The sequence below is a fragment of the Chiloscyllium plagiosum genome, unplaced genomic scaffold (assembly GCF_037043375.1).
Source record: "Chiloscyllium plagiosum isolate Xiang-an unplaced genomic scaffold, Cpla_swu_hap1 HiC_scaffold_1, whole genome shotgun sequence".
Classification (NCBI taxonomy): Eukaryota; Metazoa; Chordata; class Chondrichthyes; order Orectolobiformes; family Hemiscylliidae; genus Chiloscyllium; species Chiloscyllium plagiosum.
In genome coordinates this window covers 122,724,199-122,846,094 of record NW_028270139.1, presented here as the reverse complement: position 1 = coordinate 122,846,094, position 121,896 = coordinate 122,724,199, and the positions used below count along the sequence as shown (strand labels likewise).

General features: G+C 42.4%; 1 protein-coding gene across 1 annotated transcript; it reads left to right on the top strand.

Annotated features, from left to right (window-relative positions):
• The first annotated feature begins 7,639 nt into the window (after window positions 1-7,639).
• Window positions 7,640-78,841, top strand: oacyl (O-acyltransferase like). The gene is made up of 16 exons (XM_043680107.2): window positions 7,640-7,784; window positions 9,971-10,110; window positions 10,188-10,266; window positions 18,136-18,277; window positions 18,373-18,617; window positions 23,317-23,376; window positions 26,977-27,147; window positions 28,492-28,594; window positions 31,501-31,602; window positions 58,929-59,094; window positions 61,164-61,243; window positions 62,733-62,846; window positions 64,525-64,654; window positions 65,934-66,120; window positions 72,694-72,836; window positions 78,320-78,841. The coding sequence occupies exons 1-16, from the start codon at window positions 7,640-7,642 to the stop codon at window positions 78,419-78,421; spliced, it is 2,109 nt and encodes a 702-aa protein (XP_043536042.2). The 3' UTR covers window positions 78,422-78,841.
• Window positions 78,842-121,896: the final 43,055 nt, after the last annotated feature.

The window sequence follows — 121,896 nt, the reverse complement described above, 5'->3', positions numbered from 1 at the left end:
AAGAAAGGTTTAAAATATGAAAATTGTTTCAGATTATCTGTTGTTTGAATGCTCAGTACTGAATGTACTTCTATAATATCTAATAACCTATTATAATAATTACTTTGTTGCATGTGTTGGGCTTCCAAGAGCCCAAAAGCTTTTAGCTGTAGAAGCAGGAGTGAATCACAATTTCAAGAGGTAAAAATCACAATGTACACAATGTATTTTAACTGGAACAACTGGTCTCAGCCTTGCAGCTGGTAGATTTTTGTTTATAAGAAATGTTGAAAATGTACAACAAGTATCTCCTTAATCGATCCCCCAACAAATCTGGATAAAAATTGGAGCAGTAACCTGTGCTGGCTCACACATCCTCGGCACAACCAACTTCAGCTGCTCCATCAATGAACTTTCCTCCATCATAAGGTCAGAAGTGGGGATGTTTGCTGATGACTGCACAATGTTCAGCATCATTCACAACTCCTCAGATACTGAAGCAATCTATGTTTAAGTGCAACAAGATTTGGGCAATATGCAGACTCGGCCAGAAAAATGGCTGATGACATTCGTGGCACATAGATGCCAGGCTGTGGCCATCTTCAACGGTGTTACCAACACTGAAAACCCTACTATCAACATTCCAGGACTACCATTGACCAGAAACTGACCTAGACTAGCCATGTACGTACAGTGGCTATAACAGCAAGTCTGAAGCTCGGAAATCTGTGGTGAGGAACTAACTGATGACTCCTTAAAACCTATCCACCATCAAGTGACAAGTAACATTCAGACCACATAAACGCCAGGATATAACCATCACCAATAAGAGACAATCTAACCACAGCCCCTTGATATTCAGTGGTGTTATCATCACTGAAGTCCCCGCTATCAACGTCCTGGGGGTTACCATTGACCAGAAACTCAACTGGACTTGCCACAGTGGCTGCAAGTCCAGGTCAGAGACTAGTATACTGCAGTGAGTAACTCACCACTTGACTCCTGAAAGCCTGTCCATTGCCAACAAGGCAAGATTATGATGGAATACTCCCCTCTTACCTGGGGGAGTGCAGCTCCAGTGGCACTAAAGAAACTTGGCACCATTCAGGACAAGCAGCCATCTTGATGCTCCAGTTTCCTCCCACAGTCCAAAAATGTGCAGGTTAGGTGAATTGGCCATGCTAAATTGCCCGTAGTGTTAGGCGAAGGGGTAAATGTAGGGGAATGGGTGTGGGGGGGTTGCGCTTCGGCGGGTCAGTATGGACTTGTTGGGCCGAAGGGCCTGTTTCCACATTGTAAGTAATCTAATCTAATCTTGATAGGCACCACATCCACAAATATCCACTCTCTCCACCATCAATGCTCAGTAGCAACATTGTTACTTTATACAAGATGCACTCCAAACATTTCCCAAAAATCTTTAGACAGCACCTTCCATATATGACCAATTCCATCTAGAAGGACAAGGACAGCATTCCAACATCTTCAAGATGTTGGAACACCCAACATCTTCAAGTTCCTGTCCAAGCCATTCACTATCCTGACTTAGAAATGTATCGCTATTCCTTCAGTAAATTCGGTAAAATCCTGCAAATTCCTCCCAAATGGCATTGTGGGTCTACTTAGGACAAATGGAACTGATGAGATTCAAAAAAGCAACTCATCATGACCTTATAAAGGGTAGCTAGCAACTGGCATAGCTAGTGATGCCCACATCCCATGAGTGAATAAAACATCTCCACTATGATGAATGAGATTTAAGGCCCCAATTCCAACTCTCACTGAACTTCATGTTTTGAATGCAGGCAGCTAAGACACCCACAAATTTTTGTTTACCAACTTCATCCCTCAATAGGTAGAATCAGAATCGGAAACTTGTAGAAAAATTATCTCCTAACAGAAGTGAATAAGGTTGGAGAGGGTGGACAAGCTAGGACCTTTTTCTTTGGAGTGAAGGAGACTGAGAGGGTCATTATAGAGGTGTATAAGATCATGAGAGGCATGAATAGGTTACTCAGTCTTTTTCCCCAGGATTGGGGAATCACTGACTTGAGGGCATCAGTTTAAAGTTAGGGGGAAAGAATAAAAGGGAACCTGAGGAGCAACTTTTTTACACAGAGGTGGTACGCATATGCAATGAGCTGCCAGCAAACGTGGTTGAGGTGGATACATTAACAACATTTAAAAGCCAGTTGGACAAATATGTGGATAGGAAAGATTTAGAAGGATATGAGCTAAGTGCAGGGAAAAAGGGTTAGCATGGACTGACATTTTGGTCGGCATGGATCAGGTTTGGGCCAAAGGGTCTGTCTCCGAACTGTAGGCTCTATGATTCTAAGTGTGGATGGAAGATAATTATAGGAAAAAGTAAAGATTCAGATAAATGCAAGGTGCTGCATTTTGGGAAAGCAAATCTTAGCAGAACTTATACACTTAATGGTAAGGTCCTAGGGAGTGTTGCTGAACAAAGAGACTTTGGAGTGCAGGTTCATAGCTCCTTGAAAGTGGAGTCACAGGTAGATAGGATAGTGAAGAAGGCGTTTGGTATGTTTTCCTTTATTGGTCAGAGTATTGAGTACAGGAGTTGGGAGGTCATGTTGTGGCTGTACAGGACATTGGTTAGGCCACTGTTGGAATATTGCGTGCAATTCTGGTCTCCTTCTTATCGGAAAGGTGTTGTGAAACTTGAAAGGGTTCAGAAAAGATTTACAAGGATGTTGCCAGGGTTGGAGGATTTGAGCTATAGAGAGAGGCTGAACAGGTTGGGGCTGTTTTCCCTGGAGCGTCGGAGGCTGAGGGGTGACCTTATAGAGGTTTACAAAATTATGAGGGGCATGGATAGGATAAATAGACAAAGACTTTTCACTGGGATCGTGGAATCCAGAACTAGAGGGCATAGGTTTAGGGTGAGAGGGGAAAGATATAAAAGAGACCTAAGGGGCAACTTTTTCACGCAGAGGGTGGTACGTGTATGGGATGAGCTGCCAGAGGATGTGGTGGAGGCTGGTACAATTGTAACATTTAAGAGACATTTGGATGGGTATATGAATAGGAAGGGTTTGGAGGGATATGGGCTGGGTGCTGGCAGGTGGGACTAGATTGGGTTGGGATATCTGGTCAGCATGGACGGGTTGGACCAAAGGGTCTGTTTCCATGCTGTACATCTCTGTGACTCTATGACTCTAACTGCCTATTCTTACACAAACAGAAGTTTAAAGGGTTGAATGAGAAGCATATAGCCTTTTGTTTTAATACAAAACTGCTTAACATAAAATAATCATCTCAATAGGACAATGGATAGCCATGAAATATTTGTTTTCAAACTGTACATGTTTGATTAGTGACAGGAATCGGCACAGAGCTAAAAGAAGACAACTCATTCTTTTTTACAATTCTCATGATTCATCAGAGCCACTCTGTTCCCAATCTGAGTATTTTTAAGTTAACTTACAACACTTGTGTTCATCTCAAGCGACACTGAAAAATGTCCCATCCAAGATGCAGCCGCTAACTTGATTGGCGCCCAACCAACATATTGAATATTTAGACCCTCCACAGCAGATGCACAACACCAGCTTGTGCCATTTACAAGATACACTGGAACAATTTGTCAAATGTCTTTTTGCATTCTCTTCCCTGCATCCTCCACCACCTAGAAAGGTGAGGGCCACAGCAGCATGGGAACACCACCACCTCCAAGTCACACTCCATCCTGACTTGGGAATATATTGCTGGTCATTCACTGCTGTTGGGTCAAACATTCTGAAACTTCCTTCCTAACAGCACATACCTACACCACATGGACTGTTGTGCTGCAAGGCCCATCCTCATCTTCTCCACAGCAATTCAAGATGGATAATGAATGCTGGTTCAGCCTTAGACACATACATTCCAAGAATGAATTTAAAAAAAATTGTCCACCAATTTCTCCCGAAAGCATATTAAATGTTTTAATAATGATAAATCAAATAAATTGACTCTCATTCCAACTTAGATGTGAATGATCACCATGTGAATTGGTGTAGATCATACATTTCATAGATTAATATGCAGTCACAGAGACAAGGTATCTGATACAGTCATGTAAGTACATCAGGATGAGTTTTTTGTCTCTCAAAGACTGAATATCAAAGACAATATACTGCTGCACATCTCAAAATGGAATTGGCAGGAGCTGAAACAGTTTGTTTAACTATTCGCCTGCCCATAAATTGTAAATTGTTTGTGGGGAAAACTTGATGGCTCATACCCTTGCCACTCCAACCAAAAGAAGTTAAATATTCCGTCAAAACATAGCATAGCTATGCACAATGAAGTCAAATTGCCATCTTCTGTTAACAGTGTTTGCTTGTCACAGCATTGAGTCACAGCACTAAAGTGTCTACTGAATTCTGTGATTCACTTCCTGTAACATTTCTATTTTAGGTTTGAATTGTCACAAGATCACTTTGAGTTTAACTTACTATGCGCATATTAACAAAAGGGAAAGAATGACTTAGATATAACCTAATTCCAACATAAGCACGTGAATATTTGAATTAGAAGCATTAAACTTGCTTTGCAATGTATGGCAAAGTGTTTCACATGAATTGGCAAATTACTGCAATCATCAGTAAGTGATGGAAGGTGTTGATAGTGCTATCAAGCATCACCTCCTCAACAATAACTTGCTCAGTGACACCCGATTTGAGTTCTGCAAATGCCACTTGGCTCCTGGTTCAAAAAAAGACAGAAAAGCTGAGTTCCAGGGTGAGGTGAGAGTTACAGCCCTTGACATCAAGGCCGCATTTCACCAAGTGTGGTATTAAGGAGCCCGAGCAAAACTGGAGTTAATGGGAATCGAGGGAAAAACTCTCCACTGCTTAGAGTCATTCCTGGCACATAGGAAGATGGCAGTGATTGTTAGAGGTCAGTCATCTCAGTTCCAGGACATCTCCACAGGAGTTCCTCAGCGCACTGTCTGAAATCCAAACATCTTCATCAATGACCTTCTCTCCATGTCAGAAGTGGGGTTTTTGCTGATAATTGTACAATGTTCAGCACTATCCATGACTCCTTAGATACAGAAGCTATTCATGTTTAAATGCAACAAAACCCAGACAGTATTCAGGCATGGGCTGACAAGTGGCAAGTAAAATTCAGGCAATGACCACCTCCAAGAAGAGAAAATTATACCACTACTGTTTTGCATTCAATGATGTCATCACCGTTGAATTCCCCCACTATCAACATTCTGGAAGCTACTATTGACTAGACACTCAACAGGATTCACCATATAAATATAATGATTACAAGAGCAGATCAGAGGCTAGGAATACTGCAGCAAGTAACTCATCTCTTGACTCCTCAAAGCCTGTCCACCATCTACAAGGCATAAGTTGACTGTGATGGAATACTCCCTACTTGCCTAGATGACTGCAGTTCCAACAACACTCAAAAGCTTGACACTATTCAGGACAAATGAGCCCATTTGGTTGGCACAACGTTCACAAGTACCCACTCCCTCTGCCACTGATGTTCAGTAGCAGCAGTCTGTACCACCTATAAGATACATTACAGGAATTCACCAAAGACCCTCAGTCAGCATCTTCAAAACTCATGACCTCTACAATCTAGCTGGCAAGGACAGCAGATTTATCCCTTCCAACCATTCCTAATCCTGACTTGGAAACATATAATCTTTCCTTCAATGTTGCTGGGTCAAATTCCTGGGTTGTCCTTTCCTAATGGCTTTGTGGTTCTATCTACAGCTCATAGCATGTAGCAGTTCAGGAATGCAGCTCACCACCAGCTTCTGAAGTGTAATTAAAGGCAGCAATAAATGTTTGCCCAGCCAGTGATACCCATGCCATGCTAGTGCATAACAAAGGTGGAATACTGTATTCACATAGAAGTAACATGACGGAAGAAGAATTAGGGCTAGGTTTATAGTATGCAGTCCATTGAGCCAGTTCCTGCCAGAGCCCTACAGTATGCCACGTGCCTCCTAATCTCAGATAGCTAGAGAATAGCTGCTAATATCATCTCAAGCGAAAGAGCAACGTGATTCGTAGTGTACTTACAGTCAATTTCAAGCACTTTAAAGGAGCACTTGATTACTAGTCCAGCAACGGTACTGCAATGCCATCAGTGCCCATAAAGCTATAATTTGGACTACCCAATGATTATAGTTTGTCAATGTTCAGTTTCATTTCTATTGTACATCTAAATAAGTCTTTTAGTCACTGCTGCTGCTTCTTGTTCCAAAATGTGTTGCATTGTGAGATCTTATTTACATTGTTGTTCCATAAGTCAAATAATCTCCTTCCTTTCCCCTGACTCCTTTCCCAGCCTCTTCCCCTCCCTTCCATTCCTCCCTGCCACCAACCGGATTCATTCCTCCCATTGACCAACCGGGTTGTACCCTCTATCTGTGTTCACCTATACACTTCACCATCCTGCCCCCGCCACCCCTTTTATTTGCAGCCCCGCTACACACAACCTCAGTCCTGAAGAAGGGTTGGACCCAAAACGTTGATTTCTCCACCTCCTGATGCTGCCTGGCTTGCTGTGTTCTTCCAGCCTCCTGCTTGTCTACCTCCACAGTATTGCCACTGTGCAGTACAGCAGAGAGACCAAAGAAGGCCGCCCTATGGTCTCCACTGACACTGTCACTTAAACATTTGGAGAAAGTTCAGCTCAGGCAATTTGAAAGAGACAGAAATTAGACCCTGTTTGATGAGTACTCTGTTTTACTTGGCCAGGCACCAAAGCCTCTTGGCCCCTAAGTACCAGGATAAAAATTGAAGTGCAGAGTAAACTGCAGTTAATAGTCCTTTCAAATACCATAACCTAAGCCTGACTGCCTAAATGTCCAAAGTTCACCCTCCATGGCTCTGTCTGCTGGTAAAATCCTGAAGCAATGTCAAAACGTCTTACTTCCACTCAAAAAAAAGAGTTCACTCTCATTTTACCTTCGCCACCTGAAACCACTAACTCCAAACTCACTCAAAATAAACCTGCAGGCTTAATTCTTTTCTCTCAGTCAGACAGGTTTTCCTAAATAATAGCAAATACTGTTCTCCGAAAGTACGACTTGGAGGAGCTTCTGAGGAATTGATAAATTGTTGTATGAAGAGATTTTCCTCAGCGTAATTGCACTCAGATAATTTTCCTTTCCATATTTCAGTAGTTATTTCCTTGCAATGATCGATTTCCGAACTGACATTTAACAGGGTATCAATCCTTTCTCCCCTTGATGCTGATTGGGTAGTGGGGACTGCTGTCATTGGAAATCAGTTTCATGCAGTAAGCACTGAACTAACTTGGACAAATTTGCTTTCAGAAGCAGTGACCATGACAGTGATGTGACAAATGATTACTCTAACTGAAAAGATAGTGAGATATTATATTTCCAATGTGGAAATTTTTCCTACGAACTTGTGCATCTGTTAATTGAACAGCTGTCAATCAAATAGCTACAAGGATTTGCATTGTTCATACTTCCTTGAATATAACTAATTTCATGCCTTTAAATCATATCGTGAAATTATAGAGCTTTTGATGAGCCATTTTGATGGTAGCATCAGGACCTAAGGTCAAATGACATCATAAATGTTCAAGTGTATTAGTATATATCTCTGCAAAGGACTGTAGTACAAAGATTTAACACACCAGCAAAATGCTGAGGGTCTGGATGTTGCTTGTTCTGTCCCTGCCCCAGTTTAGAATGTTTGAGAGAAATTTATCTTCAAAATGCCTGGAAGATACCAACGAGTTTCTAGAGGACCTCCAGTCTGAAACGCCCCAAATGTATGCCTTATTAAGTAAGTACTGTCAACATGTTTCTTAAACTGTGAAATACAGTGAAATTTTTAACAGAAAAGCTGATTTCATATGCAGAAGAGTTTAACTTAGAAAATGACTGTGTGGAAGAGTGAAGAGAAGGTGAACAGTAGGAAGGTGTGTTAAATATCGAGTGGAGGAAAAGACGGGAACTCAAAGAAATAAACAATGGAAGGGGAGAAACAGAATGACATGAAAAGAATGAAAAAGCAGGAAAAAATAGACATAAGTCTGAGTTTTCAGAAATTGAGAGTCCCAATTTATTGCTTGTGACCTCTTGGATGGTTATCTGTAATGGCTGAATGGCAAAGTGCAGCTTGAATATTTTTGAATTTGTTCATGAGGCCAGCCTTTATTCCTATTTCTAATACATGTGACATTGTGCCCATCTGATAGCAGCCCTTTCAACAGTCATCCCTAAGAAGGGATTCCGAATGAAGGGCTTTTGCCCGAAACGTCGATTTTCCTGCTCCTTGGATACTACCTGACCTGCTGTGCTTTTCCAGCACCACTTTAATCTAGACTCTGGTTTCCAGCATCTGCAGTCCTCATTTTTGCCTATTCTGAAGAAGGGGTTGAATTTGAGAGCATCTTTCCTCTGACAAGCACAATGCATGTGACATACACCATCTGTCAGGCTCATAGTAGTCTGTACCAAAAGACATGTCTAGTGTAGCACTTCTTAGCCAATGAGTCAGGATGTGTCAGGGTTCTTTAGAGCTGCAGAAAATGGAGATTTTGCAGGTAGCAATATATAACTGAAACTTTTATTTTTTGATTGCTCTTTGGGAGAATGTATCTGGTATCTATTCACCTCCTTCATTTGCCAACTTTCTTTGCTTGGAAATTGCATTACACAAAGAGGTGTGGCCCAGAAAAGGTGAGTACTTCATGGCATCATTTCAAAGATTGGTTGGGGAGTTACCCCTAATGTCCTATTAATATGCATCTCTCAACAACATCCCCCAAAATAAATCTTTGGTCATTATCATATTAATTTTATGGGAGTTTGCTGTGTTTATATTGGCTGTCATGTTTTACGTTACAATTGCAAATACACTCCAAAAGTACCCAACTGGCTGTAAAGAGCTTGAGGTGTCCTGTGGTCATTGAGAGTGCTATATTAATGCAAGCTTATTTCTACTTTCCCTCAGTCTTCTCTAGAGTGTATGATTTCAGCTTTGCCAAACAATAAGTTCATAAGGTTATCAAGCAGAATTAGGCCATTCAGCCCATCAAGTCTGCTCCACGATTCGATCATAGCTGTTATGTTTCTCAAACCTATTCTCCTGTCTGCTTAACCTATTCTCCTGTCTGCTCCCCATAACCCTTGATCACCCTACTAATCAAGAACCTACTTATCTCTGCCTTAAATACAGTCAATGACTTGGCCTCCACAACCTTCAGTGGAAATGAGTTCCACAAATTGACCACCCTCTGGCTGAAGAAATTCCTCCTCATCTTAATTCTCAAGAGTCATCCCTTCTCTCTAAGGCTGTGTCCTCAGGTTCTAGTCTCTCCACCACCATTCAATCCAGACCTCTGGGTATTCTGTAAGTGTCAATGAGAAATTAACCCTCCATTGAGTACCAACCCAGAGTCCTCTACCTCTCTTGATATGATAAGTCCCTTGTACAATCTCAGTAGCATATCTTTACTTTTGTATTCTACCTCTCTTGAAACATTTCCCAACAGTCAGCTATCTTAAGATAGATATTATCCATTTGGTTTTTCTTTTTTGAACTGTTACATGTGGCTGGAGACCTTTGTTGATATCTAGTGAACAAAATTGCCCACAATCCTCCAGGTATTGCTTTACTCTATCTGATTTTTTGTGCCATTCTATTCAGCTACAGGAGTTATATTTTAAGTATTTTTCTCTGCTCTTATGATGAAATTTGAATGGAAAACGGTATGAGTTGCTCACATGACACTTTGGAGAAATGCTAACTGGTGTGATTTATTATTTAGCTCCTGAGCCCACACAGAGCTATGCTTTATGAAGCTTCAGCCAACAGATCAATCCTTCTATAATAGGATGTGGTTTCCTAACCATTGCACTCATCTTATATGCCTTCAGGCTAATGGATACACTCTGAATTAGTTGATGTAAAAAAAAGTCATTTTCAATGCATAATAAACATATTTTCTTACTTTGGAAATTTAGTGTATGATTCTATTGGAAAAGATGGCAGCAATATTCTACATGGAAACATTGATCAACTGGGGTCCTACAGTGAATGTACCTCAGCTCAAAGTCCTTCTGGAAAGTTTAGTGGACAATATTGTAAATTGACAATTCAACAGGTATACCATTGCCATTAAAACAAATATTGCTTGCTTGTAAAAATGATCTTGCAATAACATTTTGCTGTTTTTAATAGGGCAAGATTGACTATAATGTTGCTATTTGTGTGCCCAGTTCTTGTAAGAACGAAGACATAATGATGTTTGAATGGCTTGGTAAGAATGACTGTATCTTATAGTATGCATGCACAGCATTCACTGTCATTTGATGTCAATGGAGGTGTTTATTGGATATTAGCTCGCTCCAAGGGGAAGGGAGGCTGGACCAGATCTGACCTATTACTATATAATCCTTTGCTAATCAATTGGAGATGGCACTGAGAACGCCATAACATGTGTTCTTTATGATAAATGTAGTACGAAAGTAATTCCATTTTTTGGAACAAATCAAATAGAGGAACATGCACTAATTGTCCCCTTGTGATCTGTAGATTTACATAATTGTTAGTATTGTGATTATAATTTGATTTTATATTTTATTCCATCTCCAATCTCCCTATGAAGCCCCTTGCTTAGATTGGAGTCTGCCATTCCAGTGGGAAGAGTAGAAACCAAAATATCCACATTTACTAAACAATGCCCCAAATGAATTTACCAACAAGATTTCACTTTTGTAACTTATTTTATTTTGAATCATTAATAAAACAAATAAAAATGAAATAAAAATCAAACAACACTTCAATAAAAGGTAAGTGGGGATGTGAGTTATGAGCATGATACGAAGGGACTTCCAGGGAATTTGGACAGGCTGAATGAATGGTAGATAGAATATAATATGGTTATAATATAATGTATGAGATTATCCACTGTAGTAAGAGAAACAAAGGTTCAAAGCACCGTATTTCTTAAACGATGAGAGACTGGAAAGTGCTGATGCTGAAAGGGACCAAGATGTCCTTGATCATGTCACTGAAAATTAGCATGCAGCTGCAGCAAGCAATCCAGAAGTCAACTGATATGTTTATCTTTATTGCAAGAGGATTTAAATACAGCAGCAAAATAAGTTTGGTTTTAATTGTATAGAATATCGGTGAGACTGCACCCGCACCATTGTGTGTAGTTCTGGTTCCTGTTGCTTAAGGAAGGATATGCTTGCCATAACAAATCTATAGGGGAGCTTCATCAGGTTGATTGCTGAGGTGGTGTGAATGCCCTATGAAGAGAGAATGAGGAGACTAGGTGTGTATTCTCTGGAGTGTTAAAGAATGAGAGTTGAATTCATGGACATTTATAAACATTTTAATAGATGTGAGGTAGAAAAGATGGGTAGAACTTACAGGGATTTGAACGATGTGGTGTAAGATGAAGACGTGCAGCAAAATTGGATGAAAAATCTGGTGAGGCCCAAATCCAATTCAGGACCAACTTGCGCCATTTTTGGTGCTTTTCACAAGCAGCATGGCAAGGTTCTCACTAGGTAACGAGTTGCCCATTGATGGTGATTATTGCTTATTCTGTGCCATGGTGACAGATCAGCTCACCTCATTAATCTTCAGCCTCCTATCTTACCAAACTCATTAAACAAAGAACAAAGAAAATTTATAGCCCAGGAACAGGCCCTTCAGCCCTCCAAGCCTGAGCCAATCCAAATGTACTGTCTAAACCTGTCAGTCTATTCCTAAGCATCTGTATCCCTCTGCTCCCCACCTACTCATGCATCTGTCCAGACGCATCTTAAATGAATCTGCCTTGCCTGCCTCTACCACCTCTGCTGGCAATGCGTTCCAGGCATCTACTACTCTCTGTGTAAAGTACTTGGTGTATGTATCCCCCTGAAACTTTCCACCTCTCACCTGGAAAGCATGACCTCTCACTATTGAATTCTTCACCCTGGGAAAAAAGCTTGTCTCTATCCATCCTGTCTATACCCTTCATGATTTTGTAAACCTCAATCAGGTTCCCCCCTCAATCTCCTTTTTTCTAATGAAAACACAACTAACCTACTCAACCTCTCTTCATAGCTAGCACCTTTCATGCAGGCAACATCCTCGTAAACCTTCTCTGCACCCTCTCCAAAGCGTCCACATCCTTTGGTAATGTGGCAACCAGAACTGTACACAGTATTCTAAATGCAGCCGAATAAATGTCTTGTACAATTTTTACATGACTTGCCAGCTCTTATACACAATAACCCGTCCGATGAAGGCAAGCATACTATATTCCTTCTTGACCACTCTATCCACCTGTGCAGCAACCTTCAGGGTACAATGGACCTGCACTCCCAGATCTCTCTGCCCATCAACTTTTCCCAAGGCTCTTCTGTTCATTGTATAATTCGCTCGAGAATTAGTCTTGCCTAAATGCATCATCTCACATTTGTCTGGACTGAAATCCATCTGCCACTTTTTTGCCCAACTCTCCAGTCTATCTATATCCTCCTGTATTCTCTGACAGTTCCTTATGCTTTCTGCTACTCCACCAATCTTCGTGTCATCTGCCAATTTGATGATCATACCAACAGTGCCCTCTTCCAGATCATTTATGTATAGTACAACAACAGTGGCCCTAGCACTGATCCCTGTGGAACACCACAGGTCACCTTTCTTTATTTCGAGAAACTTCCTTCAACTACTATTCTCTGCCTCCTGTTGCTCAACCAGTTCTTTATCCACCTAGCTAGAACACCCTGCACACCATGTGACTTCACTTTCTCCATTAGTCTGCCCTGGGGAACCTTGTCAGATGCCTCACTAAAGTCAACAGCTCTTCCTTCATCTATCAACTTGGTCACTTCCTCGAAGAACTCTATTAAGTTGGTAAGGCATGATCTCCCCCACACAAAACCATGTTGCCTATCACTGATAAGCCCATTATTTTATAAATATAAATAGATCCTATCCATCAGTACCCCGTCCAGCAACTTTCCCACCACCGACGTCAGGCTCACTGGTCTGTAGTTACCCAGAATATCCCTACTCCCCTTCTTGTACAGGAGGACAACATGAGCAACCTTCCAGTCCTCCAGCACCTCACCTGTATTGAAGGATGCCACAAAGATATCTGTCAGGGCCCCAGCTATTTCCTCTCTTGCCTCCCTCAGCAACCTGGGATAGATCCCATCCGGTCCTGGGGATTTGTCCACCTTAATAACCTCTAGCCTACCCAACACATCTTCCCTACTTATGTCAACATGATCTAGCCTAGTCAAACTTCTATCTCTAATCTCAACATTCATCATGTTCCTCTCCTCAGTGAACTGATGCAAAGTAATCATTCAGAATCGCACCCATTCTCTCAGGTTTGACACACAGTCTTCCTTCATTATCCTTTAGTGGACCAATCCTTTCTCTAGTTACCCACTTGCTTCTTATATAAGAATAAAAGGCTTTGGGATTCTCCTTAATTCTGCTTGCTAAAGCTATTTTATGACCCCTTTTAACCCACTTGATTCCTCATTTAAGACTTTTCCTACTCTTCTGATATTCGTCCGGGGCCGTTCTGTTCTTAGCTGCCTCGACCTTATGTACGCTTCCCTTTTCCTCTTGGCTAGTCGTACAATTTCTCCTGTCAACCACAGTTCACGAATCTTGCCCTTCCTATCTTTTGCCTTCAACAGGACATGCATATCCTGTACTATCTTTAACCTATCTTTGAATGCCTCACACATCTCAAATGTGGACTTCCCTTCAAATAGGAGTGTCCAATCCACATTTCTGAGCTCCTGCCTAATTTTGATATAATTGGCCTTGGCCCAGTTTAGTACTCTTCCCTTAGTACCACTCTCTACTTTATCTATGAGTATTCTAAAACTTATAGAATTGTGGTCACTGTTCTCAAAGAAATCCCCCACTGCAATTTCTAGCACTTGTCCTGGCTCATTCCCCAGTACCAGGTCCAATATGGCCCCCTCCCTCATCAGACTATTGACATACTGCTCTAGAAACCTCTACTGGACACTTCTTACAAATTCTACACCATCCAGACTTCTGACACTAAGTGTATCCCAGTCAATGTTGGGAAAATTAAAATCTCCCATCACCACTACCCTATTGCCTCTATATCTTTCCATAATCTGTTTACCTATTTGTTCTTCTCCCTCATACTCACTGTTGGGAGGCCTGTAATAAACTTAGGGCTGTAACAATGTAACTGCACCCTTCTTATTTCTCAGCTCCACCCATAATGCCTCACTACCCAAGACCTTCGTAGTGTCCTCCTTTAGCACAGCCATGATATCATCCCTGACCAGCAATGCAACTCCACCCCCCCCTTTTAGATTAGATTAGATTAGATTAGATTAGATTACTTACAGTGTGGAAACAGGCCCTTCGGCCCAACAAGTCCACACCGACCCGCCGAAGCGTATACCACCCAGACCCATACTCCTACACTTACCGCTTCACCTAACACTACGGACAATTTAGCATGTTCAATTCACCTAACCTGCACATTTTTGGATTGTGGGAGGAAACCGGAGCACCCGGAGGAAACCCACGCAGACACGGGGAGAATGTGCAAACTCCACACAGAGAGTCGCCTGAGGCAGGAATTGAACCCGGGTCTCTGGCGCTGTGAGGCAGCAGTGCTAACCACTGTGCCACCGTGCCTCCCTGTCCTATCTGAAGCATCTATATCCTGGAACATTTAGTTGCCAATCATCATGCCCTTGCTTTAACCAAGTCTCTGTGATTGCAATAACGTGATACCCCCAGGCACCAATCCAAGCCCTAAGTTTATCTGCCTTACACACTATACGCCTTGCATTAAAGTAGATGCATTTCAGGCCACCAGTTCTTTTGCGTTCATCTGCTCTCTGCCTACTCTTCTTTTATTAATGCTATCTTCATAATTCTTACAGTCTCCAGTCTCCATCTCGCTGCCTACTTGTTTTCTATTCTGGTTCCCAGCCCCCTGCCACATTAGTTTAAAACCTCCCCAACAGCAGTAGCAAAAACTCCCCTAAGGACATTGGTTCCAGTCTGGTTCAGACGTAGACTGTCCATTTTGTAATAGTCCCACCTTCCCCAGAACCGGTCCCAATATCCAACAAATCTGAACCCCTCCCTCCTAAACCATCTCTCAAGCCATGTGTTCATCCTGCCTATTTTTTTCATTTCTACGCTGGCTCGCACGTGGCACTGGTAGTAATCCCGAGATCACTACCTTTGAGGTCCTCCTCTTTAATTTCTCTCCTAGCTCCCTGAATTCTTCTTTCAGGACCTCATCTTGTTTTTTACTTATATCATTGGTGCCTATATACACCAAGACAACTAGCTGTTCACCCTCCCCTTTTAGAATGCTCTGCAGTCGATCAGTGACATCCCTGACCCGAGCACCTGGGAGGCAACATACCACCCGGGAGTCCCGTTTTTGGCCACAGAACCGCCTATACACTCCCCTCACAATAGAATCCCCTATGACTATGGCCCTACGAGTCTTTTTCCCGCCTTTCTGAACAGCAGTGCCCACCACGGTGCCATGATCTTGACAACTGCTGCCCTCTCCTGGTGAGCCATCTCCCCCAACAGTATCCATAATGGTATACCTGTTTTGGAGGGAGATGACTGCAGGGGACACCTGCACTGCCTTCCTACTCTTTTTCTGTCTTTTGGTCACCCATTCACTGTCTCCCTCAGCAATTCTAACCTGCGGTGTGACCAGTTCACTAAACGTGTTATCCACGACCTTCTCAGCATCGCGGATGCTCCACAGTGAGTCCATCCACAGCTCCAGAGCTGTCATGTTGTCAAACAAGAGCTGCAGCTGGACACACTTCTGCAAGTTTAAGAGTCAGGAATGTCAGGCACGTTCCTAAGCTCCCAAATCAAGCAAGAGGCACATGCCACCGGTCTGAGGTGCCCTGCCATTGTAAGCTTAGCTTTATATGAACTAAAACCAAACAATGCACTTAAATATATGAAAAAGAAAGATAAGAAAGAAACAGAGTTTTTTTCTCCCGGTTAGAAGAGGGGGCAGGAGGGAGATACTACACGTGCAGTATCTCGGGTTTAGCCACTGCCAAAATATAAATTAAGCCTTATCTTCCTGGCAGCCCTCACTTCACTTCACCTTCTCTCCTCGCTGCTCTGTCAAAATGGAGCAAATTCAATATAGAGAAAACGTGAAATGGGAACCAGAGCATGTATCAGTTGGTTTCAGCTCTGCCTGCTCCAAAGGACCTCGATGTTACCAATTATTGCACTGAAACCCAGGACACAATTCAGGGCCACAGTTCAGCTGTCTGCAGCCTTCACCCCCGCGGACATCAGCATGTGGAATCCAGCAATCCCTCACGACCATGTTGGCACCTCCCTGATACATTGGTAGTGCACTCTGGATGTATAGACTTAGATGGCAGGGTGTGCACCAACAATTAGCATTGCAGCAAGGACACCTTGTACTGTAACACTTAGCTCACAGACTGGACTAGGTTGCATCTCAGACCTGCTAACTTTCTCTCTCAGCACTCACTTACTTAATGCTTACCTGCAAGCTTAGAGCAGCTAGCTTGTTCTCTTAACACTTGCTCGCATAATGCTGAGACCATTCTTGACTGCTTTGCATTGCCTTGTCAATTAGTGCAGACACATAGCTAAGTGGCTAGCCTTGCTGCTCAGCATTCCTCAATGTAGGGAGCACAACCTCCTCCGTTTGCCAGCATCTTACCCAGCCAACACACTGCAGATGCATCAAGCAAGCAGTCGTGTACTGAACTCTGAAAAGAGTTGTCCTCAGTGAAGTCCATGGAGATCCCTGTCAGTTAAGTGGTCCTGTCATATAATGTCAAGGGCAGCCACCTATACAGATCATGGGAATTGACCACAATCAGATGTTTGGGTGGAGTATTCTCATTTAGGGGGCCTGTATCTCTACAGTCCAGCGAGTAAGTCATGGTCAGTCATTTGGCTCCAAAACAGGTATTTAAGGGGAGGGGGCTGGTGTGATTGAGGTGATGTATTGGCACCAGTCATATCTTGTTCAGGACTGGCTGGTCATGTTGGTCAAGGGGTTGGCCACAGTCAATTCATCAGGTCCAGCTAGAGAAAATAAAATGGGAAGAGAAAAAAGTGTTGTGACAGTGGGAAGCAAGGGTGGTTGTTAACACTGGACTGAGTCTTGACAGCTCAGTCTCTGAATCTTTGGCATTCTCTACTTTAGAGGGCTTCAAAAATTCAGTCTTCAAGTAAGTTCAAGGAAGAGATTGATAAATTAGCAAGTTTTGAGAAGATTTGTGCTCATGTTGAGGTTCTGGATGTATGTTTTCTCGCTGAGCTGAAAGGTTCTTCTTCAGACGTTTCATCACCATACTACGTAACATCATTGGTGAGCCTCCAATAAAGTGCTGGTGTTGTGTCCTGCTTTCTATTTATGTGTTTAGGTTTCCTTGGGTTGGTGATGTAAGTTTCTGTGTTGGTGATGTCATTTCCTGTTCTTTTTCTCAGAGGGTGGTAGATGGTGTCCAAATCGATGTGTTTCCAAAAGAATGGGACATAAAACAAATGCTTCACCAGAGGCTTACTGATGATGTTACCTAGTATGGTGATGCAGTGTCTGAAAATTAACCTTCCAGAGATTACTAAATTTTCAGCTACTAATAACAGAATAGGATATAGATATTTTATAAGAGTATTGAAGTAAATGATCAGCTATGATCTAGAATGTCAGGATAGCATCAAGAGGCTGAATGGCCTTCTGCTGCTTCTCTGTTCTCTATAATTTACACAGATATTTAAAGTCCTTACTAAATATTCTTAAAAACAGTTACAAAATTCATGATCTTTTCAAGAAGCTACAAATGTTCCTTATTGCTGGTGGGTCATATGGTGAATCCATTCTGTTTCAATGGAGAATAAGGCAAAATGAGCATGTGGTGTTGTAAAATTTCAGTTGGTGTGCAAACTGTAGACATTTGGTTGCAAATTTGGATTACTGCTAATATTATTATTGTCTCATTTCCAGTTTTTAAGTACAAATGTGGATGACAAGATTTGGTGTTAATTTATTATAGTTTTTAATAAATTGCATAGTCAAATCTACATTTGTATTATCAAACAATATACCTTTAGCTTTGTTTTCTACTTTCAGGTTTGTTCAAGTACAAGAACACGTCTTTCATATCTCCTTCTCCAATATTATTATTCCTTGCAAATAACAACATATACAGAGTGAAAAGTGTGTATTGCCAAAATAATGTTCCTAACATTGATGTCTTTGTTGGCATTTGTATGTACGTATTACACATACATAATACCTTATGACTTAACATTACACTTGCATATTTTACATGGAGAATGTCTCTTAAAATCTTTTTTTCTAAAACAGGTTTGTTGTTGTTCTTTTCATTATCATGACGATATCTGGGACAATGTTTATTACAATGAAAGAGTGGAAGACCAAATCAGCTGGTAACAAGCTGAAGGATAGTTTAAGTTCAGCTCACAAGCACTATGGGACAGTTTCATTTCATAAAATAAATGGTCAGCAATTGCAAGTAAGTACCCCAAAATCCAAGCTTGAATCACCAGGACAAAATCCAATGGAAACAACAGAAAACAGCAATGGAGTAGGTAAGATGCATTTAACATTATAATAACATATCAGTGAAATAGATGTTGTATCATGACGTAATGTGAATTTTTTAAAAAGTTATTTGATGGATATGAGTGTCACTGGCAAGGACAGTATTTGTTGCCCTTACTGAGCTTAAACTTACTTTATGAAACTATCTTGACACATGACTACATAATATTAAGTTGGCATGGGGTGACATGGATGGTGGCTATGCTAAAATTGTGGCTGAAAATGATAATTGGGCAGAATGGAAAGGGCTATATTTCACTGTATATGACCTGGAGGCAGCTACATTAGAACATTTAATTTCCAATCCATAACTTCTCTTAAATTTATGAATGCAAATTTCACTTGTCTATTATTGTGTAAATAACCAAACAGTTGAAGAGGGGTCAGGGTAGAAATGATAGGATATTTTCCCTTTCATGCTTAGATATAAAACCAACATTGTAGATTGGCTGCACTTGAGAGAAACTACCTGATTTTCAGAAGATCTCATAAACTGGTTGACTGTAATGTCCATTTTATGCTAACACAGCAAGTTGGAAATCCCCCTAAAATCATAATGCTGTAATGTTAAAATAATGTTAGTCCTTGCAGTAGTAAATTTGGATAACACATAGCTCCGGATATTTAATTATTTGTTTCTTAAATTACTACCTTATTATTGGATCTTGTAATCCAGCTTTACAAGCAAACTTGTGGGGGGTATCATCTATGCTGTTTTTGGCTGACTCCTTAAAACATTATTAGTAAAAGAAATATAATCCCTAATGTGATATTATTGTGTAAATCAGCCCCTGAAGGCTTCTTCACATAATTATTTTACTGCATAGAGGAAGCTATCTGACCACAGAACTGGATTTTCATGGAGTTGGGGAGAACTCTGCAAAATTTAAAAAAACGTAGCCAGGACTCGACTCTTGGCACCCCTGATTTTTGACATTGCAGAAAGGGTGAGGCTGGTGTAGATTCTTACCCACTCCCTATAAACACAATCTGGCCAGCTCCGCTGCAGGGATAGGCACCTAGAACAAAGAACAATGCAGCACAGGAACAGGTCCTTTGGCCCTCCAAGTCCACGCCAAGTTCACACATTTCGCCTTTCCATACTAAAACTGTCTTCACTTAGAAGGGGCTTTGAGTATAAGGATAAGCAAATTATCCCTCTGTTCCCTTCCTATTCATGTTCTTGTCCAGGTGTTTTTTGAATGCTGCTGTTGTGTCTGCTTCCACCACCTCCTCTGGCAGAACGTTCCAGACACTCACCATCCTTTGTGTGAAGAACTTGCTTCGCACATCTCTTTTGAACTTGCTCCCCACACCTTGAACTTATATCCCCTAGTAATTGACCCCTTTATCCTGGGGAAAAGCCTCATACTTTCCACTCTATCCATGTCATTTACAATCTTATAAATTTCTATCAGGTCGCCCCCTCAGCCTCCTGCATTCTAGTGAAAACAAATCCAGCCCATCCAACCTTTCTTCATAGCTAAAATCCCCCATACCTGGAAAATCTTTTCTCTATCCTCTCCAAAGCAATCATATCCTTCTGGTAGCATGGTGACCAGAATTTTACACAATATGCCAAGTGTAGCCTAACTAAAGTTCTATAAAGCTGTAGCATAACTTGTCTATCCTTATGCATAATGCCCCTTCCAATAAAGATAAGACTTTTTTACTACCTTATCTACCTGCGCTACCACCTTCAGTGATCTATGGACCTGTACTCCCAGATCCCTCTGCATATCAATACTCCTAAAGATTGTGCCATTCACTGTATAATTTCCACTTGTACTTGACCTTCCAAAATGCATTACCTCACATTTGTCTGGATTAACCTCCATTTGTCATTTTTCTACTCATGCCTCCAACTATCTATATCCTGTATCTTCTGACAATCCTCCTCACTATCTGCAACTCCACCAATCTTTGTATCATCTGCGAACTTACTGATTAGACCAGTTACATTTTCCTCCAAATCCTTTATGTAGATAATGAACAGCAGAGGTCCCAGCACTGACCCCTGTGGAACACCACTAGTTCAGTTCTCCATTCTAAAAAAGCATCTTTTAACCCTACCCTCTGTCTCCTGTGATAAAGCCAGTTCTGTATCCATCTTGCCAGCTCGCCCCTCATACCATGTGACTTAACATTCTGTACCAGTCTGCCATGAGGGATCTTGTCAAAGGTTTTACTAAAGTCCATGAAGATAATATCAACCGCTTTTCCCTCATCAATCATCTTCATCACCTCCACAAAAAGCTCGATCAACGTAGTGAGGTGTGACCTCCCCAATCCGTCTATTGGTAATAAGTCCATTTGCTTCTAAATATGCATAGATCTTGTCCCTGCGAATCTTTTCTAGTAATTTCCCTTCCACCAACTTGAGGTTCACAGGTCAGTAATTTCCAGGATTATCTCTGCTACACTTCTTACACAATTGCATAACATTGGCTATTCTCCAGTCCTTTGGGACCCCACCTGTGGCCAAAGAGAATACAAAGATGTCTGTCAATGCTCCATCAATACGTTCTCTTTCCTCCCTCAATATTCTGCGATAGATCCCATCAGGACCTGGGGACTTATTTACCTTCATGCTTTCTAAAATGCACATTACCTCTTCCTTTCTAACAGCAATGTGGTTTATAAAAATGATACTCCCTTCCCTGAGATCATCTTCCACTAATTCCTTCTCTTTGGTGAATACCGACATAAAGTATTCATTTAAGACCTCACCTACCTCCTTGGCTCCCTGCTTTGCCCTTGAGCAGGCCAACCCTTTTCCTGGCTACCCTCTTGCTTTTTATCTGAAAAGGCGAGGATGCGGATGCTGGAGGTAAGAGTCGAAAAGTGTGGCACTGGAAAAGCACAATAAATTAGGTAGCATCCAAGGAACAGGAGAATCGACATTTTGGGCATAAGCCAGCCTGATCAAAGCTAGCACTGCTGCCTCACAGCGCCAGGGATCCAGGTTTGATTCCCGCCTTGGGTGACTGTGTGGAATTTGCACATTCTCCCCATTTCTGTGTACGTTTCCTCCCACAATCCAAAGATATACAGATTAGGTGAATTGGCCATGTTAAATTGCCCATAGTGTTAGGTACATTAGTCAGGGGCAAATATAGAGTCTGGGTGGGTTACTCTTCGGAGGGTTAGTGTGGACTTGTTGGCTCAAAGGTTCTGTTTCCATACTGCAAGGAATCTAAACTTTTATTGACCCCTTTTAGCCCTTCTAATTCCTTGTTTATGTTCTTTCCTACTTTCATTAAATATTTCAAGGACTGTGCCAATTCCCAACATCCTAAACTTTATGTATGCTTCCTTATGCTTTTTGACCAAGGTTATAACATCCCTGGTCATCCAAGATTCACGTAACTTGCCATGCCTGTTCTTCATTCTCACAGGAACATGCCAATCCTGAACTCTTATCAACTGCTGTTTGAAATACTCCAACATGTTTGATGTAGATTTACTTTCAAACAGCTACCTCTGTTAATATTCTTCAGTTCCTGCCTAATATTGTTGTAGTTCGCCTTCCTCCAATGTAACACCTTCACCTGAGGACTGTTGTTATCCTTACCCATGAGTATCTTAAAACTGACAGTATTATAGGCACTATTCCCAAAATGCTCCCCCACTGGAAGTTCCCTCACCTGACTAGGCTCGTTTCCAAAACCAGGTCCAGTATAACCCTCTGTACCAGGTTTCTTTGAATTGGGTCAGGTTTTAAGGCAGTTATGGTTCACAACCCCTTGGAGGTGCCATGAACAATTTTCTGGATGAGAGAAACTTTCGTAAAGTAAGTTCAAAAAAATCTTACCAATACATCTTCCAACCCCATACTGACCTCTGACCCGCTGCAAACCATCATGGCAACTCATACCTTCCATGTTAACCAATGGGCACTTCCATCTGCATTCATCTAGTTTTCAAAGTTTGTGCGAAGATTTGTAGCTCGGGTGCTCGTTGTTGTGGTTCTGTTCGCCAAGCTGGAAGTTTTTGTTGCAAACGTTTCGTCCCCTGGCTAGGCGACATCATCAGTGCTTGGGAGCCTCCTGCGAAGTGCTTCTTTGATGTTTTCTCCGGTGTTTATAGTGGTCTGTCCCTGCCGCTTCCGGTTGTCAGTTTCAGCTGTCCGCTGTAGTGGTTGGTATATTGGGTCCAGATCGATGTGTTTGGTTCATCTAGTTTACACTCTGGTCAGTGACGATGACAGCAGTGAAGACCCTGGTTCCCCTCTACAGACAATGTTTCATATTCACAACTGCATCCCTGAGCTTGTTGGTGCTGTGCATTTATTCTTCTCTTCTTCCTCCTAATGCTAGCACAGCTGCTGGGATAAGTTGATCATGGAAGTCCTGATCTGTGAAAAATAGTAGGAATGGGATATTTGTTTCCATTTGAGATCTTGACATAATTAAGCTATCCTTCAGGCTCTATCTTGAATGAAAACTTCCCTCCAGCCTTAGTGTAGTGCTTTCTCAATGACCCACAAATGGTTTTTCTTCTTCTTCATTCTGTCACATTAAATACATTTGGAGTTTTTGAAGCCTTAATGCTTACTTTGTCTTCTATGCATTAGCATAACCTGATTCTTTTTGCCTTCATTAGCTCCTCTGGTAGATACAGTCCTTCAAACATAGGAATGACAGTGTGCATTAATGGTTTCATCCCCATGTTGTTCACTTACAGATAAACGGATCTGGGAATGCTCCTGTACAGCTGAATGTGCCACCACCACCACCACTGCTGGTGAGTCTTAGATACCCTTCTGCTCAGAGTTAAATGAACCACAGGACAGGTTTGGGGTGTTGATAGAGTTTATTCTCCTTTATTTTGCAGAGAGTAATTCACTTCAGTGCTAAGGCTGTAAGGGATTACTGGACCCATGCTATTTTTTAGTTTCTATTTTGATTCTCTCTGAGGGGAGAAATCTCAGGTCTCCTCCTTATTTTCTGCACATTTTCTGTGAAGCCATCATTTTGCATGACGATTTTGAAAAGTGATGATGTTTGTAGGTCTCTCTGCTATAGGAAGGATGTTTTGAAACTTAAGAGGTTTCAGAAAAGATTTACAAGGAAGGTATGCCAGGTATGGAGGGTTTGAGCTATGGACTGAGGCTGAGCAGGCTGGGCTGTTTTCCCTGGAGTGTCAGAGGCTGAGGGGTAATGTTATGGAAGTTTATAAAATCATGAGGGGCATTGATAGGGTAAATAGCCAAGGATTTTTCCCAGGGTAGAGTAGTCCAAAACTAGGGGGCATAGATTTAAGGTGAGAGTGGAAAGATTTAAGAGGGGCCTAAGAGGCAACTTTTTCATGAAGAGGGTGGTGCTTGTATGGAATGAACTGCCAGAGGAAGTGGTGGAGGCTGGTAAAATTACAACATTTAAAAGGCATCTGGATAGTTACATGAATAGGAAAGGTTTAGAGGGATATGGGGTAAATGCTGGCAAATGGGATTAGATTAATTGGGGATATTTGGTCAGCATGGATGTGTTGGACCGAAGGGTCTGTTTCCATGTTATACATCTCTATAATTCTATGACTCTAAATATTTAATCTGATTCATTCAGCCTTCACCCTGCGTTCTTTGCTACACTTTTCTCCAAACACTGTCAATCAACGTCTTACTTTCCCACATGACTATTGGCCTTTTCACTACCTAACTAGATATATCTTTTCTTCCCCCTGGTCCCACTTCCATTCAGATCCCCAAGTCCAGCCTTAGTCTTATTGTTTATTCATCTATTCTTTCTCCTTACCCCATTGTCTTCCCCACCTTAAATATGCAACTCCTACATGTCCTTAAATAAAATCAGAAATTGCTGGAGAAACTCAGCAGGTCTGGCAGCATTAGAACAGTTTTGAAAAAGGGTCACTGGACTCAACATGTTAACTCCATTTCTCTCTTCACACCAGACCTGCTGAGTTTCTCCATTTCTGTTTTTTGTTTCAGATTTCCAGCATCTGCAGTTTTATGTATAATTCTATGTTTTCTTGTCCACCTCGCCCGTAACACTGTGATTCTCCCTTCTGCACCCTGTTTCCCCCTTCTATTCCCTAGTATCCTTCCACTGCCCCTCACAGCAACACACAAAGTTTCATTTGATATTGTTCTTCCTATCTAACCAACTTTTGTGTGACACTTTTGAATTAAGCATTCTTTTGAATTAAAATCCATTTGGGATTAAGCTTCGTTTGCTTGCCCCTGTCAGTTTTTCTGACACCAGATATTGTGGCTTCTTCACTTGAACAAGCTTGTTGCCAGAGTCATCTTCAATCTTCACTCTGTAAGTGTTAAAGAGCAACAAGAGAAAGCAAGACCGCATATGACTGAGACTTTCCATGAGTTGGTTGATCTGGTCAGACTTCAATTTTACTGTTAAGCATTTGGGAAAAGAAAAGCTTGATTTTGAAGGAACCATGATACTGAAAAAGTTTGTAATCGCAATGGCTTGGAAGACGAGGTCCACCCAGCCATGCAGACACATTGTATATTTTATATATGGTTGAGTTTTTGAACACATCTTCCTAATTTTTGCGCACCCAGATTGTGCCTGTACATGGAATTCCAGCCAGGCTGAGGTGTTAATTGTTAGTTATGGAATGCTAATGAATGCAAAAGATGTTCTTGAGCATGTAAGTTAGGAAAGCCGACAAGCCTGAAAGCTTCTGAGAATTTAGTACCAACTATTTAATGCATCATTCGGAAACAAATATTTTGCCTATATCCAATTAAATTCTTCCACATCCCTTTGCAAAAGCTTTGTGTGAACTCTTAGTCTATAAGATATCGGAGCAGCATTAGGTCATTCAGCCTGATCAGGTCTGCTCTACCATTCGATCAGTCTAATACCTTTCTCAACCCTGTTCTTCCCATCACCCTTGATTCTCTAATTAAGCAAAAACCCACCTATCTCTGTCTTAAAGACAGTCAATGACTTGGCCTTCACAACATTCCATATGAATGATTTACTCAGATTCACCACCTTCTGGCTGTAAAAATTCCTCCTCATCTTAAGTTTCTGTCCTAACTTTCAATTTCATATTTATTAATTTAATTTAAATTCTACCAGCTACTGTGGTGGAATATCTGCCCAAAACATAAATCTTCTCTCACAGAGTCATAGAGACCTACAGCTCAGAGATAGGCCCTTTGGCCCAAGCTGGTCCATGCTGACCAAAGTGTTCATCCACGCTAACTCCATTTCCCTGCACTTGGTTCATATCCTTCTAAACCTTTCCTATCCATGTATTTGTCCAAATGCCTTTTAGATGTTGTTAATGTACCCACCTCAACCACTTCTGATGGCAGCTCATTCCATATGCATGCCACCTTCTGTGTAAAAAATTGCCCCTCAGGTTCCCTTTTATTCTTTCCCCTCTTATGTCTGCATTGCTAATCCTGAGACATTACCATTATGCCATCATCTCTCCACTTGACATTTCTTTATCTTGTTTCAATTCTCAAAAAGTATTGATTATTTGAGAAATAGTTTCAGGAGAAAAAGCTAATAATAAAGCAATGTTTTGTCTTGGATATATCTGTTTCAATAAACTCTTATACCACTCTGATGTGTCACGTTAATCCCAAACATAAGAAGTAAGTTCCTAAAACTCAAAGTTTATCTCTGAAATACATGCATTCTCGAATCAAATGCAGTCGGTTTTGCTACAAAGTGGTAGTTTCATTCATGTGCAATCTTGTGTTATAAGAAAATCATGCAATAGCAGCACCACTTAAACTAATGGGATCGGAATCACATTATAACCAATACACGCTTTAAAGTTTGTGCTTTAGTGTTCCCAATTTGTCATCACGTTACTGCAAATTCACATTAACGAAACATCTATCTGCAACATATTACAATCTTTCCCTACCTTCCTATGTGATTTCTTAATGTGGTATTACCTTAAACTTGGCAAATGATCCGAACTGAGTTAAAATGTCTTGAACTTTTATTAAGACACCAAAGACTTTCAATTGCAAATGGAAACAGAAAATGTTGGTAACTGCTCATGTCAGGGAGCATCTTTGAAGTGAGAAGCAATTAATGTTAATCAGGTCAATACTTCTGATCAAAATAACCTTGTTTTAACATAATTTTAATTATCTAATTCTTTTAAATCTTACTAGGTTAATTTTTCTTCATCCATTTAATATCATACTTACCAGTAAAACGGGCGTGGAAGTAAAGTATTGTTGAAGTTAAATGAAACAAGCTGAAAAATAAGGAATTACATGGAGCACTAGTTCTTTGAATAGATTTAAAAGGACACTACAGTAATTTACAGTAATCATCATGGTACTAATAATAAACCTGTTTTTTCCATGGTATTTGGTCTTTGCAGATATCATCAACTGGATACTATCAAGCTTTGCCATACAAAACAGTGTCCCTGCCCTGTTATCCACTAAGAACACCATGAGATCATATTCAGTAATAAACGGGATCCGAGTTTTGAGTTTACTGTGGATAATTTCAGGGCACGTCTGCCATTTCACTCTGTTTAATAATCTAGGTAAAGTTGATTATATTAAGCTTATCTGTTGCATGCATGCCTTTTTGTAGTTATTATATTGTTTGTTTTGAAACATTCACTTACAATAAAGGGAAAATTTGAGCGAAAAATATTAATAAAACCCAGTTCTTGTAAGGATATTATTAAGCTGGAGAGGGTTCAGAAGAGATTTATCAGGATGTTGTCACATTTGGAAGGTTTGAGTTAGAAAGAAAGGGTGGATGGGCTGGGATTTTTTTTCACTGGAGCATAGAAGATTGAGAGGTGATCTGATAGAAGTTTATAAAATAATGAGAGGTATAGATAGAGTTGATAGTGTTTTTTTCCCCTAAGATGGGGAATTTCACGACTGGGGGCACATTTTTAAGGCGAGAGGAGAGAGATTTAAAAAAGACATGAGACAAATTTTTTACACAGCGGGCGGTTCAAGTGTGGAATGAACTCCCGGAGGAAGTGGGTGGATGCGGGTACAGTTACAATATTTAAAAGACATTTGGATGGACACACGAATAAGAAAGGTTTGGAGGGATATGAGTCAGGAACAGGCAGGTGGGATGAGTTTAGTTTGGGATTATGTTTGGTATGGGCTGGTTGACCGAAGGGTCTGTTTCCATGCTGTATGTCTCTATGACTGTACTTAAAAGGAATATTTTTCTCCACCAATTAATTTGATATCTATAATTGAATTCTAAGCAAACTAATTAATTGGTTTTGATAAATCCTCTAGAGGTAGCTCAGATAAGTATCTATTTCAGACATTGAAGTTTTTTGCAATAAAGATAATAACAGATTATCATCTACTCCAGGAGCATCAGGGATAACATTCTGCATTTATGATTCTAAAGCAGAACAATATATGACATTGGCCATGTAAAATGATTCGCCCTCATTCAGCCAATTTGATTTTCTGTTCTGTTAATGCAATTTTTTTAAAATGAGGAAATGAGCACAAAAAGATAAAATTAGTTCTGTGATGTTCACTTGCTACTGGAACTGAGAATATTTTGCTTGCAATTTAGGACAAGCAGAATTGAACAATGTGTTGCATGATACTGTCATCATTCAGTACCTTTGGGGATTGGAGAAAAAATTTCAGGGATTTATATTCTTGAAAAATATATTTGCTGTAGGTTTCTTTTCTCGGCAAATTGAGAATTGGGTATAATCCTTAGGAAGTCAAAATATTACCAGGGTCATGGAAGTCATGAACTCTTATTACATATTCTCTTAGCTTTATGTGAAGCAAATAATTTTCTCTGTACGTTTACATCATACTTAAAAAATGTCCACTTAATGAATCCACTTTAATAACTTCAAAAGTATATTTTTATTCATTTCTTTTAGATAATCCTGTACAGTGGTTGGTGTCTGTCCCAAACAATGCCCTTTATATTTTTTCTCTGGGCGGTCCATTCTATTTGACAGTGGATAGTTTGTTCCTGATTAGGTGAGTTAAACAGCTTCATTGGAACAGGTGAACGGTGATGTGACCTTTGTAACTCCTTGCCTGTAAAAAATTACCAGGCAACTGATGGAGTTGTTCAGGCACCAATGAGGGGTAAAAGAAGAATTTGGGTATGATTATTGACAGTACATTGAACATATTCACTATCAACAAACTAATCAAGTACTGAGATCCTCAAGGCTGTATTAAATTGTGTTTCATACTGTATGTATCACTGGTGAAGACATACTTTAAATATTACATGAAACATGTGACACACGGTTCTAGATTATACTGCAGTTCCATCCTGTTTCTCAGTTGGGAGATTGTGGCTGATGCCTGATGTTTTATTGATATAATGCAAAAATAAAATAGTCTCTTTGGCAATCCGAAGGTGATTTAGATTGGCTGTGGCTTCAGACTGGAAAGTTTATTTATGTTTTTGAATGTTTTTTCAAAATGAGTGTATTTTCTCTCAGCATATACCACTAAGTAGCTGGATGAAAATTGTGGTCCAGGTACAATCCAATTGTCCTAGACTGTGCACAAAACTAGTGCAAGCATCATTTTCTTATAGACATTGCTGGCTGGTCAGCATTTCTTGCATGTCCCCAGTTGCACTTGAGAAGGTAGTGGTGAGCTGCCTCCTTCCATGGGCAGTAGGTAGACCCACAATGCTGTTAACTAGGGCATTCTAGGATTTTCACCCAGCAACAATGAAGGTATGGTGATATATTTCCAAATCAGGATGCTGAGTGGCTTTGAGGCAACTTGCACATGGTGGTGTGCCCATGTGCCTGCTGCCCATGTCTCTCAAAATGGATGTAGATTTGGAAGTTGCTGTCTAACATGCTCTTCATGTTTCTATTGTTGTGGGAAAGCTCAGATCTCTGATCAGCCTTGGAGATTCTGTAGAATAAGGAAAGAATCAGATCGATCCAATTGTTGTATTGGGGCAGCACCATTTCAACCAAAGTGTAACAAAAAGGAAAAGAGGTCACAAGCTTCATACGGGGAACCACCAGCAGGAGGAACACTCCAGGATATAAAGGTTAGCATGTACCTGCCAATGAACTCAATGCTTGAGTATGCCAAAGCATGTGAGGTCAGATACAGGTCACCTTATTTAAATATTACTAGTGAATGCCTTCACTACTGGGAGCAGATCTTGAACATGCAGCAAACAGGGAAGACTATTTTGTGTGGCAAAGCCTAACTCTCTGGGCTTTGTCCAGCAGCCTTTTAAATTGTAGGCTGCATCACTTGACAACCAAAAACTAGAGCTTGCCCCACACATCCAATTGGTTCTGATCCTCCAGTCTGTGGCTCCTCGGAGACAAGGTGTATGACTGAAAACGTATGTTGAGACACCATTGTCACCTTGATATGTTGACTCACATTGGAAATGCCTGTATGAGCTTCTCATGAGTAATTCCTCTCATCCCTGGGTCCCTTCACTGACTGAGAAGCTTCTTCTCACATGGTGCATTTCCCCACTACATTTTCATCAGATTGTGGCTCAGCAAACTGTTAGCTGGAGGACCTACGACTGGACACCTCCCCTTCGATAAAGCCGATATTTTCTAGACCAGATTGAGACAAGCAGACAAGATTGTCATATTTGATGTATCTGGCCCCTTTGCAGAAATGACCAATGCATAGTCCTTGTGGGATAAAGTCCTGTCTTCACATTGAAGACACTCGCTATTGTTTGTGTGGCACAGCCACAGTTTTAAATGGGATAGATTTAAAGCTGATCTTATAACTCAAATCTGTCTATCAATGAGGCCTTGTGGGCCATCAGTGGCAGGAGAATTTTACTCAACCACAATTAGATTAGATTAGATTAGATTACAGTGTGGAAACAGGCCCTTCGGCCCAACAAGTCACACCGACCCGCCGAAGCGAAACCCACCCATACCCCTACATTTACCCCTTACCTAACACTATGGGCAATTTAGTATGGCCAATTCACCTGACCCTGCACATCTTTGGACTGTGGGAGGAAACCGGAGCACCCGGAGGAAACCCACGCAGACACGGGGAGAACGTGCAAACTCCACACAGTCAGTCGCCTAAGGCGGGAATTGAACCCGGGTCTCTGGCGCTGTGAGGCAGCAGTGCTAACCACTGTGCCACCGTGCCGCCCACAATCTCTAAATTCATTACCTCTCTGTACCATTTCCATCAATGCTGGTTCCATAAAGAGTGTAGGAGAACATGCCAGGAGCAGCAGCAGGCATAACTATTAATGAGGTGCCAGCTAAAGAAAGGAAGAATGATAGAGAAAAGTGATTCCAGAGCTAATGTGGGATATAGCATGTCAAAGCTCTGCTGCCCTGTGGAATGCAGATGTGAACGGCAGAGAACAATTAAACAACTTACTGCAGAAGGTTGCACAAACACTTCCATTCTCATGATGATGGCGCAGCCCAACACTTCACAAAATACACAGCTTAAAATTTCAAGATGTATCTTAATGTTACTGCATGGTAGTAGACACTGTAAGTCTCAAAGGTGGGGTTGTGGTCGGTAGGATGAAGGGCTTCATCTTATCATCAGCTACCAATTAATTAAAGATAGCTACCCTGTATCCAGAAACAGCTAATTTACCTGAGAGCTAGCAGCACAGCAGTGCCACTGGGAGTCATGGCTACTGCTTGGACTGCAGCTGGCAATTGACCAGAATTTGTGAAAGAAATCAGTGAATTTCAAAGCATAACAAATAATAAATATAGACTTCCACACAATTGTACTACATTTAAGAATGATAAATGTGTTGTGATGGCCTGTTAAATTAGATATTAAGTAATTAGGCTTTGGTAATTTTAATAAGCAAAAATAATCCTACATTAAAAATACAACACTGACCCTGAACAAATGCCAATTTGTATCGTGATCTTTTTCAGTGGTTTGCTGAGTGCAAGAACACTATTAAATATGCATCATCAACCTGAGCAAGGTCTGACCTTCAAAATTCTAAAGGACTATGTTATTAGGAGATTACAGAGGTAAGATGCTGTTTAATATCATTGGCCAGTTAACAGGTTTAGCAGGAACTGTAGGTTGATGCTTGAACATTTGCTGTATTGTTAGAGGTGCTGCCTTTCCAATGAAACATTAAACAAGATGTTTTCTGTATTTTTAAATGGATGAAATAGATCCCTTCTGTCTTTGTTCAAAGAAGTAGAGGAAACTTCTTTCTAAATGTTCTGACCAATATCTACTTCTGATAATATGATTAATCCCTGGGTGAAGTTCCACAATTTATTATGGTGCAGACAAGACACCTCAGATTATAAAGCATCCATGTGAGGAGAAATGAGCTAGCCCTTTTTTATTATTAACTCACTTCCTCAGTTGGTCACAACAAAGTTAATTTGAAAAGGAACCTTCCATTTGGAGACCTTTTTCCCAGACCAAATAAAAGTATGTTTTAAAAGAAGTCAATAAATAGAAAGCAGGAATTATCAGCAGTGCTTTGCCTGAGGCCCACGGAAGATGTTACCTAGTATGGTGACAAAACATCTGGAAATGAACCTTCCAGCTCAACGAGCAAACCTACATCCAGGAGCCAATTTAAATGCATTTGGAAATAATAACGCAAAACATACTCACAGATTAGGAATAAGAAGTAAGTTCAAAGAAAGTTAAAAATGAAAAAAAAGATCCTTGTCTGAGTTACTTGTGAAGAGTAAATAGTGAAAAGTTGTGGCCATTACATTGAATGGTACAGGTAGCATTGGTATTTGTTGTTGAGAAATTGGTTTTTAGATCCTTGGTTTTTCAGGTTAGTTTGAGATTCTTTAGTCCTGGTTCCCTTCGATGGCGGTTGGCTAGCAGCGGTCAATGAGAGCAAATATTATTTTCTTTTCTTTGCCTCCAGTGCAGGGGTGTTTTATGCCTGTTCTAAAACTGTGACCTTCACAGCACATTAGTACATACATTAGTATGTCAGGACACTAACACATTTAGACTAGCAGCTGCAGTTGGTTTTTAACCTTTTATTTGTATATTCCTGGAAGGATAAAACAGGAACACGTCTGCAGGAGATGGCTTCCTGCTGACAGGGTGATGGCTGGTCAACTCATCATCGCTTCCTTGTTAATCTTTAAGTTTGAAGTTTCACTGACTCTATACAGGAGTGGTGTGCCAGGGTTCCAAATGGGTCCCTGCCAGACAAGCCACTGAATTTATATCCGCAGTCCTCAATTAAAAAAAAAACAAATATCAGAATTAAATATTTGATAGGTGCATAAGTACTCTGGAGTCCTGATTCATCATCATGACCCTGAATCAATATTGCTGAAACCAATCATGTGCTTCATTCATTGTTCTTTGTAGAAGATTCATGTAAGCAAATTGACTGCCACATTACCATGAGACAATAAGATATAGGAGTAGAAGTAGGCCATTCAGCCCATCAAGTCTGCTCTGTCATTCAATGAGTTGGTCGCTAATCTGGTAATCCTCAACTCTACATAACAGTGCCAATAATTCAAAACTATATCATGAGATCATGAAAATCATTATATAAGTGCAGGTCTGTCTTCTAAATGTCTTATGCAACTCTTTCATTAAACTGGCCATTCCAAAGAATAGTCATACTGGATTCAAAATACTGACAGGTTCTGTCTCCTTCCCACATTTTTTCAATACTTTATGGTTTTTTATTTAAATCTCCAGCATTATTGGCTTTGACCCAGTCACACTGAAGGTTAGAATGATTTGGAGATGCTGGTGTTAGACTAGGGTGTACAAAATTAAAAATCACACAACCCTAGGTTATAGTCCAATAGGTTTATTGGAAGCACTAGCTTTCACCTGATGAAGGAGCTGCACTCCGAAAGCTAGTGTTTCCAAATAAACCCGTTGGACTATAACCTGGTGTTGTGTGATTTTTAACTTTGAAGGTTAGAAGAGGAACTTGCACTGCTGATTATTTGATGTTGTAGGATATTGAATTTGAACCAAATTTTTGAAGTATAATTACGTGTTTTATAAGAAATGCTGCAGCTAATTTGAACACAGTCATCTCAACTCCAGAACATTTTAAGAGGATAGTGTGCTTAATCACTATTGGACTTCATAAAGACTGGAAAGTGCTTTATAAATACATACATACTATTTACCATTGCTTTGCATACTTATAAGCATTTATTTGATAGATTTTTTTTGTTTCCAACTTGAAATGACTCAGAAACAACTATTGCAAATCTCATCACAACACATGACATAACCTTCTAATGACATATCTCCTTGATGCCATTCCTCACAAATTTGTTGCTACTCTTCTGAAAACTGGAGGCATGTGGCTGATTGCAAGTCCCATAGGAATACTAGTGGATATGTGTATCCTGAATCACTTGGAATATGTACTCTGCCTATTCTTTGACTAAAACATTGCAAAATTGGTGTGGAAGAAGCCATTATAGCCCTATTGTAGAGGGATTAGATTTGTAGCAACAGTAGCAGCGTTGTCACTCCTTGTTTGTCATTCAAACATTAAATAAACCTGAATGGCCTGTTTCTATGCTTTAACGTAATGTCACCATTTAGGAGCAATGAATGCTAGTGAGCTTAATGAATCAGATTATAGGGAAATATTATTACGAATCTACATACCTCAAAACCAAGGATATTGAATCAACAAATTTAAGCCAAATTTTCTTTTTGTTCAGCATTTGGTAGTCTGTTGTCTGGGCATTGATTTTAGCAACTCTAGACTTTCTTTTATCATGTGGTTGAGGCCATACTATCAGTTTGGGATCAAAACAGACTGGTTGACAAGAACTGCGTTCAGACTCTGTTCAAAATAACATGATTTATTGTACATTAATACTAAATATTGCAATACAAGCAGTTGTAGATATACGATGATCTAATTGTATAGTTACTTTGGGTAAGGAACTAATCTATTTTCTTTGTGTGTTCATGCCCATTTGCTCTAACAGCAGTTTCCCATTCTATAATGTTCTAGACTAGTGTAGTGTTTTTTGATGGAGTTTTGTCTTGTCTGTTCTATTTCTGCCCACACTGTGCTATTTGTGCTCAGTAGGTTACAACTCCATGACTTCATCAAAAAGTTAAATGAGTGAAACCATAACACAACAAAATGATAGCTAAGCCTCCCATTTCTCTTATGTCATGGGATGGCTGTGACAAAAAAGTTTTTTTTTTGGTAGTGTGTTTTTCAGAACACTATTCCAGTCATTGGGAAGTATCTAATTTTGCTAGGTTGACCTTTCGGTCTGCTCTTAAATGTGAATCAACTATGTAGGTCAATTGTTTTCTTTTTCCTTTTCAAACTGTTGAAATGGTAAGTTCGTTCCTTCATATTTTCTGCAGTTTGCCTCAGTTCTTTCCATAGACTATGTCTGCACCCTCCCCATGGTCTTTAGTCAGAAGCTCCTTGGATGCTGCCTGAACTGCTGTGCTCTTCCAGCACCACTAATCCAGATTATAGCCATTGCCAAGCTGTTTTGTTTCTCACTGTCATTGTATTGCCTCATGGAGATAATCTTTTACGTCAATTAACATTTTCCTTGTTTTCTGCTAAACTAGCTGCTTACAGGCTATTTAACCCATTGTCTTTTGTTCTGTGATTGGATTGTCTATTGATATGTTTCTTCAACTCTACATATTGACAAAGGGTCTACACCCTAGTCTCTTCACTTCAGAAATACTGACTAACCTGCCATCCAGAATTTTCTGTTCAAATTTCACATTTCTCTGCATTTTGTCTTTTACCTGTACTATCTGATATCTGCTGTGTATTAGATGATCCAATAATCAAGAAGGTTGATTCTTAATTGGCTTCTGGGCAATTTGGGAAGGACAATAAATGTTGGCACAGTCAACAATGCCCACATCCTGTGAATGAATTTTAAAAAAGACCAAGGGCAATATGATATTTTTGTTCAAATTTGTTATCAAACGTAAGTTCAGGGACTCTGAGTCTTAAATCTCACGAAACTCTTCAGTATCAATCGTAACATTTGTCCAACCTAATTAGATTAATCAGCTGTCACACCAAGGGTAAATTATTAGATGACACATCGATGCCAAGATTAAATCTATGTGCTCCATTTATGAAGAGGAAAGTTACATCCTAAAGCTCATCTCAGCTAGTAACTTACTGAATAGGAGAATATCCTGAAACTGTTTGCTAAGGAAAATTCTCTGTCAATTAGATGAGTTGTCTAAGATAATTTGTTCATAAATGTCTCAAAGATGATAATAGTTTGATTCAATGTAATAAGCTAGAGAATGTGCAACAGTCGAATGTCAGAAAAATGTTGCACCGATTTCAACGCACGTGTGTGATGATCGCCTGCATATAAAGGACACAACAGGAATCTTATTGTCAACCCCCATTAAGGTCAAATAAATGTGTTATGAAGCTTGTCTGCAGCATGCCAGGAACTAATGTTCCAAGTTTTAAAATGCCAGGGGGTTACCAACACTGGATCAGTGGTGCTGGAAGAGCACAGCAGTTCAGGCAGCATCCAACGAGCAAGGAAATCAACATTTCGGGCAAAAGCCCTTCATCAGGAATAAAGGCAGTGACCTTGAAGCGTGGAGAGATAAGCTAGGGGAGGGTGGGGGTGGGGAGAGAGTAGCATAGAGTACAATGGGTGAGTGGGGGAGGAGATGAAGGTGATAGGTCAGGGAGGAGAGGGTGGAGTGGATAGGTGGAAAAGGAGCTAGGCATGCCTGTCTCTTTGTTGGCTACGTAGAACAGTTCTGATCTTCCGTAATTACACCGGCACCACTCCCCACCTCTTCCTCCGCTACATTGATGACTACATTGGCCCTACCTCGTGCTCCAGCGAGGAGGTTGAGCAATTCATCAATTTCACCAACACATTCCACCCTGACCTTAAATTTACCTGGACCATCTCTGACACTTCCCTCCCCTTCCTGGACCTCTCCATCTCCATTAGTGACGACCAACTTGACACTGATATTTTTTACACACCCACCGACTCCCACAGCTACCTGGATTACACCTCTTCCCACCCTATCTCTTGCAAAAATGCCATCCCATATTCCCAATTCCTCCGCCTCTGCCGTATTTGCTCCCAGGAGGACCAGTTCCACCATAGAACACACCAGATGGCCTCCTTCTTTAGAGACCGCAATTTCCCTTCCCACGTGGTTAAAGATGCCCTCCAACGCATCTCGTCCACATCCTGCACCTCCACCCTCAGACCCCACCCCTCCAACCATAACAAGGACAGAACGCCCCTGGTGCTCACCTTCCACCCTACAAACCTTCACATTTCTGCCACCTCCAAACAGACCCCACCACCAGGGATATATTTCCCTCCCCACCCCTTTCCGCCTTCCGCAAAGACCGTTCCCTCTGTGACTACCTGGTCAGGTCCATGCCCCCCCTACGACCCACCCTCCCATCCTGGCACTTTCCCCTGCCACCACAGGAACTGTAAAACCTGTGCCCACAACTCCTCCCTCACCTTTATCCAAGGCCCTAAAGGAGCCTTCCACATCCATCAAAGTTTTACCTGCACATCCACTAATATCATTTATTGTATCCATTGCTCCCGATGCGGTCTCCTCTACATTGGGGAGACTGGGCGCCTCCTAGCAGAGCGCTTTAGGGAACATCTCCGAGACACCCGCACCAATCAACCACAACGCCCCGTGGCCCAACATTTCAACTCCCGCTCCCACTCTGCCGAGGACATGGAGGTCCTGGGCCTCCTTCACCGCCGCTCCCTCACCACCAGACGCCTGGAGGAAGAACGCCTCATCTGCAGCCTCGGAACACTTCAACCCCAGGACATCAATGTGGACTTCAACAGTTTCCTCATTTCCCCTTCCCCCACCTCATCCTTGTTTCAAACTTCCAGCTCAGCACTTTCCCTATGACTTGTCCGGACTTGTCCAACCTGCCTAGCTCCTTTTCCACCTATCCACTCCACCCTCTCCTCCCTGACCTATCACCTTCATCTCCTCCCCCACTCACCCATTGTACCCTATGCTACTCTCTCCCCACCCCCACCCTCCCCTAGCTTATCTCTCCACGCTTCAAGGTCACTGCCTTTATTCCTGATGAAGGGCTTTTGCCCGGAACGTTGATTTCCTTGCTCGTTGGATGCTGCCTGAACTGCTGTGCTCTTTCAGCACCACTGATCCAGAATCTGGTTTCCAGCATCTGCAGTCATTGTTCTTACCATCAGAAACTGACCACCTTATGGCAGTTGGATAAAGAGTGTGGAGCCAGCTGTGATTGCATGCATCAAATCTGCTCTCTAAATGGTTCATTGAGATAGAGGGGACTGAGAACTCAGTAAGGTGATCCTTTAGCCTTCTGCAGCTGGCAGGGAGAGTAGGCACCCAACTCTTTGATTATGAATGAGGTTGGCACCCATCCTGGTATTGTCAGGACAGAAGAACAGGAGGCAAGCTGCCAAAAACAGTTGAGTTGTCAGCTACTGGGAAGGAAAGCTTCAACTATCAATAGAGAGATGAGTGTCAGATTTCGGGCCCTTTGGGAATGCAGGAATCGAAAAACCCTGGGTGGTAGGAGATAATTTGAGGAAACAGGAAAGCAGGAAGGTAATGAGACTAAACCCAAGGATAGAACTAACCAGAGACAACAGAGAGCCTTTGCTGCAGGAATCTGTGATTCCAGGAAGATGATATCTGGCATTTCTGTCCTCTTTGCCAAAGACCTCATGCCTTGCAGCACTGATCTCCATATCCTGCCAGTAACAATCAAAGGTGACAGGATATGTTGTACTGTCTGGGAGTTATTTCTTCATAATCAGCCACTGATGTGAACATACTTACGTTTGCTGCCATTATATAAGAACAAGACTTCGGTAATGTATTGCTGAAGAATTCAATAGATTTTTCTTAGAGTTCCTGATTCCTTCATATATTATGATAACATGAACCCATGTGATTGGCCAGGCTAAGCAGTTTGGATGTAAGCTGTAGCATACTGCACTCAGCTCGTCAAACCCCAAATAGATTCAGCCACAGATGGAGTCTGAGACATTTAGTCTATCTGATCACATGACATGATTCAGTGATAATATCATCAGCATGTATTTTAAAGGTAAACAAAAAACTGAAAGAACTGTGGATGGTGGAAATCTCAAACAAAAACAGAAATTGCTGTAAAATCTCAGCAGGTCTGGCAGCATCTATGGAGAGAACTCAGAGTAATTGTTTGGGGTCCAGTGACCCTTCCTCAGAACAGTTCTGGAGAGATGTACATTATTCTTCATTACTGGTAGTTTATAACTTGGTTGTCTTGCTGCTGGTTGCTAGCGTCATCACACAATGAACATCAGTGGACTTTTCTTCCTCAATTTCTGTATGTGTGCTCGGTATATTATTCAGTGGTCTGAGCTGGTTCCTGTGCCTTTGCAGAATAGCACCATGATCAATAATGACTTTTTACATTCTGAGCTGGTATAAGCTTTTCGAAACGTTTGGTTGTATCATGGTATTTGACATTGGGTTTCCGACGTATGCCCTCTGTCTGATGCATTAGATTAGATTAGATTACTTACAGTGTGGAAACAGGCCCTTCGGCCCAACAAGTCCACACCGCCCCGCCGAAGCGCAACCCACCCATACCCCTACATTTATCCCTTACCTAACACTACGGGCTATTTAGCATGGCCAATTCACCTAACCTGCACATCTTTGGACTGTGGGAGGAAACCGGAGCACCCAGAGGAAACCCACGCAGACACGGGGAGAATGTGCAAACTCCACACAGTCAGTTGCCAGAGGCAGGAATTGAACCCGGATCTCTAGCGCTGTGAGGCAGCAGTGCTAACCACTGTGCCACCGTGCCGCCCACTGTGCCGCCCGTGGCATTGTTATGGTAGTTCACTATCTGCTCACTGGTGCTGTATCTGTTTCATTCCCCTCTGTCATTGAGGAAGACAGTCCTATGGCTCTTTCATTCCCACCACAATGGGTGTGCTTGAAACCTCATTAATGGCTTCAAAGCATACATCTGTGTATACTTGTCACCCTGCCACTGCTTGACCATTCATATCAATCAGGTTCAAGATTTCAGGAATTCAAGCTGAACTTGCAGTACAATATGACTGTGCCACTGCATGAAATTAATGGTCCATTAAATGCTGTGAGACAGTCTTTAGTATCTTTAGGGTCTTTTAGGGCCTTTAGGGTCATTTGTTCAAGTACATCTCTTTTAGTGACTAGTGTAATATGTTGGGACTAGCGCCTGTACTTATTCTTGAAATTATAGACCAGTTAGTCTGACCGCAGTGGTGGGAAACATGCTGGAGTCTATTATAAAGGATGAAATTACGACACATCTGGATAGTAGTAACAGGATAGGTCAGAGTCAGCGTGGATTTATGAAGGGGAAATCATGCTTCACTAATCTTCTGGAGTTTTTTGAGGATGTAACTCTGAAGATGGACGAGGGAGATCCAGTAGATGTAGTGTACCTGGACGTTCAGAAAGCTTTTGATAAAGTCCCACATAGGAGGTTAGTGAGCAAAATTAGGGCACATGGTATTGGGGGCAAAGTACTAACTTGGATCGAAAGTTGGTTGGCTGACAGGAAACAAAGAGTAGTGATAAACGGCTCCATTTTGGAATGGCAGGCAGTGACCAGTGGGGTACCGCAGGGATCAGTGCTGGCACCGCAGATTTTTACAATATATATTAATGATGTAGAAGATGGTATTAGTAATAACATTAGCAAATTTGCTGATGATACTAAGCTGGGTGACAGGGTGAAATGTGAGGAGGATTACAGGGTGACCTGGGCAGGTTAGGTGAGTGGTCAGATGCATGGCAGATGCAGTTTAATGTGGATAAATGTATGGTTATCCACTTTGGTGGCAAGAACAGGAAGGCAGATTAACCTAAATGGAATCAATTTAGGTAAAGGGGCAGTACAAAGAGATCTAGGTGCTCTTGTACACCAGTCAATGAAGCTAAGCATGCAGGTACAGCAGGTAGTGAAGAAGGCTAATAGCATGCTGGCCTTCATAACAAGAGGGATTGAGTATAGAAGCAAAGAGGTTCTTCTGCAACTGTACAGGGCCCTGGTGAGACCACACCTGGAGTATTGTGTGCAGTTCTGGTCTCCAAATTTGAAGAAAGACATTCTGGCTATCGAGGGAGTGCAGCGTAGGTTCACGAGGTCAATTCCTGGAATGGCGGGACTACCTTACGCTGAAAGACTGGAGCAACTGGGCTTGTTTACCCTTGAGTTTAGAAGACTGAGAGGGCATCTGATTGAGACATATAAGATTATTAAAGGATTGGACACTCTGGAGGCAGGAAACATGTTTCCGCTGATGGGTGAGTGCCGAACCAGATGACTCAGCTTAAAAATAGGCGGTAGACCATTTAGGACAGAGATGAGGAGAAACTTCTTCACCCAGAGAGTGGTGGCTGTGTGGAATGCTCTGCCCCAGAGGGCAGTGGAGGCCCAGTCTCTGGATTCATTTAAGAAAGAGTTGGATAGAGCTCTCAAGGATAGTGGATTCAAGGGTTATGGAGATAAGGCAGGAACAGGATACTGATTAAGGATGATCAGCCATGATCATATTGAATGGTGGTGCAGGCTCGAAGGGCAGAATGGCCTACTCCTGCATCTATTGTCTATTGTCTATTGTCTATTTCACGATGTGTCGATCTGACTTTCAGCAACACACGATGCTGATGGTTATTGACGTGTGTATAAGGTTGACACTATGAAAAGCTTAGTCATCTTCCAAAATGTACTTTTTACTTTATTGACTGAACTTAATTTATGTTTGTGCATATTTAAATACATCCCTTGGTGCCCGCATTGTGCTGTTGTTCTCACTTTTTTTATCCCTTGTGCCTTGTTGCAGTGTGATGATAATGTGGCTTTAAGATGTATATTTTGTCCTGGTTTATATTAAGAGACAAATTGAACAAAAGGTGTTAAGCAGTCTCCAGTAACATAAACAGTTGGTAAGGCCTTGGGTTATTTTTTAAAGTTGGAATAATGGAAGTAACCTGGATAGGTGTGGCCAATTCTAACAGACTAGGATTTCTTTTTTTAGCTTTTAGATTCAGCAGAAGCTGCTGGAGTCTCAAAGAAGTAGCTATTTTCCCCCCTCTCTCATTTATAACTAGAAGCTGGGGTTTCTCTTCCTACTGCAGGCATTGCCTGTGAGAAAATCTGATTTCTGAATTTGCCTTTTTGCCAAGGGATGTAGATGTATTTATGGAAGCTACTATATTAGAACTGTTAATTAGTAATTGTTATTGTATCTATTGTTCTGTTCAGTTTTCCAATAAAGTTAAGGTAGTCTTCAAAGTTTGTGAGAAGATTTGGAGCTCAGGTGCTCGTTGTTGTGGTTGTGTTCGCTGAGCTGGGAATTTGTGTTGCAGACTTTTCGTCCCCTGTCTAGGTGACATACTCAGTGCTTGGGAGCCTCCTGTGAAGCACTTCTGTGTTGTTTCCTCCGGCATTTGTAGTGGTTTGAATCTGCTGCTTCCGGTTGTCAGTTCCAGCTGTCCGCTGCAGTGGTCGGTATATTGGGTCCAGGTCGATGTGTTTGTTGATAGAATCTGTGGATGAGTGCCATGCCTCTAGGAATTCCCTGGCTGTTCTCTGTTTGGCTTGTCCTATAATAGTAGTGTTGTCCCAGTCGAATTCATGTTGCTTGTCATCTACATGTGTGGCTACTAAGGATAGCTGGTCGTGTCGTTTTGCGGCTAGTTGATGTTCATGGATACGAATCGTTAGCTGTCTTCATGTTTGTCCTATGTAGTGTTTTGTGCATGGGATTCTGTACACTACGTTGGTTTTGCTCATGCTGGGTATCAGGTCCTTTGTCCTGATGAGTTGTTGTCTGAGAGTGGCTGTTGGTTTGTGTGGTGTTATGAGTCCTAGTGGTCGTAGTAGTCTGGCTATCGGTTCAGAAATGTTCTTGATGTATGGTAACGTGGCTAGTCCTTTGGGTTGTGGCATGTCCTCATTCCGTTGTCTTTCCCTTAGGCACCTGTTGATGAAATTGCAGGGGTATCCGTTTTTGGCGAATACATTGTAGAGGTGTTCTTCTTCCTCTTTTTGCAGTTCTGGTGTGCTGCAGTGTGTTGTGGCCCTTTTGAATAGTGTCTTGATGCAACTTCTTGTGTGTGTGTTGGGGTGGTTGCTTTCGTAGTTCAGGACTTGGTCTGTGTGTGTGGCTTTCCTGTATACCTTTGTGGTGAATTCTCCGTTCGGTGTTCTCTGTACCATCACGTCTAGGAATGGGAGTTGGTTGTCATTTTCTTCCTCTCTAGTGAATCAGATTCCTGTGAGTCTGGCGTTGATGATCAACCAAATATATGAACAAATCAATGACACACCCATGGGCTCACCCATCTCTGGACTCATATCAGAAGCTGCAATGCAAAGATTAGAACAAACAGTCTTACCGCAAATTCAACCCAAACTCTGGGTCAGATATGTGGATGACACCTTTGTAATCATTAAAAACACAGAAATAGAAAACACACACCAGATCATCAAGGCTACTAAGGATAGCTGGTCGTGTCGTTTCGTGGCTAGTTGATGTAATGTAGTGTACAAAATACCATCTAATGTAGTGTACAAAATACCATGCAAGGACTGCACAAAACACTATATAGGACAAACAGGAAGACAGCTAACAATCCGCATACATGAACATCAACTAGCCATGAAACGACACAACCAGCTATCCTTAGTAGCCACACACGCAGACAACAAGCAACATGAATTCGACTGGGACAACACTACTATCATAGGGCAAGAGGAGAAAGTGAGGTCTGCAGATGCTGGAGATCAGAGCTGGAAATGTGTTGCTGGAAAAGCGCAGCAGGTCAGGCAGCATCCAGGAAACAGGAGAATCGACGTTTCGGGCATAAGCCCTTCTTCAGGAATGATAGGGCAAGCCAGACAGAGAACAGCCAGGGAATTCCTAGAGGCATGGCATTCATCCACAAACTCCATCAACAAACACATTGACCTGGACCCAATATACCAACCACTACAGCGGACAGCTGAAACTGACAACCGGAAGCAGCAGGGACAGACCACTATAAACACCGGAGGAAACATCAAAGAAGCGCTTCGCAGGAGGCTCCCAAGCACTGATGATGTCGCCTAGCCAGGGGACGAAACGTTTGCAACAAAAACTTCCAGCTTGGCGAACAGAACCACAACTTCTTAAAATATTTTTGACAGGGTCTGGTCTGGATCATAGCGCCAGGGTCTGGCTTGCTTTTGAAACCAGATTTTCTGAACATGTGTGCCCAATGACCTTTGATGTCACATACTTTGCAGATGTGAAACAATGCTGAGCAAGTCTGGATAGTTGTGAAAAACCACGTCTCTGACAGATGTTGTTGGTTTGATGCACTTGACTGACCTTAGCAACAGTGTCATCTATACCTAAAGCATGTAATTGATGCTGGCCAGTCTTATGGTTTCCTGTTGGTGTCCATTTCCAGTAAGACATCAACAGTATGGCTCTTTGCCTTGCCCAGAAGCTCTTACCTGACTTTTAATCATGTAGAAATGATTAGCAAATTGATTAATCTCTATGGAAGGTTTTCATTAGATCATAAAATCATTACAGTGCAGAAAGAGGCCATTTAACCTACCAAGTCCACACCTATCATCCAAAGAGTATCCAACACAGACATTTACCCTAACCCCGTAATCCCACATTTACCATGGCTTGCTCACCCAGTCTACACATCCTTGGATGTTATGGGCAATTTAGTATGGCCAATCCACCCGACTAGCACATCTTTGGACTGTGGGAGGAAACTGGAGCACCTGGAGGAAACCCATGCAGACACAGGAGAATGTGCCAACTCCTCACAGACAGTTGCCAGAGGCTGGAATCAAATCAGGACCCTGGTGCTGTGAGGCAGCAGTGCTAATCACTGAGCTACTGTGCCATTTTCTTCAAAGGAATCACACTCACTCCTTTGCTGCAGCATCTTACATCCAATTCATCAACAAGGCTCTTGTAGTTAAAAACGGAAAAACTGCAGATACTAGAAATCTGAAACAAAACAAAAATTGCTGGAAAAGCTCAGCAGGTCTGGCAGCATCTATGGAGAGAAATCAGAGTTAACATTTTGGTTCAGGCGACCCTTCTTCAGAGCTGATGTTTAGGCTTTTGTAGTTGTTGTCTGTATGACCTGGATTGAAGTCTGTTAATCTGGAAGTTGATTCGTAGCTTGAACTGGTCTTCAAACACTCTTCAGATCTTGTATGTATCTTTTTTTAAATCATCTCTTGGAAAGATTAAATGCAGTTAAGCTGTAAAACTCTTCCTTAATGATAGTAAAGAAGATGTTTAGAGGTCTCCTCTCAGGATCATATATTGCTTAATCTGTGAAAGAAAGCTACATATATTTTGCTTAAATTGTTGTAACTGAGTGAAGATGTCACTCACTGCTCAATCCGTAACCAAATGTTTGGCTTCTGTTTCTTCTTGAAGGCTTGCAGACATTTTTGTTGAAGTGGAATGCAGGGCTTGTTCACAGAATTATAGAACAGTGACTGCTCAGAATGAGGCCGTTTGAGCAATCAGCTCTGCACCAACTCTCGAAATTAGCATCATGACTTAATTCCATTGTCCTGCTTTTTCTCCCATTCCCTTGCGCACTGTTTCCATTCAAACAATCATCTACTGCATCCTTGAATAACTTAATTGTACTTCTTCCACCATGTTTTCGTGCATCACATTCCATACCTGACCACACATTGTGTGAAAACATTTTTCTCACATCATATTTACTTCTTTTACAAATCACTTAACATCTGTGCCTTCTAGCTATTGGTCCTTTTATGAATGGGAACAGTTTCTCCCTGTTTGTTCTGTTCAGCTCCTTTAAGATTTTAAAACATTCAATCATATCTTCTCTGAGCTTCCTTTTCACTGAGGAGATCATAACTGAATTTTCTCATCTCTCGAACCATTCTCGTAAACCTCTTCTTGACTCTCCCCTGTGTTTTCAAATAATTCCTGTAGTGTGGTGCCCAGGTCTGTACTCAGTACTCAATACTCAGCTATACACAAGACCAGCTGAGGTCGAACACGTGTCTTATACAAGTTCAGCATCACATCCTTGCTCTTATATTCTATGTCACTGTAAATAAAGTCTAGGATTCGGTATACGTTGTTGTTGTCTGTCCATGTTACTTCGACCAAAAATGCATCATACAGTCATAGAACATAGAAAAGTAGAGCACAGAACAGGCCTTCGGCCCACAATGTTGTGCCGAGGATTATTCCTAATCAAAAATAAAATAACCTAACTTACGCACCCCTCAATTCACTGCTATCCATGTGCACGTCCAGCAGTCGCTTAAATGTCCCTAATAACTCTGTTTCCACCACCACTGCTGGCAAAGCACTTTATGCATTCACATCACATTAAGAATCTGCCTCTGATATCTCCTCTATACCTTCCTCCTAATATCTTAAAACTATGACCCCTCATGCCAGTCAATCCTGCCCTGGGGAAGTCTCTGGCTATCGACTCTATCAATATCTCTCATTACCGATCTTCCTCCTTCTCTCCAGAGAGAAACGTCTAAGCTTAGTCAACCTCTCTACATAAGACAAGCCCTCCAGTCCAGGCAGCATCCTGGTAAACTTCCTTTGTACCCTCTCCAAAGCCTCCGTATCTTTTCTATAATAGGATGACCATAACTGGACACAATATTCCAAGTGTGGTCTCACCAGGGACTTGTAGCAAAACCTTGCAGCTCTTAAACTCGATCCCCCTGTTAATGAAAGCCAAAACACCATATGCTTTCTTAACAACCCTCTCCACTTGGGTGGCAACTTTGGGGGATCTATGCACTTGAACACCAACTGTTCCTCCATAACTGCCAAGAATCCTGCCTTTAATCGTTTATTCAGCTTTCAAGTTCGACGTTCCAAAGTGCCTCACTTCGCATTTATCCAGGTTGAACGCCATCTGCCATTTCTCAGCCCAGCTCTGCATCCTGTCTATGTTGCGCTGCAGCCTGCAATAGCCCTCGATACTATCAACGGTACCTCCAATCTTCGTGTCATTAGCAAATTTTCTAACCCACCCCTCAACCTCCTCATCCAAGTCATTTATAAAAACTACAAAGAGCAGAGGCCCAAGAACAGAGCCCTGAGGGACACCACTCACCACTGACCTCCAGGCAGAATACTTTCCATCTACAACCACTCTCTGCTTTCTGTCCGCCAACCAATTCTGAATCCAGACAGCTAAATCTCCTATATCTCATACCTCCTAACTTTATGAATGAGCCTACCGTGGGGAACCCTTGCTGAAGTCAACATACACCATATCTACTTCTCGATCTTCGTCAACCTGCCTCGTCACCTCCTCAAAGAACTCAATAAGATTTGTGAGGTATGATCTGCCCCTCACAAAGCCATGCTGACTGCCTTTAATCATGCTATGCTTTTCCAAGTAGTCATAAATCCTATCCCTCAGAATTCTTTCCAAAACCTTGCTGACCACAGCTGTAAGACTGACTGGTCTGTAATTGCCAGGGATTTCCCTATTCCCCTTCTTGAAAAGAGGAACAACATTCACCTCCTTCCAATCCTCCAGTACGACTCCCGTGGACAGTGAGGAAGCAAAGATCTTCGCCAGCAGCTTAGCAACCTCCATTCTCGCTTCCTGGAGCAGCCTGGGATAAATTTGGTCTGGCCCTGAGGACTTTTCAATCTTAATGTTTGCCAAATTTTTGTGCACATCAACTTCATTAATCTTGATCTGGTCAAGCCTGTTTCCCTGCTCCTCAAAATTCTCATTCACAACAAGTCCCTTTCCTTCATGAAAACCGAAGCAAAAGACTCATTTAGGGCTTTCCCTATCTGCACTCCACGCACAAGTTCCCTACATTATCCCTGACTGGCCCTACCTTCTCCCTGATCATTCTCTTATTCCTTATGTATGAGTAAAATACCTTTGGGTTCTCCCTAATCCTTCCTGCCAAGCCTTTCTTGTGCTCCCTCCTGGTTCTCCTCAGTCCATTTCTGAGCTCTTTTCTAGCAATCCTGTAATCCTGTCAAGTTGTGCTAGACCGTGGCTTCCCCAGCTTACATAAGCTGCCTTCTTCCTTTTGACGAGAAGTTCCTCTGTTCTCGTCATCCAAGGCTCCTTACTCTTAACCCTTCTTGCCTGTCTCAGAGGAACAAATTTATGCATCACTCGCAACAACTGCTCCTTAAACAGTCTCCACATGTTTGTTGTGCCCTTTCTGTGGAACAATTGCTTCCAATCTATACTTCCCAACCCCTGTCTCATAGTGTCATAATTTTCTTTTCCCCAATTAAATATCTTATCATGGTAACTGCTCCTTTCCCTCTCCATGGCTATGGTAAATGTGAGGCAGTTTGGTCACTCACCAAAGTGTTCTCCCACCGTGAGATCTGACACCTGTCCTGGCTCATTGCCGAGCACCAAATCCAAAATGGCCTCTCCCCTCATCAGCGTGTCTACATACTGATTAAGGAAACCCTCCTGAACACACTGACAAAAATGGCTCCGTCCAACCCATCTGCACTAAGAAGGTTCCAGTCAATATTGGGAAAATTGAAGTCACCCATAACAACAACCCTGCTATATGTGCACTTTTCCAAAATCTGCTGGCCTATGAGTTCTTCAATCTGCCTGCTGCTATTAGGGTGTCTGTAGAAAACCCCCAATGAGGTGGTTGCTCCTTTGCTGTTCCTAACTTCCACCCATACTGACTCCGTAGATAAATCTTCCTTGACAACCTTCATTTCTGTAGCTGTGATGCACTGTGATGCAGTTATAGAGTCATACAGACCCTTGTCTACAAGGGATCTTACCAATTTTTATCGATGCACTACAGAAAGCCTTCTTCATGATGCATCAGAACTTGGTATAACAACTGCTCTTTCAATGACTGTACTACAGAGAATCATGAATACAGCCCAACTCACCCATGCTGACAAGACATCCCAATCTGACCTCATCCCATTTGCTAGCATTTGGCTCATATCCCTCTAAACCCTTCCTATTCATATACTCATCCAGATGCCTTTTAAATGTTGCAATTATACCAACCTCTACCACTTCCTCTAGCAGCTCATTCCATGCATGCACCAGCCTCTGCGTGAAAAAGATACCTCTTAGGTCTGTTTTAAATCTTTCCTCTCTTACTTTGACCTGATGCCCTCTATGTTTAGAGTCCCCCACACTAGGTGAAAGACTTTGGCTATTCATCCTGTCCATACCCCTCTATATGGTTGCTTCCCTCAGCCTCCAACCCTCCAGGAAAAATAGTCCCAGTCCTTTCAGCCTATCCCCATACCATTACAATTCTCTGCATTGAAAGCAATTTGCCATCTAACTGCCCACTTCCCCCTTCCATCTGTCCATATCCTTTTCAATTCCACATTGTTGAATTGATGCATTTCATGATGCATGCGAACTCTGTTTAAGAACTGCTCTTCCCATGACTGTGCAAAACTACAGAGAATCATGAATACAGCCAAATCCATCACGCAAACCAGTCTTCCATCCATTGACTTCATCTATATTTCCCACTTCCTCAGGAAAGCAACCAACATAAACAAAGACCTCTCCCACCCCAGATATAGTCTCTTCTACCCTTTTCCGTCAGGCAGAAGAAATCAAAGTTTGAATGAACGCATGAACAGATTCAAAAATAGTTTCTTCCCCAGTGTTGTCAGACCTTTGAACGGACCTCTCAAATGTTCTCTCTTGCTGCACCCGCTCTGTGGCTGTAATACGATGTTCTGTTCAGCTACCCTGATGCACTTCGTACAGTATGATCTGCCTGTATAGCATCCAAAGCAATATTTTTCACTGCATCTTAGTACATGTGACAACCATCAGTTAATCACCTGCATGCCTTGAAATTATTCCCACATACCATGATGTGGATCATTACTATATAGCAGGAAGAGCAAGGGTCCTAATACCCATGCCAGTGAAACACCATTACAAGCCTTTCTTCAGCCCTAAAATATCCATTATCAATTACTATTTGAACTCTATCTTTCAATAATTTTGTGTTCACATCACTGCTACACATTTCATAACATAAGCTATAACCTTTCTCATAGCAGCTGCTGTTTACTCCTCTTTATTATTCTTTAGCTATTCTTTATGTTTGTTTTTCCTTCTCTTGCTTCTATTTTACAATACTTTGCAGTGTTGTAGCCTCTTTATTGAGCGCTGTTGCTTTTAGAACAGTGTCTTTAATAAATAAAGTCCTTGGAGAAGCAGGTGTCAGCCACTAGAGGGGTTTCACATGAATGAAGGAGTGATGAGCTTTGATAGGGAGGTCACTGTGTTTAAACTGATGGCACCCTTTGACTGCTCATTTTAATTTTAGATTGTAAATAAAAAATGTCTGGCTGCTAAAGTAACTCCAAAGAGGCTGGTATCACTTCACCAAGTCATCCCTTGTTTAAATGTGGATAGTCCTTGTCACTAATCCAGCTCTCAGAGCCAAGTCTCAGAGTGAACAGTACCTCTGACACTCCTGTTTATATATTTTTATATTTTTTATATTCTTTTCCCCCACTCTACTGCCTAACTGCGGTACAGCTTATATTTTCCCCAGCCCCCATGTTGTGTGTGTGCAGGTGTGAGACACAGTGTAAGACATCAAGTGTATGAACCTATATTCAGTTTCCACCACCAGGAAGAAAGAAAACACCAGGTCGCCAGTGACAAGCAGTGCCCTTCACATCAAAGGGCAATGCTGCGTGATCAAACAGTGAAGGGGAGGGCAGGGGTTAAATCAAAATAGAGTTGGAGGAGGAAATAAAACGCTCCATTTGCGGTGCAAACCTCTCTCTGTAAATCTCGAGGTTATTGGTAGACATTGTGTCCTCCTTCTCCAGAGACACCAGGACACAGACATAACCATGGAAGAGGGCAGGCAATTGGCCATAACAACCCCCTTCACAGATACTCCTGTTTATATCTGTCAGCCAGAGCTCCCTGATTTGATCATGTTAACAGGCACCAATCAGGGAATTCGTAGTCTATGAGGTCCACCTCGCTGACCTCATTAAACTCAATACATCCTTTCCCCTCTGAGTCTGAGTACATAGACAAGTTCTTTTTGTTTTGTAGCTCCTTCTGGAACATTTTAACACTGGATGAGTTCTTCCAACTGTGATGGCACTATGACTTTAAGAGGTTTTTTTTATGCAGAAAGGCTGAGACAGACGTGGGAAGTGGGCTGCTCAAAGCCAATAAAGTAAATAGTTTGTGAGGCCTTGGGTTTTTTAAAAAGTTGGAACAATGGAAGCAGCCTGAATGGGTGAGGTCAAGCTCCCACAGAGCCGAAAGTTTTAGTTTTAGCTTTCTGCAGTGGCTGGGTCTTGAAGCTGGGCATCGAAGCTTTTATTCCTCTGTCTGTTACAGCTAGAAGCTGGGATTCTCTTCCTGCTGTTAGAATTGCAGGTGAGACAATTATTTTACTGAATTTGCTTTTGCTAAGAATGTGTTTATGGGATGTAACTGTATTGGAACAGTTAATTAGGGTGTTTTGCTTAAAGTTGGTAGTTTGACAAATTGAATTGCATCTGAAAGAGTCGAGACTATCTTTTTTAATATAGTTTGAGGGGGTTTGGTCTGATCCATAACATAATTCTGCCTCTGATACTGGCCGGGATGTCTCAAGAAGAAAGCATTCTCCTCTTCAGGCATCAAAAACATCGAGATAGCGACATCTGCTATGTCCATCTCAGATTCTGAGGTATCGTCAACGCTTGATGGAGGGAGAGAACCCACGGGTTTCAGAACAGTTGGAAAGACTGCTCCTACACCGTTCGCTTTCATATGGTCCACGTGCTTATTCCCAAACTTTACACATCACTGGAGCTGACCTCGCATCGATCATCTAGGAGAAAGTGAGGACTGCAGATGCTGGAGATTAGAGTTGAAGAGTCTGGTGCTGAAAAAGCACAGCCGGTCAGGCAGCACCTGAGGACCAGGAGAGTCAACAGTTCGAGCATAACCCTTTCATGAGGAATGAGGTCATTTCTAGCACCACGCTCTTCGACTCACATCGATCATGCCTTCACCCATCCCTGTGAAGTAAACGGTCTCTCTCACTTAGCAGAATCTTGTATCAAATTTGATGTTGCTGATGTTGTTTCACCCTTCCCTCCACCCCCCCACCCCCCCTTCCACCCCTTCGCACCCACTCCACCCCACCCTCCAACACCCAGGGCCAGGAAGATCAGATTTCAACTGGTGTGGATACTTCTCCCTATTCACAATCTTGCTGGAGCTATCCCTGTAGTTGCATGAGGTGTGGTCCCATAATCAAATAGAAACCAGGACAGTTTGGTACCGAATGAAGCTGTAGGCTCTTTCTTTAAGCCTGCCTTCAAAGTTTGGATTGCTCTTTCTGCTGGACCACTGGATTATAGAAGGTATGAAGCTGTCCTTATATATTGAATGCAATTTGCCTTTAGGAAATACTCAGATTCCCTGCTGATAAATGTTATCTGTGACCAACACTTCTGGGAGTCCATGTACTGCAAAAGGTGCACATAGTTTTCCTACCATTGTTCCTGTGTTTGACGAATGAAGTCTATGCATATCAAGTCCCTTTAAGTGGGCATACACAATGACTAAGCACATTGAGCCAATGAAAGGACCTGGATAGTCGACGTGTAACAGGGTTTACAAGGCCATTCCCATGAATGTGGGATAGCTGCTGGTAGTAAGTTTTGCCCTTGTTAGCACTCTGGGTATTGCCCCACTAATGTGGCTATGTCTGCATCCACTCCTGGCCAATTGACATAACCTCTTGCCAACATCTTCATTTTGGAACCCCTGGTGGAGTTCAGCCAATATCTGGTGGTGACCTTTGCTTGGGACAAACAATGTAGTTCCCCATAATAATATGCCATCTCAATTGGGATCTGGTCTCTTGAAGTCCAACTTCTGATGGTGACGCCTCTTTGGTTTCCCCCGTCATGACCAGCTGTTTCAGTTTTGCCAGGACCAGACCTTTCTGCATCCAAAGTCTGATATTGTCAGCTGTGACTGGAAGTGTATCCAGTAAATGTAAAGCTATTAAAGACTGTTCCAATGGCGGTGATGTACCTACTAGCAGGAAGTGACTCAATGCATCCTGGATGATATTCCAATTGTAATTATATGCAATTCATGTTCAAGTCCATTGCTGAATTTGGCCTGAAGCTACGGGAGACACTGAGGAGAAAGTGAGGTCTGCAAATGCTGGAGATCAGAGCTGGAAATGTGTTGCTGGAAAAGCGCAGCAGGTCAGGCAGCATCCAGGGAACAGGAGAATTGACGTTTCGGGCATAAGCCCTTCTTCCTTGTTTAAGGAGACCTGTCAGGGGTTTGTGGTCCGTTATTATAAATTTACATCCATAAAGGTATTGATGGAACTTCTTGACTCAAAATATGAACACCAAACCTTCCTTTTCTATCTGGGCACCTTTTCACTCTGCACTAGCCACAAAGTCTGGATGCATACACTATTGGGCATTCATATCCATGGGGCTACTTACAAGCTAATACCATCCAATGGCATACAAGGAGGAATTGTATGTCAATACCAGATCAAAGTTGGGATCATAGTGTGCCAACACCTTAGAGGATGATAGCTGTTTCCTTACTTTCCTGGAAGCTATGTCTTGGCTACATGACCAATTCAAAGGCTGACCCTTTAAGACTTGATGCAAAAGTGCCAGGATGGAGGCCAGGTTATACATGAACTTTCCATAATGATTCACCAGACCAAGAAAAGACATAAGTTCCGGTATTGATGTGGGAACTGGGGCACCTTTGATTGCCCTCGCTTTATCTTCCAACGGGTGTAACCTGATCTTGTCAACTCTGTAGCCCAAGTAGGTCACTTGGGGTGACTTGAACACACATTTTTCCCTTCTAAGGTGTACATCCACCTAAGAGAAATGTCCAAGGACTATGTCCAAGCACTCTCAGTGCTCCTTATTGGTCTTCCCTGTTATTAGCATATTATCTAAGTGGCAATCTGGGGTAGACCCCATAAAATGTTATCCATCGTCTGCTGAAAAATTGCACAGACTGATGATACCCCAAATGGCATTGTTGATATTGGTACAAACCCTTATGGGTATTAATTGCAGCATAAATCTGAGAATCCTCATCTGACTGCATTTACATTTATGCATGGCTCATAGGGTGGCATGGTGGCACTACTACCTCACAGTGCCAGGGATCCACGTTCGATTCCAGCCTCAGGTGACTGTCTGTGTAGAGTTTGCACATTCTCCTGTAAAGGTTCCCCAGTATACATTCTCTGTCTAGCTGAGGTCTTGCAAATTTAAGTGTTGGAGTCCAGAGTTCTTTTAAAGAAAGAGAGAGGTAGAGTATCGACTGAATCATAATTTGGAGATGCCGGTGTTGGACTGGGGTGTGGGTTTCCTCTGGGTACTCTGATTTCCTCCCACAATCCAAAGATGTGCAGGTTAGGTGAATTGGCAGTATTAAATTGCCCATCGTGTTCAGATTTATATAGGTTAAGTATATTAGTCAGGGGTAAATGTAGAGTAATAGGGTAGGGGTACAGGTCTGCTGTGGGTTATTCTTCGGAGTGTTGGTGTTGACTTGTTGGGCCAAAGGACCTGTTTCCACACTGTAGGGATTCTGTGATGGTGATTCTATGTTCAGCTTTGCGAAGGACAGTCCCCTGCCAGCTTTGTGTATAAATCCACTATGCGAGGGATTGGGCATTTATCCAGCTGCGAAAAGCTGTTTACTGTTTGTTCAAATTCCCACACAGAGCCAAACCAACTCATTGGGCTTCATAATCAATACGACTGATGCTGCCCATTATGCAAACTGGACGGTTTGACGACTTCTTACTTTTCCAGACTGCTGATTTTCGTCTCTACTTTTACCTGTAAGGCCCACTGGATGGGGAATTGTGGAATTGTGGAATTGCTTCTCAGTCAACATGCAAGGTGGCCTTTCTCCTTTGATATTCCCTAGACATTCCTAAAATTCTTCTGGGTATTTAATTAAGATTTCACTGAGGTAGCCATGTTCTATTCAAAAATAATGAACCAATCCAGGTGAATCTTTCTCAACAAATTTGCCCCATCAAGCTTGAGCCTGGGCCTTTTACTACAGTTAGTGGTAACTGAACCAGGTGCTTCTGATAAGAGTTCGGAACTGAAGTTATACCCTTAATCTGTAAAGGTTCCCCAGTATACATTCTCTGTCTAGCTGAGGTCTTGCAAACTTAAGGGTTGGAGTCCAGAGTTTTTTTAAAGAAAGAGAGAGGTAGAGTATCAACTGAATCATAATTTGGAGATGCCGGTGTTGGACTGGGGTGTACAAAGTTTTTGACTGAGTCATAGAATCACTACAGTGTGGAAACAGGCCCTTCGGCCCAACAAGTCCACACCAACCCTCCGAAGAGTAACCCACCCAGACCCATTCTCCTACCCTATTTCTCTACATTTACCCCTGACTAATGCACCTCATCTGCTCATCCCTGAATACTATGTGCAATATAGCTGGTTAATTCACCTAACTTGCACATCTTTGGACTGTGGGAGGAAACCAGAGCACCCGGAGAAAACCCACGCAGACACAGAGAGAATGTGCAAACTCCATGCAGACAGTCGCCTGAATTGAACCTGGGTGCCTGGCGCTGTGAGGCAAAAGTGCTAACCACTGAGCTACTGTGCCACCTCTGACTGCTTCAGAACAGATCTGTATAATTTTCTTGAACTTTATGTGAAAAGAAGGTAAGTCTGTCTCCAGATTGTTTAATTTATGGATCAGTACTCACACAAACTGGTTGCTGTTAGTTTTCTGAATGTTTTGAGATCCCACTCTGTGATCTTCAGTGAAGTTTCCTAGGTCTGCAAACAAGATCTCGGAGTCTTTTATAAGCAGGGATTGTTGCTTAGCACCACACTATCATAATGTGATATAATATGGTATATTTGGAGTTGTTTCTTCATAAACAGCCAATATTTATAACTGAGATCTGCCTTGCCTTTTACATTTATTGATTCTGATTATGATAATCCATCACATAAGAACAAGGCAAGGGTAATATAATGCTAAAGTATTCAACAGATATTTATTCCAGCTCCTGGAATCTCAGGCACTTGAATGTCTGCACCAAAACCAAGAAATGTGGGGGATGTAATCTGTAACAATTTCCATCAGAGTGTCATGCTGAAGGGGGACTTAGTAAGATGAGTAATCATGAACAGGCCTGTACTGCATTCTAGATGTGAGACATAATATGACAAAGGTAAGAGAGAAAAGGGAGAGGTGATGAAAGGCAGTGGTACTGAACAGAGATGTCTCTGCTGCACGACACTGTACCCTCTTTCTGCCTCTTTCCAAGAGAAGGACCTCTCCTCTCTTTTTCCTGACTCCAGCATTAGATCCAGGTTAGCTTTGAAGAAGTGAGGCTCTCCCTTCGCTATGGTAACAGGCCTCCAGCCCCTCTCACTGGGCACCTCACTTACCTCAGATGAAGTGGAAGACTTTAGCACTTTCTACAGGTGTCTGCCTCAGGAATGGCTGCTGTGGGAATTCCAAACCAATATGACCCATTTTCTCTTCCCTTCCCATTGGTGTAGTAGACAGGAAACTCCACAATTAAAGGCTCACTCCAGCAAAAATCTCAACTTCAATAAATTCTCCCAATTGGACACAGGTTTCCAATCCGAAAACAAATCTCGGTCCCGTTATTTCTGGGATGTGGGTGTCACTGGCTGACCAGTATTTATTGACAGTTCCTAATTCAAAAGGTAGTGGTGAGCTGACTTCTTGAACTGCTGCAGCCCACCTGCTGTGGGTTGGCCCACAATGCCATTGGGTAAGGAATCCAGGATTTTGACCCGGCAACAGTGAAAGAACGGCGATATATTTACCTGCCTTTATAGCAAACATGTCCTCTAAGTTGACTTCAGAAATTTTGACTTCAGAAAACAAAGTATTTCTGAATTCTAGTACTCCCCTTAATCTTTGCTGCACTGAGTTTTGTTATCTACAAACTTTGAGCATACTCTCTGTACATTTAAATTCTGGTTGTTAATATATATCAAACTGAGCAGTGGTTGTATCAACTTCAGGGACTGCCCTGTATATTTTGTTATCATCTGAAATACAACCTTTCACCATTCCTCACAGCTTCTATTCCTTAGTTAATCTTGGAGTCAGTCTGTTACTCTGTCTTGAGTTCCACGAGCTTCACATTTCTTGTACTCTATTTATGTGACAATGTATCAAATGTTGTTTTGTCTGACAAATCAGATAAATTTAATCACCCATCTCAGTTACTTCATCAAAGACCTCAAGCAATTTAATCAAACACAACTTGTTTTTAACAAAAAAAGGCTGTAAATCAGAAACAAAAACAGAAATTGCTGGAAAATCTCAGCAGGTCTGGCAGCATCTGTGGCAAGAAAGCAGAGTTAATATTTCTGGTCCAGTGACCCTTCTTCAGCCCTCTTTTTAACAAATCCTGGCTGTCATTTATTCATTAACACATTTTTCCAATGAACAATGAATCTTATCTCAGATTGCTCTCTTTAAATGTTTCCCAGTCACCAACATTAGGCTGACTGTTTTGTAGGTACTTTTTTCCTTTCCTCCTTACCTCCACACTACCGCCGAACTGCTGTAGTGCTTATTTTCCCCCAGCATCCATAATGTGTGTGTGCAGGTGTAGGACACAGTGAAAAACAACAGATGCTTAAATCTTTATTTGTATTCCACCACCAGGAAGAAAGGAAACACCCAAATGGCCAGTGACAAGCAATGCCCTTCAGTTGCTATTTTCCTTCCCTCTCCTCTTGTTAGCTGTCATCCATTCCTTTCCTACCCATATCTAAGGAGCATTGATGTACTTTGTCTTTGTTTCATTGTGCAGTGATTGGAACCAGCTAGATCTCATTGACTACAAGATCTTTGATCAGAGTTGTTAGCTCTTGCTGACCAATATAAATAAGGGATGAGCAATGCACTCTGTGAAGGGGGCTGCTTGTCACTGGCTACCCTTGTGTTTCCTTTCTTCCTGGTGGTGGAAAAAAGAATAAAGAATAAAGATTTGTACACACCTGTGATTTTTCACTATGTCTCACACCTGCACACGCACAACATGGGTGCTGGGGAAAATATAAGTTAGGCGATAGTGTGGGGGTAAAAAAATACAGAAGAAAATAAAACAAGAGTCTCCTCAGTTTAAAAATATATAAATAAGGGATTTAGAATCACCTCAGTTGAGGGGATTGACTCTGAGCTAGATGGCTACAACCAGTATACTGTGCACAAGCAAATAAAAGGTGACTTGGTGACTGGATACCAGCCTCTGTGCAGTTACAGAGTCATCATTGTTTCAAACTTGGCAATGACTGATCTTTCAGACCTTAAGAGGTGAAAAGTTATCTCAAGGTCTGCTTCTGGAACTTCCGAAAAAAAAAACCTGACATTACAGCCCATTAATTTCTGAATGTGTTTTAATATGGAAAAACTATATTCTTGTGCATTTGCTAATTTTTGTGGAAGTAAGTAGCAGTGAATTCAAAGGAAAGGACACTTTTATCTAATCTGTTTCTACACTTTTCCTAAAATTAGCAAATGTTAGAAAATATGCCCCAAAGTGAGTCAGATCAAAAAAAAGCAACATAATCTAAAATTAGTGCTATTAATTAAAAAAATTATAATAATGGTACATTATAAGAATAGGCACTGACAGGAGTAGGTACAATTGTCAGCATTAATCAATATGTATTGTGAAGCTGTTTCATTTGTGGCTGGCATATTGAAGATTTTATAATTGGAGTGAATGCTATGTCAGATCTGAGACACAAATTGTTGCTTCAGGAAAGGGGTTTCACTCTCCTGTGTTATTTTGTGTGAATGGTTACTAGTCATACTGGTAGAATTGCTTCGTTCCAAACTGTGAAGGGACCATTTGCAGCATGTCTGTGCAATGGAAAATACATGCCAGATGAAATTGTGAATTGGGTGACACCTCATAAATTTGTCATTAATCTGTCATTTGCATTATGCCTCTGTCCTGGGAGTTGAATTCTTTGATTTGACATTTGAAATATCTGATTACCCAACTGCAGAGTAGAAATTTATTTGTCGAAGTTTCTTATATTTGTTCTGAATATCAGGAGAGAGAGAGATCTAATTATTCGCTTCATCACTTTTCTATAGCTTCACTGTTACAGTGAAAAAAAGATACATTTTATAGGATCTGTTGATCTATCAGAAATAAAATAAAACTAAATTGTTAAACATTCTCTTCCTTTATTTTCAGAATTCTGCCACTATATATATACATGATGTGCTTATATGTTGGAATGTATTCACTTATTCCCTGGAAGTCTTTTGGAGAAAATGCAAAATCCCAGTTGGATAACTGCAAGAGATCTTGGTGGACAAACATGTTGTTTCTTAACAACTTTGTTATGATTGAGCAACGTGTAGGTTCAGTCTCTATAGAAATGTAGACAGTTTCTTATTTGCATATCTTTTAATGCATACATCTTGGGTTTCCATTATTCTTCAAGTCAAATTAATTATGTTGTATCTGTGATGCAATATTAAATTAGTTCAGAGCTATAATTATTGGGAAAGATAATGGCCTCTATTTGTATCCACTTGGTGAGTGGCAGAGAGTTGGGGAATAGTTAAAATTGGAAAAAAAACAGTTTACAATCCTAATTACATGCTGCCATTTTAGAGAAACTGGTTTTATCATATTTAAATTGAACTTCTGTGATGTTACTGATGCTCCAAATTTAATCAACAAATGACTTGCAGGTTTTCTAGGGCCTGGAAAATCTGGAAAGCAAAAAAGAATGGTCATCTGCCAGCTCCAACAGGTCACTGTATTTTAAAGCATACTTATACATCAGGAACTGCAGATGTCATAGAACCACATAAACTAGGAGCATGTCATTCAGCTCTGCTGTGCCATTTGATAAGATCATGGCTGATCCTGTAACCCAATGCCATAGTCCTGCTTTCTCCCAAATTCCTCAGTGTCTTTAAATCTAAAAATGTATCCATTTTTGTTTTGAATATGTTCAACGGCTTGGTCTCCATTTGCAGTATAGAATTCCCAGATTCACTACCTTTTTGAGTGAAGAATTCTGTTTCTCATCCCAATGCTAAATGGCCTACTGTGTATGCTGAAACTTGGACCCTTGGCTCCAGAATCCCCAACTAGAGAAAACAATTTGCCTTCATCTAATCTGTCCAGTGCTGTTAGAATGTTATGCATTTCAATCAGATCCCCCTTTGAACCTTCTAAACTCCAGTGAAAATAGTGGAATCAAGCTCTCCTTATAGGAGAGTCTTGCCATCCCTGGTATCAACCTCGTGAACTTCCACTACAGTCCCTCAATGTCAAGTGCACCTTTTCTTTCATAGGAAGACCAAAATTGCATGCAATCTTCCAGGTGTGGTCTCACCAAGGCCCCTAAAATGTCCCCTTCTCCCAAAATGACTGAGGTGACCACACCTCACCACACCGTAACCACTGATCTACTGCCTTCTAAACACCCTCACCTTGGCCTCTCTTTGTCCCTTACTTCTGGGTTTGATCACCCACCTTTCCCATTCCTGAAATCTAGGTTCCATTCTTAACAGCCTCTTGTCAAGTTGACTAATGACTGAACAGGAGATTTTATTTTATTCAGCAATTACTTTATGATGCCATCAGTGCTGGATGCTCCATGAGCTGCAGTGCAACCCTGGATTGTCCCCAATCCCTGATAGGTATTAGGGCCAATCATTCAATGTATTGTTAGAATGAACATGGGGTATGTAGAAGACTAGAACATTAGATTGTAAGTGTATCAATGCCCCAGTTTTAATGGTCACCAACAATACTCATGAGGAAGCTGTCCATAAAAGTTTAGCAAATGCTTTCATACAGTTTTCCTACAATCAGTTTTAAATTGGTATTGTTTATAGGAGGTCTTTTGGATGTTTGCAGCAGAATTTCTGTCTGGTTTATTGGTTCTGTCAGAATCCTATCACAGATCCTTGAAAAAGGTATGTAGTGTCACAGGGCATAGTACTGTATGACCATGCATTTTGCCATCTCATGGTGATCACCTATAGCCTGATTCGGCCAAAGATCTATCCATGCTGATAAGTCTTAATGCTCTTCATCTTCCCTTGGTCTCAATTGTAGTTCAGTGATATCCCTGATGGTGTCTGCTTGCAGTTTAGATGGCATCAGGTCATGCTCTCTGTAGATAATACAACTGGGTTCACAGGAATCCTATCTGACAAGATGTCCAAGATCTTCTGGGAACACCTGGAAAGATTGCCTCAACTGCTGTATGAGAGGGACTGAAAATTTCCCCTGAAACTTTTGGTGCTGGTTATGATGGGCCCCCAATATCAATTAATCCTTTGCTGTGCTCAAATTCCATTCTAAAAAAGATAGAGGGTTTCTTGACTAGGACATTTTGTGAAATGAAAGAAACCATTGCAGATTTATTATGACATAACTTACCAAGAAAAACTATGTTTGCAGTGCATGGGTTGGACATGGTACCTTGCAAATGACTTCCAGTTTTACATCACAACACCAGTTTTCATCTTTCTTCTTTACAAGTAAGTGTTATTATTTAGTGATTTACTGTTCCTGTTTTAAGAAAAACATTAAATGCCCAGTGGTTGTTGCCTTTTGCTCCCTGTTTTCCTGATTGGACACCTTTCGGTTGATAGATTTTGAGCATCACCTCAGATACTGGAGTGTTGATTTCAGTTACTTTGCAGAGCTCTGTTTACTCAACACTGGCAATCTCCCGCTTTATAGATAACTTGTCAGAGGGAGGCAAAATGATTCATACATATGGAGTCCTTATAAAATGCCCATTAAGGGGATGGGCAAAATTAGTATATGTGGCCAAGTAGAGTTAGATCAGTGGTTAACACTGCTGCCTCACAGCATCAGGTTGGGTTTGATTCCACTCCTGGGCTATTGTCTGTGTGGAGTCTGCAGCTTCTTCCCATGTCTGCGTGAGTTTCCTTTGGGTGCCCCAGTTTTCTCCCACAGTCCAAGACGTGCAGGTTAGGTGCATTGGTGAAGCTGAATTGCCCATAGTGTCCAGGATGTGCAGGCTGGGTGAGTTAGTCATTGGACATGCAGTATTACAGGGATGGGGTGGGTCTGAGTGTGGTGCTCTTCAGGGACTTGGTGTGGACTCGATGGACCAAATGACTTGCTTCTACACTGTAGTGATTCTAAAAAACCAGGGGCCATGGTTCCTGGGCCGATCTTCTGGCCATTATGGTCACAGATTACATAAATGAAACAGTGAAAGACAGGAAACAAACTTCAAACCACAACAGCAGAGGCAGTAGCTGTCCTGGCTGTTGGTTTGTAAGTCAAGAGTGCATCTCCCCTGCCACTTACTTTTGGGATGCCTCACTTCCACTTGCACCACTCAGGACCTGGCAGGCCAGTTCTGCTCCTTTCTTGGGACTGTGAGACCCTGCCCACTGCTTGTTTAATACTAGCAATGGAAGAATGAGCTGTTAAGCTGTTAAAATTGGCAATAGCATTAGAAGATCATCCATGAGTTATCTTGGAGTGGAGTTAGGAAGGCAGTGGGATCTCACTCACCCATCTTTATTCTTCATTAAATACTCAAGATGGGGGAGGACACAAGATTTGCCACAATTAGTTCTGTTGTGAAGTTCTGAAATGCATTTTCATGAACAAGCCATTCTTAAGTAATGCTTGGCACTAATTTTAAATTACTTCAAGAAGTCATAAGAATATCTGGTCGGCATGGACGGGTTGGACCAAAGGGTTTGTTTCCATGCTGTACATCTCTAATATTCAAATGGAATCTCACTAAAATATTTGGCTATTGGTTGAAAATCTAGCTGAGGGGTTTGATGCTGATACAGGGGGAGGGTCTGAGAAAATTATCTTTGTTAACTTGATTAGACTTTGGGTGACTTGACCTTAGAAGAATTTCTTCATGGTGTCAATCCATGGTGGAAAATAACTGTCTTTGCCATTGCTCACCAAGTTGAGTAGGATCCTTTTATGTTAAAGATTGGAAATATTAACTTCTCTGTCTGTTTTTAGGAATAGGTTGTTAATGATTGCCCTTGCAGGATTTCTGTTGTTGACTTGTTTCATTGTCACTGCTTTGATATCCTGGTTCTTCAAACTGCCAATAGGACTTCACTTTGATTCCAGGTAAGTGTTGAATCTAATATATTGTTATAGATCTAGGCATTAACCCTGGATCGATATACACCCAGAAGTTACTGTCAAAATATTGAAGGACTAAATGCTTGATGAGGTTACATGACATTGCTACATTTATTAATAGAAGTGATATCCTGTTTGCTTCTTAAGCTGGGGCGGCACGGTGGCGCAGTGGTTAGCACTGCTACCTCACAGTGCTAGAGATCTGGGTTCCATTCCCGCCTCAGGCAACTGTCTGTGTGGGGTTTGCACATTCTCCATGTGTCTGTGTGGACACCCTCTGGGTGCTCTGGTTTCCTCCCACAGTCCAAAAATGTGCAGGTTAGGTAAATTGACCATGCTAAACTGCCCATAGTGTTAAGGGAAGGGGTAAATGTAGGGGAATGGGTCTGGGTGGGTTGCTTTTCGGAGGGTCAGTGTGGACTTGTTGGGCCAAAGGGCCTGTTTCCACACTGTAAGTAATTTAATCTAATCTAAACTTTAGTCAGAGCTGCTCCTGTTCTACTGTCAGATCTCCATAAATGGGATTTCCATCCCTGGGAAGTAGGAGCAGATCTGAGATAACTCCTGGCTAATGTGTCCAATAAAGGAGCAGAAGGATGAATATCATTCAAGGGTATGAAACATTCAACTACTCAGATCACCAACAGTCATTTCCAGGAAACAATCTCACGTCATAGTCAACATAGAGCAGGGTTAAATGAATGAACAAGTGTACAAATTAAGAACAGGTGAAGGACATTCAGCCCTCTAACCTGCTCCATATTCAAATGTTCATAGCTGATCTGATCATATCACATTCCTGCCTCTCAGAAGTAAACTTTCACCCCCTTGGTATTCAAAAATCTATCTTATTCATTGTTAAAAGTTTTTCAAGACTCTGCTTCCACTGCTTTTTGAGGCTATTTTGGAGTCACATGATGTATACCTCATATATGAGCTTCTGCTTTCTAGTTTACTCAAATGAGCTGAATTTTTAAGCCTGGATGGTAAAGGGCAAGTATAGAATTTTATGTCACTGGTCAGCCAGTTCCTAGGCACAACTGCCTGGTGTCATTTTCCTGAAGGTGGGATGAAGGATGGGATAAGTAAGATGACTGAATGACCATATAAGATGGAGAAGAGGGCAGCTTCTAGAGGTGACATCCTGTGACAGATGCACAATCCCCCAAAAATCTCAGAATATGGCCATTTCTGAAGCAGCCCCATCAATGCTGCACCAAACTTTAGTTCCTAAAACAGTCTATAGAATCACCTCTTGATGGCTGTTCTGGTTATAAAGGTAAGAGAGAGAGACAGAGAGAGCCAAGCCTTAAATGGGATTCAAAGGAGATCTATGACACTAATTTTTTGTATGGTAAGCCCGAGGTGAGAAGAAACTTGGGCCATTTATTTAGTCCTGAAAGGAGATGGCTAAGAAATCACCTCATGCAGTAAATAAGAAATAAAATGTTATGGAAAGTGTAAATCTTGAAAACTACTGCAAAGTAAACTATAATAGTGTTACAAGAGGATTAGGATCTATCTTGAAGTCACACATGCATGAAGACATTGAAAGTTTTGAACAAAATGAATCGGAATGTTCCCGCTGAGAATTAATTTGATAACATTGTTTTAAAATTCATTTAAGTTTTGTTACTAAACATGATTTTATATTTGTCTTCAGACTGCTTACATATGGGGTTTACAACATACAATACTACGTAAAGCCTTATTGCCGCTATGGTCCATTTTTAATTGGAATTATGTTGGGCATTTTATTGCATCACAGAGAAACATCTTTGCTGAAAACCAAGGTACGTATTGTGTTGCGTGGTGGTAAAAACTTGAAAATATGTATCTGTTTGTAAGGAACTGGGATATTCACTTAAAGCTGACCTATAAATGGTTAAATTCTAAAGCTTTGTGGTTATATGATGTGTACATTGCAGGTGGACTAGCAGTTTTGAGAATGCAGTCTCAGGGTTTGGCTCAATACTCCAATCACCCTTCCATCAATTACAACACAGGGGTGCAGTAACTTGATTGCCATGGCATCCTGTGTAAATCCCCCTAAATGTTGCAAGCAGTTAGTTTGCTGCCTGGATATCACTATTTTGCCCAAAACAAACATATAGGCATATAACAGCAAAGTCACAATTTAACAAAATTTATTTTATAACTAAAAACATGTCATTGGATAGGGGGTAACACTTCAATTTTGTCCAATCACCTATACATTTGTTATTATATCAATACTTGTTTGGTCGTTGCTCCTCTGACCTTCATTCAGCTACAAATATTACATATTACTCCCACAGTCCATATACTTTCTATAATGGTCACAACATCAAGATCGCTAAAGCTGCCAACACCATCCTCTGTGATCATTATCTTGGAATGCTATCCTTTCTTATGTCCTTAACTTCCACCAGTCACTCAAAATCCGATCACCTTCCCTCTATTGGGTCACACACCTAATGATTTTCTTGAAAAAGACAATTACACAAATCAAAGTAGATAAAAATGGGCCAGCATGGCATGCAGCCTAAACCATTAATGTAACTCAGAAGTTACGTAGTAATATGCTGACAGTGGGATCCATTTAGAATCCTAGTAGTCACCATTCAAGATTCCACATAGTTGGAAACAGGACCGACTTCAGCAATTCTTTACATTCTCTCTGACCTGTGAAAGCTCCACACAATATATCATATTTAAATACCTCATTTATAGAACAGCACATCGTTGCCCTGGCAACATTTTCCAGTTTGAACATACCCCTGTATACACTTGGATCCTTGACTTTGGCTTTCTGTATATGCCGTCTCCCTCTGCTCCTGCAATAGCACGAGAATCTTCAACTATCTCAGTCCACTTCTGGAAATCTTCCTTAAACTTTTCCAGCTCACAACCTCCCTACCTGCTTTCCTGAAATCTTCCATATGACCAAACCTTCAGTGTCCTGCTCTAATATTCTCATAAAGGCTCAGTGTCCATTCCTTTTCTCTGTAATGTTCCAATGAGTGCTGATTAATGTTAAATGGAAATTATCATTACTGCTCATTGATGACAGTGAAATACTTTCTTTTCCAGGCTTCTGTTGTTGGTGGTTGGCTGTGCTGTCTGGGCACCATGATTGCTGTGATAGCATTAGGCTATGCTCTAGATGATTCAACTGAAACCTACTCTGTTCTTCCTGTGCTGTATCAGGCACTACACAGATCTGCATGGGCTGCTGCGGTTGGATGGATCATACTTGCATGTGAAGAAGGATATGGAGGTATAATTCTTTAGTAGCAGTGAGTTTCAGACAGCCCTTGGAACATTTTACAATTGTCAAAGGTTTTTCAAAGATGTCTTCAGACTTTCTCTATTGATTCACTGGACAACATCTGTGATTCCCTGCAAGGGCATCTGGCAGAGGCCTTTTCTCCAAAGGAACAAGAATGAGTCCATTTGAACCGTACTAATGCACCTCCTGATAACTATATTGAGTGGGATTGATAGTATTGGGAACAGATTGCATTGATATAATGCTTAACTGGGGAAACATTGAAAGAAATGTTCCAGAGTCAAAGTCGGGTAGATTGAGAATAAATAAAGTTTTACTGACATTTACGAAGCAAGTTGCAAAATCACATAAGGTTTAAGGAAATACTTTTCAAGCATAGGATCAGCATATTAAAAGCAGAGTTCAGGGAGGTGTATTTAGATGGAAGTTACAATGTGACAACAGGGCAACGACGTGAAGGGAGTTTAAAACAAGGCTGATTGACATCCAATCTCGGATGGGCTACAGTTTCCTCCATTTAAAAACCGGAAAGACCGAAGACATTTAAATTGCAGCTAGCTTTGTGGATTTGGACTGATAATGTGCCTACCCAACTGATCAACTCTTGTGGGTTGTAACACAGCTTTCTAAGAGTTACTCAATCACAGTCCGGAGCAGGAACCTTAGGGATTTTTGTTTTCCTAGTTCAGGTGTGTTGAGAGTAATTCCTTCCCATCGTGGTTGCAACCTTCCAAAACCAAAGCATTATACTTTATGTGGATTGTCTTCATACTAGGTAGAACATAAAGTAACAGAATCAATTGTGCCTGTTTTTCTGCCCTAAAGTTTACATCATATAGATTTTAGAAAGGCCTTGTGCTAATACAATTTTTCATGAAGCCTGGCAGGCTACACAGTTTATATCAGAATCTGAAGTCGATCTACCACAGTTGACAGAGTTTACAATGGTGGCTACTCTGCTATTTTTCACTACAGAGATCAAACTATCAACAGTGAGGTATACACTGCCAGCCATCACCAGGCCAGTGAAAGACAGAGAACAGTGTTAAACCAGAATCATTTTATTCAATGTTATTGCATTTGTAGCTTTCTGAGAAAATAGAGTTTTAATGCATTTCTAAAAAAGAAACCTAAATTCATAAGAAATATTCTAGTCAACTGACCTATTAAAAAAAATTCTCATTTACTGTTAAATGGGAACTGAGTAATGAGTATGAATGTGGTACCTGTCACAATCAGATTGCACCTAGAAACAAGGCAATGCTTGATGCACTCCATGTGTGTGCAAACATCTACTGAATGCTGGCAGCCTTTAATGTCAGCTTTAAGGTCAAATCCTGTTTTGGACTCTTTGAGATGGTTAAGAATGGAACTTGTGTGTACGCAATAAACCACGTATATAATGTGAAGACTAAAAGAAAATGACAGGATGACTTAATTAATAATTGGGGCAGTTTTAGTCACTTTTTTTCTACTTCACCAAGATGTGTGCAAATTGGGACTTCTGTAGTGCAGGTGAAGAACTCTAACAGCTTGTCACCTGCAGGAACATGAGTAATGCAAAAATAATTAGATGCAGTAGTTCCTTAAATCACACTCCCAGATGAGACTGTTACTTTTATTCTAAAATCCTGTTAAGGACTAAAAACTTTTTTTTGTTAAAGTGGACAAATGGAAAACAAAGGCACGTAGAGAATGAAAATGAGATTTCACAGTTTCGAACAAGCTAAACTTTACTATACAAGGTTAGAAAAGTTAGATGATCTATTATGTCTGAATATGAATATATATAAAACTCAGACTCAAAAATTGGGATGAACATGAGGTGATTATTGAGTGACAGTCATACTGTAGTTTAACACCCGACAGACTGGACTTTAAGTGGTTGATGCAGCCAAAACCGATTCTACCTAAATACTGATAATGAGTCACCAAATGTCATTACAGCTTTGTCTCCCATTTGGCCATTTCCAATTCTTCATTTTCAAAGACCTCGTCCTGGAACATATGAGCATTTGTTTTGGTTTGATTTCTTCTGCTGAGACTGCATCCCATTGAACTTCTGAGACTGCATTACAGCACCCATCAGCAAAGTTGCTTTGAAAAGGTTGGAGTGCATCATGACAATGCCTCTACTAATCAGAGTCTACTTGTCAGCCAATCAGCAATCTCATGTCTTGCATTATGAATATTGTTTTTTTCCTAGGAATTTGTATTCTTGTGAAATGTCCTGATGAATGCAAGTTAGAAAGCTTTGTCAGTATGTCTTTTTTTCAATAATTTTCATGTTCTGTGCAATCAAACCATTTGTAAACATTTAATTGTTTTCCAAGTTTATTAGAGGTATTATTTAATTGCAATTCTTAAACAAAATTGGGTGGCATGGTGGCACAGTGGTTAGCACTGCTGCCTCACGGCGCCAGAGACCCGGGTTCAATTCCCGCCTCAGGCAACTGTCTGTGTGGAGTTTGCACATTCTCCCTGTGTCTGCGTGGGTTTCCTCCGGGTGCTCCAGTTTCCTCCCACAGTCCAAAGATGTGCAGGTCAGGTGAATTGGTCATGCTAAATTGCCTGTTAGGTGAAGGGGTAAATGTAGGGGAATTGGTCTGGGTGAGTTGCTCTTTGGAGGGTCGGTGTGGACGTATTGGGCCGAAGGGCCTGTTTCCACACTGTAAGTAATCTAATCTTAAAAAAAAAGTGGGTGGCACGCTGGTTAGCACTGCTGCCTCACAGCACCAGAGACCCGGGTTCAATTCCAGACTCAGGCGACTGACTGTGTGGAATTTGTGCATTCTCCCCGTGTCTGTGTGGGTTTCCTCCGGGTGCTCCGGTTTCCTCCCACAGTCCAAAAATGTGCAGGTTAGGTGAATTGGCCATGCTAAATTGCCCGTAATGTTAGGTGAAGGGATAAATGGGAGGGTCGCTCTTCGGAGGGTCAGTGTAGACTTGTTGGGCCGAAGGGCCTGTTTCCACACTGTAAGTATTCTAAACTGCAATAACTTTCTTTCAATGAGAGATCAAGGTGAACAGTCAAGACCCCTAGAATAGGAGAATAGTAAACTTGAAAAGTTGAGCAGGGATAAAGTAGCAAATTGAAAAATAGGATGTCAGAATTTTGCATGTCTATAACTTGTTCAAAATGAGGGAAGCTGAAGAATGGGCATTGAATAAGTCTGAAACCCTTAGAAAGAATTAAACTATAGAGTTCAATAGTAGTAAAAGAAGGAGGAAGAGTTTATGGAGTGACACATTTGAAATGTCGGTGCAACATGAAAGGAAGGCTCAGATGGGTATAGTCATAGTAAAATAAATGAATATGAGATGGAAGCACAAGAGACAGAGGGAAGCAAAAGAGTAATTGTTTGTCAATTTGCAATTTTTTTCCTCATAACTTCTCAAAGAGAACTGCATTAAAATGACTACAGATACAAAAAAAGCTATTCAGACTTGGTATATCCATGGCCTGCTGCTTCTTGTCTTGGACATAGAGCTGAACCTTGCCAGCAAGCCTGACGTGTACCTATCTTTCTTCTGGCGGGCCCACCACTCGCGCTGTACATCCAGCGGGTCAGCGGGCTCCCAGCCTGAGCGAAGCATAGCCTTAATAAGTGTCTTATTCTTGTCGGCTATAAAACGGGTAAGGGAACCCTCTGGCCCCCAATCTAGGTCTTTGGCCGCGCTCCCACCCATGGTAGGGGCGCAGCGGGTGCAACTTAACAGAAGCTAATTTAAAATAAAGCTAGCAGGCTTGCTAGGGATGTCGCTGGCACTGGCTTATTAATCTTCCAGCCGGGGAGTCCACCCCCTTCAAGTCGAACCCTAGCCCCGCGGATCAACCTGGGCAGGGGGGGAATAGTTACATATGGGGCGCGTGGCGATTTCCGAGCGCGCAACCCCGGGTTTTCGTGAGTCTCTCTCTCACCGCCTGATGTTCAGCGGCCGTGTGTACCCCACAAATACTGGGCGTGAACCAGGGGCCCGAGTGCAAGGGGGGGGGGGGAGTCAGACCTAACCGCGCCTGATCCTACAGAGGCCAATACCTCGGGACCGCGAGGTCAATGGGCAGAGTGTATAACCACCGGTTGGCCCAAAGGCCCGCGTCTCGGGCTGGTTTGGAGGACTTCTCTTCTTGTAGCGCGCGTAGACCTCCCAGCCTCTACCGCGTACGCAAAGAAAGCGCTCAAACCAGGCTCAACGTACAATGGGGTCCCCTAACTCCCACTGCAGAGGTCAACCAGGAAGGCTTGTTTGGTCGGTTTTTAAACAGGAGGGTCAATCTGTCGGGGTCTTGTATCTAAAGTCGTCGGTCCAAGGATAGTCCGTCAGTCACAGTAGCACATTGACAATAAATGACAATAATAATCACGCACACTTTTACTAGTGTTCCGCGACCCCAATCACCCACCCGCGAAGGATCACTCACACACACACACTTTTAAAGAGTACTCTACCGTTACACGACTGCCGGACTCACTCTGTTCACAGGTTCAGATAACGGCCGGCAGTGAAGTCCCTTGCGGGGCACTGGGAGACTTTTATGCGAGAAGTAAAAGAGTAAAGATACTCCCCCAGTGCCGTCGCAGGGATCCAGCAGCCGTCGTTAACCAGGAAGAAGCCCCCAATTGTTAGCGCGGATAAAATGATATCAGTCCGAGCCCAGAGTGCGGTTCAACAATCGGTAACGTTTATTACTGCAGTAACGCCGGCGGAGGTCAACCGAGGTTCGAATCTCGGCTGCTCTGCTGTTTCCGCGCGCAGCTTCATATTATATACTTTTAGTTGTCAGGATGTGTGGGATTTGAGGATGAATGGTTCCCCATCATCACTGGAGTAGGTGCGAATGGCTGTTTCCTGCCATCCCAGGAGAGTTGCAGGGCACGCACAATAGGGTGCTAATTAGTTTATGTAAAACGGGTCCAGGTATTATCTGCTTGTCTCTCTCTGTGAGGGCAGGGGCTAGCACCCCCCTTTGTTCCCTTGGGGTGTTGGTGTGTATTGGTCTATCCGTACCTGTCTGGTGGATGCCTGTCCTTTGTGTCAGAATGGCTCCGTATCGATGGGTATGTGTGTTTCAGTCAGTTTCTTGATGTGATTAGGAGATGGGTTTCCATATTTAATTAATCCCAGAGTTTTGGCCCATGAGTCATAGGTAATGTTGGTCTAGTGTGGATTCTATCTGTCCTCTGTCTCCTATCTCCCAGTCACGTGGGCAGACCGGCAGCTGCTGAGTTTTTGTGGGTTTAAAACACAAAAATGAATTCTTATCGTTTCCTGATGTAGGCATAGTCCCGTGGCAAATGCGGGGCGGCTCTGATGCCCGCTTGCAGACTTTGGTTTTATTTATTTTTCATATATAGCACACATACAAAATACATACTCTCAAGGTGATGATAGCATTTAATTACTTTAATCACATAATCTGGATGGCTGGATTCTTATTTTTTTCAAAAGAGGGTATTGTTAAGGTGGATGTGAAGAATTCATGAAGTGGCTATAAAACTAAAGGACAGTCTCATGTTAAAAGGAAGTGGATAATTCCCAAAAAGGACTAAAATGGCTTTCAGATAATCAACCAAGATTAAGGTAAAGAAATCTGCATGATTGGAGGCACGACCAAGAGAAACGAGGCCAGTTCCAAGCCCCCTCACTAAATCTTGCTCCTGGGATTCCTGGTGTTGGCAAAATGAATTGTCTCAATTGGAGAAATCAGCTGAGAACCAGGGCCTGAGCATGGGAAGCGAAACAATATGGACAAGTGCTTTTGCTTCTGACTGCCAAACTGTTACATCAGCTGGAAAATATACTGTGTGCATAGCCAATAGGTATGGACATTCCCATAAAGAATAAAAGACAGGGAGCACTGCCTCAGCAGAGGGCTATTGACATTACAAAATTGGGTTTCAAGAAGGGTCAGCAAAACAGAAGAAGGGGAAAGAAAATATAAGGTAGAAGAAATGAAAAATAAAAGTCTCATATTGTCAAATATTCTGAATGGTTTAACTTCAATCTCATCTTGCATCGATTAACGAGGGAATCAGTAGTCATCAGGAATGGGTGGGAATGTGGGTTTGAGGCCATTATCAGATCATGATGTGAACGTGCTGGTGTTGGATTGGGGTGGACAAGGTCAAAAGTCACACAACACCAGGTTATAGTCCAACAGGTTTATTTGAATTCACAAGTTTTTAGAGCACTGCCCTTTCATCACTTCACCTGAAAGTTAGCTGAGTTGGCTGAACAACTAGTTTGCAATGCAGAGTGATGCCAACAGTGTGGATTCCGTTCCTGCAACTAGCTAAAGTTACCATGAAGGACACTCCTTCTCAACCTTGCCCCTCGTCTGAAGTGTGATGACCCTCAGGTTGAACCACCACCAGTTCTCCCTCTCTGATGAGAGTGTTGCTCTGTGACTGGCAACTTTATTTCAATTTGGAAATATAATGCATGTTTCAATAAGGAATGAAAATCAGTATGTGTAATTGGTAGTCTAATATCCACTGAAACCCTTGACTAAATTCTAATAAGCTTTCTAACTGAATTTTCTATTAATTTTCCCCTTAGGTTTTATTCAAAGTTTGTTATCCAGCAAGCTATGGATCCCACTCGCCAATCTCAGTTATGCCTGTTTTCTCATACATCCTGCTGTCATAAGTATTTATAATGGGCTTCAGGAGACACTCCTGCATTATACAGACATCAACATGGTGAGTAATCCAAGAATTTCCCTTGATTTAATATCAGGAATATTCAAGGACAGTCAGTATGAGACTGCAGCAGAGCAAGACAAAGGTGGAGTGAGTATACTGATTGTATTGTTGGAAATATTGGCTCAAAGTGGAAACAGGGAGACAGATACTTTAACAAGAGTTTACTGCAAGAAGTAAACTCTTCAGGGTGAGAGGTGAGTGGGAGATTAGGAAAAGTGTGGTTGATGTGCAGTGAGACCAGTGATAGAGTGAGGTCACAAACGAAAGCCTGAAGAAAGTGCAGGAAAAGAAGTTAATAGGTGAATAGGACTGGTGAACATTTCTAACCTTTAAAGTAAAGTAAGGTCTTCAGCTTCTGTTTCAGTCTCCAGTGTTTTCCTTTTCTAGTTCTTAAAAATATCTATTTAAGTATTTGGTTGATACAGGTGATGTTTCTACCTTTTAGTTTTCAAACTAGAAATATTACAATGAAGTGTAAAGAGCATGGAATATTGAGTAATTAATTTATAATTAAAATTAGAATTAGAATTTATTGTCATGTAAAATCAACTACAGGGATAGAGGAGTACAGTGAAAATTGCACAAAGTCACCATTCTCCGGCACCATCTGAGATACAAAGGTACTTATGCACAAACTCTCAGCTACAAAGTAGAAAAGTTAAGAAATAAAATGAAAAGTTCAACATTACAGTCCTTCTCAAGTGCCATAGGCCTGCATCTGGGCTCTTCATCCCGACACTGAGACCATCGTCAACATGAAACAGCCAGCAAACCTCGAGCTCTGCAGCCGCAGAACCATGGCGCCTTTCTTCAACGCCATCTTTCCCCGACTGATGCCACCAAATTGAGTCTGTACTGGGATTGAACTTGGCAATTCAGCCATCACTGAAACTGCTGGGATCTGCACTGGGCCCAAACTCGCCTCCCTCCACCAAACCTTGCCTCCGTCACATTGGACACTTTGATGTTTCCCAAGCTCTCCCTGGAAAATAAGTAAGGTTAAAGTTTTTTTTTAAAAAAAGCAGAGAAAAGAAAAAGGTAACAGCAGAAAGAGCAGCTGATCTCTGGCCACCTGGGCTCAGTCCCACACATACTGCTACACTGCTGCCATTTTGACTGGCTTCAATTGGAATTCACATTGGGCCTCAACTCGCTACCACTGATGCCTTCTGAGGAACAGTGGTAAGTAGAAAGGGAAAAAACAAGAAAGGAAAAAAGAAGTCATGAAACGAATGGAGTGGACGACTTCTGGCTCAGAGCCCTATTCCATCATTTTGAAATCTGTGACTGTTTGAGAGGACCCTCTGTATTCCTGATGAAGGGCTTTTGCCCGAAATGTCAATTCTCCTGCTCCTTGGATGCTGCCTGACCTGCTGCGCTTTTCCAGCAACACATTTTTCAGCTCTGATCTCGAGCATCTGCAGTCCTCACTTTATCCCACTGTTTGAGAGGGTCAATACTGAAAGAGTACTGCAATGTCGGAGAGTCAATACCGAGAGAGTGCTACACTGTCAGAAGGTCTGTACTAAGGGACTGCCACACTTTCAAAGGATCAGTACTGAGAGAGTGCAATACTATCAGGGAGTCAGTACTGAGAAAGTGCTGTACTGTCAGAGGGTCAGTACTGAGGGAGTGCAGCACTGTCGAAGGGTCAGCACCAAGGGAATGCTGCACTGTTGGAGGGTCAGAACTGAGGGAGTGCCACACTTTCAGAGGGTCGGTACTGAGGGAGTGCTGCACTGTCGGTGAGTCTGTACTGAAAGAGTACTGCACTGTTGGAGGGTCAGGATTGAATGTTGCAATGTTGGAGATGCAGTATTGTGGGAGTGCCACACTTTCAGAAGGTCAATATTCATGGAGTGCCAAACTTTCAGAGTGTCAGTACTGAGAGAGTGACACAGTTTCAGAGGGTCAGTACTGTGGGAGTGCTGCATTGTCGGGGAATCATTACTGAGAAAGTGCTGTACCATTGGAGGGTAAGTACTGAGGGTATGCCGCACTGTCGGAGGATCAGCTCTGAGGGAGTGCTGCAACATCAGAGAGTCAGTAATGTGGGAGACCCGCACTGTCAGAGGGTCAGTATTGAGGGAGCACTGCACTGTCAGAGAGTCAGTACTGAGGGGAGTGCTGCACTGTCTTGAGTCAGTACTGAGGGAGTGCTGCACTGTCAGAGGGTCAGTACTGATGGAGTGCTGCAATGCCAGAGGGTCAGTACTTAGGTAGTGTTGCACTGTCAGAGACTCAGTTCTGAGGGAGTGCTGCACTGTTGAAGAGTCAGTACTGAGGGAGTGGTGCACTATTGGTGATTCAATACTGAGGGAGTGCTGCACTGTCAGAGGGTCAGTACTGAGGGAGTGCTGCACTGTAGGAGCGCCTGTGCTGTGGGAATTCTGCACTGTTGAGTATCAGTAGTGGGGGTGACCTGCACTGTTGGAGACTCACTACTGAGGGAGTGCCGCATTAGATTAGATTACATTACAGTGTGGAAACAGGCCCTTCAGCCCAACAAGTCCACACCGACCCACTGAAGCGCAACCCACCCATACCCCTACATTTACCCCTTACCTAACACTATGGGCAATTTAGTATGGCCAATTCACCTGACCTGCACATCTTTGGACTGTGGGAGGAAACCGGAGCACCCGGAGGAAACCCACGCAGACACGGGGAGAATGTGCAAACTCCACACAGTCAGTCGCCTGAGTCGGGAATTGAACCCGGGTCTCTGGCGCTGCGAGGCAGCAGTGCTAACCACTGGGCCACCGTGCCGCCCACTTGTTGTAGAGTCAGTACAAAGGGACTGCCACAATGTCTGATGTTCACTACTGAGACAGTGCTCCACTGTCAGGGGGTCAGTACTAAGCGAGTGTTGCACTTGCAAGGGTCAGTACTGAGGGAGTGCTGCACTGTGGGAGAATCAGTACTGAGGGAGTGCAGCAATGTTGGAGGGTCAGTACTGAGGGAATGCTGCATTGTCAGAGGTGCAGTACTAAGTGATTGCTGCATGGTTGGAGGGTCAGTACTTAGGGAGTGGTGTAAAGTCAGATGGTTAGTACTGTGGGAGTGCCGCACTGTCAGAGTGTCAGTATTGAGGGTTTGCTGCACTGTTGGAGGGTCAGTACTGAGGGAGTGCTGCACTGTCGGAGAATCAGTACTGAGAGAGTGCAGCAATGTCGGAGGGTCAGTAATGAGGGAGTGCTGCACTGTCAGCGAGTCAGTACTGAAGAATTGCCGCATGTTGGAAGATCTGTACTGAGGGAATGCTGCACTGTCAGAAGGTCAGTACTAAGGGAGTGGTGCACTATCGGAGAGTCAGTACTGAGGGAGTGCTGCACTGTCTGGAGTCGGTATTGAGGGAGTGCCGCAATGTCAGAAGGTCAGTCCTGAGGGCGTGCTGCACTGTCAGAGGATCAGTACTGAAGGAGGGTCGGTACTGAGGAAGTGCTGCACTGTCATAGGGTCAGTACTGAGGGAGTGCTGCACTGTCAGAAAGTCAGTACTAAGCGAATGTTGCACAGTTGGAGGTGTAATACTGAGGGAGTGCTGGACTGTTGGAGGGTCAGCACTATGGGATTACTGCACTGTCTGACGGTGAGTACTGAGGGCTTGTGGCACTGTCAAAGCATCAGTACTAAGGGAGTGCTGCCCTGTCGAAGGGTCAGCACTGAGGGTGCACAGCACTGTCAGAGGGTCAGTAATGAGGGAGTGCTGCACTTTCGGAGGATCAGTACTGAGAGAGTGCTGCACTGTCAACGGGTCATTACTGAGGGAGTGCTGCACTGTCCGAGAGCCAGATCTGAGGGAGTGCTGCACTGTCGGAGAGTCGGTACTGAGGGATTGCTGAAATGTCAGAAGATCAGTACTGAGGGAGTGCTGCACTGTCAGAGGATCAGTGCTGAGTGAGTGCTACACTGTCAGAGGGTCTCTATGGAGGGAGTGCTGCACTTCGGAGAGCCAATACTGCAATGCTTGAGTTGCTGCCTTCATTAAACTGAGCCCCCATTAGATCTAAAAGATCTCACAAATTAATTTGGCAAACAAATTGGGAGTTTTCCTGATGCACTGGCCAGCACATATTCACCATTCACTGCAACTAAAACCAGATTGAACTTCTTGGTGCTTGTGGACCCTTGCTGGGCATAAATTACAACAGTGGCTATGTTTCAAAAGTACTTTGTTGACTGTAAAGCAGTTTGAGACATTCTGAGGTTGTGAGAGGTGCTATACAAATGCACCTTATTTACTTACAGCGAATATTCCTGACAATAAAGTACATGTAGATTGGGTGAGAGCAATAATCTGTTAACCTATAACCCTCTCAATGTAAAAGATCATACAATTTAGACTGTCTTACAATAATATTAATTGAAACAATGATCATTCTTTTGATTGTTTAAAACGATTCATTTCTAAGCAATTAAAGAAAAGCGCATAAAGATTATAATAAATCCCTGACAAATCTGGATCTGGACTGTTGGTTTTCCCTGACATTAGTGTAAACAATGCAAAGGATTAGGGAATTTACAATTCAAACTGCATTCAGTGCAACTTGCCTTTTCACAGTCTTGAGCACTAGCTGTAAAGTTATTGTACTACCCACCAAATTAGTGACCCTCCTGAGGTGCACTAATTACCGATGGCAATTTCCCCTAATTACACTGCCATTGCAACTTCATCTTCATCTTCTGAAACTTTTCAAAGATTTGAAGTTGGAACTTTTGGCAGAAGGTATGTTTTGAATAATTTGATTTTAAAATGAAGTGAATGACCCATAGTTCCCTCGTGTAAATAGAATGTAGTCTCATACTTTTTTGAAAGTAATTTTCAGTAACTTAAAAGCAGGTTACTCACAGAAGCTGAGTTGACATTTTGATTTGAAATGTTTTTCATGAACCCACTTTCAGTTATATTCAAAATGTCTCACGTTAGCACTCATATATAGCAAGAGATGTTATTTAAAGAAAATGTTGGCTTAAAAATATTTTAAAATGCTGTCATATTGTGCTGATTGACAGTTGGTTTGTTTACTATGATGTGTAAGTAAATGCGAGTTGATGCATGCATTTTGTGGTTGCTTAGAGATACAAAATTGTTTTTAAAACCGGTACAATTTTGAATGAGGAACCTTACTCCAGAATTACAAGATTATAGAAACTTGAAGTTTTGAAAACATACATCATTCTAGATCTATGACCCTCAGTGTTATGTAATGCATGGTTAATAGTTTTTTTTTCTAATATTTTGTATCATGAATGTCCTCAGAGCTGTATGTTCATCATTATAGTGTTTGCAATCAGGATTTTCACTGTTCTTCCAGTAAAATTACAATGACAGAGTTGGCATGGTGCTGAATGAATTTCCAACTTAATAATCAACACAATATGCAGACATTAACTTGTTGAGAGAGTCTTTTCTTCAAATGGTATGTCTAATTATTCAATATTTATGGCCAAAAATTTTTATCTCTTCTCTTTTCCCAGCTTTACCTCTTCATAGGTCACACAATTCTGGCACACATTCTAGGACTGCTGCTGTGCATACTCATTGAAAATCCTCTTCAACTGTTAAGAAAATACTTCTGATTATGCAATTCTAGAGAGCTCCAATCACACCCACAATATATTCTCACCTGAAGATCCAACATTTTGATTTTGTCTTCAAGATTATAATGTAGTCTTTAAGGCTCAACACTTAAATATCTCATTCTTTGATAACATAACCAAAGATAATTTTTAATACTTCTGTACTTTTTGAAACTGTTTAAGAAAAGGTGACCAACAAAGTGTATTTGGCACAAGGTTTATGTCTTAGTCTGTATTAGAACTGTCCAAGTCTTATTATCTATGAACCATTCTTATTGAGATGCATGCTACTCACTTAAATTCATTTGTTAATGAAACACTGCTCAGGATTGATTTTTATGTACATGACGAGTTATATGTTAATTTTCTGGTAAAATTTACTGCATAAAAACTTATTTTATAAGCTTTGAATTATACCCTCGGGAAAACACTAGTAAATAAAATTGCTACTTTAGATGTAGAAACATGGATCATGAGAAACTGATTCCTGTTCATTGGGCATTTGATATTGTTACTCAATAAACCCATGTAAAATGTGTATGTGCATATAAGTAGATATATATGCTGTAGTTATAAGCACTGAAATCAGATTTAACAGCTTCACAGTGCATAAGAAGTTTACTCAAGATGAATGCTTCCTCAAATTATTTCCCAACATAATTCCATTTTCATAGATCAGAGAATCCCTACAGTGTGGAAGCAGACCATTGAACCCATCAAGTCCTCTCTGACCCTCTGAAGGGCATCCCACCCAGATGCAACCCCCTTACCCTATCTATGTAACCCTGTATTTCCCATGGCCAACCCACCCAGTCTGTACATTCCTGGACGCTATTGGCAATTTAGAATGGCCAATCCACCTACGCTGCTCATCCTTGAAATATGGGAGGAAACTGGAGCACCCAGAGGAAGCCCACACAGAGACAGGGAGAATGTGCAAACTCCACAGAGTCACCTGAGGGTGGAATTAAACACAGGCCCCTGGCGCTGTATGGTGACAGTTTTAACCCTTAAAAATTAATATAATCCCAGATGCCAACGAAAACAAAAAGCATGATGATAATATTTGGCATGTAATTATTAAAGTTTGTATAAGCTTTGTATGATCAGGAAGGTGAGATCACATCCAGAGCGAGATGCAGCCTGAGTGAACATATGGTTTGGGAAATTTGAGAACGACATGGGAATTCAGTGCCGAGGGACAAAGAGGTGCTTTTTTCTTGCTTCTTTTTGGCTCATAGTTTGTGAGGTTTTATTTGAAAAAAGGATAAATTCAAGCTCAGGATCAGCAACCAAGCACAAAACTTTAAGTTCATTTGTTGATAATAACAACTAATTTGATTCTCTGTTGTGGGTTACTTTCAGATTGAAGAGAAGTAGGAGAAATATTTACAGGTTACAAACTAAAAGACTGATATAAATTGTTTAAAAGTAAAGTTGAGAACTAAGTGGGCGGCACAGTGGTTAGCACTGCTGCCACACGGCACCAGAGACCCGGGTTCAATTCCCGCCTCAGGCGACTGACTGTGTGGAGTTTGGGCATTCTCCCCGTGGCTGTGTGGGTTTCCTCCGGGTGCTCCGGTTTCCTCCCACAGTCCAAAAAATGTGCAGGTTAGGTGAGTTGGCCATGTTAAATTTCCCATAGTGTTAGGTGAGGGGGTAAATGTAGGTGAATGGATCTGGGTGAGTTGCGCTTCAGCTTGTCGGTGTGAACTTGTTGGGCCGAAGGGCCTGTTTCCACACTGTAACTAATTTAATCTCACCTAATTAAAATAGAGATGCTGCGACATACATTGTGTTGTATCGTCATGGTGTGGGAGCTAATGGACCCCATTGTGGTTCGTGGTGACCACATCTATAGCAAGTGTTGGTTGATTGAAGAACTCCAGCTCAGACTTAACGAGCTGGGGTCTGTGCTTCAAACACTGTGACACATTGGGGAAGGGGCGATTTATGCTGTGTTTCAGGAGGCAGTCACAACACTTAGATTAACTACCTCTGGGCAGGACGGTGTGACAATGAATGAAGCAGGTAGAGGAATCCGGGAAGTAGTATTCAAGGAGCCTTAGTTCTTGAGTTTGTCTAACTGGTTAGAGATTCTTGCTCCCTGTGTCAATGAGAATGGAGGCTGCAAGTGGGTTGAGCAAAAAGACCATTGTACTGTGGTACAAGGAGCTGAACAAGAGATGGGCGAGAAGAGAAATACAGTTGTAACTGGGGATAGGATCATCAGAGGAATAAACACTGTTCTTCGTGGCCAGGATCGAGAGTCCTCAAAGCTGTGTTGCCGGCCTGGTGGCCTAGTTCAAGATATTTCATCTGGATTGCAGAGGAACTTGGAACTGGAGGGGTAAAATCTAGTTGTCATGATCCACATTGGTATCAATAAAAAGAGGAACAAGGTTCTGTTGAGGGAATATTAGCAGCTAGGGGCTCAATTACAAAGCAGAACCAAAAAGGTAATAATCTCCATGAGCAAATTGTCACAGGGTCAACAAGATCAAAGTAAATACATGGCTCAAAGATTGGTGTGAGAGAAATGGGCATGAGATATAGGCATCAGTACTAGGGATGGAGGAAGCTCTTCTGGTGGGACAGGCTCCACCTGAATCATGCTTTGACTTCAGGCACAGCAGGTAATAGGTTTAGTATGGGAAGGAGAGCAGTCAATGTAGGACTGAAGATGTTGTACTTAAATGCCTGATGAAGGGCACATGCTCGAAATTTCCATTCACCTGCTCCACTGGAAAATGAGGCTGGAGAAGTAGTAATAGGGAACAAAGAAATGGCAGAGGAACTGATTGGATATTTTCCATCAGTTTTCAAAGGGGAAGATATCCAGCAGCATACCAGATCTTCAAGAGAGTTGAGCGCAGAGATGAGTGCGGTGGTCATCACTAAGGAGAAGATGCTGGGCAAGCTCAATGGTCTGAAGGTGGATAAAATCACCCAAATCAAATGGATTACAATACAGGGTTCTGAAGGAGAGAACTGAGATAGTAGAGGCATTGATGGTGATCTTTCAGGAATCACTGGTGTCAGGGACTGGAAAATGTCAGTAATAACACCCCTGTTTAAGAGGGAGGGAGGCAGAAGATAAGAAACAATAGGCTGATTGTTGGTAAGATTTTAGAGTTCATTATTAAGGATGAGATTGAGGAGTACTTGGAAGTGTAAGGTAGAATAGGACAAAGTCAGAACAGCTTCATATGGGGAGGTCATGCCTGACAAATCTGTTAAAACTCTTTATGGAAGTTATGACGAAATTAGACCGAGGAGAGCCAGTGGACATGATGTCTTTGGATTTCCAGAAGGCATTTTACAAGGTGCCACACCTAGGCTGTTCAATAGGATAAGAGAAAAAGTGAGGACTGCAGATGCTGGAAAAGCATAGCAGGTCAGGCAGCATCTGAGGAGCAGGACAGGCAACATTTCGGACATAAGCTCTTCATCAGGAATGTGGGTGGGGGGGTGGTTAAGGGGGAGCGAGAGATAAATAGGAGGGTGGGTTTGGAGTGGGAGAGAGGTAGCTGGGAAGGTGATAAGTAGATGCAAGTGGGGGATGATGGTGATAGGTTGGTGGGGTGGATAGGTGGCAAGGAGAGGGGACAGGTAGGACAGGTCAAAGGGGCAGTGCTAAATTGGAGGATTGGATCTGAGATGAAGTGAGGGGAGGGGAGCTGAGGAAACTGGTGAAGTCGATGTTGATCCTGTGTGATTGAAGGGTCCCAAGGCGGAAGATGAGGTGTTCTTCCTCCAGGCGTCAGGTGGTTTGGATTTGACGATGGAGAAGTCCCAGGGGCTTGCATGTCCTTGGTGGAGTGGGAAGGGGAGTTGAAGTGGTCAGTCACAGGGTGGTGAGGTTGTTTGGTACATATGTCCCAGTGATGTTCTGAGCCTATGGTGTGAGGGGCAAAGCACTGGCATGGATAGAGGATTGGCCAATTGGCAGAAGTCAGAGAGTCATAAAGGGATCTTTTTCAGGATGACAACCAATGACTAGTGAACTTCAGGAGGGGTCAGTATTGAGGTCACAACTATGCACTCTATATCTTAACAATTTGGATGAAGGAACTGAAAGCATTGTTGCTAATTTGCAGATGACACAAAGATAAGTGGAGAGAAGGTAGTGTTGAGGAAGGAGGAGGCTGCAAAAGGACTTGGACAGGCTAGGGGAATGGGCAAAGAAGTGGCTGATGGAATATGATGTGGGAAAATGTGAGGTTATGCCCTTTGATTGGAAGGTGCACAGACTATTTTCGAAATGGGGAAAGGCTTTCGAAGTCTGAAGCTCAAAGAGACTTGAGAGTTTTAGTTCAGGATTCTCTTAAGGATAACATGCAGGTTCAGTTAGCAATTAGGAAGGAAAATACAATGTTAACACTCCTCTCAAATCTTTCCCTCTCTGTCTACTCCTTTGTATATTCCGCTCATGAGCAAGTGGCACTGTAACTGCTACCGACAGAACGATGCAAGCAATGTTCTTTCTTGCTCTGGTGGTCAGCAAAAACCTCCAAATTATCTGAACAGCTCATGAACATCATAAGTGGGCCAAATGATCTGTTTCTGTGCAATTAGATTCAGAGTGTGGAATCTTCTCAGTGTTGTTTTTAAATGGATCCTGACTCTGTTGGTCTCCAAATTGTGCCCATCTGATTGGAAGTGGAAAGTTTATAGGATTCTTCTAGGAACTCCTTTCAATTAATGGCAGTAGGTGAGCTGCACAGCTGAGAGAACCTATCAGAAGACCCAAAGACCCAGGGGGCCCATTTTGGAGCAGTGGGTATTGCCAATGTAGGAGGCGACATCTAAATATGGAAACATCCCCTGAATGAGGAACCCTTCAGAGAATGATCTACAGCTGCAGCTAATACCTCCTGGCACTCACAGCTGTAGGGGAACGCATGAAACTAAAAGAACCTTCACAAATGCCAGCCTGCTACTGGTTGCTACTTCATGGTATCTGATGGGTTTCCGATTTTGCATGGGGGAGTTACCCATTGTTAAGAAATCCCAGCACTGTCACCAATTTACCCCAAGCTACTGGCTGTTGCCATTCAGGTGGATGTCAGTCAGACTCCACATTGAGCAAAACTGCTTAGAGTTGGGAACAAATCAATATTACAACATTCCCTGCAAGTTGGCTGTCATTAAGCTTCAAAGGTTATAAAACACTTTTCAACGTCCAGTTTCACGAAAAGTACTCTATAAATACAACTCCTTCATTTTCAATAGCTGCCTCTGCATGTTTGATAAGATTCTGTCCAATGTAACTTGAGGCAACACTAGATTTATGCATTTATTATTTTCCAATATATTGAGCCTGTTATATCAATAAACACTTATCATTCACAGTCCTCGGCAACATTAGATATGAAATGTCAAACCAAGCGATGGTTTGTTCGCAGTCTTTGATAAATGTTGTCTGAAAACTTCAGCTTTGATTAAAACGCTTCACAAGATATTTTCTCAGCCATTCTCAATGCGGTGTCTTCTCAGTTCTCTTCCTTTTACAGCTGGATTTTAGAATTCTGATTTTGTAAGTTTCAAAGCCAAGGGCGCACTCCCCATGGTCAGATCCTGACTTTCACCTCTGATTCTTACGGCCTGTGTGCCATTAATGCTCTCTTATGGCATGGAGCCTCTTTCCCCTGTGTGTGTTATTGTGCTTTTGCACGAAGTATTCCATCTGTGACCTAATCAAAATTTTATAAACTAGTAACAAGACTTGCTTTCTCCAATATTCTACACCCCAGCTAATGAAGGCAAGTATGTTGTATGCTTTCTTCATCACCTTATCTATCTAGGCCGAGCTCTTCAGGAACCTATGGACTTGTACACCAACGTCCCTTTGTTACTTAGTACTCCCTAGGGACCTACCATACATTGTGTATATCCTTGCCTTGTTAGACCTCCCAAAATGCATCACCTCACACTTACTGGGACTAAATTCCATCTGCCAAAGCTCGTCCCAATTTACCAACTAATCAATATTAGACTGAAGCCTGACACCATCCTCCTCACTATCAACAATAATAGCAATGTTTGTGTAATCTGCAAATTTACGAATTATACCTTCTACATTTATATCCAAGTCATTAATGAACATAACAAACAGCAAGGATACCAACACTCAGCACTATGGTTTGCCACTGGTCATAGGCTTCCAATCACAAGAACACTTTTCCACTAAAATCCTTTGCCTCCTATTTGTAAGCTAATTTTGGATACACTTTGCCAACTTTCCTTGGATCCTATTGACTATTACCTTTTGGAGCAGCCTTCCATGCGGAAGCTTATCAAAAGCCTCAGTGAAGTCCATGTAAACCACATCAATTGCATTACCCCCATCAATACATTTAGTCATCTTTTAATAAAAAACTCAACTAAACTAGTCAGTCAGGATCATCCTCGAACAAATCTGTGCTGACTATCCGTGATCAATTATTGTCTTTCCAAGAATTGTTTAATCCTGTTCTTCAGAAGTTTTACCAATAATTCCCTTGACGCTGACGTCAGATTAACTGGTCGGTAATTACCTGGCCTATCCCAGCAAAGGAACCACATTAGCTATCCTTCAGTCATCTGGCACTTAGATTGGAGCCTGTAAAGTATTAAATTTCTCCACCAGGGCTCTAGCAATCTCTTCCCTTCTCTCCTATAGCAGCCTAGGAAAAGTCTCATCAGACTGGGGATTTATGCACCTGTTTGCCCATTAAATTATCTATTTTCTCCTCCATATTAATCTTAATGTGTTCTAGAACCATCCCAACCTTATCCTTGGCTACAATCTCTTTCTCCTCTCTGAATACAGACAAGAAGTATGAATTTAAAACCTCACCTGTGTCCAGTGGCTCTACGCAAAGGTTGGCCTTTTGGTCTCTAATATGTCCCATCCTTTCCCTAGTAATTCTCTTTCTCTTAATATGCTTATAAAAAAAACCTTGGGGTTTTTCTTGATCTCATCTGCCAAAGGTATTTTGTTGTCCCTCTTTACCCTCCTAATTTCCTCTATACTTATGAGAACTTATGCACAGTTTTAAATGCACTTTACCAGACATATGCTTCTTTTTCTTTACCAAATTCTCGATATCCCCTGACATGCAGGGTTCCTTGGACTTGTTGCCCTTGCCTTTCATGCTTAAAGAATCATGTTGGCCCTGAATTCTTACTATACTACTTTTAAAAGACTCCCACTTTCCAAATGTAGATTTATCTGCAAGTAGCTGCTCCCAGTCTATGTTTGCCAGATCCTGACTAATGATATTGAAATTGGATTTCCTCCAATTTAGACACTTAACCTCTGCACTATCCTTATCCTTTTCCACAAGAGATGAGTTTGTTGAAGAGTCAAGGATGAGGATGACACCACATGACCAGCAGTCATGAAGAGTCCAAGCAATAGCATTCTCGACTAAGGATGTGTTTATAAGTTGCTCTATACCTGCTTCTTTTATTCATTCAAGAGGCATGGACCTCATTGACTGGGCCAGCATTTATTGCCCATTCTTAATTGTCCATGAGGTGCCTTCTTGAACACACAGTACTGCTAAGGAGGGAGTCCCAGCAGCAGTGAACATATTTTTATCAGTGTGCCTATTAAGTAAACCTATTTGAGGTTTTCAAGTACACTAAAGTTACGAATTGATTGGAGAGTGGTAATTCTGTGTGAAGGAAAACAACACCATGATAGAATCAGGTATTTAGTATTGCTTAGTGTTTAGTTTGATTTATGATTACATTAAAGTTTGATATTTTCACCTAACCATTGTAGAGATTTGTAATCCAGTTCATGCATATTGCCAATCCAGCGGTAAACTCACAAATGGTGGTGAAGGTAATGAGCTAAAGTCTAGAAGTGTATTTACAAAGGTTAAGGAGGCATCATGGAAGCAAACATTTTCCACAGGAGCCTTGCAGTTCAAAAAGCTGGCACTCCTAGCCAGAACCATCACATTCTACCTTGGCCTTACCAACCATCTCAGATCCCACCACTCTGGAATGAAAGCAATTCCTTCTGAATGCTGAGGGTGTACTTCAAAAGGAGAGACTCTGGAAATAAGCCACATTCTGAGTAGATCTCCGACTCTCAATCCTGATCAGGATATTCACCTCGCTCTGTATTTCCATTTAAAGGTCACACTTATCTGAAGCTTGCTGTTCTTTCACCTGGCTAGCATATCCTGGATGTTGAAGTTTCTTGCTTCCTCCAGTGCTAATAGTCTCAACACCATCACACTTTAGCCAGTTTTAAACTTTTCATCAGGTTGTATCCATGCCTTTTTCCTTTCATACACAAATTAGACTGTCCTTCAAATGAAATACTTCTGAACATTTTATGGCAGTGTTGAAAACTGAGGCTGTATTGTTGCTTATGGGAGGTGCTGCAGCTTTATCTTTCTTTGTGATGCGTACCTGGAAGGTTGTGGATCTTACGCCGTGTCCTTCATAAGTAACAGTTGTCGCTATCCCTTTAAGACGACTTTGTCATATGCTTGAATCCTGCAGAGTTGTTAACCTGCATTACTGTTCCGTAAGATCATTTGGACAATGAAAATTTGGCTGAGTTGATAGCCTTTTACAGTCAGTGCTTGGAGGTCATGGTTTGGAATGCCATGTTAAGCTTTATACCATATAATTTATTGTGACAATTAAGTGCAGTACTGAGCAAACACAGTCATAGTTCATATGGGATGTAAAATCGAAGCCCCATCTGTGTGTCTCAGTGAAACAATAAATCCTTGTGATGACTTGAAGAACTGCAGGGATTTCCCCTGATGCCCTGGGCAATGTTGTCTCTCAGCTATAACATTCCAAGTAATCTGCATAGCAACAACAACAGCAGTGACAGCAGCACAAACTTTACCAGTTCCACAGGCAGGGTCTGTGAGAGGGGATAGGTTTATAACATGGCATTGAAAGACATCAAGAAGAAGCCTGGATTTTTTTCCACTGTTACTACATATTCCCAAAAAGGAAACAGAGATGAAAGGGCCAAATAATTTAATGAGGTGGCCAGTTATGTTTCACTAGGGTTGGGATAAGCCCCACTCTGCATGGAAAGACTGGTTATTGAGGAAGCCTCAAAGTGGGATTATGGGAGGGGGTCTAGTACACACAATTTCTACCTCATTATCCAGAGCCCTGACTGATGATTGCTGCATTCTACAATACAGTGCAAACTTACAGGATTGACAAGAGCACACCTGAATGTAATTCTACATGAAATAAAAGTGATTATGTCATTAAGCAATGGGATGTGTTGGTCTCGTGGATCTATCAGGAGACTATTAATCCAGAAACTCAGCTAATGTTCTGGGCACTCAGATTCAAATCTCGCCATGACAGATAGCGGAATTTAAACTCAAAAATGATCTGGAATTAAGACTGTACTGATGACCATGAATCCATTGTCGATTGATGGAAAAACTCTTCTGGTTCACTAATTTCCTTCAGGAAAGGAAACTACCATCCTTACCTGGTCTGGCCTACATGTAACTCCAGGCCCACAGCAGTGCGAATAACTCTCAACTGCCCTCTGAAATGCCTAGCAAGCCACTCAGTTCAAAGGCAATTCCAATTCCAATTCCCAAGAGTGAATACAAAAAAAGAGCTGAATAGAATATTTTCAGTCCAGGTTTCATAAAGTAAAATTGGATATCTGTGAGGTGACTATTTGAAGCAGTAGAAATATGTTCAACCATCATTTGTACTCTCTGTCAGCTGACCCTGTCCAGCTGGCTTAGGGGGTGGGGAGGGTGTCTGAGACCAGCAGGGAATGAGAGTTGGATCCAATAGTAGGGGTAAGGGACAGACCGGGAGAAGCGGGTAGAGGAGAGGAGGGTGTCGGACAGTGACAGAGGGAGGATCAGGTCAGGCAGCACAGAAGGCAGTATGGCTCTGTTGGCGAAGAGAAATGAGGTGGGGAAATAAGGTCCAATAATGGGGGCACAGAGGTTGGCTTCCAGGGATGTAGGAGGGACAAGATCTGGACTGGGGACAGGGCTCTGGCTAAAGATTTATGACAGGCATAACAGCGAGCTTTTTCTTCACTTACAGATTACAGTTTAGAGACTCGACCGCAACTTCAACTAGAAAAACCAGAAACCTGCTGTTCCATGGAGTGAGCGATTCTGAATATAAAGCATAGCACAATCCAGCACAGGAACAGGCCTTTCGGCCCACCATGTCTCTATGACCACAAAGCCATTCTAAACTAATCCCATCTGCCTGCACATGGTTTGAATCCCTCTGTTTCATGCCTGTTCATATGTCTATTTAAATGCTTCTAAAATGGTTTATCATATCTGCTTCTACCAACTCTCCTAGTAGAGAGTTCCAGGCAGCCTACCATACTTTGTGTAAAATATTTGCCTCACGCATCTCATTTTAACATTCCCCCTCTCATGTTAAATTTATGTGACTTTTCCACCTGGATGAAAGACTCCAACTAGCCACACTATCCATGTCTCGCATAATTTGATATCCCTCAGGTTACCCCTCAGCCTCTGCACTTTCGCAAAGCAATCCAGGTTTGTCCAACCTCTCTTTATAGCTAATACACTTCAATCCAAGCAATATCCTGGTTAACCTCTTTTGCTTCCTCTCCAAAGCTTCCACATCCTTCCTATAGCATGGTGACCAGACCTGAACACAATACTCCAAAGGTGGCCCAACTGAAGTTTTATAAAGCTGCAACATGACTTATCAACTTTTATACTCAATGACTCATCAGTGAAGGCAAGCATGCCTTCTTTACCACCTTATCTGCTTGTGTGCACTCTCAGGAAGCTATGGACTTGCATCTCAAGATCCTTCTGTACACTAATGCTCCTCAGGGCCCTAACGACTAGGAGAAAGTGAGGACGGCATATGCTGGAGATGAGAATCATAAAGTGTGGTGCTGTAAAAGCACAACAGGTCAGACAGCATCTGAGGAGCAGGAGAGTCAACATTTCAGGCATAAGCCCTTCATCAGGACTCTTAAGAGTCTTGACATTTAAGGTATATTTCCCTTTTGCATTTGCTCTTCCAAAATGCATCACATTACATTTGTCTGGATTAGACACTTCTCTGCTGAGCTTGCCATCTGATCTATATTCTGCTGTATCCTTTGATAACCTTCCTCACCATCCACAATTCCACAAATCTTTGTGTCATCTGTAAATTTACAAATCAGGCCACCTACATTTTCATCCAAATCATTTATATATATTACAAACAACAAAAATCCCAGCACTGATCATTATAGAACACCACTGGTCACAGGCCTCCAGTCAGAAAAATACCCCTCCACAACTACCTTCTGTCTTCTATGACCAAGCCAATTTTGTATTCAACTTGCCAATTCACAGTGAATATCATGTGGCTTAATCTTCTGGGTCAGCCTACCATGACAGGACTTCATCAAATACTTTAAAGTCCATGTAGACAACATCTACTGTCCTACCCTCATCAATCGTATTTTTCATTTCCTCAAAAACTCAGTCAAGTTTGTGAGAAACACCTCCCCACACAAAGCCATGCTGACTGTCTCTAATAAGTCCATTCTCTCCAAATGAGAGTAAATCCTGTCCCTAAGAATCTTCTTCAATAGTTTCACTGCCACTGATCCTATAATTTCCTGGATTGTCCCTGTAGGCCTTCCTAAACAAAGGAACAGCATTAGCTATTCTCCAGTCTTCTGGGACCTTGCCTGTGGCTAAAGAGGTTACAAAGATCTCTGTCAATCCCCCAGCAATCCCCTCCCTTACCTCCTTCAATATCCTGGGATAGATCCCATCAGATCATGCTTACTTATCTACCTTAATATTTTTCAAGACACCCAACACCTCCTTATTCCTAGTATTGGCATATCCTAGAGAATCAATATATCCTTCCCTAATCTTACCTTTATCCATACTCTTCTCCTTTGTGAAGACAGACGTAAAGTACTCATTTAGGGCCTCACTCACTTTTGATCCACTTCCACCAATAATTTCCTTTGTTCTTGAGTAGACCTACCCTTTCCCTAGCTACTTTCTTGCTCACATTTTATAAGTATAAAATGTCTTGGGATTTTCCTTTATTCTGCTTGCCAAGGATTTTTTTCTGGCCCATTTCAGCCTTCCTGATTCCTTGTTCAAATTCTTTCCCGCTTTCTTTACATTCTCCAAGAACCTTGTCTGATTTCGGTTTCCTAAACCTTACACATGCTTCTTTTAGCTTTTTGATTAAAGTTTCAATATCTCTTGTCATCCAGGGTTGACGAATCTTGTCATCCTTATCTTTCATCCTCACAGGAACATGCTGGTCCTGAACTCTGATCAACTGGTCTTTAAAACACTCTTTCATGTCAGTTGTGAACTTACCCCCGAACAGTGGCACCTAATCTAATTTCTCCAATTCCTGCTCCATACTTTTGTAATTAGCCTCCCCCCAAGTTGGCATTTCCACCCAAGGATCAGTCTTACCCTTGACCATAGCCATCTTAAAATCTACAGAATTATAATCACTGTTCCCAAAGTCCCCCTCCCCTCCCCAACTAAAACTTTGAACACCTGGCCAGGCTCATTCCCTTACAGAGGATGTCTTCTTCCTTAGTTGGACCATTAACACATTGTTTCAAATGATCCCTCCTGCATGAACTTAACAACTTTGGCCTCCTCTAGGCCCCTGGCACTAAGGGAGTTCCAGTCAATATTGGAGAAGTTAAACTCACTCATGACAACTCTGTTGTTTTTACATCTTTCCATGATCTACCTACAAGTATTTTTTCTACATCCTGCTGGTTATTGGGAGGCCTCTAGTCTCACTCTATCATTGCACTTTTCTTATTTTTGTGTTCTATCTATATGGTCTCACTGGATGAGCCCTCCAAGATTCTTAGTACAGCTGCAATATTAGTTATTCACACAAGTCCCTCACACCTTTTTCATCTCTCTTCGGAATGTTGGGCTGCCAGTTCTGACCTTCTTTCAAGCAAGTTTCTGTAATGGTTACAACATTGCGGTTCCATGTACTAATCTAGGCTCTGTACTTGTCCGCCTTACTGATTATGCTCCTCGCATTGACATGAAGGGCTTTTGCCCGAAACGTCGATTTCGCTGCTCCTTGGATGCTGCCTGAACTGCTGTGCACTTCCAGCACCACTAATCCATAAATACACTTAGGCCACCAGTCCCCCATGTTCGTCAATCTGGTCCTGCCTGTGCTTCCTATTAGAGAAAATAAATATTTATCAGTAATCCACAATAAAACCTATTCTAAAATTCACAGCATTTCAGGAGTTAAAGAACTTCTCCTCCCACTTAGTTGTGCGATGGAGAAAGGAAAAACTTTCTTCCTATCTCATTCCTGATCACAATATGGTTGTTAGATCAAAGGAATGGAGCTCCCCTTCTAACAATACAATCAGAAGATTTAACAACAGGACAGACTGCTGCTATTCAACAAGGCAGCTCATTGCTACCTTCAGTTAGTGATGGGTGACATCTGCTCTTGCCCAGGAGGCCCACATTTCAACTGAACACTGGTAATGAAAGAATTTGAAGAATTCAGCTACTGTATGCATTTACATAAGAATAATTCAGACAAATTTTAAGTTTCATCAGAAGAGTTGAAAAGTTTAAAATCAACCTTTGGATTGGCATGTCTTACATAATTATTACCAACAATTGTAGTGACTGAGACAAGACCAAAGTATTGCTTCTGTTGCTAAAAAATTGAATATGCAGAAGCTGCTGTTGAAAACGTCACCTTGAAGAAAACATTTATTGCATCAAATGCTATTTGTCTTGCAAAAAGTAACAATGTAGCTCTCATGTAGTATATGTCGCAATTTCCATGAATAGTCTGCAGCATGAGCTGGCAATGCTCATTTAACATCTACTGGCATGAAGAAAAATAATGTTTCATTTCAGTAAGAATTTCTGCCAAGTAGAAGCAGTTGCCAAATTTGTAAGGAAACCCTGAACGAGATGTAGTAACTCACATTTATATAGACATGTATTACAAGACTGTTCTTTGGGGGGTCTTTTGCCCCTGTGTGCCTGTTTGCCCTGTAATGATGATACAGATAAATGAATCACTCCAAAGGAAATAAGTTCATGCCTGCTGCAAATTCTGACTGGGACTGCAGCATCCTCCATCAGAAACTTGAGATCGCTTCTCCTTTTGCAGCCCCTTTTCCTCCTTTACAGACTCTTTTTGTTCGTTTGCTTACCCTCATTGCCCTTTACAGGTCATCTTGCCCCCTTGCCACTTCTTTTTCCACTTTCTAGTCTTCACTCCTCTATGAAGCTTCCTAGCTGCCAAGTTCCCTAATTTTGCTCCCCTTCCTCTGAACTGACAGCCTCCTTCAGGCACCCAATTACATCCTCTTCCCCATATTGCCATCTCCCTTCGTCCATCCACCCCCGCCCCGAGTCAGGCAATGTCACTGTCCTTCCACCACCTCTGCCTAGACTCACTCCCCATCTCAGCCTCCGGCCTCATTCCTTTAGTCCTGCAGCCTTGCTCACTGCCACATTCATCTTCTCACTGTGCCACCGAAGGAGAGAGAGAAAAGAAAAGGAGAGAAAAGGAGGGACAAACATTTTCACGTCATGCAGAGGGTGATGGGTGCATGAAAGTGCCAGAGAAAGTGGCGGAGGTTGGTACAATTACAGCATTTAAAAGGCATCTGGATGAGTATAGGGATCATCCACAATAAAACCTGTTCTTAAAATTCGCAGCATTTCAGGAATTAAAAATCTTCTCCTGCCACATCCTCTTTCGGTTAGTTGTGTGATGGCGAAAGGAAAATCCTTCTTCCTGTCTCATTCCTGATCACAATATGGTTGTTAGATCAAAATCATGGAACTCCCTTTCTAACAATATAATCTGAAGATTTAACAACATTTAGAGGGATATGGGCCAAGTGCTGACAAATGGGACTAGATTAGGTTAGGATATCGGGTCGGCATGGACGAGTTGGATCGAATAGTCTATTTCCGTGCTGTATGTCTCTATGACTCTATGGCCTGCTAGCCTGATGTCAGTCTTGGGCGAAATACTAGAATTTATTAGAAAAATGAGATAGCTGGAGATTTACAAATTAATGACCCAATTGAACAGGGACAACATAGATGCATGAAGGGGAAAAAAGGATGCTTGACAAACCTGTTAAAACAATTTTGAAGATGTTAGTTGTAGGAAAGTAGGAAGCCAGTGACTGTGGAGTATTTGAATTTTTAGAAGACTTCAAATAAGAGGTCCCCACACATTGAATTGAATTGAATTGAATTGAGTTTATTGTCACTTGTACCGAGGCACAGTGAAAAGCTTTGTTCTTGTGAGCAATACAGGCAGATCACAGAGTTAAATAGCATAGGTAAGTAAATAATAGGTAAACAGCGACAAAAACAAAAACATAGGCCCAGGCAAATATTAAGAGTTTGTGAGTCCATTCAGTATTCCGGCAACAGTAAGGTAGAAATTGTTACAAAACTGGCTGGTGCTCGTGTTCAGGCTTCTGTACTTTCTCCCCGATGGTAGAGGTTGCAGAAAAACCTTGCCAGGGTGGGAGGGATCTTTGAGAAAGCTGGTGGCCTTTCCTTAACAGCGGGCCTGGTAGATGGATTTGATAGATGGGAGATTGGCCTTTGTGATTGTCCAATCCAAGTTCACCACTCTCTGTAACCGTCTCCGATCTTGAATGGTACAGTTGCCATACCAGGTAGTGACACATCCAGCCAGAATGCTCTTGATGGCACACTTATAAACATTGGCAAGGGTATTCACTGTCTTGCCACATTTTCTCAGCTGCCTGAGGAAGAAGAGACGTTGCTGGGCCTTTGTAACCAGTATATCCACATAAAATGTCCAAGAAAGCTTGTTGTGGATGACCACTCCCAGTAGCTTGACACTCTCCACTCATTCCACCTCTGTGCTGTTAATGTGTAGGGGGGGCATGAGTAACATTCCGCTGAAAGCCAATAATGAGTTCCTTGGTTTTGCCGACATTGAGAGCTAGGTCATTCTTAGTGCACCATTTTTCCAGGTCTTCCACCTCCTGTCTGTCGTCTGTTTTGTCACCATCTGAGATTTGACTGACTACAATGATGTCATCAGAGAACTTGTAAATGTCATTAGTCTGGTATTTGGCAATGCAGTCATGGGTATGTAGTGAGTACAGTAGGGGGCTGAGTACGCACCCCTGGGGGTCTCCAGTGTTGAGTGTTAGTGAGGATGAAATATTGTCCCCAATCTTCACTGATAGTGGCAATTTGAGCATTTGCTGAAGTAGTAATCTATGGATTGAGGATTAGTTTATGGAAAGAAAACAGAGTAGGAATAAATGGATCATTCTCAGGTTGCCCAGATGTGATGATTGGGGTACATTACGAATCAGGACTTGAGCTATTCACATTCTACATCATTGATTTTGAAATGGGGAAGAAATCTAATATTTCCAAGTTTATGGATAACACAAAAATATGTGAAAATGTGTACAATGGATGCAAAGAGGCTTGGACAAGCTTAGTAACTGTGGAATAATATTGCAGATGGAATGTAGTGTTGGTTTATAGATTGGATGCAGAGTATGTAGGAACATTGGATGGTGGGAGCTGGAGTATTCCTTTTCGCCCCTCAAGCCTGCTCCACCATTCTGGTTGATGTATGCTTGATCAATCTACCTCAACCAAGCAATTTATTAGCTGATGTCAATAGTATCTAGTAATCTATTGATTGATGTGCTGAGAATTTCTGAAATGATCAGAGGTTTGGACGAGTTGATATCCAAAGGGATTTGGGTGTTGTTATACCAAGTCACTGAAAGCCAATGGGCAGGTGCAACGAGCAGTTAGGGAGGGATATAGTATGTTGGCCTTTATAGCAGGAGAATTGTTTTTCTTCATTCATTCATGGGATGTGGCCATTGTTTGCTAGGTCAGCTGAAAATGAAAACTGCTCATATTGCTGGAAAGGATGATGCACTATCAAGGATTCAATGATATTGGAATTGTGTAAAGAGTGAGACAGTGATAAGAATCTGTATAGATTTCGAAGAATGTAAATCTAAATATTTGTACTTTATGTTTATGCTCATGTTTATGTCCCTCTCTAAGCAGCCTATTATTCTGTAATAAATAGACAACTAAAACTTAATTACATTTTTATGTTAATGTACTTTAAAATTTACTGTAAATTACTTAATTGCATTTTTAAAATCATCTTAACCAGGCCAAACCTTTTTCATAAGAGAACAAAAAAAAGTGAAAACAATTAATTGATATACATTTTCATCAAAAGCAAAGTGGTGCAAGTGTTATCACCATATCAAGTGAAAGGTTAAGTATAAAAATATCTTCATTTTAAGTGATACATCATGTATACCATCTAATTAGTGTAATCATTAAACAAAAGAGGACGATCATGAATATGCATTCACAAGGATCTAAAGAGCTGGTCTGCACTAGCCATTTAAATACTGTTGCTATAACAAGCTGGGGATTATACAAATTAACTCCTGACTCCCCATATCTTGCCAACATCTCCAAGGCACAAGTCAGGAGTGTGTTAAAATACTTACCACTTGCCTGGATGAGAGCAGCTCCTTCAAAACTCAAGAAGCTCAACACCATCCCTGATAAAGTAGCACACTTGATTAGCACCACAGCCACCACTTCCCAACATTCACTGTCTCCATCAGCAACACAGGGTGGCGTCACAAGATGGAGTACAATAACTTACCAACACACCCTCAAACACATTTTAAAAGCACCTCTACCACCTAGAAGTAAGGATATATTCATGGTTACACCATGACTTGCAAGTTTGCCACATCATTCTGACTTGAAGCATTGCTGTCACTCCTGCATTGCGATTCGGTCCAAATCCTGGAAAACCCTCCCTACCAGCAAAGTGGCTATACTTGTACCACATACAGCAGGTTCAAGGATGCAGTTCACCACTACCTTCTCCAGGGCAATTCAGAATGGCCCAGCCAGCAAAGTCCACTTACTGTAAGACATTTTTTAAAAAAGCCTAACTGAATCCATGTCCAGATTGCCTGAGAATGCAGCTTGAACATAGAACATTACAGCGCAGTACAGGCCCTTTAGCCCTTGATGTTGTGCCGACCTTTCATACCAATCTGAAGCCCATCTAACCTACACTATTCCATGTACGTCCATATGCTTGTCCAATGACGACTTAAATGTACTTAAAGTTGGCGAATCTACTACTGCTGCAGGCAAAGCATTCCATATCCTTGCTACTTTCTGAGTAAAGAAACTACCTGTGACACCTGTCCTATATCTATCATCCCTAGACTTGAAGTGGTAAGCAGAACTAGCCATCAAATGATGGTTGTGTCACTCATGTTTTTTTACAAAAGATATCCAAATAGACTCCTTACCTAACACCACTGTGGTCCTGTCACAAAGGCTGCAGGATTCAAGGAGAACACTTCTTCTCAGTCTAAATGAAGATTGGAAATAAATGTAAGCAGTGTCAATGTGCACCACATTTTAGAACAATTACTTTTGGGACAGACAATGTATAATTTTAGCCTTTCACGATTTAATGTTTCTTAAACTTCAAAGATTGTTAGATAGTGGAGAAATATATGTTCAATTATTAAGTCAGGCTAATCAAGTGCTGCCTGAATAAGTTGATGTTATGCAATAAAAATCTATAACTTCCCAACATTCCAAGATGGTGGCAACAGAGCAGCCAGTATCTGGGCTCCTCAGTCTGGGACTTACCTATTTTGTCCCTTTTGTTCCTGTTTCTTTCTTTTCTCATCCTTCTTCTTCTTTCTCTTTAAAGATTTTTCTTGTTTTTAAAAAAACTTACCTTGCAGCAGTGACACCATCAGAGTAGCTGAGGGCTGGAGCAAAGTAGGCTGGAGGCATGGAGCGGAGCACGCTGGAGGCCTGAGTGGTGTGGGAACTGACAGTGGGCTGGAGGCCAGAGCAGTGCAGAGATGGTCAGTGGGCTGGAGGCCTAAGCGCATTTGGGAGAGCCAGCGGGCTGGAGGCCCGAGTAGAGTGGGAACAGCCAGAGGGCTGGAGGCCTGAGCGGTGTTGGGAATAGCCAGTGTGCTGGAGGACTGAGTGGAGTGGAGACGGGCAGTGGGCTGGAGCCTTTAGCAGTGTGGAGACGGTCAGTGGGCTGGAGGACTGAGCGGAATGGGAATGTCCAGTGCACTGGAGGCCTGAGCAGAGTTGGGACAGCCAGCTGGCTAGACGCCTGAGTGGAATGGGGAAGGAGAGCAGGTTAGAGGCCTGAGCTGTGCAGGGATGATCAGGGGGCTGGAGGCCTGAGCAGTGTGTGGACGATTAGTGGGCTGGAAGGTATCAGTGGGGGACCACTTTGGGGCCAGCGACCAAAATTCTATTCGTTTTAAAATAGTGATGGAAAAGGATAGACCAGATCTAAAAGTTGAAGTTCTAAATTGGAGAAAGGCCAATTTTGATGGTATTAAGCAAGAACTTTCGAAAGCTGATTGGAGGCAGATGTTCGCAGGTAAAGGGATGGCTGGAAAGTGGGAAGCCTTCAGAAATGAGATAACAAGAATCCAGAGAAAGTATGTTCCTGTCAGGGTGAAAGGGAAAAACTAGGTAAAAACAATGACTGCAGATGCTGGAAACCAGATTCTGGATCAGTGGTGCTGGAAGAAAGGGAAGGCTGGTAGGTATAGGAAATGCTGGATGACTGAAGAAATTGAGAGTTTGGTTAAGAAAAAGAAGGAAGCATATGTCAGGTATAGACAGGATAGATCGAGTGAATCCTTAGAAGAGTATAAAGGAAGTAGAAGTATACTTAAGAGGGAAATCAGGAGGGTAAAAAGGGGACATGAGATAGCTTTAGCAAATAGAATTAAGGAGAATCCAAAAGGTTTTTACAAATATATTAAGGACAAAAGGGTAACTAGGGAGAGAATAGGGCCCCTCAAAGATCAGCAAGGCGGCCTTTGCGTGGAGCCACAGAAAATGCGGGAGATACTAAATTAATATTTTGCATCAGTAGTTACTGTGGAAAAGGATATGGAAGCTATAGACTGTAGGGAAATAGATGGTGACATCTTGCAAAATGTTCAGATTACAGAGGAGGAAGTGCTGGATGTCTTGAAATGGTTAAAGGTGGATAAATCCCCAGGACCTGATCAGGGGGTGTACCCGAGAACTCTGCGGGAAGCTAGAGAAGTGATTGCTGGGCCTGTTGCTGAGATATTTGTATCATCGATAGTCACAGGTGAGGTGCCGGGAGACTGGAGGTTGGCAAACGTGGTGCCACTATTTAAGAAAGGTGGTAAAGACAAGTCAGGGAACTATAGACTGGTGAGCCTGACCTCAGTGGTGGGCAAGTTGTTGGAGGAAGGCATTTTGGGAAAGCAAATCTTAGCAGGACTTATACACTTAATGGTTAGGTCCTAGGGAGTGTTGCTGAACAAAGAGACCTTGGAGTGCAGGTTCATAGCTCCTTGAAAGTAGAGTCACAGGTAGATAGGATAGTAGACTTTCCTTTATTGGTCAGAGCATTGAGTACAGGAGTTGGGAGGTCATGTTGTGGCTGTACAGGACATTGGTTAGGCCACTGTTGGAATATTGCATGCAATTCTGGTCTCCTTCCTATCGAAAAGATGTTGTGAAACTTGAAAGGGTTCAGAAAAGATTTACAAGGATGTTGCCAGGGTTGGAGGATTTGAGCTATAGGGAGAGGCTGAACAGTCTGGGGCTGTGTTCCCTGGAGCATCAGAGGCTGAGGGGTGACCTTATAGAGGCTTACAAAATTATGAGGGGCATGGATAGGATAAATAGACAAAGTTTTTTCCCTGGGATCAGGGAGTCCAGAACTAGAGGGCATAAGTTTAGGGTGAGAGGGGAAAGATATAAAAGAGACCTAAGGGGCAACTTTTTCATGCAGAGGATGGTACGTGAATGGAATGAGCTGCCAGAGGATGTGGTGGAGGCTGGTACAATTGCAACATTTAAGAGGCATTTGGATTGGTATATGAATAGGAAGGGTTTGGAGGGATATGGGCCGGGTGCTGGCAGGTGGGACTAGATTGGTTGGGATATCTGGTCGGTGTGCACAGGTTGGACCGAAGGGTCTGTTTCCATGCTGTACATCTCTATGACTCTATGACTCTATGGAGGCCTAAGCAGTGTGGGGACAATCAGTGGACTGGAGGACTGAGCAGAATGGGAATGATCAGTGCGCTTGGAGGCCTGAGCGGAGTGGGAATGGCCAGTGTGCAGGAGGCCTGAGCAGTGTGGGACAGCTAGCAGGCTGGAGGCCTGAGCGACCTGGGGAAGGACAGTGGGCTGGAGACCTGGGTGATGTGGGGTCAGACAGTGGGCTGGAGACCTGAACCGCACAGGGACGGACAGTGGGCTGGCGACCTGGGTGATGTGGGGAAGGACAGTGGGCTGGAAACCTGGGTGTTGTGGGGTCAGACAGTGGGCTGGAGGCCTGAGCAGCACAGGGATGGACAGTGGGCTGGAGACCTGGGCGATGTGGGGTCAGACAGTAGGCTGGAGACCTGAGCAGCACAGGGATGGACAGTGGACTAGAGGCCTAAGCGATGTGGGGAAGGACAGTGGGCTGGAGGCCTGAGCAGCACAGGGACGGACTGTAGGCTGGAGGCCCGAGTGATGTGGGGAAGGACAGTGAGCTGGAGACCTGAGCAGCACAGGGATGGACAGTGGGCTGGCGACCTGGACAGCACAGTGACGGATAGTGGGCTGGAGACCTGGGCAACACAGTGACGGATAGTGGGCTTTAGGCCTATGCAGTGCAGGATGACCAGTCTACCCAGAGCAGGGACAATTGTTGGACTGGGGACTGGTGCGGGTGGTCAGTGGCTTGTGAGCCTGGTCAGACCATGTGTGGAAGCACCCTGCATAAGGCTGGAATGTTCATCTTTTTAACTTTAGTTCTTATTTTTCTAACTTATTCTATGACTAGCTGTAAGTTAATGTGACTTTCTTTTTATCTCTCTATTTTGTATCTAAGATCTGTCCCTCAGTGTTTGTATCTAAGATGTCACCATGTGGGTTCACATTGTAAACCTTTCCCTGTACTCCTGCACTTCTGTACTCGAGTAATTGTGACAATAAACCTATTCAAATTCTAATGACTCACTATTTCACTCGCAGGGCTCCAACAGCTGTGGTTTCAAATAAACCTGTTGGACTATAATCCAATTTTGACTTTGTCTGCCTCAGATCAACACTAGCCCCTCCACATCAATTCTAATTATATTATGCAAATTATTTTGTATCTTTCTTTCTCTTGATAATTTATGAGACATTTATTATTCTTACAGTTGCACATTGCTTTTAGATCTTCACATGGAACCTGGAAGAAGTGGATGGACCTCAGAGTTCCAATGGAGTAAGGGTGGCACGGTGGCTCAACGGTTAGCACTGCTGCCTCACAGCGCCAAGGACCCGGGTTCGATTCCAGCCTTGGCTGACTATCTGTGTGAAGTTTGCACATTCTCCCCGTGTCTGTATGCGTTTCCTCTGGTACTCCAGTTTCTTCTCCCAATCCAAAGATGTGAAGATGAGGTGAATTGGCCACGTTAAATTGCCCATAGTGTTCAAGAATGTGTCAGTCAGGTAAATTAGACAGAGGCATAGGATAATAGAGTAGTGGAATAGGTTTGGGTGGGTTACTCTCTGGAGGATTGGTTTGGACTTGTTGTGCTGAAGGGCATGTTTCCACAATGTAGGGAGTCTATGAAATTCCCTGATGGGAGTTGAAGATGTGTAGGGATTAAATGTCCACACTGAAATGAAAATAGTAAGGGCCAGGAAATTGGAAGCTGTTAAAGCATCTTGAGTGAACTAACATTGGAATTCAGGGGAAAGCTTTCTATTGATTGGAGTTGTACACAGCACAAATTATGATGGTTGTGGCTGGTGGAAGTCAATCATTTCAGTTCCAAGACATCCTTGCAGAGTTCTACAAGCTAATGTCCTAGGCTCAACCATCTTCAAAAGTACCATCAATGACCTTCCTCCATCATAAGACCAGAAATGTGGATGTTCCCTGATGATTGCATATCGTTCAGGGGCATTCTCAACTTTTGAGAAGATTTGTAGCTCAGGTTGCAGTTCTGTATGTAAGTTTGCTCACTGAGCTAGAAAGTTCATCTTTAGACATTTCAACACCACACAAGGTAACATCATCATTGAGCCTCCGGTGAAACACTGGTATTAGTGACCCACTTTCTATTTATTTGTTTAGGTTTGCACGGGTTGCTGATGTCATTTCCTGTGGTGACATCAGTTCCTTTGGTGATGCCATTTCCTGTTCTTTTTCTCAGAGGGTGGTAAATGGCGTCCAAGTCAATGTGTTTGTTGATAGAGTTCCAGTTGGAATGCCATGATTCTGGGAATTCTCATGCATATGCCTTAGTAAGAGGATTAAATTACAGCTTCCAGGATGCGGACAGGAAAGATTTCTTAGCAGCATTAGAAACAACATTGGAAGACAACAAATTCACACAAGAAACCAACAAACCATTAGACAGACAGCCGCACCAACATTAAGCAGGAAAAAGGAAGAAAACACACTCAAAACACAAGAAAGGAAAGCGCTAGAATAACTCTAAAAAGATAAAAACATAGTTATCCTGCTTGCAAACAAAGGATGCTTGACAGTCATTTTAAATCGAACAGACTACATTGAGAAAATGAACGCAATACTTGCAGATTCTAACCCTTACCAACAGGTGGCGAAAGACCCCAACCCACAGCTAGAGAATCAAATTGTAGCCTTACTAAAAAAACTTCAGAAATCTGGAGAATTAAATAAGACTGACTTCCAAAAAATGAAGCCGGATGGATCCAACACACCACGCTTCGACGGATTACCTGAAATTCACAAACCAGAAGCCCTCCTCAGACCCATAGTATCACTACCTGGAACACCAATGTAAAGATTAGCCAAGCAGCAACACCAAAGGCTAAAACACAAAGTAGAAGATTCACACCACTCCATCCACTCTGCCCAAGAATTCCTGAATACTATCAAATGCACCAAGATAGAAGAGGATGAAATAATGGTCTCCTTTGATGTAACAGAGCTGAAAATGTGTTGCTGGAAAAGCGCAGCAGGTCAGGCAGCATCCAAGGAACAGGAGAATCGACGTTTCGGGCATAAGCCCTTCTTCAGGGCTGAAGAAGGGTTTATGCCCGAAACGTCGATTCTCCTGTTCCTTGGATGCTGCCTGACCTGCTGCACTTTTCCAGCAACACATTTTCAGCTCTGATCTCCAGCATCTGCAGCCCTCACTTTCTCCTTTGATGTAACAGCCCTATTCACATCTATCAATATCAACCTGGCTCAAGGATAAGTCTCATGGTTGCTTTATGAAGGACAACAAATGTTGACCCTGCCAGTGACTCTCAAGTCCCATGATCGCACAAAATAGATTTAAAAAGGGAGAAATGAAAGAAATAATTTGCATTTTGATTGGACCTTTCACCATTTCAGAATGTTGCCAATCATTTATGGCCAAAGGAAGTGCTTTCTGATATGTAGCTACTGTTATAACGAATCAATGTTAACAGCCATAAAGAGAAGTTGAAATAGATAATGTCTGTGCTGTAGGAATTCCCTGGCACTGTCAGCACCTGTTAATTGTATTCAATTTACTTACAGACAGTAGTGATTTTTCCAGAGATATCAATAATCCTCAATTGTTTTTTTTTGAGACCTATAGACATTCAATCTGAAGGGGTTTGGTTTAGTCAGTTGGCTCGACCCCTGACTTAAGATACAAAGTAATGCCGACTGTGTGGGTTCAATTCCCACACCAACTGCGGGTTACTGTGAAGGACTCTCTCAACCTATCCCCTCACCTCAGGCATGGTGACCCTCTGGTTAAAAATTTTGAGGTGCTGCACAATTTGGAGAAAGTATGACACATCCTGTTTTTGGTTGAGTAAGGATGAAATGAAGAGCAATAACATGTATTTGAAAGTCAGAAGAAAGAGAAAGGGAAATTCTAAGCAGTACTGAATTTGGTCATGTCAGTAAAACTAGGGAGAGACTTAGAATAAGGCAGGTAGACGAAACCTCCAGTGATGGAGTAATCCGTGAAAAAGGAATTGCCGGTGTATCTAATAGTTTTTTTTACATAGCTAAAGCATTTATTGTACTTGTAAAATGAGAGCATTGACTGAGGAACAGGATTGGCAAGATGGCTGAAGCTGTCTGCTATTGCTAGTTGTGAGAAGCTGTTGGAGGTGCTTCAGAACACCTTGAAGCTACACACAGCTAAGCTTTTCATCATCCTTTCACTGGAAACAGCAGGCTATAGATTAGAAGGATGAGAGAAATTGAAGCTATAAAACTATTTCCTACATTTACTATCTTAGAAAATTGATGCACTATGATATTTTGTTGCCTTCGAGCATATTTCAATAATGGTATTGTTACTGCTAAGTAAAGTTGAACATTCTGATGTTCTCTACAGTTGTTTTATTTATATTTTCTCTGTTCAGTTTTCTGTGTTTTGCAGCATATAGATAAATCTTCAATGAAACCATGTACTTGTCAAATTGTTTGTTGTTCAAAGAACAAAGAACAAAGAAATTACAGCAAAGGAACAGGCCCTTCGAACCTTCAGCCGATCCAGATCTTCTATCTAAAACTGTCACCTATTTTCCAAGGATCTGTATCCCTCTGCTCCCTCCCCATTCATGTAGCTGTCTAGATACATTTTAAATGATGCTATCATGCCCGCCTCTACCACCTCCACTGGCAACACATTCCAGGCACCCATCACCCTCTGCATCAGAACTTTCCATGCATATCTCCCTTAAACTTTTCCCCTCTCGCCTTGAACTCAAGACCCCTAGTAATTGAGTCCACCATTCTGGGAAAAAGTAAGCACTTAACTTTCATCTCTTGAACCTTCACGTATTATTCAGTGAAGTAATCAAATTGAAGGCTTCTGATAGACTTCTGAACAGCAGAGTTAAAGCTTGAAATTGGATGCAATGGTACAAGTCATCAATGAACATTTCGATTTACTTACATATACAGCTTGGAACAAAGAACATTTACAGCCCAGGAACAGGCCCTTCAGTCCTCCAAGCCTGAGCCAATCCAAATCTACTATCTAAACCTGCCGCCCAATTCTTAGGCATCTGTATCCCACTGCTCCCCACCTACTCATGCATCTGTCCAGACACACCTTAAATGAATCTACTATGCCTGCCTCTACCACCTCTGCTGGCAATGCGTTCCAGGCACCTACCACCCTCTGTGTAAAGTATTTGCTGCGTATATCCGCATTAAACATTTCACCTCTCACCTTGAACGAGTGACCTTTCGTTATTGAATCCCTCACCCTGGGAAAAAGCTTGTCTCTATCTACCCTGTCTATACCTTGCATGATTTTGTAGATCTCAATCAGGTCCCCCCTCAATCTCCTTTTTTCTAATGAAAACAAACCTAACCTACTCAACCTCTCTTTATAGCTACCACCTTCCATACCAGGCAACATCCTTGTAAACCTTCTCTGCACCTTCTCTAAAGCATCCACATCCTTTCGGTAATGTGGCGACCAGGACTGTACACAGTAGTCTAAATGCGGCCGAACCAATGTCTTGTACGATGTTAACATGACTTGCCAGCTCTTATACTCAATACCCTGTTCGATGAAGGCAAGCATACCATATTCCTTCTTGACAACTTTATCCACCTGTGCAGCAACCTTCTGGGTACAATGGATCTGCATTCCTAAATCTCTCTGCTCATCAGTGTTTCCCAAGGCTCTTCCATTCACTGTATAATTCGCTCTCAAATTAGACTGCCAAAATGCATCACCTCACATTTGCCTGGATTGAACTCCATCTGCCACTTCACTGCCCAACTCTCCAGTCTATCTATAGTCTCTATATATCAAATGTCTTACTAAAGTCCATGTATTTAACATCTACAGCCTTCCTTCATCTATCAACTTTTCACTTCCTCGAAGAACTCTATTAAGTTGGTAAGGCACGATCTCCCCTGCAAAAGCCATGTTGCCTATCATTGATAAGCCTTCTCTTTTCTAAACATAAATAAATCCTATCCCTCATTACCTTCTCCAGCAACTTTCCCACCACCGACGTCAGGCTCACTGGTCTGTAGTTACCCAGAATATCCCTACTACCCTTCTTGTACAGGGGGACAACATGAGCAACCCTCCAGTCCTCCGGCACCCCACCTGTGTTTAAGGATGCCACAAAGATATCTGTCAGGGCCCCAGCTATTTCCTCTCTCACCTCCCTCAGCAACTTAGGATAGATCCCATCCGGTCCTGGGGATTTGTCCACCTTAATAACCTCTTGCCTACCCAACACGTAGAGTCATAGAGTCATAGCGATGTACAGCACGGAAGTAGACCCTTCGGTCCAACTTGTCCATGTCGACCCCCTCATCTTGAAAACCCCCATCTTAGGGAAAGGACAACTACCATTAACTGTATTTGCACCCTTCATTATTTTATAAACTTCTATAAGGTCAATTCTCAACATCCATGCTCCAGTGAAAGGAAATCCCAGCCTATCTAACCTCTCCTTATAACTCAAACCCTCCAGTCTCGGGTACATCCTGGTAAATCTTTTCTGCACCTTCTCCAAGTTAATAATATCCTTCCTATAGCAGGGCAATCGGAACTGTGTGCATACTCCAAAAATGGGCTCACAATGTCCTGTAGAGCCAGAACACGACAACTGATGTAATGTGTTTCTTCCCTACTTATGTCAACGTGATCCAGACTAATCAAACTTTAATCTCTAATCTCAACATTCATCATGTTCCTCTCCTCAGTGAACACTGATGCAAAGTAAACATTCAGAATCTCACCCATTCTCTCAGGTTCAACACACAGCCTTCCTTCATTATCCTTTAGTGGACCAATCCTTTCTTTAGTTACCCACTTGCTTCTTATATAAGAATAAGAGGCTTTGGGATTCTCCTTAATTCTGCTCACTAAAGCTATTTCATGAACCCTTTTAGCCCGCTTGATTCCTCATTTAAGACTGGTCCTACTCTTCCAATATTCCTCCAGGGCCTGTTCTGTTCTTAGCCACTTTATGTACGCTTCCCTTTTCCTCTTGGCTAGTCGCACGATTTCTCCTGTCATCCACAGTTCACAAATCTTACCCTTCCTATCCTTTGTCTTCAACAGGACATGCCTATCCTGCACTATCTTTAACTTATCTTTGAAAACCTCCCACATATCAAATGTGGACTTCCCTTCAAATAGCTGTGTCCAATCCACATTTCCCAACTCTTAACTAATTTTGATATAATTGGCCTTGGCCCAGCTTAGTGCTCTTCCCTTAAGACTACTCTCATCTTTGTCTATGAGTATTTTAAAACTTACAGAATTGTGGTCACTGTTCCCAAAGAAATCCCCCACTGCAAATTCTACCACCTGGCCTGGCTCATTCCCCAAAACCAGGTCCAATATGGCCCTTTCCCTTGTCGGACTATTGACATACTGCTCTAGAAAACTTTGCTGGATGCTTCTTACAGATTCTACCCCATCCAAACCTCTGACACTAAGTGTATCCCAATCAATGTTGGGAAAATTAAAATCTTCCATCGCCACTACCCTATTGCTTCCACATCTTTCCAGAATCTGTTTACCTATTTGTTCTCCTACCTCACGCTCACTGTAAGGTGGCCTGTAATACAGTCCTAACAATGTAACTGTCCCCTTCTTGTTTCTCAACTCCACCCATAATGCCTCACTACTCAAGCCCTCCATAGTGTCTTCCTTTAGCACAGCCGTGATATCATGCCTGAACAGCAATGCAACTCCAACCACGTGCCATGATCCTGGCAACTGCTTTCCTCCTCTGATGAGCCATCTCTCCAACAGTATCTAAAACAGTATACATGTTTTGGAGGGAGATGACCACAGGGGACACCTGCACTGCCTTCCTACTCTTTTTCTGCCTTTTGGTCACCCATTCACTGTCTCCCTCAGCAATTCTAACCTGTGCTGTGACCAGTTCACTAAACGTGCTGTCCACAACCTCCTCAGCATTGCGGATGCTCCACAGTGAATCCATCCGCAGCTCCAGAGCCGTCATGCGGTCAATCAAGAGCTGTATCTGGACACACTTCGCATCAGTATTTACCATACATCAAGATATGGAAGCTAGAGAACTTGGAGAAATAAATAGTGACATCTTGAAATGTGTCCATACTGTAGTCGAGGAGGTGTCGGGCATCTTAAAATGTACAACGGGGATAAACTCCCAGGACCTGATCATGTATACCCTGGAATTTTGAGGGAAGCTAGGGAAGTAATTGCTGGGTCCCTTGCTGACAAACTTGTATCATTGATAGCCAAGGGTGAGATGACAGAAGACTGGAGGTTGGCTAACATGGACCCATTATTTAAGAGAGGTGGTAAGGAAAAGCTAAGCAATTATAGGCTGGTTAACCTGACATCAATGGTGAGCAAATTGTTGGAGGTGATTCTGAGGAATATTTGGAAAGGCAAGGCTGATTAGGGAAAGTCAACATGGCTTTGTGCATGGGAAATCTTTATTGGTCAGAGTATTGAGTACAGGAGTTGGGAGGTCATGTTGTGGCTGTACAGGACATTGGTTAGGCCACTGTTGGAATATTGCATGCAATTCTGGTCTCCTTCCTATCGGAAAGATGTTGTGAAACTTGAAATGGTTCAGAAAAGATTTAAAAGGGTTGGAGGATTTGAGCTATAGGGAGAGGCTGAACAGGCTGGGGCTGTTTTCCCTGGAGCGTCGGAGGCTGAGGGGTGACCTTATTAAGGTTTACAAAATTATGAGGGACATGGATAGGATAAATATACAAAGTTTTTTCCCTGGGCTCGAGGAGTCCAGAACAGGAGGGCATAGGTTTAGGGTGAGAGGGGAAAGATATAAAACAGACCTAAGGGGCAACTTTTTCACGCAGAGGGTGCTACGTGTATGGAATGAGTTGCCAGAGGATGTGGTGGAGGCTGGTACAATTGCAACATTTAAGAGGCATTTGGATGGGTATATGAATAGGAAGGGTTTGGAGGGATATGGGCTGGGTGCTGGCAGGTGGGACTAGATTGGGTTGGGATATCTGATCGGCATGGACAGGTTGGACTGAAGGGTCTGTTTCCATGCTGTACATCTCTATGACTCTATGATTCTATGACTGAGTTTTTTGAACAAGCGATTAATTAGATTGGTGAAGGGAGAGCGATGGATGTGATCCAAATGGACTTCAGCAACATGTTCAACAAGTTTCCACATGGTAAACCAGTTAGCAAGGTTAGATCACATGGAATACAGTGGAGACCTAACCTTTTGGATACAAAATTAGCTTGAAGGTAGGAGACAGAGGGTGGTGGTGGGTTGCTTTTTGGATTGGAGGCCTGACACCAGCAGGGTGCCACAAGGATTGGTGCCTGGATCCAGTGCTTTTTGTCATTTATAGAAACGATTTGCAAGTGAACATAGGAGATATGGTTAGTAAGTTTGCAGATGACACCAAAAATGGTGATGTAGTGAACAGCGAAGAAGGTTACCTCAGAGTACAACGGGACTTTGATCAGATGATGCAAATGGCCGAGGAGTGACAGATAGAATTTAGTTTAGATAAATGTGAGGTGCTGCATTTTGGAAAGGCAACTCAGGGCAGGACATACACTTAATGATAAGGTCCTTGAGTGCATTGCATAATTTCTTGAAAGTGGAGTCCCAAGTATACAGAGTGGTGAAGGAGGCATTTGGTACATATGCCTGTATTGGTCAGTGCATTGAATATCAGAGTTGGGAGATCATGTTGTGGTTGTACAGGATATTAGTTCAGCCATGTTTGGAATACTACATTGAATTCTGGTCTCCCTGCTATTGGAAAGAAGTTACAAAACTTAAAAATATTCAGAAAAGATTTATCAGAATGTTGCCTGGGTTGGCGGGTTTGAGCTATAAGAGAGGTTGAGTAGTCTGGGGTTATTTTCCCTGGAATGTCAGAGGCTGAGGGGTGACGTTCTAGAATTTTATAAAATCATAAGGGGCACAAATATGGTAAATAATAAAGGTCTTTTCCCAGAGGTAGGGGAGTGCAAAACAAGAGGGCTCTTTAAGGTGAGAGGGAAATGATTTAAAAGATACCTAGGGAGCAACCTTTTCACACAGAGGGTGTTGCGTGTATGGAATGAGCTGCCAGACGAAGTGGTGGAAGCTAGTGCAATTGCAACATTTAAAAGGCACCTGGTATATGAATAGGAAGGGTTTGGAGAGTTATGGGCCAAATGCTGGGAAATAGGACTAGATTAATTTAGGATAGCTGGTTGCTGCGGACCCGCACCGCCCGATTCTACCTCCTTCCCAAGATCAACAAGCCTGACCACCCTGGCCGACCTATTGTCTCAGCATGCTCCTGCCCCACCAAACTCATCTCTACCTACATAGACACTGTTCTATTCCCCCCTAGTCCAGGAACTCCCCACATACATTCGAGACACCACCCATGCCCTCCACCTCCTCCAAGACTTCCGTTTCCCCGGCCCCCAAAGCCTCATCTTCACCATGGATATCCAGTCCCTCTACACCTCCATCCGCCATGACCAGGTCCCTCCAAGCCCTCCGTTTCTTCCTCTCCTGATGTCCCCAACTGTACCGTTCCACCGAGACTCTCATTCATTTGGCTGAATTGGTCCTCACTCTTAACAATTTCTCCTTCAAATCCTCCCACTTCCTCCAGACCAAAGGGGTAGTCATGGGCACCCGCATGGACCCCAGCTATGCCTATTTCTTTGTTGGCTACGTAGAAGAGTCCATCTTTCGTAATTGCACGGACACCACTCCCCACCTCTTCTTGCACTACATTGATGACTGCATCGGCGCCACCTTGTGGTCCCGTGAGGAGGTTGAGCAGTTCATCAACTTCACCAACACATTCCACCCTGACCTTAAATTCACCTGGACCATCTCTGACACCTCCCTCTCCTTCCTGGACCTCTCCATCTCCATTAATGACGACCGACTTGACACTGACATTTTTTACAAACCCACCGACTCCCACAGCTACCTGGATTACACCTCTTCCCACTCCACCTCCTGCAAAAATGGCAACCCATATTCCCAGTTCCTCCACAGAACACACCAGATGGCCTCCTTCTTTAGAGATCACAATTTCCCTTCTCACATGGTTGAAGATGCCCTTCAACACATCTCATCCACATCCCGCACCTTCGCCCTCAAACCCCACCCCTCCAACCGTAACAAGGACAGAACCCCCCGGGTCCTCACTTTCCACCCTACCAAACTTCGCATTAACCATATCATCTGCTGACATTTCTGCCACCTCCAAACAGACCCCACCACCAGGGATATATTTACCTCCCCACCCCTTTCTGCTTTCCGCAAAAACCATTCCCTCCGTGACCACCTGGTCAGGTCCACACCCCTCTACAACCCACCCTCCCGTCCTGGCACCCAGCGCCTGCCACCGCAGGAATTGCAAAACCTGCGCCCACACCTCCTCCCTCACCTCCATCCAACGCCCCAAAGGAGCCTTCCACATCCATCAAAGTTTTACCTGCACATCCATCAATGTCATTTATTGCATCCTGTCTCCTCTACATTGGGGAGACTGGATACCTCCTAGCAGAGCGCTTCAGGGAACATATCGGGGACACCTGCACCAATCAACCACACCGCCCTGTGGCCCAATATTTCAACTCCCCCTCCCACTCTGCCGAGGACATGCAGGTCCTGGGCCTCCTCCACTGCTGCTTCCTCACCACCTGACACCTGGAAGAAGAACGCCTCATCTTCCGCCTCGGAACACTTCAACCCCAGGGCATCAATGTGGACTTCACAAGTTTCCTAATTTCCTCTCCCCGCACCTTACCCCAGTTCCAACCTTCCAGCTCAGCACTATCCTCATGACCTGTCCTACCTGCCAATCTCCCTTCCCACCTATCCGCTCCACCCTCCCTTCTGACCTTTCACCTCAATCCCCACCCCCATTCACCTATTGTACTCTTTGCTACCTTCCCCCACCCTCCTCTCTGACCTATCACCTCCATCTCCACCCCCATTCACCTATTGTACTCTTTGCTACCTTCTCCCCAGCCCTCACCCCCCCCCCCCACCATTTATCTCTCGACCCTGGAGGCTTCCTGCCTCTATTCCTGATGAAGAGCTTTTGCCCGAAATGTCGATATTCCTGTTCCTTGGATGCTGCCTAATCTGCTGTGCTTTTCCAGCACCACTCTGATCTTAGCAAAGGTTGGACTGAAGAGTCTGTTTCTGTGCTGCACGCCTCTATGACTGTGACTCTATGAGATATATACTGCATACGAAACAGACCTGGCAATCCATTCTTCTTGGTTGCTCACCACCTTCCCCTCTCTGGACTCTGACTAAGTTTTTTTAATATTCATTTGTGCAATATGGGCATTGCTGGCTGTGCTATCATTCATTGACCCTCTCTGCTTGCCCGTGAGAAGGTAATGGTGAGCTGCCTTCTTGAACCGCTTCAGTTCACCTGCAGTGGGTTGACCCACAATGCCCTTAGTGAGGGAATTCCAGAATTTTGACCCAGCAACAGTAAAGGAATGACAATATATTCCCAAGTTAGGATGGTGAGTGGCTTGGAGGGGAACTTGCAGATGGTGGTGTTCCCATATATCTACTGCCCTTACCATTCTAGATAGAAGACACGTGGGTTTGGAAGGTGCTGTCTGCGAATCTTTGGTGAATTTTTGCAGTGCATTTTGCAGATAGTATACACTGCTGATACTGAGCGCCGGTGGTGGAGGGAGTGGATACTTGTGGATGTAGTGCCGATCAAATGGGCTGCTTTGTCCTAGATGGTGTCAAACTTCTTGAGTGCTGATGGAACTGGACTCATCCAGGCAAGTGGGGAGTATTCCATCAGACTCCTGGCTTGTGCCTTTTATATGGTGGACATGCTGTGGGGAGTCAGGAGGTGAATTACTTCGCGTAGTATTCCTAACATCTGACCTGCTTCTGTAACCACTGTGTTTATGTGGTGAGTCTAGTTGTGTTTCTGGTCAATGATTTTGACAGTGGAAGATTCAGTAGTGGTAACAACATTGAATGTCAAGGCGTGGTATTTAGATTGTCTTTTACTGGTGATGGTCATAGTCTGGCATTTCTGAGGCATGAATGTTATTTTCCACTTGTCAGCCTAATCTTGGATATTGTCCAAATCTTGTTGCATTTGAACATGGACTGTTTCAGTATCAGAGGAATTGTGAATGATGCTGAATATTGTGCAATCACCAGTGAACCTCCCCAGTTCTGACCTTATAGAGTCATAGAGATGTACAGCATGGAAACAGACCCTTCGGTCCAACCTGTCCATGCCGATCAGATATCCCAACCCAATCTAGTCCCACCTGCCAGAACCCGGCCCATATCCCTCCAAACCCTTCCTATTCATATACCCATCCAAATGCCTCTTAAATGCTGCAATTGTACCAGCCTCCACCACATCCTCTGGAAGCTCATTCCATACACGTAGCACCTTCTGCGTGAAAAAGTTGCCCCTTAGGTCTCTTTTATATGTTTCCCCTCTCACCCTAAACCTATGCCCTCTAGTTCTGGACTCCCTGACCCCAGGGAAAAGACTTTGTCTATCCATGCCTCTCATAATTTTGTAAACATCTATAAGGTCACTCCTCAGACTCTGATGCTCCAGGGAAAACAGCCCCAGCCTGTTCAGCCTCTCCCTGTAGCTCAAATTCTCCAACCCTGGTAACATCCTTGTAAATCTTTTCTGGACCCTTTCAAGTTTCACAGTATCTTTCTGATAGGAAGGAGACCAGAATTGCACGCACTATTCCAACAGTGGCCTAACTAAAGCCCTGTACAGCCGCAATATGACCTCCCAACTCCTGTACTCAATACTCTGATCAATAAAGGAAAGCAGACCAAACACCTTCTTCACTATCCTATCTACCTGCAACTCCACTTTCAAGGAGCTATGAACCTGCACTCCAAGGTCTCTTTGTTCAGCAACACTCCCTAGGACCTTACCATTAAGTGTATAAGTCCTGCTAAGATTTGCTTTCCCAAAATGCAGCACCTCGCATTTATCTGAATTCAACTCCATCTGCCACTTCTCAGCCCATTGGCCATCTGGTCAAGATCCTGTTGTAATCTGAGGTAACCCTCTTCGCTGTCCACTACACCTCCAATTTTGGTGTCATCTGAAAACTTACTAACTGTACCTCTTATGCTCATATCCAAATCATCTATGTAAATGACAAAAAGTAGAGGACCCAGCACCGATCCTTGTGGCACTCCACTGGTCACAGGCCTCCAGTATGAAGAACAACCCTCCACCATCACCCTCTGTTTTCTACCTTTGAGCCAGTTCAGTTATGATGGAAGGAAAGTCATAGATGAAGCAACTAAAGATGGTTGGGCCTAAGAGATTGTCCTGACAAGCTCCTGCAGAAGTGTACTGAGCTGAGATTCAATAACTTTTAACATGAGGAAATTAAAACAAACAACATCAAACAAGCAACAACTTGTCCTTGATGTAATAAGATGCTCCAAATTGCTTCACAAGAATATTATGAAAGGAAAGTAAGACTGAACCACATAAAATATTAGGGCAGACGGCCAAACCTTTCATTGAAGAAGTTAGTTTAAATGGCGGCTTTAAGGGTGGAAAGAGAGGAGAGATGTAGGTGCTTTGATAATTAAAGGTAACTTTGGACAATTAGTTAATTCAAGAAACCAGGCCACATTAATTTAATACAAATTACTGTTCCTTTTCAGATTTCCAGATGGTAACCACCCACTCCCACAATGATTCGCATTTTACATGTGGCATGTATGGATGTAGGTTTGCTCGCTGAGCTGGAAGGTTCATTTTCAGACATTCCGTCACCATACTAGGTAACATCTTCAGTGAGCCTCCAGACGAAGCATTGTTGATGTTTCCTGCTTTCTATTTACATGTTTGGGTTGGTGATGTCATTTCCTGTGGTGATGTCATTTCCTGTGATGATGTCTGTTCTTTTTCTCAGGGGGTGGTAAATCGGGTTCCAGAAGCATGACATTCCAACCGAAACTCTATCAACAAACACATTGACTTGGACCTGATCACCACAGGAAATGACATCACCACCAGAAATGACATCACGACCGGAAATGACATCGCCAACCCAAAGAAACCCAAACATATAAATAGAAAGCAGGAATCATCAGCAACGCTTTGTCCGGAGGCACACTGAAGACGTTATCTAGTATGGTAACAAAACGTCTGAGCATGAACCTTGCAGCTCAGCGAGCAAACCTAAATCCAGAACCTCAACCTGAGCTACAAATGTTCCCAAAACTCACTTGGCATGTATGTTAATGTATAGCCACAACCTGATAAGTTAAAATCAGGTGGTTAGAAAAAGTTACTTGGTACAGTAAGCTTAATTATATTTTAAAAATGTAACTTCTCACTAAGTTTCTCAAAGAAGCGCACAATCTACAACGATTATAGTGGACATTCTGTGAATCACAGTGAAGAACAACAAAACAGTACGTGAGTGAAATGCTCATTTTTAGATATTACAGGACCAGCTCATCTCCAATCATTCATGCAGTGGAGCAAATGTATTATCTAAATTTGAATAAGGATAAACAGCAATTGGTTCTTTGTTCTCAGGTCTGCATACTTGCAAAGTCCCCTTACCCATCCCCGGTGTTGGGTGGATATCTTCACAATCCATTTTCTGAATATTTTCAAAACTACTTTGAGCAGTTTTATTCATTTCTTTTTACCTCCTTACACTGATTATTTATTTTAAATTATTTTATGTTTTTTGTTGATAATGATCACAATTGAATATGACTTGTTTGTCAATAGATTTCCACCTTGTCTTTCTGCCTGGTCAGATGTACCTCAAGAAATAGGAACTGTTTTTTGATAATGATTTGCTCACATAGGGTGTAACATATTCCTTGCACGTGTGATATCTTGCAGTTCAAAATGTCAGGCTTATAATTAAAGAGAGAAATACAATCATTGCATATTTCTTGGCTAATGAAAAGTAAAGTTTCTCTGAAGAAAAAAAACATTCACCAGGAAATCCAAAAGATGAATTGGTTATAGGGTAACAAGACAATTTAAAAGCACTCCCTAACTGATGCAATGGGCAAAACAATCCATGAATGGTGAAGTAAATGGAGTTGAAATTGAATAAAATTCTGAATGAATACAACTGAAGATGCAGGAAAATATGTATTTTCATAACCTAATGTTCTGAAACTTTGATGGACTACTAAATGCATTAGCTGATTATTCATTAAAGGAATCAATGTGTCTGTATTTTTGACCTTTTAGTTGAGATTTTCAGTTGCTGGTGGTTCTGGCAACAGGTATAGGCTTAATTTGTTAATTGCGTTCCTGCACAGTGGCACTGATTGGGCTGCACCTTTAACATAGAACCGTGGAACATAGAACAAAGAAGAGTACAGTACAGTAAAGGCCCTACAGCCCTTGATGTTGTGCTGACCTTTTATCCTACTCTAAGATCAAACTAACCTACATACCCTTCATTTTACTATCATCCATGTGCCTATCCAAGAGTTGCTTAAATGCCCCGAATGTATCTGACTCAGCGACCAATGCTGGCAGTGCATTCCATGCACCCTCCACGCTCTGTGTAAAGAACCTACCCCTGATATCTGCCTTAAACCTTTCAACAATCACCTTAAAATTATGCCCCCTTGTGATAGACATTTCTGCCCTGGGAAAAAGTCTCTAACAATTAATGGCAGCCCATCCGCCATCTGCACTATTTGCTACTGACACAAAATGACAATTACATGTACAATTTACAAGGTGCACCATAATAAATCATCCAGGCTCCTTCAGTTGTACCTTCTACTCATGACTTTTAACACTGAGAAGGACAACATCAGCAGTTGCAAGGGAATGCCACCACCTCAAGTTCCTCTCCAAGCCACTCACTATTCTGACTCGTAGTCATATTGTCATTGCTTCACTGGTGCTGGGTTAAAATCCTTAAATTCCCTTCCTAACAACAGTGTGAGTTTGTCTACATTATATCCATTGCAGTAGTTCAAGATGGCTGCTAACCAATGCCTTGGGCAACAAACACTGACCTAGAAGTGCTGCCCACATCTTGTGAACAAATAAAAACAATTATTATGTATGACTATCACTTTGATACCTTTCACTCACACTCACCCCCACAGGTTTCTGCTACTCCGCTGAGATGGAGGCAGTCTGCTCCACTGTACCAATATCTGACTGTGTTCCTCTGACTTCCATCCTCACCTTTGTTGCACCTATAGCTGTCCTCTGCAGGATACTACACATCACCTTTGCAAGGGCAGTGTCTATTACAGGGTCTTGCTGCTTGAATGTTTCCTGAGACGGAGGAGCTAAGAGCCATGACAGAACCCCTTCATGAGCCTCTTTGACTTCCCCAGCCCTTTCATTATATTCTTGAAAACTTCAAGAGGCCACTGACTGGGATGTAGTTGCCATCAACTCTCCACATCTTTCTGCCATCAGAAAGATGACCCTCTATGAGGGACACCACTCTGCTGATGAAGGAGCATATGCATTAAGACGCCTGAACTATGATGGAATATGAGCGCTGCTCCTTTGTCTGCAGTGTACTAGCTGAGAAATGTCTTCCGTTCAGGAACCTCAATCCTCCTGTTTGATTCACCTAAGGCACAGCATCTTCCCCATGCAAGTATGCCTATCTTGCCTATCTCTGTCCTCCATAGCCTGAAGGGATCTGCCCACAGTTGACACTACTTTGCTCTTCTCCTATTCACTGGTGATGCGCTGCACATCCTGCATTTCTGACTCAAACCTACAATCTGGCCCCACCGAGGTGAATGTGTCTGCATTGGTGGGTGAATGAGCTGGTTTTGTGGAGTCTTGTCCTGCCAGTGAGGCTGACGATGAGCTATGTTCTGTGACTTTGTCGGTTGCTGACTGCAAGTCCCCTGAGAGAGACAGAAATAACTTAGACTACTCCGTGGTTGTATCACTACAACCAACAACACCCCCAGAGAGGACAGTAGTTGACAAACCACAATACCTCTCTGAGAATTTTCATCAGTGAACAGAGGTAAAAAAGTAACCATTTTCTTATCTTCTAGTCTTGCTATTGCTGATGATCTACTGAGATGGCATCTATGCAGTGTCCAGTGCCCCCTCCTCTAGACAATACCTCACGACTCTCTGCAGGCCACCCTATGGCTCCATGGTCCAGACAGCCAGTTCAAATTAGCACTCTAATTGCATAATGTCTGTTGTCGGGGAGTCTACAAACAAGAAAAAGCGTTAACTGAACATCTTGAAATTTTTCATTGAACCCAGAACAGCCAGCATGCATTCATGACATGTAGGTCGTGCCTGAAAATCTTCACTGATTTTTTAAAAATGTGACTGAAGTAGTGGGCAGAGGAATGTCTATGGATGCTGTTAATATGATCTTCCACAAGGTAGTTGATTTAAATTCTGCATGAGAGATTGTTAACTAAGTTAGAAGTCCACAAGTGCAAATTACTGATGTGGCTGGAAAATTGGTTGAGTGGCAGGTGACAGAGAGTAGTGATAATGAGTAGGCACTCAAATTGGCAGCATGTGACCAGTGACCTACAAGAGTCTGTATTAGGGCCTCAATTATTAATTAATGACTTAGATAATGGCATGGAACATCATCTATCCAAATTTAGTGATGATACATAGTTAGGTGGCATTGTAGACAATATGGATGATAGCATAAAATGATGAAGGAATATTGATAGACTAAGTGAATGGGAACAATCTGAGGTAGATAGAGTTCAATGTAAGCAAGTATGAGGCTATCCATTTTGGACTGAAAAAAGATAGGTCCAGATACTTTCTAGATGGTATGAAGTTAAATACGATGGATGTCCAAAGTGTCTTTAAGGTCCAGATGCATAAATCTTTAAAAGGTCACAAACAGGTGCAGAAAATAATCTATGAAGCTAATGGAGTGCTGGCCTTTATGGCTGTAGGACCTCTGAAGTTTGGTCTCTCAGAGAAGGAAATCTGCCTTGCTCACCTGGTCTGGCCTACATGTGACTCCAGACCCAAAGCAATGTGGTTGACTCTCAACTGCCCTCTGAAATGGCCTAGCAAGCCATCAATTGTATCAATCATGATAAGGTCTCAACGAAGAACTGGATGGATCATGTGGCATCGACTTAGGCAACGGCAGAAACAACCCTGTCGACACTGTAAAGTACATCTTACTAACATCGCTGGGCTAGTGCCAAAACTGGGAGAGCATCTCACAGACTAGTCAAGCAATATCTTGACACAGTCATATTCACAGAATCATACCTCACAAACAATGTTCCATTCACCACAGATGGGATAGAGTGCCCTGGGAGTCCTCAACATTGACTTTGGACCCAACGAAGGGGGTACCATGTACCATGATGAATCAGCTGCTTTGTGTTGAACAACAGTTGGAGGAAGCACTGAGGGTGACAAGGTGCAGCACGTACTCTGGGTGGGGGTTTTCAACATCCGTAGCCAAGGAAGGCTCAGCAGCAACACTACTGGTCAACTCCTAAAGGACATAGCTGCTAGACTGGGTCTATGACAAGAGAGAAAAACACAAATAACCTAATCTTCACCAATTTGCCAGCTGCAAATACAATCCTTGTAGAGACAAAGTCTTGCCTTCACATTGAGAATACCCTTCATTATGTCTTGTGGCATTATCACTGTGCTAAATGGGAACAGACTTCAAACAGATCAAGCAACTTAAGACTGGGCATCCATGAGGTACGGTAGGCCATCAACAGCAGGAGAATTGTATTTCAGCATAATCTGCAACCTCCTGGCATGGCATATCCCCCATTCAACCATTACCACCAAGCCAGGGGAATCAACCCTGGTTCAATGGACAGTACAGAAGGGCATTCCAGGAGCAGCACCAGGCATACTTAAAAATGAGGTAGTCAACCTGGTGAAGCTACCACACAGGACTGGATCAGATCTAAGCTCTGCAGTCCTGCCACATCCAGTTGTGAATGGAGGTTGACAATCAAACAAATCACTGGAGGGGGATGTTCCACAAATGTCCCTATCCTCCAAGATGGAAGAGTCCAGCACATCGGTGCAGAAGATAAGGCTGAAGAACTTACGGCAACCTTCAGTCAGAAGTGCCGAGTGGATGACCCGTTTCAGTCTCCTCCAGTGATCTCTAGCATCACAGATACCAGTCTTCAGCCAATAGAACTCACTCCGCATGATATTAAGGAATGGTTGGATGCTTTAGATGTTGCAAAGGCTATAGGTTCTGACAACATTCCTGCAATAGTATTGAAACTTTGTGTTCTAGAACTTGCTGCACCCCCGAGCAAGCACTTTCAGTACAGATACAACACTGGCATCTAACTGACAACGTGGAAAATCCTACCTGGCCAATTACTGTTCCATCAGTCTACAGATGATCATCAGGAAAGTGATAGAAGGTGTCATCAACATTCACCTCAAGCAGTACCTGCTCAGCAATAACCCTGCTCCGATGATGGCCAGTTTGGATTCCATCAGGGCCACTCATCTCCTGACCTCATTACAGCCTTGGTTCAAATATGGACAAAAGAGCTGAACTCCACAGAAGAGGTGAGAGTGACAGTCCTTGAACACAAGGCTGCATTCAATGAAGTGAGGCATCCAGGAGCCCTAGCGAAACTGGAACGAATGGGTATCAAGGGGCAAACTCTCCGCTGGTTGGGGTCATACCTGATACATAGGATGATGAATGTAGTTGTTGGAAGTCAATCACCTCAGCTCCAGGATATCTCTGCAGGAGTTCCTCAGGGTAGTGTCCTGGGTTCAAACATCTTCAGCTGCTTCATCACTGATGCACCCTCCATCATCAGGGCAGAAGTGTGAATGTTCACTGATGATTGCACAATATTCAGCACCATTTACAACTGCTCAGATACTGAAACAGTCCATGTTCAAATGCAACAAGATCAGACAATATACAAGATTGGGCTGACAAGTGGCAATTAACATGCGCACCACAGAAATGCCAGGCAATGACCATCTTCAATAAGAGACGATCTAACTACTGCCCCTTGACACTCAATTATTTTATGATCATGAGTCCCCCACTGTCAACCTTTGGGGCTACCACTGACCAGCAACTCAACTGGTCTCATGAGATAAACACAGTGGCTACAGCCACAGGTCAGAGGCTAGGAAAGCTGGACAAGTTACTCAATTTTTGACTACCTAAAGCCTGTCACTTGCCTGGATGGGTAGAGCTCCAATAACAATCAGAAAGCTTGACACCATCCAGGACAAAGCAGCCCACTTTATTAGTACCACATCCATAAACGTCCACTCCCATCAATAGCAGCAGTGTGTACTATCTACAAGATACACACAAATTTACCAAAAACCCTCAGATAGCACTTTCCAAACTCATGACCATTTCCATGTGGAAGGACAAAGGTAGCAGATACATGGAAGCACCACTCCCTGCAGGCTCCCTTCCAAGCCACTCACCATCCTGTCTTGGAAATGTGTCACTGCTCCTTCACTGTCATTAAAATCCTGGAATTCCCTCCCTAATGCATTATGAGTCAAACTACAGCATGTGGACTACAGCGGTTTAAAAATGCAGCTCACCACACCTTCTGAAAAGCAGTTGGGGATGGGCAATAAATGTTGGCCAGCTAGCAACATCCATGTCCCACAAGTGAATAAATATTTAAAAATCTGAGATAGATAGATGTTTGTTAAGCAAAGGTATTAAAGGATATGGGCCAAAATGGTCAGACCCACATATCAGCCATGATTGTATTTAATTCAGGAACCTGCTTGAGGTGCTGAATAGTCTATTCCTGTTTCTGTGTTCCTAATGTTTCCTATCAGTCACTTAATATTTTCACTTTCTCCTAGTCAAATTCACATTAGCATTCATTTGCCCACACTCAATAAATGCTGGCATTTTTCACTTCACTATTCTCAGCTTGTTCTACTTGGCTTAATAATGTAACTCTGGCTCTTTAGGGGTTAATCTTGTGGTGTAGTGGTCACGTCCCTACTCTTAGACAAGGACACCCAGGTTCAAGTCCCACCTGCTCCAGAGGTGTGCAAATAACATCGCTGAATAGGTTGGTTAGAAATGTAAGCTAAATTTAAAAAAAACTATATCCCTTTCAGCGCACAGTAACCATCACAGCTTTCTGACCTGATTTCATCATCTAAATTTTTCATTTGATCCTCTGCAACATGAGTGGCTTTAGACATCAAAATATTGTAGTGAAGGAGGAGAAAGTGAGGTCTGCAGATGCTGGAGATCAGAGCTGAAAATGTGTTGCTGGAACAGCGCAGCAGGTCAGGCAGCATCCAGGGAACAGGAGAATCGACGTTTCGGGCATAAGCCCTTCCTGAAGAAGGGCTTATGCCCGAAACGTCGATTCTCCTGTTCCCTGGATGCT

Bases quoted from the DNA above. Each gene is read 5' to 3' on its own strand.
- oacyl (XM_043680107.2), top strand. From the start codon at position 7,640: ATGCTGAGGGTCTGGATGTTGCTTGTTCTGTCCCTGCCCCAGTTTAGA. The intron at 18,278-18,372 runs GTACGTATTACA...TTTCTAAAACAG, and splicing joins GTCTTTGTTGGCATTTGTAT to GTTTGTTGTTGTTCTTTTCA. The intron at 28,595-31,500 runs GTGAGTTAAACA...GATCTTTTTCAG, and splicing joins GATAGTTTGTTCCTGATTAG to TGGTTTGCTGAGTGCAAGAA.